This window comes from Pseudophryne corroboree, chromosome 8, assembly GCF_028390025.1.
Source record: "Pseudophryne corroboree isolate aPseCor3 chromosome 8, aPseCor3.hap2, whole genome shotgun sequence".
NCBI lineage: Eukaryota > Metazoa > Chordata > Amphibia > Anura > Myobatrachidae > Pseudophryne > Pseudophryne corroboree.
The window spans coordinates 395745922-395867817 of NC_086451.1; the positions used below are offsets into that span (position 1 = coordinate 395745922).

The 121896-nt window shown below is 45.1% G+C and overlaps 1 pseudogene; it reads right to left on the reverse strand.

The window, feature by feature from the left end:
* Positions 1-37483: 37483 nt before the first annotated feature.
* On the reverse strand, positions 37484-121487 carry LOC134949266 (cytochrome P450 2A13-like; annotated as a pseudogene).
* Between the last annotated feature and the right edge of the window lie 409 nt (positions 121488-121896).

The window sequence follows — 121896 nt, forward strand, 5'->3', positions numbered from 1 at the left end:
ACAGACTGTGTACAGGTGGGTTCCAGGGTTACTGTGTCACGGCGGCTCAGGCATGCCGCAGCCGTGACCTATGGAGATGCAGCAGCGTGACATTATAGGTCACACATGCTGTGTGGCAGTCCTGCAAGCCAGCACACCTGCATGCCCGTCCCCCAGCCAGCCAGCATGCCCCCACACACTGCTCAATGCTCTGCAGCGCAAGTGTGACTGTACCTCCCCAGCTGATGAGGTCCCGCTACAGATGACGGGTAGGGACCAATGTGTGTTATTTTTTTCTATAGAGAGCAATGCGATAGGTTTTTCTGTGGGGGCTAGCCAATTAAATTGTTTTACTATGGGGAGCGATGTGATTGTTTTTTTTTTCTGTGGGGGCCAGTCAATATAATTGTTTTTTTCTCTGTGGGAGCCAATGTGTGTGTTTTTTTCCCCGTGGGGGTCAATGGTGTGCCTTGGCAATTTTAAAAACTTTTCAGTGTGCCGCGAGTTGAAAAAGGTTGAAAATCACTGCTCTAAGGCTACAGGAAAAAAATAAAGCCAGCCTCTGCAGATGGCAGATGCATAAGTGGGGTTAACACTGTCTGTTGACGTTTGCAATGTACACACTTTCACACTTTAATAAACATATTTGTGGTTTAAAGTAAACATAAAAATGTTGTGGATAATCGTTATTTCTACCATTTCTGAGGGTGAGATGTTAATCTTGTACTTATTGACCTTTTAAAGTATCACAATTATATGTGTAATTTTTGGTGAGGGTGCAACACATGTGAACACGCTTTTCAAAAGCAGGTCTATTTTTTCGTCGTATTTTTTTACGTTTCTATCTTGAACACGAACGTAATGGAACTTTCACGGTGAAAAATACAAATACGAATTTTTGGTAAATTACCGAGTTCTACCAAATAACAGGCGTATTTGACCGATGGTGTATTCGTTCATATTTTTTTCCGTTGACTTCAAAAAAAATACGAATGCCCTCATCACTGACGAGATTTGTGTTTAGTAAATGACCGAGTTGACACTTTGAAGAAAAAACACCATCTCGGTCAAAATCGGGAGCTTAGTAAATATACCCACATGTCTCATTTTTTTTATAATCAACCATTCAATCAATCAGTCAATCAATCAATAATTTTTTTACATGTCTTCCACTATATACCCCACCTCCATTTCCCTGTACTTCCCTCAGATCTCTGAGCTAGTTCTTTATTAATTAAAATATTCCTGGTTACTTTCTATGTGGTCGTATAGTTTATTAAACTGCTATCTTGTCTGCCACTGCAATGCCACTATGTTTCTAAGATATGCCATGTTTGAAGTTGAACTGCCACATGTTTGTGCTGCCCAATGCTGTCAATTTACTTATTCAGCCAGCTACAGATGGATCCAAGCTAGTCGTAGCTCTGTCTGTGACTATGTCCGTTTTCCAGGGTGCGCCTATCACAGAGAGCGTCCCCTTCCGCCTGTAATGGAATCGCACCTCATTCACTTGATTGGAGAGCATCTCCGTCCGCACGCCCGGACAGAGTCGCTACAAATGAATGCATTCTCTGTGCACTCCCTGTGTGACTAAGTGGATGGATTGCCTAGTCACGCAGGGAGTGCTCATTTGAGATGGAGCCACCTCAGATGATCGCGGCTCCATCTGAATGTCTAAACTGGATGAAATCAATATTGTGAGTTGTGAGGTGGTCAAAATTGACTGAAAATGATTGTTATTGAGGTTAATAATATTGTAGTAACAAAAAAAAAGTCCAAATTATGTGATTACAGCTGGGGGTTTTTTAAATAACTTTTGGAAAAAAAATCCCAAACTAAAAAACCTGTGAAGGTGGTTTTGGCAAATCCACAGCCAAAGCACAATGTTAATATAGATCCAAATCCTAAACACGTGTGTGTGAGCACATCTCTAATATAGTTTAAAATATTCCTCTAAAATATGTTTACAATGTTAGGAAAATAAGAAAATGTGGTAACATATGAGGAAAAATCTGATTTTTATTTAGCAGATTTTAAATACTAAAGCATAAAGAAAGTTTATTATACAAGAAGACAATACTCTATACAAACTTCTTCACGCCATCAGGACCAAGGGGTATTACAAGACCTGTTCATTATCTAAAAAACCAATACTATTTCTATTGAAGTGTGTATATCGGTGGGTATAGGACCTGGTATGCTAAATGTCTACACGGGTGGGTACACGTATGGTAAATGTTGGAGGATAGTGGTTGGAGTGTGAATAAGTGGATGAATGTGTGTATGTTTAGAAAAAAACATTATATTGAACATAACATCAATACATTATATTAAAGCTGTTAAATATGTGACTACAGAAATGGCAAAGATAATTATTAATGTGGAAATAGGATTTTAATTACCTACCGGTAGATCCTTTTCTCGTAGTCCATAAGGGTTAATGGGAAGACTTAGTACGATGGGGGGTATAGATGGGTACAAAGGAGCAGGTGCACTTTAAATTTCTTCACTGGGTGTGCTGACTCTTCCCCTCTATGCCCCCTCCCACAGGCATTTATAGGTAAAACAGTGCCCGAAGGCAAAAAGGACATACATGAGAGAAGGAACATGACAACAAAGAGTGGTGAGATTTAACACCAGCACACCATGAACATATTATAACCAGCAATGGCTGGTAACAATAACTTTGACAGCTCAACAGGTAACTACATAATAGAGAACCTGCAGAAAAGTCAAAGTCCTGAGGCGGGCGCCCAATATCCATTATGGACTAGGAGAAAAGGATTTACCAGTAGGCAATTAAAATCCTATTTTCTCTAGCATCCATAAAGGATATTGGGGAGACTTAGTACGATGGGGATGTCCAAAAGCTTCCAGAACCGGCGGGAATGTGCGGAGACTGCTATAGCACCGCCTGCCTAAACTGGTATCCTCTTTGGCCAGGGTATCAAACTCATATAACTTCGCAAAGGTGTTCTTCCTCGACCAGGTAGCAGCTCGGCATAGTTGCAAGGCCAAGACTCATCGGGCAGCAACCCAGGAAGAGCCCACAGATCTTGTAGAGTGGGCTTTCAGAGACTTAGGAACAGGTAAGGCTGCCGACACATAGGCCTGTTGGATAGTAAGCCTGAGCCAACGAGCAATGGACTGCTTTGAAGCACAACCCTTTTTCTGCACATCATAAAGCACAAACAAGGAATCTGGCTTTCTAATTTGAGCCGTCTGCTTGACATAGATCTTCAAGGCTCGCACCACATCTAATGCCTCCGTAGGAGCAGAAGTGTCAGAACTGGACAGAACCACACTAGGATGATTTGGGTGAAATGCAGAGACAACCTTCAGCAGAACTGCTGCCTAGTCCTGAGCTTCACTCTGTCCTCGTAAAAGACCAAGTATGGACTTTTACACGATAAGGCACCCAATTCTGAGACACGCCTAGCAGAAGCCAGGGCCAGTAACATCACTGTCTTTCATGTGAGGTACTTGTCTTCTGCCATCATCAGAGGCTCAAACCAGGAGGACTGTAGAAATTCTAACACCACATTCAAATCCCAGGGCACCGTATGTGGCATAAAAGGAGGTTGTAACATAGTAACATAGTAATTGAGGTTGAAAAGAGGCAAAATGCCCATCGTGTTAAACCTGTATTCTGTATCAGGTTTAGTTGATTTTACTGTACCTGCTGAAGAATGTTTATATGACTAGTTAACAACTATAAGTCATGTTACACCCGGATTAACAACATCAATAATTTAAATGTTGTAACCTTGGATATCTTTTTCAATCAGAAATTCATCCAATCCTTTTTTAAATGCATTTACAGAGTCCACCATTACCACTTTCTTTGGCAAGGAATTCCAAATCCTGATTGCCCTAACGGTAAAGAACCCTTTCTTCCGTTGCGTACAGCATTTTTTATTCTTCCAGCCTCTGCGAGTGCCCACGTGTCCTACAGTGGCGTGCGGTGAGGTCAGTTGCTGGTGAGGCACTGGCTGGTACCAGAGCCAGATTTACACACGTATATACTATGGACCCGAAAGAGGTACCTTAACTCCACCATTCGATTGGCAGGTTGCCTAGGTACATACATTTTCCTGTATCTAAATAGGATTTACAGCACAGGAATACTGAAAGCCAACAGCACAATAACTAGAAATACATTAACCTGTACTTGAACAACTCAAGATTTATTGATTTTTGCAATAGGTGGTTATAGTCCTGCAAAGAATCTAATTTATTCCAGTTGAAAAAAAACAGTAACACATATTTAAACGAGCATACAGCTTTAGAAATGCAGTTCCACTATTCAAAGTCTTTCAAACGAAAACATACATTGTATGGCCTGACCTTTACTTGTAAATGAAGTCCATTCGCCTATCCTTCTGGACAAAGCTATCAGTGACTTTGCTGTAGAAGTCCGCTCTATTTTCTTTTAGTTTTAAAAGTCTCTTTGTCTCAATAGAGATGATTGCCAGGGATGAAAGTCGCCCTTGATCAGTCTTATTCCTGGTGTATGTTTTGAGTCGTTTCAAAGCAGAGAATGACCTTTCAACAGACGCTGTTGTTGCTGGTATAGTGAGCACCAGTTGGAGTAACTTTGTTGCTTCGGGAACTGTTTGCACAAGATTATTCTCGGTCACAAAGCTGAGGAGCTCTGTGGGTGATTTGCATTCGTTCCTCACCATTTCTGAGCTATACAAGCCACTAAGATCAGTCTTTAGTCTAACAAAGTCAAAGTATTTTGCATATTTTGATAGACTCTGCAGTTTGGTGTCGTCAAAATGTTGGGACATATCATAAAATTTTGTGCAATCAACCAAACCTAGGAAACTTAGCTCAGCGAAATGGTCAAACCTAGCTTTCATTTGAACACTGACATTGTCCAGAATGTTATAAAACATTCTTTTCCTCTCATCTCTCATCACCTGGTTGCTTCGGACATTGTCTGTCAGGCCAAGGGTGACACATTTCTGCTCAAATCGGCTATAAAAACTATCAAACTCTTGTCTCTGGCGTTCTACTGCTCCCATCGTGTCACGGATTCGTGCACAGCAGAATCCAATGTCCATTATTTTATTCTGCAGCACACGAAAGAGTGCATCGGTTTCATTGAAAATGCCCTCATATGCCATAATGAAGAAGCATGTGGATGCTTTTGACAGCCAGAGATCATATCCATTGGCCATGTACAGGGTGTCATTGTCCCAGTCTCGAGGATTTTCTTTCATAATCTTAAACATAGCACGTATATCAGACTGGAACATGCTGATTGTCTGCACTAGTCTGGAATTTGAGCTCTATCTCGTGGGCGCTGCTCTTGGCAAACGTCGCTTCACAACATCATCAAGTAGGTGAGTGCGCTTGGTCGACTTATTGAAAAATCCTGAAAGTCCCTCAAGTGTTTTAAAAAAAGTGTTACACTGAGGCTTACATTTTGCTGAATGCAAGAGAACCAGATTTAATTTGTGCGCATAACAATGGATAAACATCGCTTCAGGTATCTTCTCTTTAATCTTGGCCTGCACCCCATTGAGATCTGATGCCATCACAGAGGCTCCATCATAAGTCTGAGATACCAGCTTTTCAACACAGTTATATTTTTCTAACACTCCCATAAGATATTCAGCAATCGCTGGTGCTCGTCTGTCTTCACTCACATCATCGAAACCCAAGAATGCCTCCTTCACCTCACTTTTAGCAACATAACGCAAAATCACAGAGAGCTGGGCTTTGCTTGTGACATCTGTTGTCTCGTCTACTTCAACTGCTACAAATGGGGCGGCATTAATCTCCTCTTTCATATCATTTCGGATCACATCACCAATTGCTTCAATTAAATCATTCTGGATTCTGTTAGATAAGCCAGAAAACACAGTGGATGTCTCCAAATGCTTAGCTAACTTCTCATTTTCCACAGCAAAAGCTTGTACTAGCTCCACATAGTTGCCACGATTAGAAGAGCTTGCACTCTCATCGTTTCCACGAAATGCTAACTCCTGTTTCGCTAGGAAACAAATGGCATTAATAAGGGATTTTAAAATCTCCCGGTTTTCCTTTACTTTAGTATTATGCATGCTGATATTTAATCTCCGCTGTTCATTCAAAGCCAGATCTATCCTTGTGATTCCAAAAGTCTTTAAAGTAATTTGGCTTTGGATATGAATTACTGACTTTTCATGCTTGCTGAGGCTCCTTAGCAGATTTTTCAAGTCACAAAATCCTGTGTTAGTCCAAACATTGTCGACGGTGGTAAACAGAAGGCAGGGAAAGCAGTACAGGCGATTCCTCGTAGCACAGCCACACAACCAGTCTTTTCATTGGTACCACTCCACTTGGAATGTCCGTGTAATTTTCTTCCGTCCTGCCGTTTGAAGAAGGCCCTTAAGCTCAGGCATTGGTCTTCCATTAGTTATCAGTCCCCGCTTTGCCTGAAAGTCCAACTTGGAAAACTGTTTAAGGTTTGTTATGATGTCGTTTTCCATTTTTTCAAACTAGCTTGAAGTCAGCTATCAAATCTAACAAAAAAGAGAGAGCACTGATGTAGGACACATGATTTACTAGAAAGTTATATAAATAAAATATATACAATATATCCTGACCAAAAAAATAAATAATATGAAAAAATGACATGTACGCACACATACATCTATGGGGTCAATCCAAATACGTGCAAGCAGAATTGTATGAGTGCGATTTTCTTAGAAAATTTGCACTGCAAATTAATTTTGCAATCCAATTAGGAACTTCGCAATTAATCAGAGTAAACTCACATTTTTGTTGTTCACTACCCTGAGGTGTAAAATCTTTATTTGATGTTAAAAATGTCTGGACTTGCTACAGAACCTCTTTGACACCCCCCTATCCCCATGACTAGTTAGGCATTTTGGAAATGTTTAAATTAGCTTAACTGAGCCAATAATAACATGACATTTTTTAGAATAATAACATGGCCTCAAACCCTTATTCGTTAAATCATGCACCCACAATTTCATGAAAAGTATTAAATAAAATAAATAGAAAAATATCTTTTGAAGTCATCTCAAACTACCCCAAAAGCTTTTTTCCTTTTCTTTTGGCATTTCCATTTAATTCCTTTATATTTAAATGAAATTCATTTGTGTTAGATTTCTTTAATTTAAAGAAACAAATGCAAAAACCTACACATTTGACACCTTTTAAAAGTATCCAGTACTTTCCTGATCCCCACTTAAATCCTTCTCTATGATTCCACCTTTTTGGGGTCTATGAAAGTCTCCCCACTTTTCTCACATCGCATTTGGCATAGTTTGCAAACCCGAGCTGCAGGTGAACATATATTCAAGTGAAAGCTGAAAATTATTTGCAGACTTGCACCTAATTGGATTGGACCCCTATCTGGTTTTAACAAAAACGGTATGATTTTGAATACTACTAAGTCAGTCAGCAAAGTGTGTGTGTGTGTGTGTGTGTGTGTGTGTGTGTGTGTGTGTGTGTGTGTGTGTGTGTGTGTGGGGGGGGGGGGGGGTGGAATTGGGGGGGAAGGCAACATGGGGAATCCCATTTTTCCTAATGAACCAGCCATGTTGATAATGCCATATCAGTGGGAACACACAGCATAGACGTCCCTTACTATTACATTAACCAGACCCAAACTAGTTCCAGGAATTTCCTGGAAAAGCGGGGACTCAACATAGGATCCCCACCTCCCAAGCAATAACCTTTCAGTATTGTGCTATGCCCCGCACCCCAGGATGGCAGTGGGTGGATGCACGTTTTATGAAATAAAAGTGTTAAGGTGGATATACACCTAAAGATATATCTGCAGATCAATCTGCGGATATATCTGTTCTTTAAGACATTGGAAAATGAATCTACAGTATGTGTGTGTATATGTATGTATATATATATATAGCATGTGTGTATATGTATATACAGTATATATATATATATATATATACATACACACACACACAATTCCACTCGCAAAACACAGCGGCACTCAGAGACATACAGAAGTGAAAATGGTATATAGTTATGAACCGAAAACCAACGATTCGGTGGTCTCTGGCCCATTTGTCAAGGTAATAAGAACAATTAAAACATTTACATACCTTTCTGTAAAGAAGAAGCCAGCCAGTGTCTGGCGTCCATCCGTCAGTGCAGCAGCCCGTTCCATTTCCGGTCACACGGGCGGCTGCACTGACGAATGGACGCAAGACACTGGCTGGCTTCTTCTTTACAGAAAGGTATTTAAATGTTGTTATTGTTCTTATTCAACTTGACAAAGGGGCCAGAGACCACCGAAACGTTGGTTTTCGGTTCATATATACTGTTTTCACTTATGGACTTCTCCGAGTACCGCTGTTTTGTGCGAATGGAATTCTGTTAATATCAGAGGGCACCGGAGCAAACTGTATTTGAGGGATGAGTGTTGGTTCTTTTGAACATATACATATATATATATATATATATATAATTTTATATTCGGTGTACATAGCCGCGGCACTCTCAGGTCATTATCATACAAGTGAACTGGCTAACATCTCATTGATGCAACGTTTTGGTTTATTTCAAACGTCAGGCATTTTTGAGCCTGGCGACAGTTGAAATAAAACAAAACTGTTGCATCAGTGGGACGTTAGTGGTTCACTTGTATGATAATGACCTGAGAGTGCCGCTGCTATGTACACCGAATACACATATTCGCTATGCACACCGTCCAGGTGAAAACTAAATTAAAGGGAAAAAAAATATGTAGGGGTCCCCCCTATTTAATGGACCAGCACCGAGCCCTAGGAGCCAGCCTGATTCTAAAAAATATGGGGGGAAAAAATTGTATGGATCCCCCATATTTTTAGAACCAGCACCAGGCTCCTCCAGTAAGGGAGGGTAATGCCACAGCCAGGGGACACACTTTACGGGGTCCCGTGGCCAAAGCATTCAGACCCCCCCTAACTAGTCAGCAAAGGCCACAGGTTCCTAGTGAAGTAGGGACCCCCCAATACAGGAGTCCCCCTCTCCAGGGTACCCCAGGCCTTTGCTGAAGCCCGGTGCTATCCCCCACACCCCTGGGCGGTGGGTGCAGGGTTGATAGCTTATGTAAAAGCAATATTGTCCTTTACAATGGGACTACAAGTCCCAGCAAGCCTGCCACTCATGCTGGTACTTGGAGAACCACAAGTACCAGCATGCAAGGCATTAAAGGCCCGCTGGTACCTATAGTCCCCCTGTAATGGAAATATTAAAATAAAAACAATACACTGGCTTTTTAAAATATTTTATTTATCTGCAGCTTTGCCTGGCGGGTCGGCGGCCATATAGCTCTTTTGCACGGCGGCCGCCGACCCACCAGGGCTTTTGCCGTCTTCGCCTGGCGGACCAGCGCCCACCAGGGCTTCCGCCGTCTTCGCCTGGCGGGTCGGCGGCCATATAGCTCTTTTGCGTGGCCGCCGACACACCAGGGCTTTCGCCGTCTTTGCCTGGCGGGTCGGCGGCCATATAGCTCTTTTGCGTGGCCGCCGACACACCAGGGCTTCTGCCGACTTCGCCTGGTGGGTCAGCGCCCACCAGGGCTTCCGCCGTCTTCGCTTGGCGGGTCGGCGGCCATATAGCTCTTTTGCGTGGCCGCCGACACACCAGGGCTTCCGCCGACTTCGCCTGGTGGGACAGCGCCCACCAGGGCTTCTGCCGTCTTTGCCTGGCGGGTCGGCGGCCATATAGCTCTTTTGCATGGCCGCCGACACACCAGGGCTTTCGCCATCTTCGCCTGGCAGGTCGGCGGCCATATAGCTCTTTTGCATGGCCGCCGACACACCAGGGCTTCTGCCGACTTCGCCTGGTGGGTCAGCGCCCACCAGGGCTTCCGCCGTCTTCGCCTGGCGGGTCGGCGGCCATATAGCTCTTTTGCGTGGCCGCCGACACACCAGGGCTTCCGCCGACTTCGCCTGGTGGCACAGCACCCACCAGGGCTTCCGCCGTCTTCGCCTGGCGGGTCGGCGGCCATATAGCTCTTTTGCGTGGCCGCCGACACACCAGGGCTTTCGCCGTCTTCGCCTGGCGGGTCGGCGGCCATATAGCTCTTTTGCGTGGCCGCCGACACACCAGGGCTTCCGCCGACTTCGCCTGGTGGGACAGCGCCCACCAGGGCTTCCGCCGTCTTCGCCTGGCGGGTCGGCGGCCATATAGCTCTTTTGTGCGGCCGCCGACACACCAGGGCTTCCGTCGACTTCGCCTGGGTGGCAGCAGCCTGTAAGCTCTTACATGGCTGCTGCCCTCACCCAGGATTTCTGACGTCTTCACCTGGGTGGCAGCAGCCTGTAAGCTCTTACATGGCTGCTGCCCTCACCCAGGCCTTCTGACGTCTTCACCTGGTGGGCGGTAGCCTTTAAGCTCTTTTGCATGGCCACCGCCCACCAGGACTTCTTTCTTGTGGAGCTCTTCTCTGCTCCTGCACCGCCGACGAACTGTCTGCTCCGGGCTCGTGCTGGCTTCTATAAGCCAGCCCCGGGTGGGCGGCGGCCATCTTGGATTTCAAAAATGGCTCTGCACAGCAGCGCCATTTTTGTTAGGGGCCAAGCCGTCAACCATGTTGCCTTAATGGCTGCAGGGACTGGATCCATGATCCAGCCCTGCAGCCAAAATGCCTGCCGAGTTCCGCTGCCCGCCGCAGAAGTCACGCCACCCGCCGGCCGCCACCCGCCGCGAAGTCCTGACGCTCGCCGCCACTAAAGTCCCGGCCCACCTCCGCCACACAAGCCGCAACACAAGCCCCGCCGCGGCCGGCCGGCCGCCGCCGCCCCGCATAACTCCTGGCTACGTCGCCGTATAAGTCCCGCCGGCCGCCGCTGCAACAGCCCAACGCCGGGTTCAGAACCGCAATCAATGTGCCTGCTCATCAAACGTGATGAGCAGGCAAATTTACAAACTAGAATGTGACTGTGCACCGTGTACTAGGGATTGGGAATATATAATATTAATTATTTAATGAATAAAGTTGAAATTGGAGTGGGGAAGGGGAGGGGGTAGGAGAAATTAATGTACTAGTGTGACTGTGTTGGTCAATGTTCAGTGATTTCATTAACTTTGTGGCGATTGTGGCGCTAATAAGTTAATGAAATACCTGGACAGTGAGTGTACATCAAGAATAAAAAAATCAGTGATGTGACAGTGTGTGTAACTGTGTAAACTAAACACTTACATGCACTGACACTGACTGCAGAAGAAGATACTGTTAAGGCACTAGCTCTCTCCATCTCTCCCTGTAACAGCAGCAGCACTGACGGTGACAGCCGCATGCAGGTCACTGTCAGTGCTGCTGCTGCTGCTGCATCTGCTGCTGCTGCTGCCCAATCACTATGACAGGAGCGTGCTTTCATGGCTGAAAGCACGTCCCTGCTGCACTGCGGCACCTCTATGGGTGCCGCTTCTAATGCTTTTTTTAATGGGCTTTTAGAGCCCCCTGCATGGCCACGCCCCTGCCCGCCCCCTGCTTCCGGCAATTTACAATGAGCAGCGAGAGGCACCGTTCAAGGTGCCTCCGCAATCGTTTTTTTAATGCTAAAACACATTAGGTTACTATAAGAAGATACTTATGACACAGAAGCATGTCATAAGTATCTTCTCTATATTTTTTAAATCCCTTTAATGACAGGGGAGGCACTGCCTCCCCTGCCTCCCCTGACTGCACGTCCCTGGTGTCCTAAACAGAGTTATGTTAATAAATAATTCCTCTGATAACTCTTTGTAGTGCCCCTTTACATATTTGAAGACATTAATAATGTCTCCTCTTAGACGCCTCTTTTCCAGTGTATACATATTCAACCTAGTAAGCCTTTCCTCGTAATCCAGTCCCTACAGCCCTTTAATCAATTTAGTAGCTCGCCTTTGACCCCTATCGAGTTCCTCAATATCTTTTTTATACAGTGGTGCCCAAAACTGAACATTGTGTGCCAGGTGCGGACTGACCCATGATTTGTACAATGGCAGAATTACATCCTCGTCCCTTATCTCAATTTCCCATTTTATGCACGCTAGCACCTTACTTGCCTTCTTTACTGTGCTTTGACATAGTATACGGTTATTAGGCTTATTATCAATGAGTACCTCCAAATCATTTTCCAAAACTGTTACCCCTAGACTTTCCCCGTTTAGTATGTAGGATGCAAGTTTGTTTTTAGTCCCATAAAAAGTCCTATATTGAACCTCATTCCCCATTTATGGAGGAGTACCCCTTGCAAGAAGGTCTGAACTTCTGGCAACAATGCAAATTTCTTCTGGAAGAAAATGGAGAGAGCTGAAATGTGGACCTTAATGGAAACCAGACGCAAGCCCTTATCCACACCAACCTGCAGGAAATGTAAGTAACGTCCCAAGTGGAACTCTACAGGTGGATACATGCTTTCCTCGCACCAAGAGACATATCTTCTCCAGATATGATGATAGTGTTTTGACGTCACAGGTTTCCTGGCCTGAACCATGGTAGCAATAACCTTTTTCAAAAAGGCCTTTATGAGCTAGGATGTCCCGCTCAACCTCCATGCCCTCAAATGAAGTCGCCATAAGTCCGGGTAGACTAACGGTTCTTGTTGAAGATCTCTTCTTAGTGGTAGAGGCCAAGGATCTTTGAAGGACATGTCCAGAAGATTCGCGTACCACGCCCTTCGAGGCCAATCCGGGGCTTTCAGAATTGCCTGGACTCATTGATTTCTGATTCGCTTGAGCTCCATTCGGAGCATCAGAATCAGAGGAAAAAGGTAGACCAGCCGGTAAGGCTAAGGCAATGTCAGTGCATCCACTGCCCTAGCCTGAGGGTCCCTGGTTTGTGAGCAATACCAGTGAAGCTTCTTTTTGAGATGAGAAGCCATCATGTTTATCTGGGGGCATCCCCACTGGTGGATGATCTGTTGGAACACCTGTTGGTGGAGACCCCCCCGGGTGTAGATCGTTATGACTCAGGAAGGCTGCATCCCAGTTGTCTACTCCCTGAATGAAGATTGCAGACATTGCTCTTGCATTTCTTTCTGCCCAGAGGAGTATCCTTGACACTTCTCGCATGCAGGCTCTGTTTTTCATCCATCCTTGCCAACTGATATATGCCACTGCTGTGATCTTGGATCACGTGATCCTTGAGCAGAGAAGAGGCCCAAAGCAGAGCATTGTAGATTGCCCGAAGTTCCAGAATGTTGATCGGAAGGAGGCTTTCTTGGGCTGAACACCTGCCCTGGAACTGAGCCCCTTTGGTAACAGCTCCCCATCCTCATAGACTCGCATCGGCCATGAGGAGGGTCCAATCCTGAATCCTGAAACTCCAGCCCTCCAGTATATTGGAAGACTGCAGCCACCACAGGAGGGAAATCCTGGCCTGTGGAGACAGCCAAATAATCCGGTGCATCTGTAGAAGTCATCCAGATCACTTGCTCAGGAGATCCAACTGAAATGTTCTGGCATGGAACCTCCCATATTGGATCGCCTTGTATGAGGTGACCATCTTTCCCAACAATTTTATGCAAAGATGGATGGACACTCAAGTAGGTCGTAGCACCATGCGGACCATCTCCTGAAGTGTTCATGCCTTGTCCTCTGGTAGGAACACCTTCTGGGCCACAGTAACCAGCAACATCCTTAGGAACAGGAGCCGCTGAGTTGGCTCCAGGTGGGACTTCTGTAAGTTGAGGATCCACCCATGGTGTGACTGAAGGTGGATAGTGCGGTCAATGTGGAGCAATAAAAGCTACTGGATCTTGCTTTTAGCAGAAGATCGTCCAGGTAAGGGACAGCATTGACCCCCTGGACCCGGAGCTATAACATCATCTCTGCCATCACCTTCGTGAAAACCCTCGGAGCTGTGGACAGGCTGATGGGCTGTGTCTGGAATTGGTAGTGATTGTCGAGCAGGGCAAACCTCAGGTAAGCCTGATGAAGCAGCCAAAACAGAATATGAAGGTAGGTATCCCTGATATCCAAGGAAACCATGAATTACTGGTCTTACAGGCCCACAATCACTGCTCGCAAGGATTCAATTTTGAACTTGAACACCTTCAAGTAAGGATTCAAGTACTTCAGATTCAAAATTGGTCTTACTGAACCATCCAGTTTTGGTACCACAAATAGGTTTGAGTAGTAACTTTTGCCTCATTGTGGTATTGATACTGGACAATGACGTGGGACTGGACTAACTTTTGGGTGGCCTGTAGCAACGTAACCTGCATATTCTCCAAAGCTGGTAAGCTTGATTTGAAAAATTGTTGGGAAGGAGCAACGTCGAACTTCAGCTTGTAGCCCTGAGAAAAGAGATCCTTGAACCAGGTATCCTGGCAGGAAACCTCCCAGATACGGCTGAAGTGATGCAGTCGAGCTCCGACCTCAAGATCCCCTTGCTGTGAGTGGGCACCATCATGTTGAGGCCTTAGTGGGAGCAGAACTAGTGGACTGTTTCTGAGACCTGGAGTTTGCAGTCTTTCTTGTATTACCTCTGGTGCCTCTAGCCGCTTTGGAGGCACCTCTGGCCCTAGATCGAAATCTGTTAGACCGAAAGGAATGAAAAGACGGCCCCGGGTAGGAGCATCTTGCCAGTAGGGCCCTAGAGGGGAGAAACATGGATTTCCCAGCAGTTGACTTGGAAATCCACATATCCAACTCAACCCCAAAGAGTTATTCCCCAGAGAAGGGGAGGGATTCTTCACTGTGCTTGGATTCTGCGTCCGCTATCCACTGATGCAACCACAAGGCCCTGTGCGCCGACACTGCCATGGCAGAAGTTCTAGCATTAATATTCCCCATCTCCTTGAGTGAATCACACAGAATGCGTGCAGTGTCCTGAATGTGCCTTAGGAGGGTCACCGTAGTGACTAGAGGCATAACCCCGGAGAGGCCCTCCTGAATTTGAGTGGCCCATTAATGAATAGCATGTCTCATCCAGCAACTTGCTATAACCGGCCTTTGCAATACACCTGCTGCCATGTAAATAGATTTGAGTGTAGCCTCAATTTTTCTGTCCCCAGGATTCTTTATGGTAAAGTAGCCCGGGGCAGGCAGCACTGCCTTTTTGGACAGTCGATAGACTGATACATCAACCCCCAGGGGTTCTTCACAAAATGTCCTACCTTCAGGAGCAAATGGAAAAGTGCACAAAAACTTTTTTGACACTTGGAATTTATTGTCTGGATTTTTCCAGGCTAATTTGAATAGGTCATCTAACTCTGCAGAATCAGGGAAAGGGACATTAGGATTGTTTTGTGTAAAGAAAAGCGACTGCTGTGATGCAGCGTCCTCTAGAGGGAGCTTTAACACATCCCGTATAGCCAGTATGAGGGCTTCAATACCCTGAGCAGAATCGGAATCCCCACTAATGGGATTCAAGTCTTCCCCATCTTCTTGTATTTCCTCATCTGAATCAGAGATTAGAGCAGGCAAACCATTATGTGGTGCTGCATGGGGGGGGGGGGGGAGGGGCTGTGTAACATCTGCCCTAGCAGCCTATTGTAGTAGCTGCATTTTCTGTACATTAGCAGTGAGCTGGGATGACATATCAGACATCATAGTTTTAAGAGGCCCTAGCCAGGAGGCTGATTTGTGAAGATTGGCTGTGTTGTTTACAAGAAACTGAATCAGATGATACTGGAGAGAATCTAGTGTGAAATACACTGCACAGCTTGTGTTTACCCATGTTTCACTGTCACTGTAAGCACAATAACATACACACAGACAGTAATGCTTTTCAAACCTGCCCTTACTGTATGTGAGAGGAGACACAGAGAGAGGGAGAGAGAGAGAGAGAGAGAGAGAGAGAGAGACCAGCACTCCCATAGCTGTACAGCCCCAGAGAGGCTGACAGCTAATTATATCACAGTAACAATAATAGTTTCTGTCCTGTAGAGGACCCACATACAATACAATACCGTACAATAGCGGCTCTCCCCCTTTTCTACACCCTGTACCAGTTTTCCAGCATGTCTTATGAGGCAGGAAGCACTCAGGGCCGGTTCAAGGGCGCAGAGCGCCCCGGGCAGGAAAGGGGTGTGGCCTAATACAGGGGGCGTGGTGAGTCACGCCCCCTGTACATTGAAAGCGCCGCTTGAATGCTGAGCGGTGCGCGATGACGTCATCGCGCACCGCACAGCAAAAGGTCCTCTCCACGAAGAGAAACTAGATGCTATGCGTCTAGTTCCCTTCGTGGAGAGGACCTTTGCTGTGCGGTGCGCGATGACGTCATCGCGCACCGCTCAGCAGTTACTCTCCACGAAGGGAAACTAGACACATAGCGTCTAGTTCCCTTCACAGGAGGCGCCGAGGACGGGGACGGCAGCGGGCAGCGGAGGCGGACGGGGGACACAGCGGGCAGCAGTGGCGGATCTTGCCACGGTGCGGCGCCCTCCGGATGGCGCCAGCGCCCTCCGGAAGGCGGCGCCCCGGGCAAAAGTCCTGCTTGCCCGTGGCAAGAACCGCCACTGGAAGCACTGTGTGCGCTGTCTGTGTCTGCATTAAGCAGAAGAAGGCGTCAAAATGCCTCTGGTTCCACTCTTAGGTAGCTCCACCCCCTCCAATGGTGCCAGAGCTACTGTGATTTTTTTATACTGGCAAATGCCCTCATTCCGAGTTGATCACTCGCTAGCTACTTTTAGCAGCCGTGCAAACGCATAGTTGCCGCCCAGGGGAAAGTGTATTTTCACATTGCAAGTGTGTGAACGCGTGTGCAGCCGAGCGGGACGAAAAAGTTGTTTGCAGTTTCTGAGTAGCTCTGGACTTACTCACCCCTTGCGATCATTTCAGTCTTTTTGGTCCCGGAATTTACATCAGACACCCGCCCTGCAAAATCTTGGACATGCCTTAGTTTTTCAAAACACTCCCTGAAGACAGTTAGTTGCCACCCACAAATGCCTTCTTTCTGTCAATCTCCTTGCGATCGGCTGTTCCAATGGATTCTCCATTAAATACATCGACCAGCAACGATCCACCTTGTACCCGTGTGACGCGCCTGCACATTGCGGTGCATACGCATGCGCATTAGTAACCTGTTTGTTGCGCTGCAAAAAAACGGCAGTGTGAATAAACTCGGTATGACCCCCAAAGTCTCCTATCATGCTCAAAAACATCACACAAGTGCTAGTTTAAGCTATCTTGAGCCAGTTTACACAGGGGGCTCTAGCGGGTCCCCCCCCCCAGGAGGGTTACATATGCTGCGCCCGCGTTCTGCCGCACCTTGAACCGGGGGAACCCCCTAGCGGGGGCCCCTGGTTTGTACTCACCACAGTCGTCACCTTCAGGCATATGTTAGGGGTGTGCGGCGTGCTTCAGTTTTGACAGCCAAGGCGCAGTGCCCCACTGAACAATAACCCCTCAGGACGGTGGTTCTTCAGTGGGGAAGCGGCTCTGCACCTCGCAAAGCCGGTGACCGCCCCTCCCCTTCCCCCTAAGTCACATGGTGCAGGTATGATGATGTCCACTCCAAACAGCATACCGAAAATAACAAATGTTTAAAGGAAATTGAAGAAAACTCTCTGGAGCTCAGAGATGTGCATCCTCTCCTGAGGGCACTTTTTTCTAAACTGCCTGTGGGAGGGGGCATAGAGGGGAAGAGCCAGCACACCCAATGAAGAAATTTAAAGTGCACTCGCTCCGTTGGACCACATCTATATCCAATCATACTAAGTATCCCCAATATCCCTGTAGGATGCTAGAGAAATAATAATTTACATTAGTGTAAACTCCGTTCCGCATGCACCTTCAGCATTATCTCAGTGGATATATGTACTGATGCAGTCATAGGGGTATATTTACAAAAATACAGGTATTTAGAAGTGGCCCATACAGTAGCATCCAATCAGATTCTACTTACCATTTATCTAGCACCTTTTATAAGATAACTAGCTGTTCTACCCGTTCAATACATGGAAGTTTCTGATTTCTCACGGTTGTAAATATAAGTTAGTGTAAACAATTTGGTACATCTATAGAGATGTAAATTTAAGACCTCTTAATGTAAGTAAATAGTAATCCATGGTTCTTGGCGTTACCCACGGAGCCCCCTTAGCAGATATGGTAAAAAGTGACAGAACCATTTTTGTAGTTTATTAAATTCTACACACTGGAGGTGCAATCCACATTTTTATCCGATTGTCCATTTGGGTGGTATCGTTCACACAAACGCGAGTAAGCATCGGTGATGGCGTCATTATTGCAATCCCCTTTTCATCCCCTTAGGGGAGATTTATTAAAATTCTAATTACATGGTTTTCCTATATCCCACCTATGTTAAATTTTAGTTTTTAACATATCGGGAAGAGAATGAGTCAGTGATTGAGTGAGTGAGGGCTTTCACATTTATAAATACTGATAGCTAGTATATGATTGGCTGATATGGCAACATCTCCACTTCTATAAATCTTCACTTCAGTAAATATACCCCATTTATACTTCACTCCAGTAATTATTGTTATTTTATGCTAAAAATCTCACTTAACTTTCTGTATACAGGCCAATATCAGGGCCGGATTAACAATGGGGCTACTGGAGCTGCAACTCCTGGCCCACTGTCCAAATAGGCCCAAAGCTTCTGTAGATTGTTGTGCTGCAGTAGGCAGGGGAAAATAATCTTTCTACTGCAGCCTGTCAGTAGCCGTCCAAGCCCCCGCCCCCCCGTCCGCAACACTCCCACCAAGTCAGTGGATTATACCCCTCCGCCAGCATAGATATTTTACCTACAATGCTACAATGGTGGCACAGTAGAAGGCTTTTCAATCCCTCCTTGAGCCACATATATGTGCAGCAACTCGGCGACTCCTCCCTGCGGCATGCTATATGGCGCGTGACGTAAAAAATGTGCCGCCCTATCACTCCCGAGCCCAGCAGGCTAGCATCCCGGCAGCTGGTTGTGGCATACGAGTCCTGACTAAGGTGAGGTCACTGACCTCCTGCCTGGCTGTAATATGGTATGCAGTGCAGTCTGAGGCACTGTTTAATTAAGATATATATATATATATATATATATAATATGTTCTATATGAGTCTGTATAATATATGAACATAAGCATATATAAATTTATGAATAAATATATATGTATATATACTTTCATGCAGAGATAAGCGGGTTTGGTTCATCGGGATCCGAATCCCCCCTGAACTTCACCAATTTTACACCTCGGATCTTCCCACCTTGCTCGGTTAACCAGAACGCCCCTGAACGTCATCATCCCGCTGTCGGATTCTCAAGAGATTTGTATTCTATATAAGGAGCCGAGCGTTGCCGCTATTTTCACTCGTGCATTGGAGATTGAACGGAGAGGACGTGGCAGCGCTCTCTCCCTGAAAAGCTCCGTAATCCATGCTCAGTGTGCTGCAAATATCTGTGCTCAGTGTGCTGCAAATATCTACGTTCTCTGCCTGAAAACGCTCCATATCTGTGCTCAGTGTGCTGCAAATATCTGATCAGTGTGCTGCATTGTGGGGACTGGGGACCACCAGTGTAAGTATATACATGATGTGGCCATTCACTTGTACCTGGTGACAGAACGTATACTGGATTCCCCCACAATGTAACTTTATATCTGTCACCTATATACATGATGTGGCCATTCACTGGTACCTGGTGACAGAACGTATACTGGATTCCCCCACAATGTAACTTTATATCTGTCGCCTATATACATGATGTGGCCATTCACTGGTACCTGGTGACAGAACGTATACTGGATTCCCTCACAATGTAACTTTATATCTGTCACCTATATACATGATGTAGTCATTCACTGGTACCTGGTGACAGAACGTATACTGGATTCCCCCACAATGTAGCTTTATATCTGTCACCTATATACATGATGTAGTCATTCACTGGTACCTGGTGACAGAACGTATACTGGATTCCCCCACAATGTAACTTTATATCTGTCGCCTATATACATGATGTGGCCATTCACTGGTACCTGGTGACAGAACGTATACTGGATTCCCTCACAATGTAACTTTATATCTGTCACCTACATACATGATGTGGCCATTCACTGGTACCTGGTGACAGAACGTTGACAATGCTAAATTCCTTGTCGTATAAACAACCCTTTATGAAGCTAAGAACACTGTACGCTGTTTGCTTGAGAAGTACCGTAATGGTACGCTATTGGCGTAGCGATCGCTCAGCCGTAGGCGAGACGCTCAAGCGTCACGTTCGCTCACGGCCCAGTGATCACAGGACACGTTATTGGTTATGACTAGGGGAATGATTCGCTGTAGCGTAGCGTACGCTCGAGACCACGAGGAGGTCACCAGCGATGCAGACGCTCACAACACTATACCTTTATGTTAAAACCTTATACCAATGAAATACACTGAATACCTTAATGTGAGTACAGGGTGTAAATGCAACCTTGTGTAACCTGACTAACTACAAAGCTGCTTGAGCGTCACCGACGCTCAAGTGAACACTTAACACTATAGGAAATACACAGATACTGGTTTAGGTTCCAAAGCCTATTAACTGTATTATATCTAATATACTTGAAAAAGGGGATAGCAGTACAAATGATACACTACAATATAACAGAGACTTCCTAACCACAGAACTAAACAATAAATACAAAAAGACAATACTACACTGACCTAAATGCAATACAGTACAATACTATAATACTATGAGAGATATAAGAGAAAAGAGGAGAGAGAGAGATAGAGAGAGAGAGAGAAATTGGCTCACAGAAAGACAATGATTACGGAGAGAAACTTACGCACAAAGGGTATGATCGCCTGCGCCTCGATATCCAGCTCCCGGCTATCAGCAGATAACCGTTGATGAGAGAGTGAGAGCTGGATGTGGTCGGCCTGCCTATTTATGCCCCACACACAATGCAATCTCCTGGTCCTACAATCCCATTGTCCATTGGCCGAAGGAATTCGGCCCTGCATCATAACAAAAGGTCATAGGGTGATTCATACAGGTGGGCTGTGACGATTTCCAACAGCTCAGGTGGGTGGGAAACTGGGTTTCCCGCCGCATACCTGAGTATGAGTAAATAATAGAAATGGACATAAACTTCTTATGTCCATAACTATTCGCACGAGCGATTAATACGCTCCAAACCAACACCGGAATATTGCTAATTAAATACTCTTCCGATGGGTACCAAACACTGCTGTATGATTCCTGTTAGACCCTTCGTACGATATAAAGAGGGATTCCTCAGCTCTGGGACATTGTATTTTAACCAAACTTTCAGAATCTATCAAAGGGACCATGATCTATAAACTACATTAATTGTGAAAATATGTAACGAATGAGTCGCACGCTACGACCACATAAACTCTACCGTAAATACGCATACCGCGCCTGCGAGTGCACGCTATTGCGGGTATGCGCCTCCACGGGAGAGCGTACGCACGCGCAGCGCGGACCAGTGTGCGGTGCAAATATGGCAACGTGCATTGAGACATTTTTTCTGACTTTGACAGTCCACCCTTTGGCAGTCAATAATAACTGCCACAAAACATTTAAGGAGAAAAATGTAAGTCAGGGGTTAATTGATTTCCATGGTTGGGTAGGGGAGAAGAGTGGAGTAGGTGTGAAGAGGGTATGACCTAGTGAGAAAGTAGAAGCATGTGTGTATGAGTCCATGTTTGGAGGGTCATGTATCATCGTGCCGTACGTGTGGTAAATCAAGCTTCGAGGTATTGCGAAGTATACATTTGAATTCCTTCTTGTCCTGTGGTACAGGTCTGTGGATGGGCTGTCAAACTCTACCGAGCTCATTTCGGCTGTGGTTGTAACAAAATGGGGATGCACATTTTAGTTGATGATACATGAATGGGGGAGGTATGTGGTTGCTGCTATCTGTGCCTGTATTCCCTATCGTCTATGTGTGTCGTTACCTGGGGGTTGTAGAGATGAAGATAAAGAACACTTACGAAAAATGCAATGATATTCTATGTCAGGGAAATGTACATCTGTTGTTGAAGTTGTGTTCGGTATCTGTTGAGAGTCGTCTTCTTTGCGCTGTATTGCTCCTTGGGCATGAGCAAATAGCTTTGTCTGAGCCATCAGATTTACAAAAAATGTTGGGCTAGCGTGAGTTTAAAAATACTAGGGAAACTGGGGATCCATGGCAAAGTTCATCAAGTGTCCATATTTAAAGTTGTCAAATCTTCTTCTTTGGTGCTTGTCTGTTGTCTGTATAGCGTCTCGTCAACTTCCTCGTCCAAGGGGGTCTTTGTATCTAGGAGAAAAGCAGAAAAACAGGTGAAAGAAACGGACCGTATAATCGCATTTTCATCACATTCTGGTTTCTATCATTGGGTCATAAATCAAATCCAGGTTAATTACGGTTTCCTCACTCCTCAAGCTCATCACTTTTGTACTTTGTTTGCACCTCATTAAAGCCTGCCCGCATCTAAATATCAATCCAATCGATATAACGACACCCAAGATACATAGTAGAAACTTTCCAACATCCATTATGACTCCTTGAGCCCATTCTCCCAAACCGGAGAACCAATTTCGTGGGTTCAACCATGACACCCAACTAGTCAGCTCATTACCTACAGCAGCAAGGGTGAGATTGTGTTTTCGACGAAATTCCCACTTTAATTGCAGAATATCGTCCATCTTTTGGTCTATGACCTCTACCGGATCCTCGGTGCTATTTGTGATGTACGTGCAACACTTTATGCCGTACTGTGTTGCCAATGTAACACAATATCCGCCTGTTACTGCTGTAAGATAATTAAGAACCATCCTATGCTGAACTAGTTCTGTTTTGTAAGCTTGAAGTTCTCTTCCAGTGTATCTAAACGTGTCATCATACATTTCAGTGATATTATCTAACAAATTGGCGAGTGCGGAAATGTATCTATAATTCATCACACCTCGAGCGGTGCGAGTGAAATCTAACGCTACCAGAACCTGAATCCCGGTGGATTCATGGATAAGATCAGAGGCCGGATGCTCTGACCTTTCTGACAGTTGTCTTTTAACTCGGTGCTCGTAATGAGTGTGAGTATAAGGAGCTTGGGCACCACGGTGTATGTCCTTCATTTTGTCATGTGTAACAGTCATCACTTCAGGCAATACTTTTCCAATATAACACAATCCTTCAGAGTTTGGGGCAAGCCACTTGTACGCCTTTCTCCCGCATACGAAATATGCATCATCGGGGAGAACATATGGGACGGAGAAGGACATGACCATGTTACAAACCTTCCAGGTGAAATCTCCTGACCCTAATTCTTCCATCTGCTTAAGGCACGTATCAGTTTGTACGATATGTGCACAGTATCCTGGTGATACCTCTCCAACTCTAGTAATCCTATTTCCTAAAGTATATCGATACCGGAAAGATTTTCCTCTACTGGCTATGTGGCGTACGAGCTCTGTATCTGTAGGCATTCTATCTGCTCTGTGTGAAAAGGTCATGGTAAGGTTGCTCCATGACACTTCCCAATTTCCCGGTTTTCTGGGATTGGAGACGTTAAAACATAAGAGGGATCTATCCACATGGTATTGGTGGAGCTTCAAACTAGGAGGGCTGGAGATGTTAAACCTCCGGTCCACCGGTCTCCCACCACTTAGCTCAAGTACCTCCCCTAACGTTAAAGGAAATGGTACTAGCCCTGATTTACTGTGACCCTGAGGTACTTGAGAGCATACCCAACAATCGGTCTTGTTTAACACATTACCCACTAGAGAGTGATAGTCACTCAATGGATGCCGGTCCATATGGATATTAAAACTAGATTGGCATTTCTTTATGCATCCATCTTCAACCAGATTATCACAGAGCCTACAGATACAATTTTCTTCAGCTAACAATCCATCACAATTTCTTCTATCGGATCGTTTTCTGATACTCGCCTTTGCTTGTTGGTTTGGTTGATCTTGGAAAACTACGCCTCCATCATCATAATCGGAACCCATTCCAGAACCTCTCTCGACCTCTATGGTACTCTCGCCGGAACAGACTGCTCTGGTCAACATCATGGTTAACATCAAAATCCGGATCACAGTCTCTTGGGGCAAGTCCATCTTTGAGGAGGAAATAGAGAAGAATGAGAAGGGGGAAAAAGAAATTTTAAGGGAGAGGGGATGGGAAGTGGAGAAAACAATAAAAGGGAGAGGGGAGTCGACAGCTGCTTTCGATCTTCAAGGCTCAGGTGCCGCCTCAGTCCTCCTGGAACAGACACTCCAGTGATACAACCTCTACCGTCTGTTCCTTATCACGGGACTTCTCGGGATCAGCAACCTTCTTGCAGTGGGATGAATGGACCCAAGTCTCTCTCTCAGCAACCTTCAATGCTGTGGTGCTAGTCAATAAGACCTGGTATGGTCCTTCCCATCTATCAATAAGACAACCTGAGCGTAGAAAATTTCGTATCATTACATAATCCCCAGGTTCAATGTCATGACAATTACTATCTGGTAAATCAGGAATCACCAACTTCAGATTATCATTTTGATTCCTCAACTGCTTACTCATGTTAATCAAGTATTTTACAGTTACTTCATTGTTACATTTCAAATCATCCTGAGGGTTTATCATGACATGCGGTTGTCGACCAAACAGAATTTCAAAAGGGGACAGGTTAAGAGGGGACCTGGGAGTGGTTCTGATGCTATACAAAACAATGGGTAAAGCTTCTGGCCACGTCAATCCTGTCTCTGCCATTACTTTACTCAATTTATTTTTAATAGTGCTGTTCACTCTTTCGACCTTCGCACTCGCCTGTGGACGGTACGGAGTGTGCAGCTTGCTATCAATTCCCATCAACTTACACATTCCTTGAAAGACATCACCTGTAAAATGGGTACCCCTATCACTTTCAATGATTCTAGGGATACCATATCTACATACAAATTCCTGCACAATTTTCTTAGCTGTAAACATAGCGGTATTTGTAGCTGCTGGGAAAGCTTCGACCAATTCGAGAAAACATCTATACAAACAAGTACATATTTCAAATTTCGACATGGGGGTAATTGAATGAAGTCAATTTGTATTACTTGAAAAGGGCCGCCGGCAGGTGGGATATGGGATGGTTCTGTAGGTATTGCCTTTCCAATATTCTTTCTCAGACAGGTAAGGCATGACATTGCTCTTTTACTCGCATGAGAGGAGAATCCTGGGGCGCACCAGTATGCTCTTACCAATTTGCACATCCCCTCCTTGCCTAGATGAGTCAGCCCGTGAGCTGCCTCAGCCAGACATGGAAGGTATGCCCTGGGGGCCACTGGTTTACCATGTCCATCCGTCCAGAGCCCTGAGGACTCCTGGCCATATCCCTTTGCCTTCCAGACTGCTCTTTCCTGTGTGGAACACAAATTCTGCATCTCACACAACTTCTGTGTGTTGATGGTATTAAATACCATCAACTGTGTGGTGTCTGTCCGTGTGGGGGTAGCAGCTGCAAGCTTTGCGGCTTCGTCTGCTCGGCTGTTACCAAGGGATACTGGGTCTTGACTATATGTATGTGCTTTACATTTGATAACAGCCACTCTGTCGGGTTCCTGTATCGCTGTTAGAAGCCTTTTTATGTGAGCTGCATGCGCTATCGGTGTACCAGCTGCCGTCATGAAATTTCTGAGACGCCATAGCGCTCCGAAATCATGTACTACCCCGAACGCGTATCTAGAATCGGTGTAGATATTGGCAGACTTACCCTTAGCCAATTCACATGCTCTGGTTAGGGCGACCAGTTCAGCAACCTGGGCTGAGTGAGGTGGGCCTAGCGGTTCCGCTTCTATGGTGTCTTGGTCATCTACGACTGCGTATCCAGTACACAAGTCTCCCGAGTCTGACTGTCTGTGACAACTACCGTCCGTGTAGAACGTGAGTTCTGCATCTTCTAGTGGATTGTCACTGATGTCAGGCCTTGCGGTAAAATTTTGGGTCAAATATTCCATACAATCATGTGTATCTTCCTTTTCATTAAATCCTCCTTCCCCACCACTCTCACCTTCCACCCTTTGTGCCTGACCAGGCACACCTGGGAGAAATGTTGCAGGATTTAATGCACTGCATCTCCTTATGGTGATGTTTACTGGGGCCATTAATGCCAATTCCCATCTTGTAAACCTTGCTGATGAGACGTGTCTGGTTTGGGCAGAATTCAATAAGGCAGATACCGCATGCGGTGTATGGATTGTGAGATTGTGGCCTAGCACGACATCTTCGCTTTTTGTCACTAGCAATGCTATCGCCGCAACGCTACGCAAGCATGTGGGGAGGGATCGCGCTACCGTGTCTAGCTGGGCGCTGTAGTATGCAATTGGCCTGCTGGCGTCACCGTGTTTTTGTGTTAGTACACCTGCTGCGCACCCAGCACTTTCTGTTCCGTATAGTTCAAAGGGTTTCCCATAGTCTGGCATACCTAGTGCTGGTGCCTGCGTTAGACACTGTTTGAGTCTCTCAAATGCTGTTTCGGATTCGTCTGTATGCGAAATCCGATCAGGTTTGTTTGAGGAGACCATTTCCTGCAAAGGTAGCGCCAATATGGAAAACCCTGGGATCCAATTACGGCAATACCCACACATTCCTAAAAACGTCCTGATCTGTTGCTGGGTTTGTGGCAGTGTCATGTCTCTAATGGCTTGGATTCTATCAGCGGTCAGGTGTCTCAGTCCTTGTGTTAGACAGTGTCCCAAATATTTTACCTTAGCTTGGCATAATTGCAACTTGTCTTTGGAAACCTTGTGACCTGTGTCTGAGAGATGAAACAGGAGCTGTTTCGTATCCTTCAGGGATGCCTCCAATGAATCAGAACACAGTAGTAGATCATCCACGTACTGTATCAACACTGATCCACTGTCTGGTTGGAAAGACTGTAAACAATCATGCAAAGCCTGAGAAAATATACTTGGACTATCTATGAAACCTTGGGGTAACCGAGTCCACGTGTATTGGACTCCTCTGTATGTGAATGCAAACAAATATTGGCTGTCAGGGTGCAGAGGTACCGAAAAGAAAGCGGAGCAGAGGTCAATAACAGTGAAAAATTTGGCAGTGGGAGGAATTTGCATTAGGATGACAGCTGGATTAGGCACTACGGGGAACTGACTCTCAACTATTTTGTTAATCCCCCTTAGATCCTGCACTAGCCTGTAACCCCTCCCCCCACTCTTTTTAACAGGGAAGATGGGACTATTTGCTGTGCTGGACGTTCTTACTAGAATGCCCTGTTGTAGCAAGCGCTCTATTACTGGGAAAACTCCTAACTCCACCTCTGGCTTCAGAGGATACTGTGGGATTTTTGGAGCTATCCTACCATCTTTTACTTGTACAACTACTGGAGCTACGTTTGCCATTAATCCAGTGTCCTGTCCATCTTTTGTCCAAAGTGACTCTGGTATCTGAGATGTCATCTCTTCTACTTGGGATGGATTCCTATTTGTCATAATGGAATGTGACATTAATTTTGATGGGGAGTCTAACATGTCTCGTACTTCCTGAGCGTGATTCTCAGGGATGTCCAAGAATACACCTTCAGGAGTACAATAAATGACGCAACCCATTTTACATAGTAAGTCTCTTCCCAGGAGATTAGTTGGTGCAGATGCAGCCAGCAAAAAGGAATGCTTGGTATGCAAAGGCCCTATTGTAATCTCGGCTGGTTTGCTAACAGGGTAGTGCTGGACTACTCCTGTTACTCCCATGGCTGGAATTGTCCTACCAGTGGTTCTCATGCCCACTGTCGAATTTAACACTGACTTGGCCGCCCCTGTGTCTACAAGAAAGTTTAAAGTTTTACCAGCTACATTGATTGCAACCTCTGGTTCGCTTCCAAGACTGGCAATCAACTTAACTGGCTGCAGATTACAGGTATGGCCACACCCCTATTGGGTATGCTGACCTCCCTGAATCCCATTGGCAGCAACTACTTGTGGGGGAGTTAGCTGGGAACTACCAGAGGCATGCCAATCTCTGTTCGGGGGATATCTTTTTGTTTCCCCTGTATGTGGCTCAAGACTCCGCCTCTGTGGACCCTGCTCCCAATGTCGTGTGTTGTGTTGTTGTCTAGGGGGTTGAAAAGATCTTTGTACATTCTTTGTTCTACATTCTCGTGCATAGTGTCCCGGTCTGTTACAATAAAAACATGTTATTACACTTGCCTTACCCACAGGATTCGGTGGTACATACGCAGGCTGCCTTGTGGTCAGCGCCTGTATACTTACGGACATCAACTTATCACTTTGCGACTCTCTGTGCCTAGTGATGTTTCTGTCGTGATCAATAGCAGCCTCTCTCAAGCCGGACACTGACAGACCTCGCCAGCATGGTTGCGTGGTCTGAACCCTAGTCTTTAATGTTTCCTTTAAACCATCCATCAGTACAGATACTGCTACTTCTCGATGGTTTGGGTTGGTCTTAATGTCTTCTATACCAGTGTACTTTGCCATTTCTAATAGTGCCCGGTGAAAATATTCTATTGCCGTTTCGGACTCCTTTTGCTTAATGGAAAATATTTTATTCCATTTAACAACGGCTGGGAAATACTCTTTTAGCTGTAAATTTATCCTTTTTACATTATCCTTGTTGTACACGTCTGTAAGCGGTACATCTTTATCCAATGCACAATCAGCTAAAAACTGAGTTGCATCAACATTGGAAGGTAAACAAGCTCTTAGCAGTATCTGCCAATCCTTGTTGTTGGGTTCTACAGTGTTACCTAAATCCCTGATGTATTTTTGGCTAGCAACTAAATCCTTCCTGGGGTCAGGAAATTCGGACACTATTGTTCTTAATTCCATTCGGGAAAATGGAGTGTACATGGCAATGTTCCTTATGGGAGTGGCTCCAGACACATCTGTTTTTCCATTGGGAACTGCTATTACCCTTACAGGAGCAATTCTAACAGCCTCTTCCTGTGTAGATTCTACTGCTTGTTGTGGTACAATTGTTTCAGTGTAGTGCATGGTGCCGTACTTACCCGTTGACACGACCTCACCTATCCCTCCGCTAGGGGCTTTCACTAATCTCGTGGGTGTCGCTGTGCCTACTGTGGTCTCTGCTATGGTGGCTGCAAGAGAGAGAGCTGAAATTGTTGCTGAATCGTCTTCTTGATCACACTCCTGAGGAAGGTTCAAAACAGGGTACATCTTGCACGGGTTAATACTTGCATGAGTTATTTGGTTAACATCATTAACATTTACAAGGTTACTAAGAGTTTGTGTTTTACAACCCAGTGCGTTTCTCTCCGCAATCAACTTCTCTCCTGCAATGTATGGTGGAGGAGGAGCTGTGGCTATCAGCTTCCTGACTGCCCCAGATCCTGCCGCCAGAGCCAAACCTCTCTGTATCTCACCTTCCTGGTGCCATAACTGTAAACAGTCATGATGCTGAATTCGTCTCTTTGATGATTTTACGAGACATATCCTCCTCCTTAAATTTTGTAACACTTCTGGACTGAAGCTACCTATTCTTGGGAATTTGTCCCTGTCTTGTACAGTCATTCTCTCCCATTCATCACATAAAACCTCTGTGTGACTACCGTATTTTTCACACATTACATATCGTGCCGACCCAACTGGTCGGTTCTCTGAATCAACCCGAACCGAGGTTGATCGCCCCCTACCGGAACAAATGGCCCCCATAATCTGCAGGCGTTGCTTATTCCTCCTTGGATCTTTATCTCAAGGTTTTCAGCGAACCCTTACAAACAAACCAAGATGTCCTTGGGCAGGCCGGCGGTGGTGGTTTATCAAGTACCCCACTTACTTCTCGCCCACGTTGGCCAGTACTGCAATCACTGTAACCAGAGCTGCGGTACCCAACCTAGGGCCCCTGTGAACCTTTATTTACTGGGGCGCGTTCCCCAGCAAGTATCGGTTGTTGGATAGTTCCTGAGTGACCAGCGAACTTCCCTTCCAAAAATAAAAAAATTACACAAATCACGTCAGAATGTACAAATAGCGTTTGTGACCACTTTACTCTAATGGTATTAGGTCAGATTACTAACTACTGCACACAATTACGTGCGGTCCAATCGTTCAGTACACGAGCACTACTTGTCATGTACTGAAAGATCAATGGAATCGATGTTTCCGGCCGCGATTCCTTCAGCAAGAGCTTATGGCCTATATGGGTTCTGCACCAACACCCCAGGCGTTGTGCCACTGGACTTTTATAGCGGACCTTTTACCTTACGACCTCCTGGTCTTGTTCCTTATGACCTCCTGGTCTTGTTACCTTATGACCTCCTGGTCTTGTTACCTTATGGTCCGCTATACTCTAATGCTCAAATATTATTTAACCAGGGATGCCTCCCTAGCCACCGTATATGTCACTTACACGTATGTCCCTTGACGAGTACCCGGCTTTCCTTTTGGTTCCACCTTAAAGTTGTATAAACTTATGTATACAAAACACACTCACTCAACACATGTACACTTTGTTTCTATATCTATTTCTGCGCAGAAATTGTCTTTAGGCCAAAAGTGTTACCAATTAGGAGCAGGATCTGTTAAACTAAATTTCAGATTTTCCAAAAATAGATTTGCGTTATTTACCGCGTCGCGTTATCTACCGCTGTGCGTTACTTATCGCCTTTGCGCTAATTCAACTTTTCGTGACGAGCTACGTGGGCGTAACCAGACGCTACGTTGCGTAATGTACGCTGCGTGCGTCTGCCTTTGGATTGCGTACGCTAGTCTTTGTTAGTGACACGTGTACGCAATGCAAAGATCCAACGTAACACAATATATACTTTTATCAATGTAAATGATCCCTGATCATCTACCGCAATCCACACTGACTGCCTTATCTCCTAGACAAATCGTGTGTTGTTCTATACTTTAACTATTACCTCTACTATTAAATAACAGCAAATCTCTTTTTAGCACTTTCTATCAACTATAAAATTGGCAAACAGGAATAGTGATATACGAAAATGAAACAGAAATGCAGATATATGCGTGCGTACGCAAGACAAAAGAAAAATAAACAGTTTTAAAAAGACACAAGCGTTTTGTTCTTACTTCCGGTTACCGGGTTCCTTCAGCACTCTTTATCTAAGCGAAGCAGACGCTTATCCCGTCAGCACAGCGAGACAACCTCCCACCCTTTGCTGGGGGGATAATGTCTGCTGATCTACCTAGTGCAGATGTGAGAAGTATAGGACGAGTCCCCAATTGACAATGCTAAATTCCTTGTCGTATAAACAACCCTTTATGAAGCTAAGAACACTGTACGCTGTTTGCTTGAGAAGTACCGTAATGGTACGCTATTGGCGTAGCGATCGCTCAGCCGTAGGCGAGACGCTCAAGCGTCACGTTCGCTCACGGCCCAGTGATCACAGGACACGTTATTGGTTATGACTAGGGGAATGATTCGCTGTAGCGTAGCGTACGCTCGAGACCACGAGGAGGTCACCAGCGATGCAGACGCTCACAACACTATACCTTTATGTTAAAACCTTATACCAATGAAATACACTGAATACCTTAATGTGAGTACAGGGTGTAAATGCAACCTTGTGTAACCTGACTAACTACAAAGCTGCTTGAGCGTCACCGACGCTCAAGTGAACACTTAACACTATAGGAAATACACAGATACTGGTTTAGGTTCCAAAGCCTATTAACTGTATTATATCTAATATACTTGAAAAAGGGGATAGCAGTACAAATGATACACTACAATATAACAGAGACTTCCTAACCACAGAACTAAACAATAAATACAAAAAGACAATACTACACTGACCTAAATGCAATACAGTACAATACTATAATACTATGAGAGATATAAGAGAAAAGAGGAGAGAGAGAGATAGAGAGAGAGAGAGAAATTGGCTCACAGAAAGACAATGATTACGGAGAGAAACTTACGCACAAAGGGTATGATCGCCTGCGCCTCGATATCCAGCTCCCGGCTATCAGCAGATAACCGTTGATGAGAGAGTGAGAGCTGGATGTGGTCGGCCTGCCTATTTATGCCCCACACACAATGCAATCTCCTGGTCCTACAATCCCATTGTCCATTGGCCGAAGGAATTCGGCCCTGCATCATAACAAAAGGTCATAGGGTGATTCATACAGGTGGGCTGTGACGATTTCCAACAGCTCAGGTGGGTGGGAAACTGGGTTTCCCGCCGCATACCTGAGTATGAGTAAATAATAGAAATGGACATAAACTTCTTATGTCCATAACTATTCGCACGAGCGATTAATACGCTCCAAACCAACACCGGAATATTGCTAATTAAATACTCTTCCGATGGGTACCAAACACTGCTGTATGATTCCTGTTAGACCCTTCGTACGATATAAAGAGGGATTCCTCAGCTCTGGGACATTGTATTTTAACCAAACTTTCAGAATCTATCAAAGGGACCATGATCTATAAACTACATTAATTGTGAAAATATGTAACGAATGAGTCGCACGCTACGACCACATAAACTCTACCGTAAATACGCATACCGCGCCTGCGAGTGCACGCTATTGCGGGTATGCGCCTCCACGGGAGAGCGTACGCACGCGCAGCGCGGACCAGTGTGCGGTGCAAATATGGCAACGTGCATTGAGACATTTTTTCTGACTTTGACAACGTATACTGGATTCCCCCACAATGTAACTTTATATATGTCACCTATATACATGATGTAGTCATTCACTGGTACCTGGTGACAGAACATATACTGGATTCCTCCACAATGTAACTTTATATCGGTCACCTATATTCATGATGTGGTCATTCACTGGTACCTGATGACAGAATGTATACTGGATTCCCCCACAATGTAACTTTATATCTGTCACCTATATACATGATGTAGTCATTCACTGGTACCTGGTGACAGAACGTATACTGGATTCCTCCACAATGTAACTTTATATCGGTCACCTATATACATGATGTGGCCATTCACTGGTACCTGGTAACAGAACATATATTGGATTCCCCCACAATGTAACATTATATCTGTCACCTATATACATGATGTGGTCATTCACTGGTACCTGATGACTGAACGTATACTGGATTCCCCCACAATGTAACTTTATATCTGTCATCTATATAATAATTATAGTAGTACAGTACAGTAGGCCATTGCTGTATCTTGCAGCTCTGTGTCACTGCAAGTATCCATTCCATATCTGTGCGGCATTTTTGTGAGCAGTATATATAGTATTACAGTGCAGCATTTTGGTGACCCAACAGTATATAGTTGTGTACAGTAGGCCATTTCTGTATCTTGCAGCACTGTGTCACTGCAAGTATCCATCCATTCCATTTTCTTCCAGTGATTTGGACTAATAATACCATTGATTAGAACAAATAATTCCAGTAATTTTGTCATTTTCTTCCAGCCAGTGATTTGGACCAATAATACCACTGATTAGAATGAATAATTCCTGTGATATTGAGGTGTTTGTGTCACTTAGCTTAGCCATCCAGCGACCACAGTGCACCTCTTTTTCTCTTTTCTTTGCATCATGTGCTGTTTGGGGCCAATTTTTTTTAAGTGCCATCCTGTCTGACACTGCAGTGCCACTCCTAGATGGGCCAGGTGTTTGTGCCGCCCTCTTGGGTCGCTTTGCTTAGTCATCCAGCGACCTCAGTGCAAATTTTAGGACTAAAAATAGTATTGTGAGGTGTGAGGTGTTCAGAATAGACTGGAAATGAATGGAAATTGTGGTTATTGAGGTTGATAATACTATAGGATCAAAATTACCCCCAAATTCGATGATTTAAGCTGTTTTTCAGGGGTTTTTGAAAAAAAACACCAAAATCCAAAACACACCCAAATCCAACAAAAAATTTTCAGGGAGGTTTTGCCAAAACACGTCAGAATCCAAAACACGGCCGCGGAATCGAATCCAAAACCAAAACATATAACCCGAAAAATGTCCGGTGCACATCTCTACTTTCATGTGTATATGTTAAGAATATATTTATATTCAGCATACTGTATATAGAAATGTGTGTGATGTATTATATATATATATATATATATATATGTAGGGGTTGGGATTGATTTGTTGGTGGTCAGGATGCCGGCGGTCAGAATACGGACCACGGTATCCCAATATTATGAATCCCAACTCGGGAAGGTAAGTACAGTATGCCCCCCCCTGCAGCCTAACCCTAAACCTCCGGCCGCAGACTAAACTTAACCTCCCCCCTGCGGCTTACTTGTCAGTGTTCCCAGCCTATGGTTGTTCAGGATTCCGGTTGTCAGGATTGCTGCGCTGGACTTGTGACCCTATTCGGGATGCAGATGTCGGCAATCTGAACAGTGTCTGGTTTCCAGCATCGGTATTTTGACAGCCGGGATCCCGGCCGGATCCTATATATATATATATATATATATATATATATATATATATATATATACATATACATAGTCCATAACAGCTGGCACTCTGATGCAAGGCAAACAACTGCGCTCCGTGCCTGGATATATAAACACATAACCATCCAAGAGAACGGCACTGGAAGCTTGTTTCAAGTGATAAATATGTATTGCAGAGTAGACGTTTCGGAGCTCACGCCCCGTACTGAGGACACTGCTCAAAAGAATAAAGGGAACACTAAAATAACACATTCTAGATCTGAATGAATTAAATATTCTTATTAAATACTGTGTTCTTTACATAGTTGAATGTGCTGACAACAAAATCACACAAAAAATTATCAATGGAAATCAAATTTATTAACCCATGGAGGTCTGGATTTGGAGTCACAATCAAAATTAAAGTGGAAAAACACACTACAGGCTGATCCAACTTTGATGTAATGTCCTTAAAACAAGTCAAAATGAGGCTCAGTAGAGTGTGTGGCCTCCACGTGCCTCTATGACCTCCCTACAACGCCTATGCATGCTCCTGATGAGGTGGCGGGTGGTCTCCTGAGGGATCTCCTCCCAGACCTGGACTAAAGCATCCGCCAACTCCTGGACAGTATGTGGATGGAGCGAGACATGATGTCGCAGATGTGCTCAATTGGATTCAGGTCTGGGGAATGGGCGGGCCAGTCCATAGCATAAATGCCTTCATCTTGCAGGAACTACTGACACACTCCAGCCACATGAGGTCTAGCATTGTCTTGCATTAGGAGGAACCCAGGACCAAAGGCACCACCATATGATCTCCCAAGGGGTCTGAGGATCTCATCTCGGTACCTAATGACAGTCAGGCTACCTCTGGCGAGCACATGGAGGGCTGTGCGGCCCCCCAAAGAAATGCCACCCAACACCATTACTGACCCACTGCAAAACCTGTCATGCTGGAGGATGTTGCAGGCAGCGGAACGTTCTCCTTGGTGTCTCCAGACTCTGTCACGTCTGTAACATGTGCTCAGTGAGAACCTGATTTTATCTGTGAAGAGCACAGGGCACCAGTAGCGAATTTGCCAATCTTGGTGTTCTCTGGCAAATGCCAAACGTCCTGCACGGTGTTGGGCTGTAAGCACAACCCCCACCTGTGGACGTCGGGCCCTCATACCACCGTCATGGAGTCTGTTTCTGACCATTTGAGTAGACACATGCACATTTGTGGCTTGCTGGAGGTCATTTTGCAGGGCTCTGGCAGCGCTCCTACATTTCCTCCTTGCACAAAGGCGGAGGTAGCAGTCCTGCTGCTGGGTTGTTGCCCTGCTACAGCCTCCTCCACATCTCCTGATGTACTGGCCTGTCTCCTGGTAGCACCTCCATGCTCTGGACACTACGCTGACAGACACAGCAAGCCTTCTTGCCACAGCTCGCATTGATGGGCCATCCTGGATAAGCTGCACTACCTGAGCCACTTGTGTGGGTTGTAGACTCTGTCTCATGCTACCACTAGAGTGAAAGCACCGCCAGCTTTCAAAAGTGACCAAAACATCAGCCAGAAAGCATAGGAGCTGAGAAGTGGTCTGTGGTCACCACCTGCAGAACAACTCCTTTATTGGGGGTATCTTGCTAATTGCCTATAATGCCCACCTGTTGTCTATTCTATTTGCACAACAGCATGTGAAATTGATTGTCAATCAGTGTTGCTTCCTAAGTGGACAGTTTAATTTCACAGAATTGTGATTGACCTGGAGTTACATTGTGTTGTCTTAGTGTTCCCTTTATTTTTTTGAGCAGTGTATATATTTTTATATATATATATATATATATATATATATATATATATATATATAATACACACTCCCACAGTACATATAAACAGTATGTATATATGTAAAATATATAAATATGTATATATATATATATATAGAGAGAGAGAGAGAGAGAGAGAGAGATTAGATTAGATTAGATATAAATTGTAAAATAGCCCGACACTCTTCCAAATAGTTACATAGCTGCTTCTTTGCCGTCTGGTGAACGTAACTGTAAACAAACAGGCAGCGGCACTCAAAGACTGGAAAATGATTGTATGAAAGTCACATACATAGGGACAGATTCAATTGGCAGCGGGAAATTTGAAAAACCTTGTGGCGCACATTTTGTCACGCAACTGCAAGGTTTTGGTATTCAATTAGTGGACTGAAAATAGGATGCAGTGATTTCTATAAAATTCACTGCGTCTTTTTCATGCAGCCCCAGAGCAAGTCTGAATTTTCCCAAAATTATTCATTTTAGGAAAAATCACTGGGATTTGCTCTGGCACCGAGAGTGTTTGCAAGTGTGTATCAATATATGTGTGTGTGACCCCACGGAGCTGGCAGCTGGGAGAACTACATCTCCTAGCAGCCCTTGCACCTCCCAGCAACCCACAGAGGGGAGACCATCAGGAGCTGCAAGACCTCCGGACACCTAAGAAGAGGTGAGTTTCATTTTTTTTTACGGGGCGCAGAGTTTTTGGTGCTGAAAACATTGCAACCATTTTTTCAAAATTGGATACCGCAGGTATCAGGAATGCTCATACCCATGGTAATCCAAAACTGGGCATGAGGAAAGCAAGGTTTTTTTTTTAACTCGCTATACCTCGCTCCCAATTGAATGACCCCCCATAGATCAACATTTGGGGACTAACTTGCCCCTTTGTCAAAGTGAAAACTATGCTGGTCACACCTGCGGCAGCACACAATAGGCCCTTCATAAATTTCAGCTCCAGGCCCATGAGGACCTTAATCTGGCACTGGCCAATATGTATGATTTGTTTTAATTCTCTCTTTGGGGCTCATATAGTAGTGGATGGAAACTAGGGGGGTTATTCAGGTTTGTTAGCAAGGTGGGCAGGTGGGACAGATGTAACATGTGCAGAGAGATTTAGATTTAGGTGGGTTATATTGTTTTTGTGCAGGGTAAGTACTGGCTGCTTCATTTCTACACTGCAATTTAGATTTAAGTTTTAACACACTTCATCCAAATTTGTCTCTGCACATGTTACATCTACCCCACCTGCAGTGCAACATGTTTTTGGTGAATTGCTTACACATCCATTTCCTATTCTTAGAGAGATGCATTTTGCACTTATTGTTGAAAGTGAGTTGGAGGGGGGTGTAAGCACATTTAGTTTGCTTTAAATTTCAATACCACAAGACCAATGCACATGCACCTGTAAGTAGGGGGATCATTTATTATTATTATTATTATTAATCATTATTATTATTATTATTAATACAGTAATAATAATAATAATTCTTATTATATGTAGACACAAATTCCATCCAACTGAAAATGAGCCCTTATTGTCTCCATTTGCTTTACTCAACGTGGGACGAAGCCAGTCTTGTGAGGACGTGGCACATTGGTGAGCCCAACCATTTGTGGTGAGATGTCCAAGTCTTTGGGATCTTTGGGAGAAGTGATATTAAAATTCTGCAGAATGCTGGTAAGGATGAGGAACATTTCAAGGCGGGCCAAACCTTCTCCAACACAGGTACGCAATCCTGGGGAGAAAAGGAAAAGCAAAGTAGTCAGATTCTATAGCTTCATTTGGAACTTTATTCCCACTCATCCTGTTTTATTATTCCTCTGTTGTCCCATGATAATCAGATAACGGGGAGCCAATTTAGCATTTCTTTCTTTACAGCACAAATCAAATATTAAGGCCCAGATGTATCAAGCCTTGGAGAGTGATAAATTGCACAGTGATAAAGATCCAGCTAATCAGCTCCTAACTGCCATGTTACAGACTATGTTTGAAAAATCACAGTTTAGAGCTGATTGGTTGGAACTTTTTCACCATGCAATTTATCACACTACAAGGCTTGATAAATCTGGTCCTAAATATCCTCAGTTTCCACAAGATCTTGAATCCTTACATACTGAATGTCATTGATGCCAAAGCTGCTGCAGTTGATGATATATAGTTTCAGTTTGTACCTGCAGAAAACACCAGGAAGGCATCATTCTTTTTAAAACTTCCATTTTCATCTAAGAACCGATCAGGGTTAAAAGTAAATGGATCAGGAAAGTATTTTGGATCTTGGAGAACAAATGTCAGGATCGGAAGTACATCTGTACCCTATGGAGCAGAAGGGACAAAATAGATGCATTAATGACAAGGGCATAGCTACTATAGATGCAGGCAGTGCAGCTGCTATGGGGCCCAGAGCTGAGAGGGGTCCACAATCTCTGTCAAACTTTCCTGTATTATATACATTTTTCAGCATTGGTTGGTACATAGCGGCTCTTACAAACAAGGCTTTGTTAGATGACTATGCTTTAAAATGTCTGGGGTCTCCCAAATTCAATAACTCAGGCCTCTGAGCCTAGGTTGGTATTGGAAAATAGGAGGAAAAAGGAGTTGTGGGGGTCCCCCCTATTTTCTAATAATCTTCACTAGGTTGAACCAGCCATCGGGCTGACACTATAGCAGGAGCGAAGACAGGCAATTTTTCAGGGTCAGGCCTGAAGGGCACATGCTTCTGGCCGAGCCCACTTCTGTATAACCTCCTTAAGGGTATTGGAGTCATCATTTGACAGATTTTCTTAATTTTCTGATTCAATACACCACACCAAGCAGCACTCATTACAGTAATTCTGACTATACGCTAGAAATAGTTTTATATTATTTACTATATTTATAGAATCACTGCATAGATAAAATAGGATTAATGACATGCTTAACACTGGTGCAAGTGCAGTACCTGAGGAATCATAAATCCATTCAACATAGTGTCCTTAGAAACTGAATGTGGAAGGTTCATGGGAACCACATTGGCATAACGGTGAATTTCATGAATGACGGCATCTGTGTATGGCATAGACTCCCGATCTTCTGGCTCAGGGGCTCGCTGCCTGCCAATCACTTGGTCAATTTCCTCTTGCACTTTACCTATGATGAAGAATCATGATCACTAATATTTTGTCTTTCTGTGTGCATTTGGAAGATAAAAAAGAAGTGCAGTTGCGCAAAATAAACCTTTTGTACACAATTGGAAAGAAACACCAACTTTCACTGAAGAATAGCCAAATATAATGAGTGGTACAGTATAATACAATTGAAAATACAATTAAATACAAGAATTGTTTTTAATTGTATTTTTAATTGTATTATACTGTATCATGATTAAATCTTGTTCTTCACATAATCGCCTCAGTATATGCCATTTTATTATGGTAAAAGGATCATGTTTTGAACCACTAGTAAACATTTACCTATGAAAATGGCGCCTTACCATCCACTCCCTATATTTGGCCTTTCATGTGTATAACAAAAAACTAAAGGGGTGATTCAGACTTGATCGCTGGGCTGCTAACCTTACTGTCCTGCGATCAGATAGTCACCGCCGCCCAGGGGGAGTGTAAATTCGCTGTGCAAGTGTGCAATCGCATGTGCATGCCGAGCTGCAAAAATCCACTGTGTGCAGCAAAGCCAGATTAAGGGGGGATGCAGGGCATACTGTACACCGGGCCCCCCTTTGTCAGGGGGCCACCTGGCCAGAGCACACTGACATCACTAGCATTTCCTCTTATGCAACAGCAGAACCAGGCAGCCAGAATGTGAGCAGGACAGTATGCAGTGCAGGCAGAGACACAGGAGTATCAGGTTTCATGAGATACCAGCCAGAGTAGAGATAGGAGGGAGGAGAGAGCTATAAGTGACCCAGGGATCCCAGCTTCTCCTCCTCACTGCCTGGGAGTCTGGGTCCTGTGTAACCTGCTATCTATTGCGGGTATAGACAGAGACACACACACACAGAGTCCTCCTGCATCCGGTCCCAGTGTGTAAGTAGCACAGAGGATACTGCTATTATTGCACGTGACAAGATAAATGATAGATTTTATTTTTCTATGCGCATTTTAAGGTTGTTTATGTTGCCTTCGTTGTACTACAAGTACATTTTATAAAAAGTTGTCTTTTAATTAGGTGGAGCTATAAACAGTACTCAGGCATTATTAAACTATTAGTTTAAATATAATATACATCCTTGGTTTAAAATATAATATACACAATCCCTACATCCCAGCATGACCCATTCCAGGAGGGACAAAATGCTCTCTACCTGGACTTCCTTCTTAATTTATGATTGCAATCACCTGTGTTGATATATCTTTCTTATCAATTAAATAGTTTAACACAGGTGACACCAGTCATATATGCACAATCTAATATACACCCACCTCCACCAGGGCCCCCCTGTCTTAAGTGACTTGGGCACCCCCAAGGCTTAATCCGGCCCTGGTGAGCAGTCTGTGCGCAGCTCAGGATTTACTCCTTCAGTGCAATGAGGACAGGCTGATCTGGGCCGGAGTTGATGTACAATACCCTTCCTGAAAACGCTTGGGAACGCCTGCGTTTTTCCGGACACTCCCAATATATGTTCAGTTACCACCCACAAACAGTCTCTTCCTGTCAATCACCTTGCGAACGCATGTGCAATCAGAATTTTTGCACCATCCTGTCGCTGACCGGCGATGCCCGTTGTTGGCTGACGCGTGCGCATTGCGGTGCATACGCGTGCGCAGTTATTACCTGATCGCTCACTCTGAGAAAACGCACAGCAGCGATCAGGTCTCACCCCCTTAATTGAGAATGTGACTAGGCATAGTAATAATAATAGTAATAATAATAATAATAATAATAATAATCTCGGTTTAGGTAAGTATTGGCAAAAGGAAACTTCAGTAATTAAAGAGATTATGTGGATGATGTAGAACTGAATACTCACTTGTTTACCTATTGTGCGCTGGAAGAAAGACTATGCAAATATGTTTGATGCATTTGCATAGCAACTTTTTGCTGCTCGTGCGATCAACTTGACGCCGCCTATGGGGGAGTGTATTTTAGCATAGCAGGGCTGCGATCGCTTGTGCAGCCCTGCTATGCTAAAAAAGTTTCCTGCAAAACAAGACCAGGCTTAGAGTTACTTACCCTGTGAGACGGATGCAGCAATGAATATCCCGGGATTGGCGTCAGACATCTTCCCTCCTAATGCCTGGATACACCTGCGTTTACCTCAACACGCCTGTAAAACGGTGAGTTGATGCCCCGGAATGCCTCCCGCCTGTCAGTCTACTTGCGATCGCCGCTGCGATCACTTTCTGCGATCACGACTGTTGCCGGGCAATGATGCGCGTCCGCCGCGCATGCGCATTTCTGACCCATTTGCACCACAGCGATGAACAGCTGCGTGCAAACGGGTCGGAATGACCCCATATCTTCATTGAAGGCGTAGCCTATTTGTTCATAGTACAGTCATGCACAGCACTGGGCAGTTGATAAATATGATGCAGTCCATAGAAAGTCGAGCCGCCACTGTTAGCTCCATTGTGCATTGTGCAGACGCCGGGACACATTACACGGCAATCTGACTCCTCACATCACCCACGTGGGTGGCGGAAGCCCGCCTACCTATAAAAGGTAGGAGCCACCACTGGTTATTTGGAATTAGTTGCTAGATGCATCATCGCTTGGAAATTGATAAAATGGAGAATTAAAAAGTACCAACCAATCAGCTCCTAACTGCCATGTCACAGGCTGTGTTTGAAAAATTGCAGTTAGGAGCTGATTGGCTGCCACTTTTTCACTCTCCATTTTATCACTTTCCAAGCGATGATGCATCTGGCCCTATGACTGAATAGGGTAGGTTAAACTGACATCTTGTTAGGAGATGCATCGCAGCTCCCCTCCATTGTGGATCCTGGTCGTTTCCAGGTGACCGGATGCTGCATCATGTCGGCTGCATTACCCGATAGTTCTGGTGTTGCTAGGTGCCGGCTGTTGCCCAGCAGCTGGGATGCTGGTTGTATGTGCGGCTTTACACCTGCTATCCATTCCTGTAATTTGAGGTTTGGTCTCTGTGATTGGTTCCTGTTGATGTTAAAAGGCAGTCAATCCCACACACCCTTGCAAGTGATAGTTCTTCCTGGGGCCTTGTCATTCAGTCCCTGCTGTTGGATGACTAAATCCTGGTGTCTTGCTGCTGCTGCTGCTGCTGTAGGACCATGCTTCCAGACCCGTTTCCTCAGCTAAGTGCATTGAGAATTACCACTGCTACTCATATTAAAGGCTCTGTGAAAATCTGTGCACATTCCTCTCATTATGGATTCACTTGTAGATTGCATGCATTATTGTGTATTACCGCTGCTGCCTCACTTATAGTTACTGTGAGAACCTGTATTCTCCTGCATTTCTGCAATTCTACGCATGTTTGCCATATTGTGTTTCTCTGCTGTCAGAGATCTGTACACTCCTTCACCGTTGCATTAACCTTTTTTTGCTGCTATTCTGGAACAGTCCTACACATATCATTATTTGTGTTTCAGTACTACTGTTTTACCTGCTTTAGCTTATCTCCTGCGATCTTACATAAACTGCTACTGTCCATAGTTTAAGACCTGACAGTATCCTAAGTACCGGTGAGTGTGTTGTACTCTATAGAACAATGGGCGATTGCTATAGCCAGAAGACCTCTCTATCATGATTGTAGGAATCTTATATAATCTTATATAACAATTAGTATCATCATAACACATCTTTTCTTACATTTGATGTCAGGGTGTTTGACTAGCAGCAGAAAGCCATGTCTTAATGTTGTGCTCACTGTTTCTGATCCAGCAAGAAACAAAGATGAAGTGTTTATAAAACAATTCTGCATATCAAACTGTGTGAGTGGATTATTCTTTTCCTGCAAGGACAAACAATGAGAAAGAGAAATAAGTGACTGCCACAATCAATTTTACAGCCAATATAGAAGATAGGATATAATATGATCAATATTTGCATAACAGTTCCTAGTTGCCCACTTTTAAATTGTGACTATGGTCACATGTACATACTGTAAGTGCAGCGATTTGTAGGCAAAGGTACAGCTTTAAGGCAAAACATTTCTAACATGCCACGGTTGCTGTCTCACCTGATGGTTGACTTTTCATTATGCTTTTTTGTTTCTAGTTGTACAAACTCTGGGGGTGATTCAGTAAGGATTGCTTAAGTGATCCATTTCCAAGTTGGCAGGGTCCTGCGCACATGCAGGACTCATTTTGCGCATGTGAATGCCTGTGCCTGATTGACAGGCAGAGGCGTTTACAGGGAGGGGCGGGGGCTGCCGGCGTTGCTGGAAACAGGGACGTGTCACCCCCTGTCTTCCAGGACTGGCGAGGCCAAGGATTGTATTGCGAGATGCAGTTGACTAGCAAGCAGCCCTGCACGGGCAAGCCTAAGTAAGCTTGCGATGTTTATCCCAAATGCGATTGCTTCTCAAATACTGGAAAAAGGTGCTGTGCACCTACTCCTGCATTTGCATTGCTAAGGATTGCAATCGAAAAGCTGCTGCAAACAGCTTTGCAATTTCAATCCTTAGTGAATTAGGCCCATACTTACCTATTATCCCGGATTCTGCGGGAGACACCCAGGTTCTCGTGTAATCCCCCGCAGCCCCGGTAGAGTGGGCCCCCCTCCCACATGCTACATACTTCCTAGGGAAGTGGTCAGAATAGGGAGCTAAATAGGGAAAAATTGTGGAACCGTCACAAGGGGCGGGGCTTAATGATGCGATTATATGCTAATCGCATAATTGACGATCCACCCCTATGCAAATGTCGCCCAATCACAGCATGTTCCCATCCAGTGGGCGGGGCCTAATGATGCAATTGGCTCAGCCCCGTCGTTGCCCACTCGCTTCTCCCCTCCGGGTATCTCCCGGAGAGAAGAAAAGAAATGTAGGTAAGTATGATTAGGCCCTTTGTTTTTAGATGACACTCCTGCTGTAGGCATTTAAAGCTGTACGATTGTGGAGATTCTCCCCTTTGAATTTAAGTTAGGTGCTGTGCACTTGATAGCATACCTAAGTACATCCCTGAGGATCGCTCAACTTGGTCCATACTAAGGGGTGGTTTCCTCACAGATCAGTTTCAGTTTGGGGTGGATGTTCCATCCCTGTATATACAGTATATTGTATGTTATTTTAGTCTGTGCTGTTTTTTTTATGCTTTCACAGCCACCAGTCAGTCTGATTTATTATTCAACTAATAACAATCAGTGACCTTTCTCACAAACTACCTTGCTGAATATTTATTTTAGTGGGGGTTAAAGCTGCATGTGTGGCCACTCAGGAGCAAGCAGGTGATTGCATTTTCATATAAGAGAAACAGCATATTTTCTTGCATGTTGTGCCGGTAAGGTAACTGTGAGGATAACAGGGACTGGTAATGCGTAAGGAAAACGGGATGAAACCAGTAATGCGTGAGGTAACCAGGATGAAACCAGTAATGAGTGAGGCAACCAGGCTGGGTCTGGTAATGTGTGAGGTAACGGTGCTAGGACTGGTAATGTGTGATGTATCCAGGCTGGAAATTATAATGCAGGAAAAGGAGGAACTCTACACCAACCCACAGAATACTGCTGGTAGTAGTGTCCTTGGGTTTAAAATCAGGATTATTCATTCACATAGGAAGGGATGTAGGTCTATTTCTGCATTTAGTCCATCTGGGGATAGGGTCCCTAGTTCGAATATCATTTGTGCCTCTTCTTTTAGAAGATGGTTATCCCAGTTCCCTCCAAGAAACCCTAAAGAGATTTGTTTAAATTCCTACAAATCTTAAGTTTGAAGGATCGCTTCTATGTTTCTTCTTATAATGATACGGTATGTTGTGATTTTCTTTGTTGTTTTTGATATTATTCAGATGTTCATTAATTCTAACACTAAGTTTTCTGAATGTTTTGCCCACGTATTGAAGACCGCAGGGGCATGTATTGAGATATATTACAGGGGAATGTAATGAGATATATTACCCCCACGGAGCTACATGTAATACGGTCCTTAATCTTGAACTCCTTCCCTGTGGTTCTTGATGTGATAGTTTTGGTAGGTTTGGTAGTGAGATTTTTTTTTTTGCATGCTGCACAATTATTACAGGCATAGAAGCCTGAGTCTGTGTTCCCTAGCGAGGAGGATATATCTTTTTTGTCTTGTTTCAAATAACTTTTTACAAGTCTGTTTTTAATAGTGGGGCTCTTCTATAGACTACTTTGGGAATTGTAGGTAGGAAATTTCTTAGTTCTTCATCTGCTGTAAGGATGTGCCAGTGTCTTTTAATGCTCATTTCCAATAAGACTCTTTGGCTGGAATAGTCGGTCAAAAACAGAAGTTCCTGGTCGTTGATGTTCTTGTTGGTTTTGTAACTCAAAAGATCTTTCCTTTCTATGTTCTTGATAGCCTCCAGATCTTTATTGAGATCTTCCTGATTATATCCTTTCTCTTTAAATTGGTTTACCAGGTGAATAATTTGGATATCACTATCTTTTGTTCTTGAGCAGTTTCTTTTAATTCTACTCATCTGGCCTCTCTGGATATTTTTGATCCATTTGGGGTGATGGTTACTTCTAACATTGAGGTAATTATTGCAGTCCACTTTTTGACATATGTTTTACTTTCAATTGTATTATTCTCTACAAATATATTGAGATCTAGAAAGTTCAGGGATTCCTTGCTAATTTCGCTGGTAAATTCCAAGTTTTCATTATTATTGTTTATTTTACTTATTAAATTTTCCATGCTTTCTTGATCTCCATTCCATACTATAAGTATGTCATCAATATATTTGGCCCAGATGATCAAATTTCATATATTGATATTGTTTGTCCAGATGTTTTCATTTTCCAACTGTGCCAAGAAAAGGTTTGCATAAGATGGTGCGAAAATAGTGCCCATGGCTGTTCCTTTAATTTGGAGGTAGAACTTCTCTCCGTACCAAAAGTAATTATGATTTAATATGAATTATATGGCTTCTAAGATGAAATTGATCTGTTTAATTTCCATTCCTGATTCTTTGGTAAGTATTTTTCAAACATTCTCGCATCCTTGGTCATGGTTTATGCACATGTACAGTGACTTGACATCACAGGATGCGATAAGGTACGTCTCCTTCCATTCCAATCCTTCCAAACTTGTGAGTACTTGTGTAGTATCCTTGATGTAACTTCTCTGTTTGAATACCAGGGGTTTGAGAAAGTCATCAATGTAACAGGAGAGTTTTGATGTCAGAGAGTTGATTCCGGCTATAATTGGCTTTCCAGGTGGTGCTTTTGCATCTTTATGCACTTTTGGTAGATGATAGAAGACTGCTGTCTTCGGGTGTTCTGGATATATACATTTATATTCTCCCTTTGTGAGGATCCATTCGTCAGTTGCACATTTCAAGATGCTGTCCAGCTCTATTTTGAAATCGTCTGTAGGGTCCTTTGTCAGTAGTTTGTATGTGTCTAAATATTCTAATAGTTTAGTAGACTCGTTTTCATATGCACTCCGGTTCATAATAACAACTCCGCCACCCTTGTCCGCTGGTTTGATTATTATGTTTTTGTTCTTTTCCAGACTCTTAAGGGCTTTGTTTTCTTTTTTTGGTCAGATTCCATTTATGCTTGATATTATTGGTATATGGTATGTGTTAAATATCTAGTTCGACAAGTCTCTGGAAGGTATTAATGAGAGGTCCTTTTAGGTGTGTAGGGTAGAATGAGGATTTAGCTTTAAATTTTGTGTGTACATAAGGGCCTTTGCTGCTTTCATTCTTTTCTCTTATTTGTACATCTTCTCTCTGGAAAAATGTCTTTAAAGTAATCTTCCTGATGAATTTATGCAGATTGATAGTGGTATTGAATTTGACCAAGTAGTTATTGGGTGCAAATTTCGGACCTTTTCATAGGACTTTGATTTCAGCTTCTGTAAATTGGTGTTCGTTCAAATTGAAGATCCCCTCTGTTGATTCTTTTTCCTCTGTTTCTGTGCCCTGATTGGCTGCCAGAGTCATCTGAATCTAGGAAGCATTTTCAGTGGATGAGCTGTGGTCAGCTGAGCAAATCCAAAATGGCATGGCCCATGCACTGGAGCCAGCGGGACGTCAGTGAAAAAAAGAGCCAATGTGCGTGCAGTAGAAGGAAGCAGGGACCAGCTGTGACCAGAGGACCTCAGGAGAAGCCTGATGAGACAGCGGTGAGCCAAGTATCATGGCTTTAGACCCCAGAGCATAACATACAGTAACTGTAAGAACGTCACATAGAATATTCTTATTCTAGCATGCTATAATAATTAGCTTAATCTCCCTTACTAATGATTGTCTTTGAAACTGATGCATAAGACACACATGAATACTGACATGATCATTGAGGAGCAAAAATACAGCTATAAAGGTAGGAAAATAATTATATATTTAACAAATATGTAGTTAAAAAAAGTCCAGTCTGCTGAAACCTTGTCAGCTAGTGTGATGCAGAATAATACACATACTGTACCTCTTCCATTTTGATAAGGAAACTGTCTATCATGTGCCGTGGTCTTTTTGGATCTAGTGTCTCCTTTTCAATATCCATCCTTTCCTTAATAAACTTATCTAGCTGGAACAGAATCTTAGTTGCTTTGTGATGCGGTCCCGGTATATACCTCATCAACATGTCAAACATGTCATACAGCTACATGGCAGAAAAGAGGCGCATTAACAGGATGAAACCAAGACAATAATATCAAATGCAAATAGTAAGGGATGAATAAAAACAATTATTGATGTGAGACAATATTACCTAGGGGGTGATACAGATCTGATTGCTGCTGTGTGTTTTTGCACAGCGGGCGGTAAGCTGCACATGCGTATGTACAGCAATTCTCATCACCAAACAACAACAGGCATCTCCAACTAGTGACAGGATGGGGCACAAATTCTGAACGCATGGGAACTCGCAAGGTGATTCACAGGAAGAGGCCATTTGTGGGTGATAACTGACCGTTTACTGGGAGTGTCCGGAAAAACGCAGACTTTCCAAAGGGTTTTCAGGGAGGGTATCTGACGCCAGCTCCGACCCCGATCAGCCTGTTCTAATCGCACTGTAGGAGTAAGTCCTGGGCTGCGCACAGACTTCACACGCTGGATTTTTGCAGCTCGGCGTACACATGCGATTGAACACTTGCACGGGCAAATTTACACCCCCCCCTTGGGCGGTGACTATCTGAATGCAGGACAGCAAAGTTAGCAGCCCAGCGATCAGGTCTGTATTACCCCCCACAGTTTCTATAGTGCTGCTCTGGGCAGCTAGTACTTTTTATTGTTGAGATTACCATTCCGTAGAGATGACATTGCTTCTCCTCTTTTCTAGGCATGTGCACCAGGCCATTTTTCGGTCTTTGTGTTTTGGTTTTAGATCTGTATCTCCTTTGTGGGTGGAATTTTGAAAAATCCCTGCTTAGCGGGTGCCTACATCACCAAAGAGTTTGTCTTCAATTTCCCGGTGGTCAGGCTCCCGGCAACCAACATACCTGTGCCGGAATCCCGACCGCCAGCATAGCAACAGTTCTTCTCCCTCTTGGGGGTCCACGGCCCCCTGGGAGGGAGAATAGATAGCATAGTGCGCATAGCTCACCACTGTGCCCACAGTGCGGTGAACGCACCGAGCCCGCAAGGGGCTCATTTCCACTCGCCCAGCTGTCGGTATGCTGTTGGCCGGGATTTTGGTGCCGGTATGCTGATCGCCGGGAGCCCGATCACCAGCAACACATACTACACCCCACAAAAGCTAGCTACTGTCCAAATTTCAAGTTCTGAGTCCTTATAGTTCAGGAGATTTTGAGATGAGTCAGTGGTATTTGCCATATGTATACAGTATATAACATTGCGATTTCACTCATTTGAAAGGGCCTGATGCATTGGCACTCATATGACCCATAACTGCTGCCTCACAAACACTATATAAACCCCTGAGCCACCATTTTGAGCCTCTGCTGTTTGGTGCTGTGATGGAAAGCAGAGAAGGATGGAGGAGGAGCTAGTTGTGGGTGAGGCAGTGAGTGAGGCTGAGGGAGGTAGTGTGAAGGAGGATGTTTAGGTGGTTTCCGGTGGTGAGGTGGAGGAGAAGGAGTAGGAGGTGGAGAATGTTTTGGTCCCTAGGCCTCGCAGGATGCTCACTGGATGCAATGTGTTTTTCTCTTACCAAGTGAATTGCGCACTAGTGCATGCAATGGTGAGAGTCTTTCACCGGCTGTTAGGTGAGCATGCACATCAGACTTCCATAAATGGGAAGAGAGAGATGTGAGTGGGCATCGCTAATGCAGTGAATGCAGTCAGTACCTGCAGACATGATGTCAGGGTAGACACACCGGGAGGGATAAAACAAATGATTGATGACCTAAGTAGACTTGAGAAATGGTCAAGAACGTGGCAACTATAGTTTAATGTTACAAAATGCAAAATCATGCACTTGGATCTCAAAAACCGGAAGGATATCAAGGGTACTATAATGGAAACTACTGAGGAGGAAAGGGATTTAGGAGTCACTATTTCAAGTGACTTAAAGGCAGGAAAGCAATGCAACAATGCAATGAGGAAGGCTAATCAAATACTTGGCTGCATAGGGAGAGGAATCTGTAGCAGGAAAAAAGAAGTAATAGTGCCACTGTAAAAGTCATTGGTACAGCCTTATCTGGAATACTGTGTCCAGTTCTAGAGACCATATCTCCAGAAGAATAAAAAATAAATACATTAGAGAGTGTACAAAGAATGACAACTAAAATGGTGCATGGCCTACATCACAAAACTTACCCAGAAAGACTAAAAAATGTTAAAACAGTATGTATAGTTTGGAGCAGAGAAGGGAAAGGGGGGACATGATAGAAATTTTAAAATAAACCAAGGGTTTTAACAAAGTACAGGAGGAAAATATTCTTTAAAGAAAGAGAAATATTAGAACTTGAGGACATACACTGAAAAAGGAGGGAGGCAGGTTCAAGGGAAATTTAAGGAAAAATTACTTCACAGAAAGGGTAGTGGAAAAGTGAAATACCCTTCCATCAGAGGTGGTAAAGGCTAAGACAGTAGAGCAATTTAAACATGCTTGGGATAGACATACTGTATAAATATCTTTACAAAAAAAATGAAAGGCTCTATTTACTAAGCCTTAGATCATGGGTTCCCAAACTGTGCGCCGCGGCTCCCTGGGGTGCCCCAGCGCTGTCACAGGGGAGCCGCAGCCTGAAGTTAGCCGGAGGATGGAAGGGGAGACTGTATGCTGCAGGAGCGGCGGGTGGGCAGTGAGGAGTCAGCCGGGTTCAGGGGAGTGCTGGCGGCAGGACAGAGCGGCCGTCCAGTGTGTGTAGTTAGCCTGGGGGGGGGGGGAAGTGCGGGGACAGGAGCGGCCATCTAGTATGTAATCAGCGCGGGGGGGGCACGGGCGGCTCAAGGTGCAGTAATCAGCGGGGGGGAGAGGAGAGCGCGGTCGTCTCGTAAGTGATCAGCGGGGGAGAGCGCAGATGGCTGGAGCGGCCATCTAGTAATAAGGCAACTTAGTCAAGTATTCAGCGGGGGGGAGCGCGGACGGCTGGAGCTAGGTGCAGCCGAAGTCAGCCGCGATGTGTAATCAGCTGTCGCCGTGGCGGGGGAGTGCGGGATGTCTGCGGCTAGTTCATCGGATGCAGGGGGGGGAATGTCGCTGGTCACAGAGTCACCCGGCGGGGGGTGGTGGGGTAGGGATATTCTGCTCTCAGGTGCAGGGAAGGGGGGGGGTAACCGATGACTGGAGTCACCCGGCAGGGAAGGGGTGGTGTTATACGGGATGTGTTTGTGTGCACGGGGAACCTGTGAGTGTAACCAGTGGAGAATGCAGGTGCAAGCAGGCTGGAGTGGCCAAGAAGTGCGCTCCAGTGACCAAGGAGTGCGCAGGGCAAGGATCCTGTCAGCTCATTGAAGTCCTGGCCGGCGTGACAGAGGAGCTGGCTGAAAAAGTGAGTAAAATATTAATATATGATACTGTATGTGAGATGCTGCATAGGGAAATCTATAGGAGCCTGCTGTAAGTGACTTAAGAGCCCTACACACTCGGCGACCCGCCGCAGAGCTGCCCAACAGCAATATGGCCGTCAAACGACCCGGCGGCAGAGGGGGAGGTGATGGGGGAAGTGGAAGTTTCTTCACTCCATCCGTCACCCGGCTCTATAGCCCTGCATGCTAATTTGGACGAGATTGTCCATATTGTTCTGCAGGTATGAGCGAGCCGGCACCAACGATGAACGAGCGCTGGGCCGCGCATCGTTCATCGGTGGTGCCTACACACTGAATGATATGAACGAGTTCTCGTTCATTAATGAACGATAACGTTCATATCGTTCAGTAAAATCTTTAAGCGTGTATGTAGGGCCCTTTATGTGACGACAAGCTGGTAAGCAGGTGGGGGGGTGGGGGGGGGGGGGGCGGCTGGTCTTGGTGCATGGATACACAGGAGCCTTTATAGATTGATTTATTTGACTGCAAAAAAAACTGTTATTTTATACAAAGCCTGTTTTTTTTTTTAATGAATGCAGGTGCAGGTGACCAGTATCGCACTGCAAAAAGACATAGGGGCTCATTCCGACTTGATCGCTAGCTGCATTAATTTGCTGTGCAGCGATGAGGCTAAAAAATGGCACTTCTGCGACCCAACTACTTTAAAAAAGGGACAGTTTGGTAAATATTTTGGCGTAAGGGTGCCTTGAAAAAATCAGGGATACCAAAAGGGTGCCTTGGACTAAAAAGGTTTGGGAACCACTGCCTTAGATGAAGATAAAGTGGACGGAGATAACGTATCAGCCAATCAGCTCCTAACTGACATTTTTCAAATCCAGCCTGAGACATGGCAGTTAGGAGCTGATTGGCTGGTACTTTATCTCCATCCACTTTATCTCCTTTCAAGGCTTAGTAAATAGACCCCTAAGGTTCATAAAGGATTGAGATTACCTAAAGGATGAAAATGGGGCAGAAAAGATTGGCCAAGTGGTTCTTATCTGCCATCACATTCTATGTGTCTATGTATATACAGTTTATTCTATATCTATCTATCTATCTATCTATCTATCTATCTATCTATCTATCTATCTATCTATCTATCTATCTATCTATCTATCTGTCTGTCTATCTATCTATCTATCTATCTATCTATCTATATATATATATATATATATATATATATATCAAGCAAAGTGTTCCTGTTGGAGATGGTGAAGTATCAATCCAATCTCTCTATTGCAAGAACAGGCGGCACTCCTGGGTCTTGGTGAAATAAATTCATGTGTATTTGAAGAAAATCAATAAGAAGGATGGCACATTATGCCAACGTTTCAGCGCCGCGCAGGGCGCTTTTTTCAAGGCTATGTGCTATTGCTGCAAACAAAAAACAGAATGGTGTGTTTGTCTTACCTTTTAAACCCTGTAGTGAGAAGAACCGGCTGACGGTGCTGCGGGCACTGGCGTCCAGCGGGGCTTCCGGTGGGCGTTCCCTTCACTCAGCCAGGACGTGACGTTGCTGGTTGCTAGGGAACCCGCGGGCATCCCCGCTGCCGTAGTTACCACACTGCTCCTGTCAGACATGAAAAATGTGACACCGACATGTGCAAAAATAGCTGTCAGATTAATCTTCTTCAATTTTCTTCAAATACACATGAATTTATTTCACCAAGACCCAGGAGTGCCGCCTGTTCTTGCAATAGAGAGATTGGATTGATACTTCACCATCTCCAACAGGAACACTTTGCTTGCTACACATTTTTTTTGTGGAAGGCACCAGGGCAGTTGTGGATTCTATAGAGTGCCTACTAAATCAATTTCATATATATATATATATATACTCATTAGGGTCACCAACTCATCGCTTTAATTCTTGACACATATTAATTACACAAGTTCTGTGGCTGGCTGACTTTAAGACTCCATTTCAACTGGTTTTAATCAGCCACAGAACCTGTGCAATTAATATGTGTCCAGAATTAAAGGGATAAGGTGGTAACCCTAATACTCATGTATATACAGTATTAGGTGTGACTAGTAAATAACAAGACTACTTGTAGAAATTAAAACAATACTGCATGAGTTAAAAGGGAGTGGGGGAACATTGACCTCGGACTATCTCAAAACAGTTTGCATGTCTTACACCTCTAGCCAGTGGTGCCTGTAGGAGGGGGGAGAGGCGGATACTTTTTACACAAGTCCAGGCCTGTTGAAGAGGTCTAGTGGGGGAAAAGAAGTGACAGCTGCTACTGCATTCTTTCTCAGGAGAAAGGCTGCAGCAGCAGTAGTCAGTCCTTTCTCTCCCTACATGATGTGCAGAGCTGGTAGAATCACACTCGATAACCTGCTCACCCCATACCACCAACCGGTGCTTCACAGGCATGCACATAGTCTATTTATTACAATTTTGCACAGCAGGGGTCTTTCCACACCTTCCCAAGTTGGCCACGCCCCATTCATAGTAACAGGGCCCGATAAAGCTGTCGGCAGCCATGCACCTTGCACAGTTTCCTGTCACAAAGTATTCAAAGATGTTGTGTTATTCCCATGCACCATAAAAATGCTTAGTGCAAAAGTAGAGCAACTTGTTAATTGAACATTTTTAGTTAAATTGATCAAAATGTCCACCAAATCTTTCCGTATGCTAACCGAGGCTTACGGGGTAGATTGTATGTTGCGAGCACGTGTGTTTGAGTGGTGCAAAAGATTTAGTGATGGTTGTGTCGAAGTCAAAAATATTACATACACAGCACATGTAAACTCCAAACAGATGAGTCGCTGTGCGTGAGCATACACGCAGCGTGCAGAGCGATATATGGTAGCATACACATTCACACAGACAAGACACAAAGATATATTCAACACATATTTCATACCACACATAAATTAAACATGTCAAGCACCACACATTGGGATCATTCCGAGTTGATCACTCATTGCCAATTTTCGCAATGGAGCGATTAAGGCAAAAATGCACATGCGCAGGATACACAGTGTGCATGTGCTAAGTATTTTAGCTCAAAACTTAGTAGATTTACTCACGTCCGAACAAGGAATTTTCATTGTTGAAGTGATCGGAGTGTGATTGACAGGATGTGGGTGTTCCTGGTCGGAAACTGACCGTTTTCTGGGAGTGTGCGGAAAAACGCAGGCGGGCCAGGATAAAACGCAGGAGTGTCTGGCCGAACGCAGGGCGTGTTTGTGATGTCAAACCAGGAATGAAACGGGCTGAGCTGAACGCAATCTGTGAGTAGGTCTGGAGCTACTCAGAAACTGCTAAGAAATTTCTATTCACAATTCTGCTAAGCTTTCGTTCGCTATTCTGCTAAGCTAAGATACACTCCCAGAGGGCGGCGGCATAGCGTGTGCAATGCTGCTAAAATCTGCTTGCGAGCGAACATCTCGGAATGACCCCCATTGGCCGGCAGTTGCCAAGAAAAGAAGGAGATTGCCTTTTTGGAGCACTATTTTGAATTAATTAATATTACATTGATATGATTATTTATATTAAAACTTAACTTTTAATATACTTGTTAAAATATAAGGGGTATCAATTCATTAATATCTGTTGTGTATATATACGCATATGCAAAATGAGCATTTATGTCAAATTCCCCCCAAAAAAGATATTTTATTTATTTTATAGACATGTAACTGTCTTTATGGTGAATATATTTTGTGTGAATTTATTACTCACTCTTGTAATAAAGCAGATGTTTTCTAAAGTCACACGGCTTAATTGTCTTATATTTATTAATTAAACATATTTAAATTATACTTCTTGGTTCAACAAAAAACCTACTGCAACATAAGTTCGATTTCCATAAACCGTTTTCCCATACACAATTCAACACTATTTCCCTCAAAAATGTATGAAAAATATGGACCACACTACTGCCCTCTATTTATTAACAATAAATGTAACCGGGCTTACTAGGTTAACATATTATAAGTCCTCCAATGATTGTAACGATAAAAATGTAACCAGCGCTTACGATTTGAGACTATGGGGGTCATTCCGAGTTGTTCACTCGCTAGCTGCTTTTAGCTGCATTGCAAACGCTAGGCCGCCGCCCTCTGGGAGTGTATCTTAGCTTAGCATAATAGCAAATGAAAGATTAGCAAATCTGCTACTAAACAATTCCCTGCAGTTTCTGAGTGGCTCCAGACCTACTCCTAGATTGCGATCACCTCAGTCCGTTTAGTTCCTGGTTTGATGTCACAAAAATGCCCTGCGTTCGGCCAGCCACTCCCCCATTTCCCCAGACACTCCTGCATTTTCACCTGGCACGCCTGCGTTTTTTAGCACACTCCCTGAAAACGTCAAGTTTCCGCCCAGAAACACCCACTTCCTGTCAATCACACTACGATCACTCGAGTGATGAAAAAACGTCTCTCAAGCTTGTGTAAATCTACTAAGTTTTGTGTTAAATAACTACCATGCGCAATTAGCAACAAATCGCAGTATAGCGAAAATCGGCAACGAGCGAACAACTCGGAATGACCCCCAATGTTCCTTTTATTTTTAATAGTTATCAACTGTTCTACACCGTGTGGCGCCCGGTACAAAAGTTTCCACTGGCACAACCCCCCACCCCCACCCCCCCCCGGTGGAAAAACAATATGTGTGTGTGCGCAAAAAAATTAGGGGCGCTGCCTCATAGGGGAGGGGAGGGGCCATAGTTATGCTCCCAGTAGCTGTGTCCCCAGATTTACCCTAAGTAGTTGTGCCCCCTGTTTCGTGGCCCCCAGCAGTTGTGCCCCCTGTTGCTTTGCACCCAGTAGTTGTGCCCCGTTTCTTTGCCCCCAGTAGTTGTGCCCCCTCTTTCTTTGCCCGCAGTAGTTTTGCCCCATCTCTTTGCCCACAGTAGTTGTGCCCTCTCTTTCTTTGCCCCCAGTAGTTATGCCCTGTTTCTTTGCCCCCAGTAGTTGTGCACACACACAAAAAAACCCATAAAATAATACTTACCACTGCCCTGCTCCAGCTTCCCGATCACTGCTGCTGCTCCGTCTGGCTGCTGGCTCCTCTCTATGGGAGAGACATCATGATGTCTCTCCCATAGCAGCACCACATAGACACTAGAGGTCAGTACTGACTTCTAGTGTCTGTCCCTGGAGCCGGCTGCAGCGGACGCCCACACAGCCCACGGCGTCTGCTGCAGCCGTGGAGCAGGAAGTGGGGTGCAGGCAGGCGGCGGTGCCTGCAGGGTGACTGCGGGCGCGCCCCCAGGCTGCAGCGCCTCGGGCGAAGGCACTGCTTGCCCGCTCCAAAATCTGCTCCTGTCAACTCTATATTACTAAAACATGTTTCAGCATAAGAAAAACATTTAATTTAAAACAGCACAGACACATCAATTATCATCTCTGAGAGTGAGTCCTTGAACCGCAGAAATTTTTCATTTAACCTGCTGCTATCAGTTTGATATATCAGAGCTCACTTAAATCTCTTAGAGAATCTGAACAGTACGTGAGTTGTCCGCACAAAATAATATATGAAGCACTGTTTAGTAGAGATGAGCGGGTTCGGTTTCTCTGAAACCGAACCCGCACGAACTTCATGTTTTTTTCACGGGTCCGAGCAGACTCGGATCCTCCCGCCTTGCTCGGTTAACCCGAGCGCGCCCGAACGTCATCATGACGCTGTCGGATTCTCGCGAGACTCGGATTCTATATAAGGAGCCGCGCGTCGCCGCCATTTTCACACGTGCATTGAGATTGATAGGGAGAGGACGTGGCTGGCGTCCTCTCCATTAGAAATTAGATTAGAAGAGAGAGAGAGATTGTGCAGAGTCAGACAGAGTTTACCACAGTGACCAGTGCAGTTGTTGTTAGTTAACTTTTATTTATTTTAATATATATCCGTTCTCTGCTATATCCGTTCTCTGCCTGAAAAAAAACGATACACAGCAGCAGCCAGTCACACAGTGTGACTCAGTCTGTGTGCACTCAGCTCAGCCCAGTGTGCTGCACATCAATGTATAAAAGGCAAAGCTTATAATAATTGTGGGGGAGACTGGGGAGCACTGCAGGTTGATATAGCAGGAGCCCCCAGGAGTACATAATATTATATTAATTTAAAATTAAACAGTGCACACTTTTGCTGCAGGAGTGCCACTGCCAGTGTGACTAGTGGTGACCAGTGCCTGACCACCAGTATAGTAGTATATTGTTGTATGTATTGTATACTATCTCTTTATCAACCAGTCTATATTAGCAGCAGACACAGTACAGTGCGGTAGTTCACGGCTGTGGCTACCTCTGTGTCGGCAGTCGGAACTCGGCAGGCAGTCCGTCCATCCATAATTGTATTACAATATATACCACCTAACCGTGGTATTTTTTTTTCTTTCTTTATACCGTCATAGTGTCATACTAGTTGTTACGAGTATACTACTATCTCTTTATCAACCAGTGTACAGTGCGGTAGTTCACGGCTGTGGCTACCTCTGTGTCGGCAGTCGGCAGGCAGTCCGTCCATCCATAATTGTATTATTATTATAATATATACCACCTAACCGTGGTTTTTTTTCCATTCTTTATACCGTCGTCATAGTGTCATACTAGTTGTTACGAGTATACTACTATCTCTTTATCAACCAGTGTACAGTGCGGTAGTTCACGGCTGTGGCTACCTCTGTGTCGGCAGTCGGCAGGCAGTCCGTCCATCCATAATTGTATTATTATTATAATATATACCACCTAACCGTGGTTTTTTTTCCATTCTTTATACCGTCGTCATAGTGTCATACTAGTTGTTACGAGTATACTACTATCTCTTTATCAACCAGTGTACAGTGCGGTAGTTCACGGCTGTGGCTACCTCTGTGTCGGCAGTCGGCAGGCAGTCCGTCCATCCATAATTGTATTATTATTATAATATATACCACCTAACCGTGGTTTTTTTTCCATTCTTTATACCGTCGTCATAGTGTCATACTAGTTGTTACGAGTATACTACTATCTCTTTATCAACCAGTGTACAGTGCGGTAGTTCACGGCTGTGGCTACCTCTGTGTCGGCAGTCGGCAGGCAGTCCGTCCATCCATAATTGTATTATTATTATAATATATACCACCTAACCGTGGTTTTTTTATACCACCTAACCGTGGCAGTCCGTCCATAATTGTATACTAGTAAACTATCCAATCCATCCATCTCCATTGTTTACCTGAGGTGCCTTTTAGTTCTGCCTATAAAATATGGAGAACAAAAAAGTTGAGGTTCCAAAATTAGGGAAAGATCAAGATCCACTTCCACCTCGTGCTGAAGCTGCTGCCACTAGTCATGGCCGAGACGATGAAATGCCAGCAACGTCGTCTGCCAAGGCCGATGCCCAATGTCATAGTACAGAGCATGTCAAATCCAAAACACCAAATATCAGAAAAAAAAGGACTCCAAAACCTAAAATAAAATTGTCGGAGGAGAAGCGTAAACTTGCCAATATGCCATTTACCACACGGAGTGGCAAGGAACGGCTGAGGCCCTGGCCTATGTTCATGGCTAGTGGTTCAGCTTCACATGAGGATGGAAGCACTCAGCCTCTCGCTAGAAAACTGAAAAGACTCAAGCTGGCAAAAGCACCGCAAAGAACTGTGCGTTCTTTGAAATCCCAAATCCACAAGGAGAGTCCAATTGTGTCGTTTGCGATGCCTGACCTTCCCAACACTGGACGTGAAGAGCATGCGCCTTCCACTATTTGCATGCCCCCTGCAAGTGCTGGAAGGAGCACCCGCAGTCCAGTTCCTGATAGTCAGATTGAAGATGTCAGTGTTGAAGTACACCAGGATGAGGAGGATATGGGTGTTGCTGGCGCTGGGGAGGAAATTGACCAGGAGGATTCTGATGGTGAGGTGGTTTGTTTAAGTCAGGCACCCGGGGAGACACCTGTTGTCCGTGGGAGGAATATGGCCGTTGACATGCCAGGTGAAAATACCAAAAAAATCAGCTCTTCGGTGTGGAGGTATTTCACCAGAAATGCGGACAACAGGTGTCAAGCCGTGTGTTCCCTTTGTCAAGCTGTAATAAGTAGGGGTAAGGACGTTAACCACCTCGGAACATCCTCCCTTATACGTCACCTGCAGCGCATTCATAATAAGTCAGTGACAAGTTCAAAAACTTTGGGTGACAGCGGAAGCAGTCCACTGACCAGTAAATCCCTTCCTCTTGTAACCAAGCTCACGCAAACCACCCCACCAACTCCCTCAGTGTCAATTTCCTCCTTCCCCAGGAATGCCAATAGTCCTGCAGGCCATGTCACTGGCAAGTCTGACGAGTCCTTTCCTGCCTGGGATTCCTCCGATGCATCCTTGCGTGTAACGCCTACTGCTGCTGGCGCTGCTGTTGTTGCCGCTGGGAGTCGATGGTCATCCCAGAGGGGAAGTCGTAAGCCCACTTGTACTACTTCCAGTAAGCAATTGACTGTTCAACAGTCCTTTGCGAGGAAGATGAAATATCACAGCAGTCATCCTACTGCAAAGCGGATAACTGAGTCCTTGACAACTATGTTGGTGTTAGACGTGCGTCCGGTATCCGCCGTTAGTTCACAGGGAACTAGACAATTTATTGAGGCAGTGTGCCCCCGTTACCAAATACCATCTAGGTTCCACTTCTCTAGGCAGGCGATACCGAGAATGTACACGGACGTCAGAAAAAGACTCACCAGTGTCCTAAAAAATGCAGTTGTACCCAATGTCCACTTAACCACGGACATGTGGACAAGTGGAGCAGGGCAGGGTCAGGACTATATGACTGTGACAGCCCACTGGGTAGATGTATGGACTCCCGCCGCAAGAACAGCAGCGGCGGCACCAGTAGCAGCATCTCGCAAACGCCAACTCTTTCCTAGGCAGGCTACGCTTTGTATCACCGCTTTCCAGAATACGCACACAGCTGAAAACCTCTTACGGCAACTGAGGAAGATCATCGCGGAATGGCTTACCCCAATTGGACTCTCCTGTGGATTTGTGGCATCGGACAACGCCAGCAATATTGTGTGTGCATTAAATATGGGCAAATTCCAGCACGTCCCATGTTTTGCACATACCTTGAATTTGGTGGTGCAGAATTTTTTAAAAAACGACAGGGGCGTGCAAGAGATGCTGTCGGTGGCCAGAAAAATTGCGGGACACTTTCGGCGTACAGGCACCACGTACAGAAGACTGGAGCACCACCAAAAACTACTGAACCTGCCCTGCCATCATCTGAAGCAAGAAGTGGTAACGAGGTGGAATTCAACCCTCTATATGCTTCAGAGGTTGGAGGAGCAGCAAAAGGCCATTCAAGCCTATACAATTGAGCACGATATAGGAGATGGAATGCACCTGTCTCAAGTGCAGTGGAGAATGATTTCAACGTTGTGCAAGGTTCTGATGCCCTTTGAACTTGCCACACGTGAAGTCAGTTCAGACACTGCCAGCCTGAGTCAGGTCATTCCCCTCATCAGGCTTTTGCAGAAGAAGCTGGAGGCATTGAAGAAGGAGCTAACACGGAGCGATTCCGCTAGGCATGTGGGACTTGTGGATGCAGCCCTTAATTCGCTTAACAAGGATTCACGGGTGGTCAATCTGTTGAAATCAGAGCACTACATTTTGGCCACCGTGCTCGATCCTAGATTTAAAGCCTACCTTGGATCTCTCTTTCCGGCAGACACAGGTCTGCTGGGGTTGAAAGACCTGCTGGTGACAAAATTGTCAAGTCAAGCGGAACGCGACCTGTCAACATCTCCTCCTTCACATTCTCCCGCAACTGGGGGTGCGAGGAAAAGGCTCAGAATTCCGAGCCCACCCGCTGGCGGTGATGCAGGGCAGTCTGGAGCGACTGCTGATGCTGACATCTGGTCCGGACTGAAGGACCTGACAACGATTACGGACATGTCGTCTACTGTCACTGCATATGATTCTCTCAACATTGATAGAATGGTGGAGGATTATATGAGTGACCGCATCCAAGTAGGCACGTCACACAGTCCGTACTTATACTGGCAGGAAAAAGAGGCAATTTGGAGGCCCTTGCACAAACTGGCTTTATTCTACCTAAGTTGCCCTCCCACAAGTGTGTACTCCGAAAGAGTGTTTAGTGCCGCCGCTCACCTTGTCAGCAATCGGCGTACGAGGTTACATCCAGAAAATGTGGAGAAGATGATGTTCATTAAAATGAATTATAATCAATTCCTCCGCGGAGACATTGACCAGCAGCAATTGCCTCCACAAAGTACACAGGGAGCTGAGATGGTGGATTCCAGTGGGGACGAATTGATAATCTGTGAGGAGGGGGATGTACACGGTGATATATCGGAGGGTGAAGATGAGGTGGACATCTTGCCTCTGTAGAGCCAGTTTGTGCAAGGAGAGATTAATTGCTTCTTTTTTGGGGGGGGTCCAAACCAACCCGTCATATCAGTCACAGTCGTGTGGCAGACCCTGTCACTGAAATGATGGGTTGGTTAAAGTGTGCATGTCCTGTTTTGTTTATACAACATAAGGGTGGGTGGGAGGGCCCAAGGATAATTCCATCTTGCACCTCTTTTTTCTTTTCTTTTTCTTTGCATCATGTGCTGATTGGGGAGGGTTTTTTGGAAGGGACATCCTGCGTGACACTGCAGTGCCACTCCTAGATGGGCCCGGTGTTTGTGTCGGCCACTAGGGTCGCTAATCTTACTCACACAGCTACCTCATTGCGCCTCTTTTTTTCTTTGCGTCATGTGCTGTTTGGGGAGGGTTTTTTGGAAGGGACATCCTGCGTGACACTGCAGTGCCACTCCTAGATGTGCCCGGTGTTTGTGTCGGCCACTAGGGTCGCTAATCTTACTCACACAGTCAGCTACCTCATTGCGCCTCTTTTTTTCTTTGCGTCATGTGCTGTTTGGGGAGGGTTTTTTGGAAGGGCCATCCTGCGTGACACTGCAGTGCCACTCCTAGATGGGCCCGGTGTTTGTGTCGGCCACTAGGGTCGCTAATCTTACTCACACAGCTACCTCATTGCGCCTCTTTTTTTCTTTGCGTCATGTGCTGTTTGGGGAGGGTTTTTTGGAAGGGACATCCTGCGTGACACTGCAGTGCCACTCCTAGATGGGCCCGGTGTTTGTGTCGGCCACTAGGGTCGCTAATCTTACTCACACAGCTACCTCATTGCGCCTCTTTTTTTCTTTGCGTCATGTGCTGTTTGGGGAGGGTTTTTTGGAAGGGACATCCTGCGTGACACTGCAGTGCCACTCCTAGATGGGCCCGGTGTTTGTGTCGGCCACTAGGGTCGCTTATCTTACTCACACAGCGACCTCGGTGCAAATTTTAGGACTAAAAATAATATTGTGAGGTGTGATGTGTTCAGAATAGGCTGAAAATGAGTGTAAATTATGTTTTTTGAGGTTAATAATACTTTGGGATCAAAATTACCCCCAAATTCTATGATTTAAGCTGTTTTTTAGGGTTTTTTGAAAAAAACACCCGGATCCAAAACACACCCGAATCCGACAAAAATAATTCGGTGAGGTTTTGCCAAAACGCGTTCGAACCCAAAACACGGCCGCGGAACCGAACCCAAAACCAAAACACAAAACCCGAAAAATTTCAGGCGCTCATCTCTACTGTTTAGGTCCTCCAAGAGATTTGAGTGAGCTCCAAAAAGGCAATCTCTTTCTTTTCTTGGCAACTGCCGGTCTTTGTTTATTTACAAGGTTAAATCATGATTGTTGGAGCACCTCCAGCTCAGGATGAATAAAAATTCAAAATTACTATGGGAAACTTGTTAGATAGCTGGTTATTCAGTATACAATAAGTACTAACTTCTGAGTTTCGGTGCAGGATACACTACATAACTATAAAGCACCAGACATTATAATGTATTTATATAATAGCGTTATAACATCAGATATATATGTATTATTGGAACAGAACAATATAAACATGTCATGCTTGGTGTCAAAATAATCAGGGGAATGAGTTTGATAATTTGATAGCCATGGGAATATTGTAGCACATTGAAATGATTAGTTATGACCAAATGTAGGAATATGAAGCCACAATTCAAAAGTGAACAAAGAACTTCCCGAGAGACAACCAGTGGCTAACACCTATGATGTCATCTTCATGGCTGGATGTTGCTTGCATATGAACTGACCAATGACACATCATGAATGAGAGATTTCTCTCCCCTGGACAAATAACAGAAGACTCAGTCCCAGACATGCACTTCCCCCAATACACAGTTAATTCCCCTCACCCAAGAAGTGCTGTTTTCCGTTGTTTAGTTGCTGTTGAGGTAGATTCAAAGATGCAGCGGACTGTGCATTGATGGGAAAGGGTAAAGTATGCTGGCTCTGGCTGTGATTGATCCTCAAGTTACTACAACTGCTTACTGTGTAATTGTAAATCTATAACCATATATATACTGTACATGTGTTATATTGTATGCATACCCTTTTAGTATCAAGTATATACATCTCTGAGCGTTGGACCTCCTCCGACAATGTGTGCGAGTGATTGTTTTCTCTTAAGGGATGTTGTGTTTGCGATGTACAACGCACATTTATCTTATATGGTAATAAGATGCGCCTTGCGTCTGCAGCATATATTAACGCTGGCATTTTAAATATTTATCAGAAATAATCTAGACATTCTCAGTTGTGAGTATGTCAAAGAAGATGAATGCCCCAGAAGGCCTTACAAAAACAAATGAAAATGTGTTTTTTAGATAAAGTTATTAACTTTGATGAAACATGGATCCTCCAGTATGATCCTAAGACAAAACCTTCAGTCCATGCACTGAAGAAAGTACATCAAAGCAAACCCAAAATCAAAGTCAAGATAATTGTTTTCTTTGAGATCAAGTATGTTATTTTGGAAGGCTGGGTACCAGAAGGCACAACAGTGAATCAACATTACTACAAAAATATTCTAGCAATTTTGCAGTAAAAGAATCAAAAAAAGCCAGAGTTGTGGAAAAATGGTTTTGCCCTCCACCTGGACACAGTGTCAGACTGGGGCATGAAGAGCCCACCAGGGGAATGCAGTGGTAGAGGAATGTTGCCAGTCCCTGGAGGGGTGTGGCTAGTCACCACCATGGAGTGACTAATCATTGGAGAGTGCATGGTCTGGGCCCCTTGATAAATATATATAGTAAATACTGCTAGCGCATGCATGATAATGCACCAGATTAATAACAGCAATGTACTGTAGAGTATGCACCATATTACTGTACAGTATAAGGTAACATATGTATAATGTATAATTTTTGCAGTCTATAACCAGATCCCTCGAAAACGAGGTGGGACCCCAGGCAGTGTGTTTTCCCTGTTTCCCTTTGGGTCAGTTAAAGCCTGCCTAGACAATGCACCAGTCCACACAGAAGCAGTTTTTGCCCGAGAAACATTTATTTTCTAGAACACCTTCCATACTCGCCAGACCTAGCACCTTCTTTCTTTCTCTAAAGTCAAATCTGTACTCAAGGGAACCCGTTTTGCATCAGTTACCGAGGTAAAGAAGAAAACAACAGAGCTGTTGAGACAGCTGACAGATAATGAGCTACAGACGGCTTTGACCAATGGAAAATAAGAATGCAGCGGTATGTGGATTCAGAAGCGGAGTATATAGAAGGGGAACAGAGTTAAAATGTACTTAATATAATTAAACATAAATTAAAGCATTAGTCTCATTAAAATACATTAAAAGCCACACCTCTTATAGGGGTTGAGTAGAGAAAATTAGACAATAAATAATAAATAGATGGGTGTGAAGAGACTATGAGCCACATCATGATCTAATATGGTAGGCTGCTGTTTTTGAAAAAATGCCAATATTTCTGTGATTTAGCCGTGGGATTTAAAGCAGAATTTTCAAAACCCATCTTGACTTTAAAAGCTAAGGCAAATCTACAGCACTTGTGGGATCCATATATTCCATTACAAATGGACATTTCACCTTCAGCTTGAGAGAATACTTTGTTGCTTATGAATATCTGCTCTTTTTTGCTGAGTGACTAATACAGTGGTCCCCTAAACTTTTTTGAATTACGGCGTCATAGAGTATAAGAAGTTTTTTCACTGCAGACCTAGGCCAAAAGTTTATTATTGAGAAATTTGGAAAGAAATATTAAATTAAGTAAATTGTGTTTATGTCATCCTTAGGTTCAGTTTTGTGGTGAGGGATAATGTCCATATTTTTTATGATTGACAGCCACCGACCTGGTTTTTCTTATTACATTGACCATAAATAATTTGAAATGGCCCTGGACCACCAATCCAAGTCACCCCTGCAAGTGTCCCAAAGCACCCCACGGCACACAGTTTGAGAACCACTGGACTATTACAGTACATAAGGGAGCTACTGTATGCCCTAAAAATCCATCTCTGGGATGCTGAATATTGCAGATTTATTTGGTGCATTTCCCATTTTCTTGGCTACTTCATTATTATTTTTGTTATCTCATTACATTCTAAAAATCATGGTACTTTAACATGGACAAATTTGTCCAAAACCACTACCTCCCAGTGCTATTTCAATGAGTGACAAATATCCAGAGAACACTGGAAATGATAAATGCGCAGAAAGTCCTGCAGCCAATATGGACACTCTGTGTGAAAAATTAGAGTGCCACCACTCACCAATAAACACTGAATATATAAAAATATCACCAGAATGTCCACAAGTGCCAATTGTTCTATGTCTGGAGATTCTACTCCTAGGTAGGAGATGAAAATCCTCAATCCCAGATATCACATACTTACTCCAATACATATATAAAAAATAAAATAAAATACAATAGTGTAATTCAGTTTATTCAATGGAGGATATTTCACAATATTGCAAGTGGGGTCCGTACCGTGTGGATATTTCTACCAATCTGTAGACACACAGCGCATGGAATGGAGAAGGTCAAGCCCTACATAGATTCCCCTCATATTTCCTTATTCCTCAACAGTTAGTCTCCCTCGTACAATTTGACATCATAAAAGAGAATGAACAGGTATAGTATAATACCGTTTTAAGTTTAAGAAAGACAAACAGAGCAGGATAAAGCACTGGACTCTCACCATAAGGGATTGTCCACTAAAACAGTAGACAAACAAGGCATGATTGAAATAATACCAGGCATATCCAGCACCTCATTGATTCATCTATGGTTCCACCCCTGTGTCTCCTGTTCACAACAAATGTACTTCCGACGCGTTTCGACACTCTTTGGTATCTTTTTCAAGGCATAATGGTTCATCATATGATATTGTATTCTTTGTCCCGCACCAGACACAAATTGTTAGATTACAATAGTAATACAATATTGGAAACAAAAAAACAGCTAATAATTATGTTCCTCCTCAGGGATTTAAATTTGGAATGCTTGAGGTGCTCCTGCAATCAAAATAAACCAAACATTAAACAACGTGTTTGTTGCAAAGAGGCAACAAAAAGAGTAGATTGCTTTTTGGAGCACACTTTTATAACAAAATGTAATGTATAAATCGATATGATATGATTACATTAGTTTAAAACGTAACCTTTAATTATTCCAACTAAAATAAAGAGGGTACTTTGAGTGGTATAGACCTATATGTATCTGCCACTCTGTAAGTGCATGGATTCTATTGCATCCCCTGTAAAAGATATATCTATGTCTTAAATTAGACCAATATTATACATGTGGTGAAAATATTAATCAATATAATTAGGATATAACCATCTGTATCTCGAATACAGACTAATAATTCATACCTGATAAATCACATTTAAGTCATTGCAAAATTTGTTCATGATTAAATTAACACGAAATTATTCATGAATTTCAATATGTTTATGAATCGCAGCCAAAGATAAACATCTGATATTTGTTGTTAATGAACTGATCACATTTATTCTAAAATCTGTATCTTAAATAGTCATGATTCAATTCCAGCTATATTTTCTACTCAGTGCACTTGTGACATAAAGCCTGTATCTAAAATGTGTTACATTCCTAGCTAGTATCATTCTTCAACAGGTTCCTAGGTACATGTGTCAAATCTGTTACATTTCTGGCTTGTATCATTTTTCAACAAATTTCTAAACCAGTGTATCAGAGTAATTTCATTCTGCTACCTATAACCATGCATTGTTCATGATAGCACTGGTTATTCCACTCTGCCTGCATGAGCGGTTTCACATCCCTGTTGGTTAGAACAAAAACTGAGACAATGACAAATCCTCCTGTCAGATACTAACAGGTACACCTGAGAACTTTTTGGTAGATTAGCCGGTATTCAGCCCCCAATGTGGGCCAGTTTTCACTACCTCTGCCATATTTAAGCAAGCAATTTTTACAAAGGAAACATACATGAAATATTTTCAAGAAGTATTGATTCAGTAGTTCTACTGCTATCCAATTATTATCCTGATATGATCTTATTCACTTAATTAGCATGTACCTTTACCATTAGCATAATTGAGATGGACACAGAGGGCTAACCAAGGAGTTTGCATAGCAATACTTTTTAATGCCTCGGCAGGCCAAAACACTCAAAATAAGATAAACAGTACATGCACAAAGTATAGCCCTCAGGGCATAAAAAACTGTACTAAATTATGAAGTATCACAGAAAAGAGGTGTCGTACTAAACTGCTAAACTGCAGTCTTACTTGGACTAAATAACATGCTGTTTCATAGACAATATACTGCAGCAGGTCAATCACCAATTAATTCAATGGTCAATCACCAATTAATTCAATATTCTGGGGTACCCCTGTAATAGGTGCAATTGCGAATAACCAGCAGTAAGCTTAATCGATTTTTGTCACTGTGTGGTAAGCTATTGCTATAATTTATACATTGTTAGTCTAAACCATTGGCAGAGTGTGCCTTGTGATAACATCATATATCTGTATAGCACAATTGTGTCCAAAGAGAATAGTACAGTCTGATATGCCGTCTCCCTCATCTGCTGCCCAATATCTTCATGGAGCAGATACTAGGTGAGAGTAAGGGTGATTGCCGAGCCGATAGAAAAATAGATTCAGCGTCACTTTGTCAACCTGTACCTGGTGTTAGGTGGATCCTGTTACCAGTGGCATTGCAGGGTCCAAATTCGCCAGCAGGAGACAGGTGAATGCTAGGAAGGAAAGATCAATAGTGCAAGGTGTATCATGAACCCTTAAATGGAATTGATTAAAATTTATGTAATTAAAACGCTCCGGCAGCGTTCTCTGAAATAATGTTAATCAAATTGGGGCTGCCAATTGGATGTACGATACAGAGGACCCAAACTGCATAGGTGGATATAGTATAGAAATACCAGGTATGATACCAATCTGTCGACATTAGGCTGTATGTATCACAGGTGCAGTTCGAGGTAACCGTTCATTCAATATTTCATTCGCGGCTTCCCGCTGCTGTGAAATGCCGTGACCGTTCAGCTGCGATCCTCAGACTAAGACTGAACGTACGTTTCACCACGTTGGCTTGATCACCAGTCAGATGGTATCATTTCAAGTTGTCTTCATAAGAGGTGGCTTGAAACGATACCATCCAGTCAGTTCAAAAGAATTAAAAGGAACTGTATGGATAGAGAAGTTTTCCTTACTCAAGCCAGTGAAATGTCTACCAGCTTTAAAATGAGCAGATATGATTAACAGAACATTTCTGAATCTCTTAATAAAGTAGATAGAATGAAGAGGGATGATCTTTTGAGAAAAAATGAGGTTAAAAAAGATAAAGACAATAGGGATAAGTTTAAGTGGTCATTTACGACAGATTATAGTTCACAACATTATCAGGTCAAGAAAATCTTCAAAAAGCATTCTGAAAAAAGACCCGATAATGGGACCAGAACTACCAGAGAACCCTAATTGTATTTTCAGACGAGCACCCAATTTAAAATCCAAATTGGTTAAGAGCATTTGCCCGCCATCACCTAAAGGAGGGAATGTACTATCCACGGGATTTTATCGATGTGGTAGCTGTGTGGGGTGTAGGGTTATTCCCAACAATTTTGGTAAAAAACTTTTAGAGGTTGAGAAAATTGGGAAGAAACTTCTTATCAATGATTTTTTTAACCTGTCATTCTTCGAACCTAGTGTATGGCGTAGAATGTAATTGTGGGAAATTCTACATATGCAGAACTAGTAGAACTCTCAAAATAAGTATAGGAGAACATCTCCGGAATATCCAAAAGGGTTTAGATACACATGCACTGTCAAAGCACTTTAAAGATGCTCATAATTGTGACACGAAATGTGTGAGAAATTTCATGGCTTTAAAAAAAGTTTTCCCCAATATAAAAGGGGGTGATATTGCTGTGAGATTGGCTAAATGTGAGATGTCTATGATCTTCAATTTTAAAACTCTAGCACCTATGGGTTTAAATAAAGATTTCGAGTTAAAATGGTTCTTATAGACATTTTTATATATTTATTATATTCAATACATATCTTTAAGTTTTGCTAATATTTTAAGTACCATTTTAATTTACTAATCCACGGTTTTATTATTATTATTTCTATATGACATGCTGCTAGAATGATCTGAAATGGTGGCGCTGAGTGAGAAGTACAACTAAAGATAATTTCCCTCATGAATACATAGTTATACACCAAAAGAACATTTCCGGAAGCGACGTTCCGCAGCGGTGAGATGCAAACATCTAGCGCCGGTGGAACGCAATCACGGAAGTCAGGTCCCTCTGATACTTCAAATGGGACTTACGCCACTTCCGATTTGCGCCAATAGAAAGTGGAAGTGCCTTCCTGGGAAACCTGTAATGGAGGAACAGAAGGGACATTTCCTCCAATAATAGGATATCTTTTAGATGATAGGTAATCCATGTCTGGAAATAGGACGTTTATGTTAATTGGGGGATGACATCAACAAAGGCGTATAAAGGGATGCAAAGGGATGATGAACCATAATGCCTTGAAAAAGATACCAAAGAGTATCAAAATGCGTCGGAAGTTCATTTGTTGTGAACAGGACACACAGGGGTGGAACCATAGAGGAATCAACGAGGTACTGGGTACGCCTGGTATTATTTCAATCATGCCTTGTTTGTCTACTGTTTTAGTGGACAATCCCTTATGGTGAGAGTCCAGTGCTTTATCCTGCTCTGTTTGTCTTTCTTAAAATTAAAACGGTATTATACTATACCTGTTCATTCACTTTTATGATGTCAAATTGTACGAGGGAGACCAACTGTTGAGGAATAAGGAAATAGGAGGAGAATCTATATAAGGCTTGACCTTCTCCATTCCATGCGCTGTGTCTACAGATTGGTAGACATATCCTCACGGTACAGACCCCACTTACAATAGTGTGAAATAACCTCCATTGAATCAACTGTATTACACTATTGTATTTTATTTTATTTTTTATATATGTATTGGAGTAAGTACGTGATATCTGGGATTGAGGATTTCCATCTCCTACCTAGGAGTAGAATCTCCAGACATAGAACAATTGGCGCTTGTGGACATTCTGGTGATATTTTTACATAATGAGTGACACTAACTATTGGAAAATCTTCCTAGGCCCCTCTGGCAGGCATGCAATCAATGCTGCCCTTTTCCTATTTAAACATTCTGATTTCAAGATAATTATCTCATCTCTGTCCTCCAAACCCAGTCATCACTTTGACACTTTCAACTCCCCCCCCACCCGCTTCCACCCCTTCTAACTCTCTGACTTTGATGTCGCCACCCACTTCAAATCTAAAATTTAAATCATATGTCAGGACATCAGCTCCAGGGCCATCATCTTCTTTAACAAGCTCTCCTCATCTTCCCAAATATATTTCTTCAATCTTTCCATCTCATCAGGCACTGTCCCCAATTCAGTGAAGTATGCCTTATCTGCCCATTTTTTAAAACTCACCCTTGACCCTGACATTTGCTAATTACTGTTCCATCTCTCTCCTCCCCTTTGCCTTCAAACAACTTGAGCAGGTTGTTTACAACAGCCTTACCATCCACTCCATGCTTGACCTATTATATTTATGTCTGCCCTCACTAAAATAAGAAAATATCTACCTGCTGCCAAATCCAATGGCCGCTGCTTTGTATTCATTCTTCTTGACCTTTCTTCTGCTTTTGACAGTGTGGACCACTATGTTCTCCTGCATGTCTAAGACTGACATGATCATTTTCCCAGCATCCCTAATAACTTTGCTAATTTAAAATTTCTTATCTATTAATAGCACCACCATCTCCTCTAACCACCAATCAGTCCCTTTCACAGTCCTGCCATTTCCATCTAAAAAATACAGTATCTCTAGTATCAGAACATTTTTCACCATGGGGGAAACTATAACCCTCATCCACTCACTGGTCAACTCTATACTAGACTATTATAATCTCCTCTTATCTGGTCATCCTGTCTCCCAACACTCTCCATTCCAATGTGCTCTCCATGCTTCTGCCTGACTGATCTTCCTCTTCAAGTGTATTACATCTGTCTCCCATTCTCTCCCAGTTTAGCCATTTTGACCATAAATGATCTAATGATTGCACTATCTGCTTGCTTATTTAACATGTGTGATAAAGTGCATAGTGATTGGTATATAGTAAATATATTTATAAAAAATGTATTTAGTTTCCCTAATCTTAATTGTTTATGTTATACAGTGGTATATAAGAAAGCTAGGATCCATTATTAAATAAGCCTAGTGATATGATTCTTGCAGTAGACATGAGTAAGTGGGTAAACTTGTAGTTGACTTGGTGTCAGGAGGATGGAAAGTGAAGAGAAAGTATGTGAAAAAACATGTGTGGACTGTACAGTGGGGATGCAACTGGATAGGAAAGCTTATGAAGGTTGAGGGGGCTGTTCTGGAATGTGATAAGATAGCCTGAAGAGGCAAGTTTTCAGGGAACGCTTGAAGTTTTGGAGACTAGAGGAGAGTCTTATTGTGCATGGTAGGGCATTTTACAGAGTGGGTGCAGCCCGAAGAAGGTACTGCAATCGTGAATGGGACTAAATAATAAGTGTCGAGAAGAGACGTTGACCTTGTGAAGAGTGAAAAGGTCTGGTTGGCATATATTTTGAGATAAGTAAGAGATGTACAGAGGTATAGTTTGGTTAATGGCCCTGTGTGTGAGCAAAAATATTTTATATTGAATGTGATAGAATACAGGTAGCCAATGGAGGGACTGACATAGTGCATTTGCAGCCAATGAATGTCTTGCATGGAAGATTAACCTCGCGGCTGCATTTAGAATTGGTTGTAGTGGTGAGAGTCTGTTTCTGGTAAGACCAGTAAGAAGACTATTGCAATAATCAATGCAGAACATAATCAGAGCATGGATTAGAGTTTTTGGAGTGTCTTGTGTAAGGTATGGTCATATTTTGGATATGTTTCTTAGATGCATGTAACATGATTTTGAGACAGATTAAATGTGGGGAACAAAGGACAGATCAGAGTCAAGGATGACAGCGAGCTCGCACCCATAGTACATCTGCGCTGTGTGGCAGGCAGCGCTGGCACACACCTAATTACAGCCCTGCCCTTTACCACCAAAATGAAACAATTATGAGTTTGGCTGGCATATATTTTATATGAATATATTTGAAAAAGTTTCTTAAATACTGTACCTGGCCCCAGAAACAAGCAATGGATATAAATAATTAATCAATGATGTGCATGAGCCTGCGGAACTCAGGATCTTCATAGGTAAACCTTTTCCCAAAGATGATGGCGCTGATGATGTTGGCACTCACCTCTCTGAAGAGGCAAGTGGTGTTGAATGGAGTCCCTAAATGGAAAATGAAAGAATTTGTACATGTTTTCTGCCAGCATTATCTTTTGTCAAATCACCTAGAACTCAAGAGATGTAAAAGTTGTAATAGTTTATATCCTCCCAAAGCATGATCTTCTACACACATACCTACAGTAAGTGAAGGCATCGCCTTGCGGCACCCCCCCCCCCATTTAATCACTGTGGGAGTGTGCCCTGTACTTGCAGAGATGCTGGGAGGCCCCAGAAACTGCATTCTTCCAAGATCTCATCTCTAACGTCAAAGTGAAGCACCCAGCTCCCGATCACTGAGATGGAGCTGGAATTTTGGTGTCACCCCCTCAGATGGTCGCACCCACACTTTCCTACCTATGCCACGGTTGTCCAGACATTTACAGCATTGTATTGTGGGTGGGACATATTAAGGAAAGAACTATGAAGCCAAAACCTTTTTGATGCATTTCTCTTGTATCAAGTAAGGACGTGTGGTGAGTTAAATGGCTCAGGAGGCACTAGCTAGTTCCGTCTGTGCTGAACCATTAATACACCTAAAACCTAGACCATTGGGGAGCCAGGAGGACTGCTTCTTAGAGTCACTGTCTTGTAAATTTAATAGCACCATGGATCGGAAAGACACATATGGGTTTATTTACTAAGGTGGGGATTTATAGACATTGAGATGTTGCCCATAGCCAGTGGCATCGAGAGCGGGAAGGGGGTACTCTTTAACCAGGCCTGTTAAAGGGGCCAGGGGCCAGCGGCATCTTGGGGTGTGGAGAGAGGAATGAATGCTGTACCCAGCCCAGCACACACATTACTGTATGCTGCTCTGGGGAGAAAGACAGCTGCAGTGGCAGTCACTGCTTTCTCTCCCTGATGTGTGGTTGGCGAACAATCACACCTGGCCTTGCTAACCACCCGCCACCCTCCACTCACCACCTGCCTATCTGCATGCTGGAGCCCCATCTTCCTGTCCAGTGCATGCAGCTGCTTCACGGCCACACTTTCAATAACGTTTTGTAAATATTTCATAAGGAGGGGGGTTGGCTACATCTCCCTGCATTGGCCATGCCTCCTCCAATTACTTGGACACAACACATCTGTCGGCGCCAATACCCATAGCTGGGTGTGAGATGGAAGGTAGATAGTAACTAGGTTGACAGTGTCTAGGTCAACCACTATTGGTCGACAGTAACTAGGTCAACAGGGTATTTAGGTCAACATGGTCTAGGTCGACAGATCAAAAGGTCGACATGAAATTTTTCATGTTTTTTGTGACATTTTCTTCATAGAGTGACTGGGAACCCCCAATTAGTGCACCATGTCCCCTTGCACGGCGGCACAGATTACCGTTCCAATCGTAGTCCACGTGGATCGTTAAGTATGAAAAGGTAAAAAAAAAAGAAAAAAATCATGAAAAACTCATGTTGACCTTTTGACCTGTCGACATAGAACATGTCTACCTAGAGACCCTGTCGACCTAGGAACCCTGTCGACCTAGTTACTGCTGACCAATAGTGGTCAACCTAGATAGTGTCGACCTAGTTACTGTCGACCTAGAGACCAGATCCCCCATTGCTACCAATCAGACTCCAGCTATTATCGTCTAGAAGGTGCTAGATAAATTATGAGTAGAATCTGATTGCTTGATCTGGCCAAGATCTCCACTTCTATAAACTCGCACCTTAAATATACCCCATAGAAAGGACAAAAATAGTGCAGAAATCCATTTAAAATTGACAGTTAATAACACATTGCACCAACAATATTGCAGTAGTTTCCAGTGGCGTATCTTTAATTAGTGCTAACACCGTACACCCTGCACCCATTTCTTCTATACTTACCTTTCCGGCATCCATCGGTGACCATGTGTGGATCCCCTCCTCTGCCATATCCAGCACCACCACTGCTAGCGCACTGAACACTAGAGACTCTGGCTCAGTGCCAGAGTCTACAGTGCATGCGCAGGTCTCTGAAAAAATGGTGCGGCGGCCATTTTCTGGAGTCCTGTGCTTGCGCTGTAGACTCTGGCACTGTGCCAGAGTCTCAGTGCTCAGAGCGCTAACAGTGGTGCTGGCAGCTACGGGGGAGGAGGGGGCCCACAAACAGAGCCTGCACTCTTTCAGTTACTGGAGCCACTTCCCAGTATGTGCAATACAAATGGAACACACGTGGCTTCAGGTTTCAGTTTGATCTGCTGATTAGCAGTGATAAGCATCAGCTGTGTGTTCTGCATTTAGGATATATATTTGAGGTCATGTAGAGCCTAACCATGCTTCTGAAAAAGAACCTTACTGGGTATAAAACACATTAAGCATGGCTCTGTGATTTGGCTCCAGGGGACCTGCAAACTGATGGTTTTGTTCCTGTGGAGGGCTGGCTATCTGGAACCAAGTCCTACCTTGTTCCAAAATTCCATCTGGGACTTAGGGCTGTTCCTGCATGCAACCGTGGAGATTTGGTCTATGATTTTAAATACTGCTACAGTACTGTATATAGTAAGTGACAGTGCAATGTGTTATTAAATAGCATAATTTTAAAAGGATTTCTACACTATGCTTGTCCTTTCTATGGGGGTAAATTTAGGTAGTTTTTTTTTTACAACTGGAGATGTTGTCTGTAGTAATGTATCAGGTTCTATCTATTATCTTCTAGAAGCAGCTAGAGAAATGTTAAGTGGAATCTGATTGGATGCTATTAGAGATGAGCGGGTTCGGTTCCCTGAGAACCGAACCCCCACGAACTTCATGCTATGAGCCTCTGTCGGAATCTCGCGGGTTTTGGATTCCATATAAACAGCCGCACATTGCTGCCATTTTCACTCCGGACCTCTGTCTCTCTCTGAGGTTGGTGGCATCGGGTGGGGTTAGTGTGTGCTCTGTAGTGGTACTGCTCTCACTATTGTGTTCCTGTGCTGTGTTAGGGGTGCTGTCCTGGCTGTCACTGGTGTTTCATGTGCTGTATCGACCGGGTGCTGCAGCTGAACATGGGTGTTCCTGTCCTGGCTGTCACTGTGTTGTACAGGGTGCAGGGGCACTGTCCTCCTCCTGTATGCTGTAAAATATAAGGGTGCTGCTGACCCTGTATGTTGTAAAAATTCAGGGGTGTATTTGTTAAAAATTAAAAGCACACTTCTCCTGTATGCTGTAAAATACAGGGGTGCTGCTGGCCCTGTATGTTGTAAAAATTTAGAGGTGCAGTTGTTAAAAATTAAAAGCACACTGCTCCTGTATGCTGTAAAATATTAAGGGCTGCTGTTCAAATAACATTACACTGGCCCTGTACGCTACTAAAATTCAGGGGTGCAGTTGCAGGGGTGCTCCTGTATGCTGTAAAACTTAGGGTTGCTGCTGGCCTTGTATGTTGTAAAAATTCAGGGGTGCAGTTGTTAAAAATTAAAAGCACACTGCTGTATGCTGTAAAATATAGGGGTGCTGCTATTTAAATAACATTACACTGGCTCTGTATGCTATTAAAATTCAAGGGTGCAGTTGTTAAAAATTAAAAGCACACTGCTCCTGTATGCTGTAAAATATAGGGGTATTGCTGTTAAATAACATTATACTGGCTCTGTATGCTGTAGGTATACAGGGGTGCTGTGAAAATAAAGGGGTACTGGTCTCTATGCTGTAATAATAAAGGGGTGCTGTCCTATGAAATGGAGAAAAACAATTTGGAGGAAAAAATAGGGGAAGATCAGGAACCACTTCCAGTTCCTAGACTAGTGCTGAAGCTGCCGCTGCCACCAGTCATGACATTGATGATGCAATTCCATCAACGTTGCATGCTAAGGCCGATGTCCAATGTCATATAGGGCATGTAAAATCCAAGAAGCAAAAATTAATAATAAAAAAATAGAAATTTTCTGAAGTGAAATGTAAAATTGGCTATACAGTATGACATTAATGACACAAAGTGGCAAGGAAAGACTAAGTATTTGGCCTGTGTTCATGACTGGTGGCTCAGATTCTCATGAGGCTGGAAGCCCTCCTCCCTCTCGGAAAATTAAAAGAATAAGGCTTGTTAAAGCACAGGAAAATACAACTGTACGTTCAGAGATATCACAAACCCCAAGTAGAAACCAAGTGTGTCCACGGTTCGATGTCCAGGCCTGACCTTTCCAAGAATGTATGGGAGGAGGAGGCTCCGACCAACATTTGCACGCCACCTGTAAGTACTGGGATGAGCACCGCCAGTCCAGTTGCTGATATTGAGATTGAGGATGTCACTGTATACGTACACCAGGATGAGGAGTATATAGGTGTAGCTGGTGCTAAGGAGGAAGTTGACAATGATGATTCTGATGGTGATGTGGTTTGTTTGAATAAGGTACCAGTGGAGACAGCTGTTGTCCATGGGATGAGAAAGCCCATTGTCATGCCTGGGCAAAATACCAAAAAAGCCACCTCTTCGGTGTGGAATTATTTCTCCACAAATCCGGACAACAGGTGTCAAACCATGTGTTGCCTTTGTCAAACCATAATAAGTAGGGGTAAGGACATTTACCACCTAGGAACAGCCTCTCTTTCAAGTCACCTGCAGCGCATTCATCAGAAGTCATTGTCAAGTTCAGAAACTTGGTGTAAGTGCATAAGCAGTCCACTGACACCTAAATACCTTCTTCCTATTGTATCCAAGCTCCTGCAAGCCACACCACCAGAAAGACATTCAAGCCTATACATCCACCTACAATTTAGGTAAAGGAGAGGGAATACACCTGACTCAAGCGCAGTGGAGAATGATTTCCGTGTTATGCAAGATTCTCCAACCCTTCGAACTTGCCACACGTGAAGTCAGTTCAGACACAGCCAGCCTAAGTCAGGTCATTCCCCTCATCAGGCTTTTGCAGATGCATCTAGGGAAATTGAAGGAGAAACTAAGATGGAGCAATTCCTCTAAGTATGTTCGACGTGTGAATATATCACTTTATTAGCTTTGCAGGATTCAAGGGTGATGAAGCTGTTGAAATCAGAGCACTTCATTTTGGCCACCATGCTCGATCCTAGGTTTAAACCCTACATTGTATCCTCTTTCCTACAGACACAAGTCTGCAGAGGTGCAAAGACCTGCTGGGGAGAATATTGTCAACTCAAACGTAACGTGACCAGTCAATAGCTCCTCCTTCATTTTCTCCCACAACTGGGGCTGCGAGGAAAAGGATACATTTTCCTAGCCCATCCACTGGCGGTGATGCAGGGCTGTCAGGAGCAAGTGTATTTGGGTATAATGGTTAGTATTACTGTCTCACAGCACTGTGGTTATAGGTTAAGTTACCACCACAACCCTTTCTGTGTGGAGTTTGTATATTGTCCCCGTGCATGCGCGGGCTACCTCTGGGTACTCCAGTTTCCACCCATAATCCAAAAATAAACTGGTAGATTATCTGGATCCCAAAATTAATAATTAAGTATGTGTACATGTGGTAGGGTATATATATTGCAAGCTCCACAGGGGCAGAAACTGATAGGAATGGGCAAATATTTACTGTAAAGCTCTATAGTATATAGAGGGCCAGATTAAGGGAGGGGCGACAGGAACGACTGTCCCGAGCCCCCACACAACAGCAGCCACAGAGGAGCTCCTCTGTGTACAGTCAGCCTTGTGGGATAGTGAAGTGAAATCCTGCGAGACGCTAACTGTGAGCCACCGGCATTTGCTGCTCCAACGCGCTGTCCCTGCCTGGGCTGTTGTTCTGTGACGTCCAGGTAGAGTGTGTGTGTGTGTGTGTGTGTGTGTGTATGTGTGTGTGTGTGTGTGTGTGTGTGTGTGTGTGTATGTGTGTGTGTGTGTGTGTGTGTTTCGCATGGCGCTGAGGCTTTGGCAGCAATTTAAATAGTGTGGGCTCCAGCACTTTATTTGCCCTGGGCCCCCTTCAGCCTTAATCCAGCCCTGGCTATATAAATAACTGGTAATAAATAAATAATAATTAAAAAATAATGGGATCTTGTTGTAAGGTATAAGACCAGAAGCTTCCCATTTGGTTTCCCAAGCCAGTCACATTGGATAAGGTCTTCATGTTCCAACCTGCAGGATAGCAAATTCCATGGTTTGTATCTGAAGCTACATTAGGCTTGTGGTGGTTTCTGAACTGAAAAAATACACTTTAGTAAATCTCCCTTTAGCCTATTTAGCAAATTATATAGATGACCATTTGTTATGTACAGTTTCAAGCAGAGTCTATATCACACTAAGGGGGTCATTCTGAGTTTATCGCTCGCTAGCTAGTTTTAGGAGCCGTGCAAACGTTATGCCGCCGCCCACTGGGGAGTGTATTTTAGCTTAGCAGAAGTGCGAACGCATGTGTAGCCGAGCTCTGCAAAAGCAGTTTGTGCCATTTCAGAGTAGCGCAAAACCTACTCAGCGCTTGCGATCACTTCAGCCTATTCGTGTCCGGATTTGACGTCACACACCCTCCCAGCGAACACCCAGCCACGCCTGCATTTTTTCAGACACACCTGCATTTTTGCAAGCACTCCCTGAAAATGGTCAGTTGACACCCAGAAACGCCTTCATCCTGTCAATCTTCTTGAGGCCGCCAGTGTGAAGGAAAACTTAGCTAGAACCTGAGCACAAACACAAAGGGCTTAGTACCCGTACGTCCCGTGTGTGCATTGCGGGGCATACGCATGCACAGAAATGCTATTTTTTTACCCGATCGATGCGCTGCGAAAATCGGCAGCGAGCGATCGACTTGGAATGACCACCTAAACTCCCCTTAACCTGATGAATGTCCCCCTCCTAGCAGAGAAAGGGCAAAACAATACCACTTTATTCCTTATAAAATAGACACGGAGCCTTGCATAAGGGGAAAGTAAGATCAGCTTTATTTATTTATTTATAACTAAACTATTTAAAGTATAACTAAACTAGCATAACTCTAATACTGAATGAAAGAGAAAGAAGAAAGTACGGTGGGCCAGAAAGAATGTCCCCCACAGTGCAAGATTTCCAACTGCATACACCACTTTACTTCAGGGGATGGTGCGCAGCCAGCACCATAACCATGCCCAAGGTATCCACCTTCCACCCCAATGACACAACAACATGAGGCACACTTGGACCGGTGGTACCGCTGTCCCCTGTAGGGTATAATCATCCTATGACATGTATTGGAGGGGAGAGGGCCTCAAGCCCAAAAGACAGTTGTCAACTGCAACCATTTTTTCCTGCCACAAAAGGTGACACCAACATCCTAACAACTGCACATGGGAGGGAGGGTGGGTAACATCCATGAGGAAACAATTCACCTACGATGGATTCCAAAAGAAATCCTGAAATGGACCTAAAAACCCCATCCCTTATCTCCCACCCAATAGGCTAACCAGACCTCACCCCACCTCACAACAAAGCCTCCCAGAAACATTAACTCTTCCCCGCCCGGAGAAAAGCAATCCCAGGCTTGGGTGTTTAATCTGCTCCATGCTAATAAAATCCATTCCGTCCTAGTTAGGTAAACTGACACCCTTTGGGTAAGTATCAAGGCATTACAGGCTACCTACCATTAGTTTCCTTCAATGCCTCCACCAGAAAATGAGCCTCCTCTTGTATTCTCTCTTCAATGCTCTTTTTTCCCATTCCAAAAGTTTTGAGATTGGTAACAGAGAAACGACGCATCTGTTTCCAGTTTTCTCCATTGCTAAATATTACTCCTGAGGAAGATAACACACATGGAATTTTTACAGCAACAAAATCAAACTTTTCAGCAGGTACAGTAATTTGATAAATAGGCAAAGAGTACAGCAACTACAGATGTGCCCTGCTACATGTTTGACCCATACGCCATGTAGCATGCCTTGCTAGTCATGCCTTGCCATGCTACTGCCTAATGTAATGTACTGAGGTGCTGGAAAAGGTGGAAGCTAGAGATGATCGGGTTCGGTTCTCAGAGGACCGAACCCTACCGAACTTTGCCTTCCGAGTCTGGATCCGAGCCAGGCTCAGATTTTTCCTCTTGACTCGGAAACCCGAGCGCGGCAAAACGTCATCATCCCGCTGTTGGATTCTCGCGGGATTTGTATTCCATATAATGAGCCGCACGTCACCGCCATTTTCACTCCAGTCTCGGAGAGTGTATAGTGAGGAAGTGTCCTCAGTGTTCAGTGTCTGTGTGTTGGGGCGGGAAAGTGGGGTGGCAAGTGTTGTGCTGCTCATTCCAGTCCAGTGTAGTCACTCAGTTTATTGTGCTGCATCAGTCCAGGCAGTTACAGTGTTGGTGTTCTCTGCTGCCATATATCCAGTGTAGCTGTAAAGTGGTGCTGTGTTGTGCAGACAAGTCCAGTGTAGTCAGTGTATTGTGCTGTATCAGTCCAGGCAGATATATCCAGTGTAGCTGTAAAGTGGTGTGGTGTAGTGCAGACCAGTCCAGTGTAGTCAGTGTATTGTGCTGTATCAGTCCAGCCATTCACATTGTTGTTGTTCTCTGCTGCCATATATCCAGTGTAGCTGTATAAAGTGGTGCTGTGTTGTGCAGACCAGTGGTAGTGTCCTGTGTCATCAGTAATTCCAGTGACGATATATGCTGCTGCTATATATCCACTGCTGCAGTATAACAATTATAAGAACCTGTTGGGCTGCATCAGACCAGTGGTAGTGTCCTGTGTCATCAGTAATTCCAGTGACGATATATGCGGCCGCTATATGTCCACTGCTGCAGTATAACAATTGTAACAACCTGTTGTGCTGCATCAGACCAGTGATAGTGTCCTGTGTCATCAGTAAGTCCAGTGACAATATACGCTACTGCTATATGTCCACTGCTGCAGTATAATAATTATAACAACCTGTTGTGCTGCATCAGACCAATGGTAGTGTCCTGTCTCATCAGTCATTCCAGTCATTCCTGTGCCGAATATTGTCTCATATAACTCCCAAAAAATAATGGAGAGTAAAAATGAGTATAAAATAGGGAAAGATCAAGAAGAACCACTTCCTCCTAGTGCTGAAGCTGCTGCCACTAGCCATGACATAGACGATGAAATGCCATCAACGTCGTCTGCCAAGGCCGATGCCCAATGTAATAGTAGAGGGCATGTAAAATCCAAAAAGCCAAAGTTCAGTAAAAAGAACCAAAAAAATAAATGTAATTCTTCTGAGGATAAACGGAAACTTGCCAATATGCCATTTACAACACGGAGTGGCAAGGAACGGCTGAGGCCCTAGCCTATGTTCATGACTAGTGGTTCAGCTTCACATGATGATGGAAGCCCTCATAACTGAGGCCTTGACACTTATGTTGGTGTTAGACGTGCGTCCTGTATCCGCCATTAGTGCAGTGGGATTTATACAATTAATGGAGGTATTGTGTCCCTGGTAACAAATCCCATCTAGATTTCACTTCACTAGGCAGGCGATAGCGAGATTTTGCTATTTAATTCCAGTGATTTGGATGTATAATTACAGTGATTTTGCCAATTAATGTTAGTGATTTATAATTATTAATTACAGTGATCTTGCCATTTAATTCCAGTAATTTGGATGTATAATTCCAGTAATTTTGCCAATTAATGTTAGTGATTTACAATTATTAATTACAGTGATCTTGCCATTTAATTCCAGTGATTTTTATGTATAATTCCAGTTGGAATTGTTTGTGTTGCTTGGCTTAGTCATACAGCTACCTCATTGCACCTCGTCGAGATCTTTGCATAAGGTGCTGTTTGGGGCCTAGTTTTTGAAAAGTGCCATACTGTGAGACACTGCCGTATGAGTCCAGGGGTACTGTTGTATTAGTCCTGGGGTATTGCCGTATAAATCCACCAATTGCAGATTTTTTAAAAAGTGACTGGAGCGTGCTGGAGATGCTGTCAGTGGACCAAACAATTGCGTCCCACTCTCGACATTCAGCCACCGCGTAACACTACTAGATGGGCCAGGTGGTTGTGTCGCTTAGCTTAGTCATACAGCACCCTCTGTGCACCTTTTTTCTTCTTTGCATCATGTGCTGTTAGGGGCCTTTTTTTTATATCCGCCCTCCTGTCTGCCCCTTCAGTGCCACTACTAGATGGGCCAGATGTTTGTGTTGTCCACTTGTGTCGCTTAGCTTAGTCATACAGCCACCTCTGTTAAACTTTTAGGCCTAAAAACAATAATGTGAGGTGTGAGGTGTTCAGACTAGACTGGAAATGAGTGGAAACTATTGTTTTTGAGGTTAATAATACTGTATGAGCAAAATTACCCCAAAATTCTGTGATTTTAGCAGTTTTTATGTTTTCCCCCCCAAAAAAATCATCCAGATCCAAAACCAAAACCAAAACATGAAAGGATGGTTTTTGCAAAACCAAGCCAAAACCAAAACACGAAAAAGGAAATAGAACCAAAACACAAAACACGAAAGGTGCCCGCTGCACATCTCTACACTGGAAATTGTAATAAAATTTTCTGCCCACCAGATGTCACTTTTTCTAGCCTGCTCAGTACATGCATCAAATAACCAACAAAGCTTCTGTAGCACCACTAGCCGATAAACATTTCCATTCACCACTAACCTGTCTGTAAAATCACCCTAGAGCTCACACCGTAAGGTGAGGGTGATATATCTGTTCACCAACAAGTGTGAGGCAAGTGCATGGAAAAACTTTGTTGATACTTTTATGCTTTTAGAAGAATCTTGTCATGTTTAATGGAACTGATTCAGTCTTTTTTTTACTAAAAAAACTGTTTCTCAGTGATACATTTTTCTTGGTGAGAGGTTATACATCCAGGCTACAAGTGGGAAGAGCCCAGAAAAAGGTAAGGACTTTTGGAAAGACTTCTGAATTGAGACTCTTTCTAACAGCATCAAAAATTGAGCGTACTCTGGCCCTCATTCCGAGTTGTTCGCTCGGAGATTTTCATCGCATCGCAGTGAGAATTCTCTTAGTGCGCATGCGCAATGTTCGCACTGCGACTGCGCCAAGTAACTTTACTATGAAGAAAGTAAGTTTACTCACGGCTTTTTCATCGCTCCGACGTTCGCATTGTGATTGACAGGAAATGGGTGTTACTGGGCGGATGCACGGCGTTTTAGGGGCGTGTGGCTGAAAACGCTACCGTTTCCGGAAAAAACGCAGGAGTGGCCGGGGAAACGGTGGGTGTGCCTGGGCGAACGCTGGGTGTGTTTATGACGTCAGCCAGGAACGAAAAGCACTGAACTGATCGCACAGGCAGAGTAAGTCTGAAGCTACTCAAAAACTGCTAACTCGTTTGTGATCGCAATATTGCGCATACATCGGTCGCACATTTAAGAAGCTAAGATTCACTCCCAGTAGGCGGCGGCTTAGCGTGTGTAACTCTGCTACATTCGCCTTGCGAGCGAACAACTCGGAATGAGGGCCTCTGTACTTTTTTATGTGCATATGATTTCTAAGTTCCCACTATCAGGGGTTCTTCCTGTGGTGTTGCTATCACAGTGCAAAAAAAGTGTGTGTGTGTGTGTGTGTGTGTGTGTGTGTGTGTGTGTGTGTGTGTGTGTGTATATTAAAAAGAAAGAATGGTTGTGCATTCAATGTTATCCGTCCTTAAAGTCCATAAGAGCCGTATTAATTTCAGAAGTAGGTGCTGGCACTTCTAAGCAGTGTAACCACACTGCTAATTGGACATGTAACTGAAAATTTACTACAAGTAACAAGCTCACATACATCAGAAGTTTAAAATCACCAGCTCGTGAGAACCGCAAACGCTGTCTCCAGTATCCCTTGCAGCTGTCCGTCTCTCAAGATGCTGGCACACAATTGCACTCAGTTCAGTGTCTCAGCTTACAGATCCAGTGTTCATGAATGGAACGAACACGTCCTTGTTTAGGCCACGCCCAATGCGGTTTGGTCACTGTATGACTTCGTCAAGGGGTGTGGCCTATGTCTCCAGCGACGTCTTTTATACTCATCATTTGCTTACATCATCTATTCAGGTGTAGCACATTACTAATAAAAACGTATACACGCTTTTACATCAACAAATGGTTCAAGACATCTTATAACTTGCTCTTCTTTAAAAACTGAATGAATAAACTTTATTTACGAAGAAAAATATATACTTTTTTACAAATCCATAAGAATCCATAAAAAATGGTCAAAAATGAAAAAAATATAACGAGCAGTGATAAAATGTCCATTACAGAGGTTCAACTAAGCCGGTAAAGGGCATAAATACTATAAAAGCCAATTGCTACAGCATTATACAACATGACATACTTCATTAACATATAAATTCTTAGTAACTATTATATTAGCTAACAGGGGTGTACAACCGCTATAGAGGGCGTCCACGGGAAGGGGAACAGACCGAGTCGCCACTGCGACTGCCGGAAGAAGCAGGAGCGAACTAGGAAAGGTCACACCACCCGCAATCGCCCATCCAGCGGGCAACTCAACCAGTCAAATGCAAAACCCCAATGCATTACTGAGGGCAATATCACTATTTACTGACTTATATTTACTGACTTATATTAAAAAATAAACAATAAACACGGAAAGAGTTCATGATTCTATCATACGATACATCTGCGTAGCGGACCACCTATTTGGGAAATACAAAAAAGGGGGGGGGGGGCTGGGGGGGATGGTGGGAGCCAGATAAAGCAGCAGGATTATAACGTCCAAGTATTAGACAAATTTATAGGAAATATAGCTATAAATAATAGATGATATACCAATATATTTTATAATTCGCTACTTTCGTAGTAATTAATGCAAGAATGGTGTTATGTCATAAGTTTCATTTAAACCTGATGGCACAAGGTTATTTAACTTATATATCCAAAATGTCTCTCTCTTACTTAATTGTTTTAGTATATCACCACCCCTCTCATCTACGATTACATGTTCAAGAGCTTTAAAAGTGAACTTGGCCAAAGATGACTTACAGCAAATAGCCCAGTGTTTTGGGACACTATGTGTAGTAACCTTATTAAGTATATTTCGGGTGTGCTCTAAAATCCTTAATTTTAATTGGCGCTTGGTTTTCCCAATGTATCTAACTTCACATCCACATTCTAGCATGTATATAACATTAGTGGTTTGGCAATTAATAAAGCCTTTTATGTCCTATGATTCCTCATTATTAGTACTGGATATCTTTTTCCTTTCTCTACTGGCATATTTACAAACCTTGCATTTGTTACATGGAAAAAATCCATTAACATTGCCAAACCAGATCTTTTCCGAGGTATTTTTCAGCCTAGTTGGTACTAATCTATTTTTCAGAGTGGGTGCTCTTCTAAAGATTACTTGCAGAGTTTCAGGAATTATTTTATTGAGTATGAGATCAAGCTTTAAAATGTCCCAATGTTTATGCAAAATGTTCTTTATTTCTCTATTAAACATCTTAGTGATATTTGGTGGACCCCTTTCTTTGAAAGTAAAGCATTCATAACCTAGAACCAGAAATAACGACACTGAGACTTGAATTTTGGCAGAAAATTGCTAGCTATTTATTTGTCCCTATCCATTAGGAAACCTGTAATAAAGAAATTAATTGAATATGCCGCTCCAGCTGGCATATGGTGGCGGCCCAAAAGAACGGCTCAATTAATCTGAATTAACTTTAAATAACTAACCCTATAAATTTACTAAAACTTACTATAAACCGGTAATAGGTGACAACTCAACCCCCACAGTGACTACCCACCGCTCCTGGGTGCCCTGCCGCTGCCTTCCCGGACGGGTGGTCAAGCGGCCATAAGTCGATGGAGGTGAGTGCACCTAAACCACAACAAACTGTAAAAACACTACAGTTTTCCCTACAATACAAAACTGCCGTTCTTTTCCGCCAATAAATAGCCAACGAAAACAGCCAACAACTTAAAGCCAAAGCCCACGTGCCACAAATTCTTAATACCAGGGCGGGAGGGTGGGAACGCAAATCACCAAGAGACTTAAGATGGCCTCTCCTTCCCTATATATAGCAAACCCTCCCCCTAAAGAAGGCTGTACTTTCCTCACAGCTAGGTCCACCCCTCCCCAGATGTTTAACTCTTTCCTCTCCTATGCAGTCAATACTCTCTCCTAAACATCTTAGTGATATTTGGTGGACCCCTTTCTTTGAAAGTAAAGCATTCATAACCTAGAACCAGAAATAACGACACTGAGACTTGAATTTTGGCAGAAAATTGCTAGCTATTTATTTGTCCCTATCCATTAGGAAACCTGTAATAAAGAAATTAATTTAATATGCCGCTCCAGCTGGCATATGGTGGCGGCCCAAAAGAACGGCTCAATTAATCTGAATTAACTTTAAATAACTAACCCTATAAATTTACTAAAACTTACTATAAACCGGTAATAGGTGACAACTCAACCCCCACAGTGACTACCCACCGCTCCTGGGTGCCCTGCCGCTGCCTTCCCGGACGGGTGGTCAAGCGGCCATAAGTCGATGGAGGTGAGTGCACCTAAACCACAACAAACTGTAAAAACACTACAGTTTTCCCTACAATACAAAACTGCCGTTCTTTTCCGCCAACAGCGAAAGACTCATCCCCAAAGTCTTTCGCACCGCCACCATAAACCTACCCTAACTCCTGCAAAGCGAAACCTAGATCCTCCAGAAAAAACATCATCCCCTCATTGGATAGATGTACTCCATCGCGCCGGAAAAGGTGGCTGTCTCTGAACCGTATCCTCGGGTGGCGAACCACCCTCCCACCGTGGGACAGCACCCACTTTGCCACCGCTCCGTTCACCTTTTTCCGGGCCTCATCAATCTGGCGACCATCCGCCACACCCCTCCAACACAATCTTGGCACCATCATGGAAAAAAACAACACACAATTGGTCCATGCCGCGGTCACACTTGCCAGATCCTGTATCATGGCCCACCGCAGATCCAAGGATGTCCTCTTCCCCAGGTCGTTGCCACCTAGATGGACAACCAAAACCCTAGGGACTCCATGCTTGCTGGCCTGACTCACTAACCTACTCCTCAGCTCACCCCACATCATTCCTCGCCAGCCAAGCCATCTGACACCCTGTGTTCCTAGCAATGCCTGAGACCCTTCCGAGGCCACAAACCTGGCCGCCCAGTAAATGTAAGAGTGGCCAACCACCCAAATGGGCAAATAGTCTCCGAACCATCCTGAAGGGAAAAAGAGGGGTAGAATTGATTACTAAGAGGCTTATTAATTGTTTATACTGAAGGATCTGCCAAAAAAGAAAACTTTAGATCTCGCCATTGCAGCAGTCACGGCCTAGCCGACTGCACCATGTTCCGTTGCCAATTTAAAGCGCAATTAAAGACACAAAGGGGAAGGATCAAATAAAACAAACGAAATAAAAAAGGGGGGGTATAAAATGGGAAACACATGTAATAACTCAGCTGGAGGTGAAACGTAAAGACCTGCTGAGGGACTCTGATTAGACCAAATTAGCCGAATTATAGATTAGAATTCAGTCCGTCAAGTCAGGCAAAAAATCGCAAATAACTCCAGACCCCCGCTGCCGACTCATGCCAGCAACGGCGAGTAGCTAATCCCTGAGTAGGATAAAAAAGGGGGAACACCAACAGACGCACAACACCATAAAATCACAGAACTGGAACAACGTAATACATTGCCATTTAAACAAAGCCCCAAGCGCAAACCGACCTCTCATGTGACGGGGCGAATATATCGTCTGTAACTTGACGACTTCCATCGCCCCACCGCTTGGATTTCAGTTCTGGAGCAACCCGCCGCAGCAGCCGACGTCGCTGCGCCTATGCGAAAGGAATGGGTACCGAAAGCAGTGGGTGGGAGGCCCAAGCCCGCCAAACAACGACTCAGCATCCAACGAAACTGGTATTTCGTGACTGGCAGCCCATCATAATGCAACAGCCAAGACCCCTCCTTAACGGGTCGCACCACCACATATTGCCTTGCCAGCCAACTGGGCAAACGCTCTCCTCTAGCGCTGGAACCATTGTAACCCAGCGCCCTCTCCCCACTTGATCCGTCTTGGAGCGTCGCAACCTGCACAGCAAGGACCTCTCACCCACTACCACGTCCCCGACCAGCATGTGCGAATCTGCTCTCTTGGAAGGCGCTACCAACTCAGAAACTCGAAAGGCCCCGTGGTAAGCCATTGAGAACGCCAAACTAAACAAAAGCGTCTCAAACCTGGACGACGCGACTCGCCCTACCGCCTCGATGACGGCTGGCAACAAAGCCGCATCGATGGGCCGCCTCCTATCCGGTGGCGACGGCGCAACTCGCGCCCACCCTTTCATTGCCTTCCGCAGAACCTCGCTTTTCGTTACGTCAGGGACGCCTCGCAGCTTGCAGAAAAATGAGATGCCTGCCAAATACCGCGATACCACTGCTCGTGACCTACCGGAGACGTAAAGCTGCCACATAAAAGAAAGCATCAGCCTATGCCTACTCTTACCTTGATGCTGACGCCCTTGGACAAACTCCTCCCATTCACTCCAAGCTTGTTCGTAAGCCTTGAGCGTGGCTGGCGCTACTGACCGCAACGCTAGACCCTCCAGTCCGGCCCGATCACCTGCCAAACCTAACCGGGACAATGAAAACCTTGCTCGTTCGCCTCAGGTGCCAACAACCAACACCTCTCCCACTGTCCTCGCGACAAAGCGTCGACAATCCCATTCTCCAAACCGGGCACATGTTGCGCGCGGAACCACAGGTTCCTACGCAAGCATGTCAAAAGCAATTGCCCTAGCACCCGCATAACCACCAACGACTTTGCCCTCTGGTTATTAATCGCATGCACCACGCCCAGATAATCGCATCTAAACAAAATGCTGCGATTAGCCAGCCGATCGCCCCAGACCTCCAACGCCACCATAATGGGAAAACTCCAAAAGCAAAAGGTCCTTCGTGAAACCCACGCGATGCCATTCTGCCGGCGACGAGGCAGCGCACCAAGATCCCTCCAGATGGCAACCGAATCCAGAGGCGCCCGCTGCGTCGGTGAACAGCTGCAACCTAGCGCTGTCCGCCATTGGGGCCTGCCATATACACACCCCGTTGAAGTCCTCGAGGAACGAGGCCCATATTGCCAAATCCCTCTTAATCTCTGAGGACAAACGCACGAAATGGTGCGTTCTGGCACACCCCGCAGTCGCCCTTCACAGCTTCCGGCAGTACACACCTAAAAGCGAACTCAAATGAGCCGGAAGGCGCCTGGAGCCTTCTTAGGAACCACCCCCACTGGAGAGATGACCAAGTCATCCCCCGAAGGAACACGCCGCGTTGTTAAACGTGAAACATTTTCCTTTTGTGGTGGCACGCCCCCCTGCGCGGACTGCCGACCTACCTGACTTGGCCAATCCGCCGTCCGCGCCGAACCACTGGGAGGACGACCCTGCGTGGTGCCCGTCCGCCCCCGGCTTCCGGGGCTCCTCCGCCTGTAGCGAAGCCCGGGTGACCTTGAGCCCAACCTCAACGTCCTTGAACCCGAAGTCCATGACCTGCAAACCTTCCTGTTGTTCCCTGAATTCCTGATCGTACCTGCGCCACTCCGATCCCGAAGACGTGCGCTGCATGTCATGTACGGGATGCAGGTACCTAATTATATTTGTGTGCTCTGCCGGCCTGTCCTCCAGGTAAGATGCCGCGAAGACCCAGAACCCGGCCAGGCAATTATCGAAGGTACGGAATGCCTCAGCCCCGATGCCCTTCTTTGCGCCGCCACCTTATACTCTTTCTTCGCGACCTTCGTCAATACGAACACGTCCACGAAGTCCCCCCTCCAAATCTTCTTGCGGCAGCTATCTCGCAGCCCCCGCAGTACAGCAGTATAGACGAATCGCACGACACCGGGCAAATTGCGAGCTTCTTGGCCCTACGCGCTTCCTCGCTAAGCCGCTTGCGCCTGTTCCGCTGCCCTCTTGGCGAATTTATGCCCGCTTCTTTGCCCTAGTTGTGCTACTGACTTCGGACGCCTGTGACGACATTGAAGATGAGGAAGAGGAAGAACTACGCGAACTAGAGCTCGTGGAGGAACCCGAATACCGACTGCACCACCTTACCTGATGCCGCCGACTGCCCCGACATGGAATCTTCCGGCGCGTCCAAATCGTTGCCTTCCTCCTCGAAATCTGCCATCGCCTCATCCCCGAGCTCCCTTGAAAAAGAGGAAGAAGCTGAGGACCCCTCCAGCACTCGCGGCACATGCCGCGGCCTCAGTGCTGGGGGCGTTGCGGCCGTGAGCTCCCCCGCGTCCTGCCCTGGACCCTGTTGAAATTCTGCGGTGACCGTCCCGAGCTCACGGCAGGCGCGTGCCACCCGCTGCGCCGCCATAGCCCGCAGCCCGCCGACACGAACAGCCGTTCTAGGGGAGGCAGCTGCGGCTAGCGGCCCTAACACCTTCACCGCTGTGGCCAGGGCCGAGCCAGCGCTCCGGAGGGGTCGTGACTGCCCCAAAACGCGGTCCTGGGTCCTTCGCCGGGGCCCGCGTGCGACCACGCACTCGCCGCCCGACATGCGTGTGCCGGGCATCCGACGCACGCTGCCCTTGCGGGAAAGCGGAGGCACCGCTGTCGACGCCCGCACTGCCCTCGCCTCCGATTTTGTCCCCTCTTCCCGTGTATCGGAACTATCCGATGCCGCAGAGGGGGGGGGGGGGACCGCCGAGAGCTCCTGCGGCGCGTGCAGCAGCCCCGCGGCCACTAACCCATTCCCTGTCCCCCCTCCTCCCCCGCAGGCCGCTAGATTCCGGCCCTGGGGGAGTGATCTGAAAAGACCGGGAACCCCGCGGCGCGCACTGCTCCGCTTTCAGTGGACACGGACACGCGCACCCGGTGACCTCTTGCTGCCGCACCCCTTCTCCTTGGTATCGCACTGCCCTGCCAGTGATCATAATTGCCCTGTCTCCCCTCTCCCCCGGGCTCCCGCCGGACTCCGGCTGCCTGGGAGATAGCAGGGGAGACAGCAGGGCCGGCGGCGCTGCTGCGCACACACGTGCGCGGCTAGCGGCGCCAGAGGCGAGCGTGGGCGCGCGCGCACCTCGGGCGCGCGCCCCACTGCTCTCTGTCACCACAAGGCCTCTTGTCTGGGCTCCTGCATTAAGAGCTCCATTAGCTTAACCTGGTTGATCACTGCCTCTCCCCCTCCCTCCCCGCTCCACACCGTGTTCCGGCTGCGGGGGAGAGGGCTGAGGAGACAAGGAGGAAAGCGGCGCCGCTGCGCGCACACGTGCGCGAGCGGCGCCGCCGGAGCCGCGCGTGGGCGCGCGCGCGTACCACCGCTTCCGGTCCGTGCTCTCTCAGCCGAAGTGTTTGGGGATGACGCCGTGCGAGGCCCTGCGACAGGCCTCGCTCGGCTGGCCACCGTCCCGCGCCCAGTGCCCTCCCCCCGCCTGGAACCACTAGCCGGCCCCGGCAAGGGGGAAGAGCTGGGCATCGAACTCAGTCTCCGGTCCCTGGATGAGCGCCTGGCGCGGCGCGCTCCCGCGGGCACCCGGCACTGGGGCTTCCCCGGCCATGCCCGGAGGCAAGGGCTGCTGCCCGCCCACCTCCGGGCGGCCTGACTCCCTCTCTGATCTTCCTCGTCGGCCGCTCCCGCCAGTCACATCCGGCCCGGCTTCCGCCAGATCCCTCGAGGAGGCCCTAGGAGACGGGACGCCAGCTCGCCCCCGGAACCAGCCCCCACCGCCCGTTGAGCGGTAACGGGCTGGGGTCCCGGCGGACCGTCGTGGGCGAGTGGCAGCCAGAGCACTGATGTGTGACCTAAATGCAGGGAGCTGACAATAGAGATGGCTACTGACTCTCTGTCTCAACACAGTGACTCGAATCATCAGGAAGTGTGAATGATTCGAGTCACTCACTGTGTAATGAGTGGAGACAGCTGCAGCAGCAGCTTCTCTCAGACAGAGGGAGGAAACTCTGTGTCCTGTGTCCTTCAGTCAGTGTGTTCTGCTGTCTTTAGCTGTGATTGGCCAGAGGCTATACCAGGTGACACCCAGTGGGAGGGGGGGAGGGAGCAGTCACGACTCACCAGTCAGTGAGTGCTCTGCTGCTGTGCCTGATCCATGTCATGAATCATGATTCATCCTGAGTCTGCCAGTGAGTGAGACAGTTGTACACTGTGTAGACTCAGTGACTCAGTGAATGAATCTGATTCATGCAGCAGGAGGTGGAGCCCCTGTGGTACAGGGCTCTCGGCTCAGTGCTCACTGATCCTGCTCAGTGTGATTGTGGGTGGCAAACTCCCTGGAGGCTAGATAGTGGATAATATAATAAATCCAAGGCCACCTAAAATCATCCAATCAGCAAAGTATGCAAGATTAAAAAAAAACAAAAACGTTTTTATGTGGTGTAGTTACAGAATGAATGATGTGTTTCATGGCTGTTAAGCTTTCTCTCCTCAGCCAAAAGTAATGTCATATTCTATAACTAGTGTGCAACAAGTGGTTATTAATAATATATCAACATAACAGTGAATCTATGTTAACATATTATTAACAAGCAGGGCATAAGCAGCTGCCTCCCCCAGATACACTGTACAATCACTGCAGCTGAATAACTCCATGAGTCCAGCACTGATCCTCCAGCACTGGCAACTCACTGATTCATGTGCAGTCTCTGCAACACATTCCACTACAGATGAGTCATGACTCATGTGCCGAGACACTGACTCCAGACACTTCACTGAACTGAGTCATGTGTCTCAGCTCAGTTCAGTGAATCACTTTGCCCATGACTAGCTGACAAAACACTGAAATGCATAAATCCAAAAAAGAAAATGGGGGGATTCTGCAAAGCAGCACTCACCCCAAAGCAAATCACCAAGAGACTTAAGATGGCCTCTCCTTCCCTATATATAGCAAACCCTCCCCCTAAAGAAGGCTGTACTTTCCTCACAGCTAGGTCCACCCCTCCCCAGATGTTTAACTCTTTCCTCAATACTCTCTCCTTCTTGTATTAAATCCTGTGGAGAATGGAACTAGGTTTAAATCTTTATTATTCTTATCTTTATAGCTTAATAGACTAGATCTGTCCATGGCTCTCACTTTCTTTTTACATTCATTGATAAGTTTCTCAGGATATTGTTTTTCAAGGAATCTATTACTGTAAATTATTGATTGCTCATCATATTTATCTATATCTACACAGTTACGACGAATTCTAATAAAAAATAATAATTTTATAAAATTATAAAAGTGTTACATAGATGACGTGTTAATAATTTGTCAGGGCGGCAAATACATTTTTGAGTTATTTTTGCAGGAGTTGAACACTAATGAATGGATTTCAAGATTCACTTCCAACTTTCAAGCAACCTCTATAGAGTTTTTAAGCCTAGTTTTAGATACCAGTAAATGGACACAAGGGTCAAAGATAGAAACTTACACCCATATCAAAAAAGTAGATAGCAACAATTACATCCATTATAATAGATGCCATCTTAAAAAATCGGTTAATAATATACCATTATCCCAGTTTATTAGAATCCGTCGTTACTGTACAGATATAGATAAATATGATGAGCAATCAATAATTTACAGTAATAGATTCCTTGAAAAACAATATCCTGAGAAACTTATCAATGAATGTAAAAAGAAAGTGAGAGCCATGGACTTATGTCTATTAAGCTATAAAGATAAGAATAATAAAGATTTAAACCTAGTTCCATTCTCCACAGGATGTAATACAAGAAATAGAGAAATAAAGAACATTTTGCATAAACACTGGAACATTTTAAAGCTTGATCTCATACTCAATAAAATAATTCCTGAAACTCCTGAAATCTTTAGAAGAGCATCTACTCTGAAAAATAGATTAGCACCAACTAGGCTGAAAAATACCTCGGAAAAGATCTGGTTAGGCAATTTTAATGGATTTTTTCCATGTAACAAATGCAAGGTTTGTAAATATGCCAGTAGAGAAAGGAAAAAGATATCCAGTACTAATAATGAGGAATCATGGGATATAAAAGGCTTTATTAATTGCCAAACCACTAATGTTATATACATGCTAGAATGTGGATGTGGAGTTAGATTCATTGGGAAAACCAAGCGCCAATTAAAATTAAGGATTTTAGAGCACACCCGAAATATACTTAATAATGTTACTACATATAGTGTCCCAAGACACTGGGCTATTTGCTGTAAGTCATCTTTGGCCAAGTTCACTTTTAAAGCTCTTGAACATGTAATCGTAGATGAGAGGGGTGGTGATATACTAAAACAATTAAGTAAGAGAGAGACATTTTGGATATATAAGTTAAATAACTTTGTGCCATCAGGTTTAAATTAAACTTATGACATTACACCATTCTTGAATTAATTACTACGAAAGTAGGGAATTTTAAAATATATTGGTATATCATCTATTATTTATAACTATATTTCCTATATATTTGTCTAATACTTGGACGTTATAATGCTGCTGCTTTATCTGGCTCCCCCCCTTCCCCCCTGTCCCCCCCCTTTTTTGTATTTCCCAAATAGGTGGTCCGCTATACAGATGTATCGTATGATAGAATCATGAACTCTTTCCCTGTTTATTGTTTATTTTTTAATATAAGTCAGTAAATATAAGTCAGTAAATAGTGATATTGCCCTCAGTAACGCATTGGGGTTTTGCATTTGACTGGTTGAGTTGCCCGCTGGGTGGGTGATTGCGGGTGGTGTGACCTTTCCTAGTTCGCTCCTGCTTCTTCCGGCAGCCGCAGTGGCGACTCGGTATGTTCCCCTTCCGCGGATGTCCTCCATAGTGGTTGTACACCCCTGTTAGCTAATATAATAGTTACTAAGAATATATATGTTAATGAAGTATGTCATATTGTATAATGCTGTAGCAATTGGCTTTAATAGTATTTATGCCATTTACCGGCTTAGTTGAAACTCTGTAATGGACATTTTATCACTGCTCGTTATATTTTTTTCATTTTTGACCATTTTTTAAGGATTCTTATGGATTTTTAAAAAAGTATATATTTTTCTTTGTAAATTAAGTTTATTCATTAAGTTTTTAAAGAAGAGCAAGTTATAAGATTTCTAGAACCATTTGTTGATGAAAAAGCGTGTATACGTTTGGTAGTAATGTGCTACACCTGAATAGATGATGTAAGCAAATAATGAGTATAATAAGACGTCGCTGGAGACATAGACCACACCCCCTGATGAAGTCATACAGTGACGAAACGCATTGGGCGTGGCCTAAACGAGGACGTGTTCGTTCCATTCATGAACACTGGATCTGTAAGCTGAGACGCTGAACTGAGTGCAATTGTGTGCCAGCATCTTGAGAGACAGACTGCTGCAAGTGATACTGGAGACGGCGTTTGCAGTTCTCACGAGCTGGTGATTTTAAACTTCTGATGTATGTGAGCTTGTTACTTGTAGTAAATTTACTTGATACATTGATTCTGTTATGCACACCAGTGCCTGCAGGAATGTACTGGTGTCTTAACGGAGAGGGATGCAAAACAAATGAACTAACAGACAGACTGGGGAAAATGACATTACGTACACAGAAGGTGATAGGGTAACAAAATAAACACAAAGTGAACAGAGAAGCCCAGAGGCTTAGAAACTGGGTGTCTCCCTAGTATTAGGAATGCTCAGATGGAAAGAAGCAAGATGTTGTGTTTTAATACGTAGAGAACCCGAAATGCTGTTGCTAAGGGCAACAGCAAAACCCTAAAGGGTTACCAACGGATGTGGCAGTAAACTCCTTGATCAGAGATGGAATAATAGACACAAGGAGAGTCTCCACAATCCTAGTCCTCACTTGCAGTGCACTGGTTCAGCTTACTGCCACTAAACTGACACCTGAACACTTTGCACAGTGAGAAAGGATTTTGGCAGGCAAGTCTGAGAATACAGCCGCAAACTTGCTAAGTTCACAGAGTAGCAAAAGAACCCCAGCAAGTTAAACGACTGACTCCAGTCTTACTGCTAGGTCTGGATTGGCAGAGTGTAGTACCAAATCCCAAGGCCTATTTGCAGTAAGCAACAAACAAATACAAAGTTACACAGTACTGGCTAACTTTCAGGAACTGACTAACCAACAAAGATTCAGCAGCATCTGCTTAACCTGAGAAGAGGCCTTATATAGCAGGTGCTGTCCACGCCCCACTCAGACCTCACAGACTGTGAGCACAAAAACCAGCACCGGATCCCCTGCCGTGCACAAAGCCTGTAACCACTGCACAGCAAAAGACCTGAACCGGAGTATCAGCTGCGCTCAGGTTACTCCGCTAGCACTTGTCTCCCGGTTGCCATGACGACGTGGCAGCACAGGGCAGGAGACCCTAACAGTACCCCCCCTCTGACGAGGGGTCAAAGAACCCCTACCACTGGGTTTATCGGGGAACTGCGAGAAGAAAGAGCGTATCAGTCTGGGTGCATGAAGATCACAACTGCGCACCCACGACCGCTCCTCCGGGCCATACCCCTTCCAGTGCACCAAAAATGACAGCCGACCCCGAACCATCTTGGAGTCAAGAATTCTTTCAACAACAAACTCCCTCTGGCCACGTATCAGAAGAGGAGAAGGTCTTCCACTGGAAGAAGGATTACTAATCGCCCGTTTTAAAAGGGAACAATGAAATGTTTTATTGATACCCAAAGAACGGGGCAGATCTAACTGAAATGCCACCGGATTGATAACCCTAGTGATCTTATAAGGGCCGAAGAACCGGGGGGCCTAACTTATGAGATGGCTGTCTCAACTTCAAATTCTTGGTAGACAACCAGACGAAGTCTCCTAATTTGAAGCTGCAGGGTCTTTTCCGCTTATCAAAAACCCTTTTGGTCACTAATGACACAGACACAAGGGCTTTCTTCACTTTCCTCCAAATACCCCTTAGGACCGAAACCACAGAGGAACCCCCAGGCGTGGAGTCCAGGGGGTCAAAAGAATTGGCCTTAGGATGATGCCCATACACACAAAGGAAGGGAGAGATCCCTGTAGCAGAGTGAGCCGCGTTGTTATAGGAAAACTCCGCCATGGACAGATGAGCAACCCAGTCAGTCTGACACTTGGAGACATAACACCTGAGGAACTGCTCCAAGGACTGGTTCACCCTTTCAGTCTGCCCATTAGACTGCGGATGGTAGCCTGACGACAAGCTGACAGAAATCTGGAGATCGGAACAAAATGCCCTCCAGAATTTGGCCTCAAACTGGGATCCGCGGTCAGAGACCACATCAAGTGGCAACCCGTGGAGGCACACAACATGCAGCATAAATAATTCAGACAGGCGTCTAGCCGATGGCAGCCCAACCAGTGGAACGAAGTGTGCCATCTTCAAAAACCTGTCAACGACAACCCAGATGGCTGTCATCCCCAAGGATTTGGGCAAGTCCACCACAAAATCCATTGAAATGTGGGTCCATGGCTTAGATGGAATAGAGAGTGGATGTAATGGGCCAACAGGAACCCCTCTAGGAGTCTTATTTCGGGCACAGATGTCACATGCCCGAACCCACTGATCCACATCCTTAGCCACCGAGGGCCACCACACCACCCTAGATAGCAACTCCCGAGTTCTGGCAATACCCGGGTGACCTGCCGACTTCTTGGCATGGAATTCCAGGAACACTCGCTGTCTTAACCTAGGAGGCACAAACAAAAGACCTACCGGAAGGTCTGGAGGAGCCTGCTCCTGTGCTCTAAGGACTAATGACAAGAGGTCCCGGGTAATGCCCACTTTAATACATGATGGGGACACAATGGGCAATGGCTCCTCGGTGGTCTCCTGGATTGGAGCAAAATTTCGCGAGAGCGCATCAGCCTTGATGTTTTTTGACCCAGGGCGATATGTTATCAAAAAATTAAAGCGAGCAAAAAACAAAGCCCATCGTGCCTGCCTGGCATTGAGACGCTTCGCTGACTCTAAATATGCCAAATTCTTATGGTCGGTGAGAATTGAGACCACAAACTTAGCCCCCTCAAGCCAGTGTCTCCACTCCTCGAGTGCATCCTTAATAGCCAACAATTCCCGGTTACCCACGTCATAATTCATCTCGGTAGGCGAAAATTTACGGGAAAAGTAAGCACAGGGTTGAAGGCGATTATCAGACACTCCCATCTGAGAGAGCACTGCCCCAATACACATCTCAAAGGCATCCACCTCCACCACAAAAGGACGCTCTGGAACTGGGTCTCGCAGCACCTTGGCCGAGACAAATGCCCTTTTTGAGACGGGCAAAAGCCGCTTTGGCCTCACAAGACCAGTGAGCAACATCCGCCCCTTTCTTAGTGAGTTCCACCAAGGGCGCCACTATAGACGAAAATCCAACGATAAATCGTCTATAAAAATTCGCAAAGCCCAAGAAACGCTGAAGCGCCTTCAAACTAGTGGGCTGCACCCAATCCAGGACTGCCTGTACCTTGGAACCCTCCATTTGGAAACCTTCTGGGGAAATAATATATCCTAGAAATGCGATTTGCTGAACTTCAAATTCGCACTTCTCCAGCTTCGCCCCAAGCCGGTGGTCTCTGAGTTTCTGGAGGACTAAGCGTACATGCTTCCGATGTTCCTCCAGGGAATGGGAGAAGATTAGGATGTCATCTAAGTATACAACTGAGAATCTATCCAAATATTCCCTGAGCACATCGTTCATGAAATCCTGGAAGACTGCCGGGGCATTACAGATCCCAAAAGGCATCACCAAATATTCATAATGCCCTGAGTGGGTATTAAAGGCAGTCTTCCATTCATCCGCCTCTCTTATTCGGATTAGATTGTACGCACCGCGTAGGTCAATCTTAGAAAAAATGGTGGCAGTACGAAGCTGGTCAAACAAGACCGAAATGAGAGGCTGTGGGTATGAGTTTTTAATCGTGATACGGTTCAATTCCCTGAAGTCGATGCAGGGTCGCAACAAACCGTCCATTTTACCCACGAAGAAGAACCCCGACCCAACTGGAGACTGTGAAGGTCTGATAAATCCCTTAGCCAAGTTCTCCTGAATGTACTCTGCCATAACCTGAGTCTCAGGACGTGACAGGGAGTACAACCTGCTCTTGGGAAGCTTAGCATTCAGCAACAAATCAATGGCACAGTCATAGGGGCGATGGGGAGGTAGTACCTCTGCAACTTTTTTGGAGAACACGTCTGCAAAATCTGCATAACATCCTGGCAATCCTGGCAAACTTAGCTGCGAAAGCCTGACTGGAAGGCTCAAGCAACTCCTGAAACAATCAGTACCCCAACTAAGAATCTCCCCAGAGACCCAGTCAAATTGAGGATTGTGGACCCTTAACCAGGGTAACCCCAACACCAATGGGGCAAAAGTACAGACAGTCACATAAAAGGACAATTTTTCAGAGTGTGTGGCTCCAATAAACAAAGAAATCTGGCTTGTGCAAGAGGTAATTTTACCCTGGGATAATGGTTCCCCGTTTAACCCACAGATCTCAATTTCTGATGCCAAGGGTACTAAGGGAACAGAGTGTTTCAGGGCGAATTGGCGGTCCATAAAAACCCTGTCGGCCCCACTGTCCACAAAGGCCTCAGTCTTGACAGTTTGACCGAGGATCTTCAAGGTCACCGGAATGATAAAAGTCTTCTTGGGAAATTCTGACTTCTGGCCTGACAGGATATTTCCCATCACCCTCAGGCCCTGAAGTATTCCAGCTTTTCTGGGCATGATACTACCACATGACCTTTATTCCCACAGTGCAAACACAACCCCTGCTGTCTCCTCCGCGTCTTCTCACGCGAGGAGAGGCGGGTAGCCCCAATCTGCATAGGCTCCTCGGAAAATTCCTCAGAGTCTGAGGTTCCCTTGGGAAAGAAGGAAACCTCGGTCTCCCTTTCAAGCCTACGCTCTCTCAGCCATCTATCCACCCGGATGGATAACTGCATGAGCTGATCCAAGCTATCAGGCAAGGGATATTGTACCAGTTCTTCGGTACTGGTGTCTCAGGGCTGAGTCATTCCACTGGGTATCATGGGCCAACTTCCGAAACTCCGTACAGTAAACCTCAACTGGCCTTCGCCCTTGCTTAAGGATCGAAATCTGAGCCTCGGCTGAGGCCGTCTTGTCAGGGTCATCATACAACATTCCCAGTGCCGTAAAAAAGCATCAACAATTTTAAGCGACAGACAGTCAGGCTGCAACCCATATGCCCAGACCTGTGGGTCTCCTTGTAGCAAGGAAATCACTATGCCCACCCACTGAATCTCTGACCCAGAAGACTGAGGCCTAAACTGGAAATATAGCTTGCAGCTCTCCTTGAAACAAAAGAACTGCGAGCGATCTCCAGAAAAATGATCCAGGAGATTTACTTTCGGCTCCTTAACCCCTGAAGGTGCTGCTGCTGCGGGAGCTCCGCCAGCGGCCTGGGAGGTATGCATTTTAATGGACAAATCATTAAATTGTCGAGTCAAGACCTGCACCTGATCGACCACCTGTTGCAAAGTATTTTGAGGGGTATGCTCCATATTTCCACAAAATTTCAACAGGAGTATTTAGCTGCTAAATATGTTATGCACACCAGTGCCTGCAGGAATGTACTGGTGTCTTAACGGAGAGGGATGCAAAACAAATGAACTCACAGACAGACTGGGGAAAATGACATTACGTACACAGAAGGTGATAGGGTAACAAAATAAACACAAAGTGAACAGAGAAGCCCAGAGGCTAAGAAACTGGGTGTCTCCCTAGTATTAGGAATGCTCAGATGGAAAGAAGCGAGATGTTGTGTTTTAATACGTAGAGAACCCGAAATGCTGTTGCTAAGGGCAACAGCAAAACCCTAAAGGGTTACCAACGGGTGTGGCAGTAAACTCCTTGGTCAAAGATGGAATAATAGACACAAGGAGAGTCTCCACAATCCTAGTCCTCACTTGCAGTGCACTGGTTCAGCTTACTGCCACTATACTGACACCTGAACACCTTGCACAGTGAGAAAGGATTTTGGCAGGCAAGTCTGAGAATACAGCCGCAAACTTGCTAAGTTCACTGAGTAGCAAAAGAACCCCAGCAAGTTAAACGACTGACTCCAGTCTTACTGCTAGGTCTGGATTGGCAGAGTGTAGTACCAAATACCAAGGCCTATTTGCAGTAAGCAACAAACAAATACAAAGTTACACAGTACTGGCTAACTTTCAGGAACTGACTAACCAACAAAGATTCAGCAGCATCTGCTTAACCTGAGAAGAGGCTTATATGGCAGGTGCTGTCCACGCCCCACTCAGACCTCACAGACTGTGAGCACAAAAACCAGCACCGGATCCCCTGCCGTGCACAAAGCCTGTAACCACTGCACAGCAAAAGACCCGAACCGGAGTATCAGCTGCGCTCAGGTTACTCCGCTAGCACTTGTCTCCCGGTTGCCATGACGACGTGGCAGCACAGGGCAGGAGACCCTAACAGTACCCCCCCTCTGACGAGGGGTCAAAGAGCCCCTACCACCGGGTTTATCGGGGAACTGCGAGAAGAAAGAGCATATCAGTCTGGGGGCATGTAGATCACAACTGCGCACCCACGACCGCTCCTCCGGGCCATACCCCTTCCAGTGCACCAAAAATGACAGCCGACCCCGAACCATCTTGGAGTCAAGAATCCTTTCAACAACAAACTCCCTCTGGCCACGGATCAGAAGAGGGGAAGGTCTTCCACTGGAAGAAGGATTACTAATCGCCCGTTTTAAAAGGGAACAATGAAATGTTTTATTGATACCCAAAGAACGGGGCAGATCTAACTGAAATGCCACCGGATTGATAACCCTAGTGATCTTATAAGGGCCGAAGAACCGGGGGCCTAACTTATGAGATGGCTGTCTCAACTTCAAATTCTTGGTAGACAACCAGATGAAGTCTCCTAATTTGAAGCTGCAGGGTCTTTTCCGCTTATCAAAAACCCTTTTGGTCACTAATGACACAGACACAAGGGCTTTCTTCACTTTCCTCCAAATACCCCTAAGGACCGAAACCACAGAGGAACCCCCAGGCGTGGAGTCCAGGGGGTCAAAAGAATTGGCCTTAGGATGATGCCCATACACACAAAGGAAGGGAGAGATCCCTGTAGCAGAGTGAGCGCGTTGTTATAGGAAAACTCCGCCATGGACAGATGAGCAACCCAGTCAGTCTGACACTTGGAGACATAACACCTGAGGAACTGCTCCAAGGACTGGTTCACCCTTTCAGTCTGCCCATTAGACTGCGGATGGTAGCCTGACGACAAGCTGACAGAAATCTGGAGATCGGAACAAAATGCCCTCCAGAATTTGGCCTCAAACTGGGATCCGTGGTCAGAGACCACATCAAGTGGCAACCCGTGGAGGCACACAACATGCAGCATAAATAATTCAGACAGGCGTCTGGCCGATGGCAGCCCAACCAGTGGAACGAAGTGCGCCATCTTCAAAAACCTGTCAACGACAACCCAGATGGCTGTCATCCCCAAGGATTTGGGCAAGTCCACCACAAAATCCATTGAAATGTGGGTCCATGGCTTAGATGGAATAGAGAGTGGATGTAATGGGCCAAAAGGAACCCTTCTAGGAGTCTTATTTCGGGCACAGATGTCACATGCCCGAACCCACTGATCCACATCCTTAGCCACCGAGGGCCACCACACCACCCTAGATAGCAACTCCCGAGTTCTGGCAAAACCCGGGTGACCTGCCGACTTCTTGGCATGGAATTCCAGGAACACTCGCTGTCTTAACCTAGGAGGCACAAACAAAAGACCTACCGGAAGGTCTGGAGGAGCCTGCTCCTGTGCTCTAAGGACTAATGACAAGAGGTCCCGGGTAATGCCCATTTTAATACATGATGGGGACACAATGGGCAATGGCTCCTCGGTGGTCTCCTGGATTGGAGCAAAATTTTGCGAGAGCGCATCAGCCTTGATGTTTTTTGACCCAGGGCGATATGTTATCAAAAAATTAAAGCGAGCAGAAAACAAAGCCCATCGTGCCTGCCTGGCATTGAGACGCTTCGCTGACTCTAAATATGCCAAATTCTTATGGTCAGTGAGAATTGAGACCACAAACTTAGCCCCCTCAAGCCAGTGTCTCCACTCCTCGAGTGCATCCTTAATAGCCAACAATTCCCGGTTACCAACGTCATAATTCATCTCGGCAGGAGAAAATTTACGGGAAAAGTAAGCCCAGGGATGAAGGCGATTATCAGACACTCCCATCTGAGAGAGCACTGCCCCAATACCCATCTCAGAGACATCCACCTCCACCACAAAAGGACGCTCTGGATCTGGGTGTCGCAGCACCTTGGCCGAGACAAATGCCCTTTTGAGACGGGCAAAAGCCGCTTTGGCCTCACAAGACCAGTGAGCAACATCCGCCCCTTTCTTAGTGAGTTCCACCAAGGGCGCCACTATAGACGAAAATCCAGCGATAAATCGTCTATAAAAATTCGCAAAGCCCAGGAAACGCTGAAGCGCCTTCAAACTAGTGGGCTGCACCCAATCCAGGACTGCCTGTACCTTGGAACCCTCCATTTGGAAACCTTCTGAGGAAATAATATATCCTAGAAATGCGATTTGCTGAACTTCAAATTCGCACTTCTCCAGCTTCGCCCCAAGCCGGTGGTCTCTGAGTTTCTGGAGGACTAAGCGTACATGCTTCCGATGTTCCTCCAGGGAATGGGAGAAGATTAGGATGTCATCTAAGTATACAACTAAGAATCTATCCAAATATTCCCTGAGCACATCGTTCATGAAATCCTGGAAGACTGCCGGGGCATTACAGAGCCCAAAAGACATCACCAAATATTCATAATGCCCTGAGTGGGTATTAAAGGCAGTCTTCCATTCATCCCCCTCTCTTATTCGGAATAGATTGTACGCACCGCGTAGGTCAATCTTAGAAAAAATGGTGGCAGTACGAAGCTGGTCAAACAAGACCGAAATGAGAGGCAGTGGGTATGAGTTTTTAATCGTGATACGGTTCAATTCCCTGAAGACGATGCAGGGTCGCAACGAACCGTCCTTTTTACCCACGAAGAAGAACCCCGACCCAACTGGAGACTGTGAAGGTCTGATAAATCCCTTAGCCAAGTTCTCCTGAATGTACTCTGCCATAGCCTGAGTCTCAGGACGTGACAGGGAGTACAACCTGCTCTTGGGAAGCTTAGCATTCGGCAACAAATCAATGGCACAGTCATAGGGGCGATGGGGAGGTAGTACCTCTGCAACCTTTTTGGAGAACACGTCTGCAAAATCTGCATAACATCCTGGCAATCCTGGCAAACTTAGCTGCGAAAGCCTGACTGGAAGGCTCAAGCAACTCCTGAAACAATCAGTACCCCAACTAAGAATCTCCCCAGAGACCCAGTCAAATTGAGGATTGTGGGCCCTTAACCAGGGTAACCCCTACACCAATGGGGCAAAAGTGCAGACAGTCACATAAAAGGACAATTTTTCAGAGTGTGTGGCTCCAATAAACAAAGAAATCTGGCTTGTGCAAGAGGTAATTTTACCCTGGGATAATGGTTCCCCGTTTAACCCACAGATCTCAATTTCCGATGCCAAGGGTACTAAGGGAACAGAGTGTTTCAGGGCGAATTGGCGGTCCATAAAAACCCCGTCGGCCCCACTGTCCACAAAGGCCTCAGTCTTGACAGTTTGACCGAGGATCTTCAAGGTCACCGGAATGATAAAAGTCTTCTTGGGAAATTCTGACTTCTGACCTGACAGGATATTTCCCATCACCCTCAGGCCCTGAAGTTTTCCGGCTTTTCTGGGCATGATACTACCACATGACCTTTATTCCCACAGTACAAACACAACCCCTGCTGTCTCCTCCGCGTCTTCTCACGCGAGGAGAGGCGGGTAGCCCCAATCTGCATAGGCTCCTCGGAAAATTCCTCAGAGTCTGAGGTTCCCTTGGGAAAGAAGGAAACCTCTGTCTCCCTTTCAAGCCTACGCTCTCTCAGCCGTCTATCCACCCGGATGGATAACTGCATGAGCTGATCCAAGCTATCAGACAAGGGATATTGTACCAGTTCTTCGGTACTGGTGTCTCAGGGCTGGGTCATTCCACTGGGTATCATGGGCCAACCTCCGAAACTCCGTACAGTAAACCTCAACTGGCCTTCGCCCTTGCTTAAGGATCGAAATCTGAGCCTCGGCTGAGGCCGTCTTGTCAGGGTCATCATACAACATGCCCAGTGCCGTAAAAAAGCATCAACACTTTTTTTTTTTTTAATTTATATTTTTATTGAAGAGAAGTCGAATATGCTGGTACAAGACAAACAGGAGATGATGACTCCAAATGAAATATTCAGAATTACATACACGTTATCCCATGGGGAATAACCAAATGTAGCATCAACAGGGAAGTACATCATCACTACCATATATATATATATCGACAACAATTTTTCTGTGTTTAAACTTAAAAATGAAGAGAAGGATAGAAGGAGAAAAGAAGAGAATAAGAGAGAGAGGGGGAAAGGGGACGGGGGGGTGGGAGAGTGGGGGATCATCATAGTAACATACATACAAGGTAGAACCATGTCAAGGGAGGTAGCACCTCCTAACTGCACTCTTTACCAATTTTACAACTGTGGACAGTATATTACTTCGTTTGCTTATTGAGAACCATATGACGGAGGGTATCACACTCCGGCATTAGAGGGCGTAGTATAGGTGAACCAAGGATCCCATATCCTCCTATATTTCTCTGACCTGTCCCGTAAGGAGGCCGTGATTTTCTCCATCATGGAAATATGCCATATTTTGGCTATCAACATGCTCCTAGGGGGGGGAGTGGTTTTCTTCCAATTTTTAGCTATCACACATCTGGCGGCGTGTAGAATTTGGAGTACCAGACTACTCGCCTGGGTGTCAAAGTTGGGCAGAGGTAGGCCCAGGAGGGCCGACCAAGGGCCCAGTGCTACTTGCGAGTGGAAAATGGAACCAATGAGGGTTTCCACCTGGGCCCAAAACGTGCATATTTTGGGGCAGGACCACCAGATGTGCTTAAAGTCTCCAGTCTGGCCACATCCGCGCCAACACAATGGGGATGACCCGGGAAAAATCTTATGCAGTGTTGCTGGGACCCGATACCATCTAGTATAGACTTTATAGGAATTTTCCTTCACTAAGGAGGAAATTGAGGACTGGGCTACATTTTGCCTGATGATTTCCCATGAGTCCTCTGCAGGGGGTGGGCCAAGGTCCTGTTCCCATTTACGCTCATGGGGAAGTATGTTCGCTGCCTTCAGAGAACGTAGTAAGCCATAAAGTATGGAGATAATACCCTGTCGCATAGGAGAATAAATACACAAACGTTCCAAGGGGGTAAGTTGACGCATGACTTGGGATTTTGAGAGGGAGCTTAGGAAAGAACGAATTTGTAAATACTCATAAAATACAGGTTGGGGGATATCATATTTGTCCCGTAGGGACTGAAGGGAACGCCAGGAGGAACCCTCTATAAAGTCAAACACCAGTCCCGGGCGCGGGCTCAGGTGGAACCATGGGTGGGACCGTAAGGTGGAACCAGGGGGGAATTCCTGACTGTCCCAAATGGAAGTGATGGGCGAGGGGAAAGTGGATAAACCATAATGCCGAATGCAGAAACACCACAGGGAGCAGGTAAATTTAGTGGGAGGGGGACATGTTTGCATTGTCCGGATTGATTTGGTCGGCGTTAGTAGGGAAACCAAAGTGGAGACCCCGGCCGCTAGACGCTCAATTCGAATCCAGGGTAGATGGGGCGCTGGGGAAAACCAGGCGACAGCCTGGCTCAGGTGAGTTGCATGATAATATTTACGAATGTCCGGCAAACCTCTGCCTCCATCTAGTGGGTCACGTACCAAAGTAGAGGTCCTAATTCTAGGAGGCTTGCCTGACCATATAAATTTTAGGAAGAGTCTCTGCATTCGGCCTAAGGCCTCAGCGGGAATGCGTACGGGAATTGTTTGAATCAGGTATAAGAGCCTGGGTAGGATGTTCATCTTTACTGAGACTATCCGTCCGAACCAGGCTATAATCTGCTTGTCCCATGCCCGAAGGTCCGACTCTATACACTTAAATAAGGCTGGAAAGTTCTCAGAGTATAGGGAGTCGTAGGAGTTTGTGATGAACACGCCTAGGTATTTAATTTTTTTGGAGCGCCAAGCAAAATTAAAGTTAGCAGCTAGGAGAGATCTGGTATCCTCATTGAGATGCAAAGGGAGGGCCTCCGATTTAGAATAGTTAATATGATATCCCGAATAATGCGAATATAATGATAGGGTTTTAAATAGGTTGGGGATAGAAATATTAGGTGAAGACAGAGTTAACAGAACATCGTCTGCAAATAATGACAGTTTGAACTCCTCGTCGCCTACAGTGATGCCCTTAATATCAGGATTAGCCCTAACCATGCACGCCAAGGGTTCGATGGTCATGGCAAAAATTAACGGAGACAGGGGGCACCCCTGGCGTGTACCGTTATTGATTTGGAAGAGGGGATGTCTTTACCATTAACCCGGACCCTGGCAGAAGGGTTGGAGTAGAGTGCCTGTATACCCTGAAGTAGGTTTCCTCCCAGGCCGAACCTACGCAAGGTAGCGAACATGAAAGGCCAAAGTATTTTATCAAAAGCCTTCTCCGCATCAAGCGAGAGAAGGACAGAGGGCAATTTAGCTTTATTGACCAGATGGACCAAGTCAATGGTTCTGCGGGTATTGTCCCTAGCTTGTCGGCCTGGGATGAAGCCCACCTGGTCCGCGTGGATCAGACGCGGGAGAACTGAATTTAGTCTCAGGGCAAGAATTTTGGCAAAGATTTTAATGTCGTTATTTAGTAGAGAGATGGGGCGGTAGCTAGCACAGGAGTCGGGATCCTTCCCAGGTTTATGAATTAAAACTATGCGTGCCTCTAGTGCCCGGGGTGATAGAGGGTTACCTCTGAGGAAGCCATTGAAGAGCCTACAGAGATGGGGCAGTAGAATCCCTTTAAATTTCTTGTAATACATAATTGACATCCCGTCAGGGCCAGGGGCTTTACCAGATTTCTGAGTTTTAAGTGCATTATCTAACTCTTCCACAGTTATCTCTGAGCCTAATTGAGAGACTGTCGACCTGCTCAGTGAAGGTAGGTCACACTTATCTAAAAGGGATTTGATCCCCTCATTGAATCTCGATGAGGACGACGAAGGGACTGCCTCCGTGTTATACAATAGCTTATAAAATTCCTCGAATTCACCCAGAATACGGTCGGGGTCGTGTGTTAGTGTTCCCTGTTTGGTGCGAATAGATAAGATATTTTTTGAGGAGATCTGAGCCCTCAACTTCCTGGCCAAAATTTTATCTGCTTTATCCCCTTTTTCGTAATAAATCTGGTTGAGGCGTCTAAGGCATTGTTCAGTCTTATGAGACAACAGCATATTAAGTTCACCCCTAACTTTAAGTAGTTTGTCTAAATCGGCAGGGTTTAGAGAAGACTTATGAACCTCCTCCAGAAGGTGGAGTTGGTCAGAGAGCTCTAAGATCTTTTGGGAGCGCTGTTTGGTGAGCCTGGCCGCGATCTGAATGAAATGGCCTCTAAGGACCGCTTTATGCGCCTCCCACAGGGTCATGTCCGATATACCAGGGGTTTGGTTATCATTAAAATAATCATTCAATGCCTGAGTAATTTGTTGCGGCACATCGGTCTGTTGGAGGAGGGCATCGTTAAGGGACCAAGAGGGGGGGGAAAGAGTGCGAGCCAGCCCAGACAGAGATAAGGATATCGGGGCATGGTCAGACCACGTAATTGGATGAATACAGCATTTCTGGATTCGAGAAGTGAGGTCTCTTCCTACCATAATCATATCAATTCTAGTGTATAGATTATGCACTGGGGAAAAGAATGTGTAATCTTTAACTAGGGGGTCGACAACCCTCCAGGAATCGAAGAGTAAGTGATTTTTAAGTAGGGACTGCAGGGCTCGGGAGTTGCAGGTATGTGTATGGGCCTGGGATGTTGGCAGGGAGCTGGAGCGATCAAGACTATGATGGAGTATAGTGTTGAAATCTCCTGCCATTAAAATGTCACCTTTCCTACACTGAGCAATTTTAGAATCTAAGGAGGCGAAAAACGAGGCTTGATTGACATTGGGGGCGTAGATATTGACCAAGGTGATGGGGACATTATTAAGCTTGCCTACTATAATGAGGAACCTTCCGCGCTTGTCCCTAACAATTTTTTCTGATTCTAAGTGTAGATGAGCGGGGATCAATATGGCGACCCCTCTTTTCTTCTGGGAGTGATCACAGGCGTGTATGGCGATGGGATGGCGTTTAGAACGTAATTCAGGGTGGGAAGTACCTTTAAAATGTGTCTCCTGGAGGAATACCAGATCTCCCCCCACCTGTTTCAAAAAGAGAAATAATTTGATCCTCTTTAGGGGACTATTGAGACCCTTCACATTATAGGATATTATGTTAACAGACATGATTGCACAGGTGGAAGCAAAACTCTAATGGCCCAAAGGGCCCATAAATGATCTCCCTGGGGGACGGGGGAGAGAAGAGGAGTGGGGGGTAGAGAGAGAAGAGGAAAAAAGGAGGATAGAAACATAAAGAACAGTGCAAAATGAAAAGAAATGAACATGTATAACGTACCGAGCCAATGACCCATTGTACGTATCGTACGGGTCTGGATGTTTGAGCTCCCGTATGGGGTATTAAGGGAGAGGAGTTCTCCCCTATGCTCAAAACTGACTATACTAGCTCGGTGGGGGGTATGGCTTTGAGTATCAAGGGGCCCACCGACCAAACATATGGGGGAAGGCGAGCTGGGGGGGCATAACAACAATTAACCGTAATGAACCATTTTTGACTCTTATGAACAAAGAGAACATATGTTCAGATATATGAACACTGTAGCAAAAATTAACCCGTAAACCTCTAAGCTAGTATACAAAACAGTAGATAATGACATATAGTAACCCGGCAGTGCAGCTGTGAAGAAATGTTCACGATGGGTCATGTCTCACAGAGGTTTTTGCCGGGACTGTCAACCAAAGGCGTCGAGGCGCCCGTTGCGGGAGGGGTGAGACTGGAGTACGTTGAAGAACTGGAGCTTCCCGTGTGGAGTCAGGTTTATCAGATTCCGGGGGGGAAAGGTTAAGTCTCAAAAGAAGCCGGTGAGCCTCCTCCCTTGAACGTGCCAACAGTCTCTTCCCGTCGAGTTGCACAATGAGGGCAAAAGGGTAACCCCATCTGTAACGAATTTGGTTTTCCCTGAGGATTTGGGTGTAGTCCCGCAGGTCGAAGCGCCTCTTAAGAGTGGTAGGGGATAAGTCCTGAAACACCATTAGCTTGTGGGTGTCAAATATACACAAGTCTCTATTCCGGGCCGCTGTTAGAATTTTTTCCTTGGTTTTGAAGTAATGACATCGTAGAACTACGTCTCTTGGAGGGGACGAAGTCGAGGGTTTTTGGCGCAAGGCCCGGTGAGCCCTGTCCAGGAGGAACTGTTCCCGCGGGACGTCCGGAAGGAGGTGTTGGAAAAATCTAAGGAGGAAATCTTCCAATTGTGCTGGTTCCACCGACTCCGGAATGTGTTTAATACGCAGGTTATTACGTCGTGCGCGATTATCTGCGTCTTCCTGTTGGTCTTGGAGCAAGTAAATATCCTCCTGCATAACGTAGACTGAGTGTTCCAGTTCCTGCTGGAAAGCAATGACTTCGTCAATTTTCTGTTCAGAGTCATTAGTGCGGGCCCCAAGATCAGATATCTCCGCCTTGAGCCCTGAGATGGCTTTATGGATCTCCGAGTGAAAAGCTTGTTTCAGCGACTTCATCTCCGCCAGGATAGAGGAAATGCAATCTTTCATGGAGGGGTCTGGGGCAGATGAATCTTCCTCAGATTCTGAAACCGGGGCGGGCGGTGGGACGGCCGGTATTTTAGTGGAACTAGGCTTCATCTTAGAAATAAAGGAGGAAATTTCCGCAGAAGACGTATTTTTCTTGGCCTTGGACTTAGGCATGATGTATTACAGTCCCGGAATTAAGAGAGGTCATAGGGCATATCAGAGTAATAGCATAAATAGCTAGTGATCCATCACGAGGCAGGAATTGAGAATTCACAAGAACAAGACCCCCATGGTCGCGCCCATAGGCAGTCAGCAGCACATTTCTCTGCTAGGTAATAACATAGGAGACTGGAATATATATAGCAGGTGTAGTTGCAGGCAGAGACCAGGAGATGGCGCTCACTGGCTTGTGATATTGTAATACAGAGAAGTCCAGCACAGAAGGGGAATATCAAAAACCTTCAGCAAGTTATATGAAAGTTTAATACTGGGGGGGTGTTGGAGCCTATATATAGAGCCCTTATGTGGCAGGAAGATGGCACTCTGTTTAGCCCAGTTGCACCTTAAGGCAGGGGGGGGGGAGAGGACAGACGTCAGCAACCGTGATGGTCGTCGAGTGGGGCTCCCCAGCGACCAGGTAAGATCCGCAAGCCGGGTGCCACCTAGCAGGCCAGGCAAGGAGAGGGCAGAGGGTCTCAAGAGCCCCCACGCTTAATTGTAGCTGGAGATGCCCCTTATGAGAGTTAGAAGGCTGCAGGGCTAGGACTGAGGGCCAGCCTCAGAGAGAAGTTGGTGCAGGTGCGGTGTTGCTGCGGTGCTGTGTCTCCCTCCGGCGTCCAGCACGGAGAAACTAACAGTGTCCGCCCGCTGGCGTGAAGTACATGCAGCGGTAGGGGGGAGAGTGTGTTGGGGGATCAGCTCACCTCTGGATGTAGTGGAGGCCGCCGGGTCCCGAGTCCGCCGCTCCGTTTCAGGGACAGAGGTCTAAAATGGCCGCCGTCTCCGGAGCTCCTGATCCCCGGCGTCCGCACCCCGGCCAGTTCCCCGTTCCTCCGCCACCTCCCCCGTCCTGTCAGTATGGGGAGACGTAAGTCAGCTCCCAGGGGGTCTGCGTCAGGTCACTTGAGGGTACTTTAGGGATGGGGCTGAGGCTCCGTACGGCCCGCCGCTGGAGACTCCAAAATTTAGGCCCCGGCTTCTGAGTGGTGGGGAGGCCGCAACCCGCAGGAGCCGGGAGACCGGCTCCCCGATTCCGCAGCACTACCCCACCACCGGAGAATGTTCCCTCCGTCAGGGGGAACAAGTTTGGAGGGGTTTTCTCAGGCAGGGAGTGATTTTTAAAGGCAAAACTCCTTGATCTCTGAGGAGCTCTCAGAATGTGCTGCCTTTCAGTTCAGCCTCCAGGCCACGCCCCCAAGCATCAACACTTTTAAGCGACAGACAGTCAGGCTGCAACCCATATGCCCAGACCTGTGGGTCTCCTTGTAGCAAGGAAATCACTATGCCCACCCACTGGAAATATAGCTTGCAGCTCTCCTTGAAACAAAAGAACTGCGAGCGATCTCCAGAAAAACGATCCGGGAGATTTACTTTCGGCTCCTTAACCCCTGAAGGTGCTGCTGCTGCGGGAGCTCCGTCAGCGGCCTGGGAGGTATGCATTTTAATGGACAAATCATTAAATTGTCGAGTCAAGACCTGCACCTGATCGACCACCTGTTGCAAAGTATTTTGAGGGGTATGCTCCATATTCCCACAAAATTTCAACAGGAGTATTTGGCTACTAAATATGTTATGCACACCAGTGCCTGCAGGAATGTACTGGTGTCTGAACGGAGAGGGATGCAAAACAAATGAACTCACAGACAGACTGGGGAATATGACATTACGTACACAGAAGGTGATAGGGTAACAAAATAAACACAAAGTGAACAGAGAAGCCCAGAGGCTAAGAAACTGGGTGTCTCCCTAGTATTAGGAGTGCTCAGATGGAAAGAAGCGAGATGTTTTGTTTTAATACATAGAGAACCAGAAATGCTGTTGCTAAGGGCAACAGCAAAACCCTAAAGGGTTACCAATGGGTGTGGCAGTAAACTCCTTGGTCAGAGATGGAATAATAGACACAAGGAGAGTCTCCACAATCCTAGTCCTCACTTGCAGTGCACTGGTTCAGCTTACTGCCACTAAACTGACACCTGAACACCTTGCACAGTGAGAAAGGATTTTGGCAGGCAAGTCTGAGAATACAGCCGCAAACCTGCTAAGTTCACAGAGTAGCAAAAGAACCCCAGCAAGTTAAATGACTGACTCCAGTCTTACTGCTAGGTCTGGATTGGCAGAGTGTAGTACCAAATCCCAAGGCCTATTTGCAGTAAGCAACAAACAAATACAAAGTCACACAGTACTGCAGGCATGTCCAAACTGCGGCCCTCCAGCTGTTGAGAAACTACACATCCCAGCATGCCCTGACACAGCTTTAGCATTCTCTGACAGCAAAACTGTGTCAGGGCATGCTGGGATATGTAGTTTCACAACAGCTGGAGGGCCGCAGTTTGGACATGCATGCAGTACTGGCTAACTTTCAGGAACTGACTAACCAACAAAGATTCAGCAACATCTGCTTAACCTGAGAAGAGGGTTTATATAGCAGGTGCTGTCCACGCCCCACTCAGACCTCACAGACTGTGAGCACAAAAACCAGCACCGGATCCCCTGCCGTGCACAAAGCCTGTAACCACTGCACAGCAAAAGACCCGAACCGGAGTATCAGCTGCGCTCAGGTTACTCCGCTAGCACTTGTCTCCCGGTTGCCATGACGACGTGGCAGCACAGGGCAGGAGACCCTAACAGATTCACTGAGTGCGCCTTCATTCCTTTTCAGATAGATAGATATATATATATATATATATATATAGACGAAGAGAAATGGGAGCACTCACCAGTCTTCATTATAGCAGTAATTTATTTGAATATCATGTCAGACAGAGCATCGACGTTTCGGTCCTCACTTGGACCAAGTGAGGACCGAAACGTCGATGCTCTGTCTGACATGATATTCAAATAAATTACTGCTATAATGAAGACTGGTGAGTGCTCCCATTTCTCTTCGTCTATGCAATTTACTGGTGATTCTGTATAAGATTCCCAGTTTTTGGAAGGCACCCCAGCAAGAAATTTGAAAACGTGAGTGTGGACCATACGTTTGATATATATATATATATATATATATATATATATATATATATAAAATATTTTTACCATCAATACATTACTGACTAAAGAATTTAATCATTAGGTGTGTGCCTCTTGTTTTTGGTGTGTGCATCATTTGTTTGCAAACAATACGCTTTAGAAGTTGCATTCAACCCTTTACTGGACCGTCCGTAAACTGTCGTTACTTGATGTGAAGAATCCTGCTGTTAAAAAATGCACAGGAAGTTTTTCAGAAAGACAGATCATTTCAGGTATACTATTCTGAAATTACCCGCCTCCATTTTACAGTATGTGTTGCTCTGCGCTCCCCCCCTCCCCTGTGTTAGGCATGTGCAGAAAGAGTTAGATTTGGGTGGGGTGTGTTCAAACTGAAATCTAAATTGCAGTGTAAAGATAAAGCAGACAGTATTTACCTTGCGCAGAAACAAAACAACCCACCCAAATCTAACTCTCGCTGCACATGTTATGTCTCTCCTGCCCCCCACCCAGGGCCAGACTAGGACTAAAAATAGGCCCTGGCATTTTTGAAGCACACAGGCCCACCTCTGTGACTCCTCCCCTTACTATTCCTGACTCCTCCCACTTATTCGTCTATGTTCTCACAAATATAATTAATATTCTAACAACATACAGGCGTACATCATTCTCTATTAAAATATACTCAAGCAGTGGTTGAAGTGGAAATGTTTAAGTGGGGGTATGGAAATGTGAGGTTTGTAATTAAGCGCGCGCCGAAGGCGCGCACGCTCTGGAAAAGGGGGTGTGGCCACTTAAAGGGGCGTGTTCACTCAAAAGGGGTCGTGGTCTTTAGTGTAGTTTACCACACCATACACCCCTTATACGCATTATGCACCACAATAGTAGGACCCCTTATACTATCTAGTACTGCTGCCCCTTTCACATTATACCACACAGTATGAGCCAAAATTCACATTACAGCACCCGGTATGAGCCGAAATTTACACTATATGCCCCCGATAGTGCAGTGCCAGGTATACAAATGCCCCCACAGTGCCAGGTATACAAATGCCCCCACAGTGCCAGGTATACAGATGCCCCCACAGTGCCCGGTATACAAATTCCCCCACAGTGCCAGGTAAACAATTGCCCCCACAGTGCCAGGTATACAAATGCCCCCACAGTGCCAGGTATACAGATGCTCCCACAGTGCCAGGTATACAAATGCCCCGACAGTGCCAGGTAAACAATTGCCCCCACAATGCCAGGTAAACAATTGCCCCCACAGTGCCAGGTATACAAATGCCCCCACAGTGTCAGGTATACAAATGCCCCCACAGTGCCAGGTATATTAATGCACCCACAGTTCCAGGTATACAAATGCCCCCACAGTGCCAGGTATACAAATGCTCCCACAGTGCCAGATCCACAAATGCCCCCACAGTGCCAGGTATACAAATGCCCCCACAGTGCAAGGTATACAAATGCCCCCACAGTGCCAGGTATACAGATGCCCCCACAGTGCCAGGTATACAAATGCCCCCACAGTGCCAGATCCACAAATGCCCCCACAGTGCCAGGTATACAAATGCCCCCACAGTGCAAGGTATACAAATGCCCCCACAGTGCCAGGTAAACAATTGCCCCCACAGTGCCAGGTATACAAATGCCCCACAGTGCCAGCCAATTGCCCCCACAGTGCAAGTAAACAATTGCCCCCACAGCAGCCAGTGCTGCAGCTACTTACCGCTGCTGCGCTGCTGCTGCTGCTGCTGCTGCTGCTCCTCCTCCTCCTGGCTGTGAGGGACGGGGGTGAGAGCGCCGGGCGCCCGCCAGCGCGGCCGTGTCTGGCGCGGCAGCGTATAGCGTTCAAAGCAGCCGCCGGTTCGTGAGCCAATCAGAGCTCGCGGACCGGCGGCTTCTGATTGGCTGCCGGTCCGCGAGCTCACGAACCGGCGGCTGCTTTGAAGTCCGCTATACGCGCCGTGCCAGACACAGCCGTGCTGGCGGGCGCCCGGCGCTCTCACCCCCGTCCCTCACAGCTCTCCAATCCTGACAGCTGAGACGCGCTGCCGCCGGACTGAGCGGCAGCGCGTCTCAGTGACCGCTGGACCGGCCCACGTGGCCATCGGCCCTTCTGGCATTTGCCAGAAGTGCCAGATGGCCAGTCCGGCCCTGCCCCCACCCCTGCAGTGCACATGGTTTTGCCCTTTAGAGAACAATTTTGCTGCTGTGATCAGGTTGAATTAGGCCCAATATTCTGTGCGATTGGCATTTTCCATATTTCCTGTTCATTTAATGTCCATCTCCATACTTACAGAACACAAGAAATTGCACATACAGACACAAATTGCAGTGTCTGAACATTCAAAACTGGTACAGACTCACATCTGTAATTGGTGCATTTATTCCTTTCATAAATATAACAGAATATTTCAAAATGTGAGTGTTTATATGTAAAGAATTATACTGAAAGTTTTTATCAGACAATTTATTCAACATAGTTGTGGCTGATTTCCTTGTAGTGCTACACACTGTACATTAAGTTTTGATGGCAGCTTATTTTCCCATATTTAAATGCACTGAATCATCATACATATTCCGTTTTCAGAATTATGAATATATGTGTTGGGTTTTCAAGGGTTACTTTTATTTTATGCTTATAGACTGGAGCTATTCAAGTAAGGAGCTGTATGTAGCTTTATAGTTAATATTTTGCTGTCTACCTACTGGTGTTTTCAGGGAGATCATATAGGATACGATATTGTTGATATGGTCTATCAGAATCATATAGTAAAATCAGGCGCTGTACAGGATAGATGGAATTTACTTACCTTTCCCTTTAAAATATAATTCTATAGATGGCAGTAGACCTCTCATCCCAAAGATTTCTCCTTGATCCACCAGAGCTTCCTTAACAGCATCATATCCACAGAGAACAACCACCCGCCGTGGTCCTAGGTATAGAGTGTATACGTCTCCATATCTCTCTCTCATCTACACAGGGGAGGCAATTATATAACAGTGCATGTTATACAGTGAGGCATAACTTGCTTTATTTATAAGTTATCATGTATTATAAAGACTTAAAATAATGGGGGTAATTTCAAGTTGATCGCAGCAGGATATTTTTTAGCAGTTGGGCAAAACCATGTGCACTGCAGGAGGGGCAGATATAACATTTGCAGAGAGAGTTATATTTGGGTGGGTTATTTTGTTTCTGTGCAGGGTAAATACTGGCTGCTTTATTTTTACACTGCAATTTAGATTGCAGATTGAACTCACCACACCCAAATCTATCTCTCTCTGCACATGTTATATCTGCCACCCCCTGCAGTGCACATGGTTTTGCCCAACTGCTAAAAAATTTCCTGCTGCGATGAACTTGGAATTACCCCCAATATCCTAAGAGCACTTATTACATTGGACATTATTATTTCTAGTTATTTATATAGCGCACACATATTCCGCAGCGCTTTTACAGAGAGTATTTGGCCATTCACATCAGTCCCTGCCCAGAGGAGCTTACAATCTATATTACATGCCACACGCATACACATTCATGCTATGGTTGATTTGTCGGGAGTCAATTAACCTACCAGTATATTTTTGGATTGTGGGAGGAAACCGGAGAACCCGTAGGAAACCCACGCAAGCACAGGGAGAATATACAAACTCCACACAGTTAGGGCCATGGTGGGAATCAAACTCATGACCTCAGTGCTGTGAGGCAGTAATGCTAACCATTACACCGTCTAAGCTGCTACATTACAAACCCTGAGTCTCTCCCACGCTCTCCTGTGCAGATCTCCATCTACTGTATAAAACAGCTCCTGTCCTCCCTCTACACCAGGGATGGGGAACCTTCGGCACTCCAGCAGATGTTGAACTACACAACCCAGCATGCCCTGCAGCAGTTTTAGCATGGCCGAATAGCAAAACTGTAGCAAGGCATGCTGGTATGTGTAGTTCAACAACAGCTGGAGGGCCGAAGGTTCCCCATCCCTGCTCTACAGTGTACAATACATTCCTGAAACCTCACCCACACCGTGCCATGGCCAGGGGGTATCCAGTTTATAGAGCTACACTAAAAAGGTCTACAGTCAGTATGTCGACCACTAATGGTCGACATGCATTAGGTTGACAGGGTCAAAAGATGGATATTGTCAAAAGGCAGACATGTAAAAGGTAGACAATTCAAAAGGTCAACAGGTTCAAAAGGTCGACATGGCAATAGTCGACATCCATATGATTGACACAAGGGTTTTTTCCTCAACCATTTCATACTATACCATTCACGTCGACTATGATTGGGAATAGTTACCTTCCCCTAAGCATGGCAAGTGAAGCAAGCCGTTTGAGAGAACGCGGAAAACCGTTGGGGCTTTTTTTTTGTGGCAGAAAAGTACAATACAGAGTCCTCATTCTGTACAGAGTCTGTCCTCCCCTTACACATTCTATACAATACAGAGTCTGTTCTCCCCTTCCACATGCTGTACAATACAGAGCCTGTTGTCCCCTTTCACATGCTGTACAATACAGAGTCTGTTCTCCCCTTCCACATGCTGTACAATACATAGTCTGTCCTCCCCTTCACATGCTGTACAATACAGAGTCTGTTCTCCCCTTCCACATGCTGTACAATACATAGTCTGTCCTCCCCTTCACATGCGGTACAATACAGAGTCTGTTCTCCCCTTCCACATGCTGTACAATACAGAGTCTGTTCTCCCCTTCCACATGCTGTACAAAACAGAGTCTGTTCTCCCCTTCCACATGCTGTACAATACATAGTCTGTTCTTCCCTTCCACAAGCTGTACAAAACAGAGTCTGTCCTCCCCTTCCACATGCTGTACAATACAGAGTCTGTTCTCCCCTTCCACATGCTGTACAATACAGAGGGGTAGATGTATTAACCTGGAGAAGGCATAAGAAAGTGATAAACCAGTGATAAAGCAGCGTTAAGTGCAAGGTGATAATGCACCAGCCAATCAGCTCCTAACTGTTAATTTACATATGGGAGCTGATTGGCTGGTGTGTTTATCACCTTGCATTTATCACTGGTTCATCATTTCCTTATGCCTTCTCCAGGTTAATACATCTGCCCCAGAGTCTGTTCTCCCCTTCCACATGCTGTACAATACAGAGTCTGTCCTCCCCTTCACATGCTATACAATACAGAGTATGTTCTCCCCATCCACATGCTGTACAATACAGAGTCTGTCCTCCCCTTTCACATTCTGTACAATACATAGTCTGTTCTTCCCTTCCACAAGCTGTACAAAACAGAGTCTGTTCTCCCCTTCCACATGCTGTACAATACAGAGTCTGTCCTCCCCTTCACATGCTATACAATACAGAGTCTGTCCTCCCCTTCCATATGCTGTACAAAACAGAGTCTGTCCTCCCCTTCACATGCTGTACAATACAGAGTCTGTTCTCCCCTTCCACATGCTGTACAATACAAAGTCTGTCCTCCCTTTTCACATTCTGTACAATACAGAGTCTGTTCTCCCCTTCACATGCTGTACAATACAGAGTCTGTCCTCCCCTTCCACATGCTGTACAATACAAAGTCTGTCCTCCCTTTTCACATTCTGTACAATACAGAGTCTGTCCTCCCCTTCCACATGCTGTACAATACAGAGTCTGTCCTCCCCTTCCACATGCTGTACAATACAGAGTCTGTCCTCCCCCTTCCACATTCTGTACAATGCAGAGTATTTCCTCCTCTTCCTCATGATGTGCAATACAGGGCCAACCATCTCCTTTCCACATGCTGTTCAATACAGGGTCTGTCCTCTCCCTTCCACATTCTACACAGTCTATCCTCCACATCCACATTCTGTACAATACAGAATATGCCCTCCCCAATACATATGCGGTACAATACAGGGCCTGCCCTCCCCCTTCCACATGCTGTACAATACAGAGTCTGCCCTCCCCAATACACAAGCGGTACAATACAGGGCCTACCCTACCCCTTCCACATGCTGTACAATACAGGGCCTGCCCTACACTTCCACATGCTGTATAATACAGAGTCTGTCCTCCCCTTCACATGCTGTACTATACAGAGTCTGTTCTCCCCTTCCACATGCTGTACAAAACAGAGTCTGTCCTCCCCTTCACATGCTGTACAATACAGAGTCTGTCCTCCCCTTCACATGCTGTACAATACAGAGTCTGTCCTCCCCAATACACATGCTGTACAATACAGGGCCTGCCCTGTCCACGTAATGCACAATATAGGGCAGTGGAGTAACTAGAAATTTTGCTCCCCCAAGCCAAAAAAGGTTCCAGTGCCCCCCCCCCCGAGCGCTCCCCCGTTGCCATTTAAAAAGTAAAGAATTACACAGCTGTGGGGCCTGTAGTTATGCCAGTGGTTTAGGGCTTAACTTGCTGTACAATACAGGTTTTTGGACCCCTCTCACACACTGTATAAAGCAAGGCACAAAAACTTAAATGTAACATTATAGCTTGGAACCACAACATACGGTTTACCAAAAATAAGTTGACTTAATAACAAAAAAAAATGTCTCTTCTACTAACCTCTATCAAAGACTCCATCATTTTCCCTAACTTCATCTGGTGGAGATTGCCGATTATAGGCAATGGGGTTGGTCCAGGAGGCAGGTTCTGTCTTTTATTCGTGTGACTCCAGTGGTAAAGACAAAGGATACAGGTGATCAGAAATAGCAGGACCAGAGTCAGGGTCTCCATGCTGAGCTAATGCCGAGGTACTGCGATTTCTTCTCTGCAATGTGTTTGGAGTGTTCGCTATGAGCTCTTCACTAGATATAAATTCTCCTGGCAGAAATTTATAGGCAAAGTGTAAATACGATCATGAAAATTCCTGACAAGGATAATGAAACGATAACGAAATTCCTGGCAAGGAAACTTGTTTTAACTTTGTCATAGTAAAGATAGGATAAATTCCGATGATGTTTACATGTTTTTCTTTTATAGTATCACTGCATAGTTTTGTCAATTCCACTCAAACATGAACAAAGAAGAACATGCAAAGTTTTTGATTGAAGCACCTTTTTTAGGTGATGAGTTATGTTCCCCAAGTTTCAATGCAAGCATTAGAGTCTGCACCTTACCTGTTTTCCTTTCACAAAATCTTCAGCCCTTGTTTTAGGAAGGACATCAAGAATACCATGGAAAGAAATACAGAGTTTGCAGGATCCCAGATCTGATGTCAGGCAGCTTTTTATAGTTCTACCTTTCTTGACCTGCTCTAAACTTTGGAAGCCAAGTTCATTGAACACTGCCAATTGGACTAATTATTAATTGTACAGGCTAACAGCAGTCATGGAGAGATAGAGCAAAAGAACTATAAAAATAAATGATCATTTATGG